At 36.2% G+C, this 144179-nt stretch overlaps 3 protein-coding genes, 2 long non-coding RNA genes and 4 pseudogenes across 7 annotated transcripts; 5 read left to right on the top strand and 4 right to left on the bottom strand.

Annotated features, from left to right (window-relative positions):
- Window positions 1-23409: 23409 nt before the first annotated feature.
- LOC146926833 (disease resistance protein RPP2A-like) lies at window positions 23410-114324 on the bottom strand (annotated as a pseudogene). The gene is made up of 8 exons (XR_015007937.1): window positions 113833-114324; window positions 29442-29482; window positions 27951-28996; window positions 27193-27683; window positions 26304-26934; window positions 25849-26118; window positions 24751-25548; window positions 23410-24448 (listed from the first exon to the last, which is right to left on the bottom strand). The product of XR_015007937.1 is annotated as a disease resistance protein RPP2A-like (transcript).
- LOC146926839 (uncharacterized) lies at window positions 45208-47485 on the bottom strand (annotated as a pseudogene).
- LOC146926838 (uncharacterized) lies at window positions 55915-56811 on the bottom strand. Its single transcript, XR_015005538.1, has 3 exons — window positions 56689-56811; window positions 56508-56597; window positions 55915-56387 (listed from the first exon to the last, which is right to left on the bottom strand). It is a non-coding gene; the product is annotated as an uncharacterized LOC146926838 (long non-coding RNA).
- On the top strand, window positions 64172-84501 carry LOC146926837 (disease resistance protein RPP2A-like). Of its 2 annotated transcripts, XM_085700290.1 has the most exons (15): window positions 64172-64742; window positions 65706-66813; window positions 67039-67308; window positions 67792-68139; window positions 68632-69086; window positions 77902-79009; window positions 79209-79478; window positions 80225-81016; window positions 81214-82102; window positions 82441-82593; window positions 82678-82899; window positions 83352-83540; window positions 83647-83816; window positions 83945-84048; window positions 84233-84501. In XM_085700290.1, exons 1-9 carry the CDS (start codon window positions 64243-64245, stop codon window positions 82099-82101), a joined length of 5739 nt encoding a protein of 1912 aa, XP_085556416.1. In that variant the 5' UTR covers window positions 64172-64242; the 3' UTR covers window position 82102; window positions 82441-82593; window positions 82678-82899; window positions 83352-83540; window positions 83647-83816; window positions 83945-84048; window positions 84233-84501. The 2 variants fall into 2 exon arrangements, with proteins under 2 accessions (XP_085556416.1, XP_085556415.1); XM_085700289.1 differs by lacking the exons at window positions 64172-64742; window positions 82441-82593 and having other exon boundaries at window positions 65469-66813; window positions 84233-84498.
- On the top strand, window positions 86897-91992 carry LOC146926836 (uncharacterized; annotated as a pseudogene).
- On the top strand, window positions 102178-104352 carry LOC146926835 (disease resistance protein Roq1-like). The gene is made up of 2 exons (XM_085700515.1): window positions 102178-102671; window positions 103884-104352. The coding sequence occupies exons 1-2, from the start codon at window positions 102178-102180 to the stop codon at window positions 104350-104352; spliced, it is 963 nt and encodes a 320-aa protein (XP_085556641.1).
- Window positions 108440-110364, bottom strand: LOC146926834 (disease resistance protein Roq1-like; annotated as a pseudogene).
- A 3391-nt stretch (window positions 114325-117715) lies between the features above and the next one.
- LOC146926832 (uncharacterized) lies at window positions 117716-119382 on the top strand. The gene is made up of 2 exons (XR_015008143.1): window positions 117716-117799; window positions 119099-119382. It is a non-coding gene; the product is annotated as an uncharacterized LOC146926832 (long non-coding RNA).
- Window positions 119383-128624: 9242 nt separating this feature from the next.
- Window positions 128625-132653, top strand: LOC146926831 (uncharacterized). Its single transcript, XM_085706980.1, has one exon. The coding sequence runs from the start codon at window positions 128625-128627 to the stop codon at window positions 132651-132653; it is 4029 nt and encodes a 1342-aa protein (XP_085563106.1).
- Window positions 132654-144179: the final 11526 nt, after the last annotated feature.

Here is a 144179-nt window from a genome sequence, read left to right as displayed (position 1 = left end):
TGGTTCCAATTTGAACAATAGCATGATGCAAGCTCTATGTGAAGAATTCAAAATTGAACATCACAACTCTTCTCCTTATAGACCTCAGATGAATGGTGCAGTTGAGGCCGCTAACAAGAACATCAAGAAGATTGTTCAGAAGATGGTCACTACTTACAAAGACTGGCATGAAATGCTACCTTTTGCCTTGCATGGTTACCGTACTACAGTGCGCAGCTCAACCGGGGCAACTCCTTTCTCTCTGGTATATGGTATGGAAGCAGTTCTCCCTCTGGAAGTGGAGATTCCATCTCTTCGAGTAATAATGGAGGCAAAGTTAACTGAGGCTGAATGGTGCCGAAGTCGGTATGATCAATTGAATCTGATTGAAGAGAAACGTATGGATGCTATGACTCATGGACAGTTGTATCAAGTGCGAATGAAGAATGCTTTCGACAAGAAAGTCCGACCTCGAGAATTCAAGGAAGGCGAACTTGTATTGAAAAGAAGGATAGGTCAGCAACCCGACCCAAGGGGCAAGTGGACACCTAACTATGAAGGTCCTTATGTTGTCAAGAAGGCTTTCTCTGGTGGTGCTTTGATTCTTACACACATGGATGGTGTTGAACTCCCAAATCCTGTTAATGCCGATATAGTCAAGAAATACTTTGTCTAGAAAGAAAAGAACAGCGTGGTAGGTCGAAAACCCGAAAGGGCGGCCTAGGCAAAAATGCGCTTCCCGGTGGATCGAAAACCCGAAAGTGCGATCCAGGCAAAAGTTAGGGACAAAAAAATGAATATGAAAGAGCTCGCTGAGATTGTACGCAACTCAGGCAAGAATGAGCGCCTCGATGAGCCGGAAACCCGAAAGGGCGGTTCATGCAAAAATGAGGTTGGCAATAAAAGACAGGTAACTATATCTGGCAAATCACCATCACCCCTTGGGGCATCTGCAACTGTCAAAGATCGTCTTCATCAGAAGCTTCTGTACTTGTGAATTCAAAATTTCTATGAAATGTAGCGGTCATCGTGTTCAATGTATCACCAACCAATAAAATTACCATTTTCCAAGCTTTGTGAATCCGTGAAGTCATGCCTTTGGCTGACTTTCACTCTTCTACATCAATTTGAGCCTTTCTACTGTTTGAAACTCTATTTTTCTTTCTACTTTCAATGCTTTATACAAAACAATTTCTTTCTATTTGGTAATGTCAATGTCTGAAACAAACATCTTTTGAAAACTAAAAAATCTTTTTCTGTCTATTCTGAAAGAAAACCTGAGCAACAGGGTACATTTCAATGAAACATGCATGAATGAATGAATGTCAATGTCTCTTTCAATACAAGTTACAAGCAGGTTACTCCCCAGGATGATCTGTGGTCAATGGCAAGAATGAAAAAACAGAATGAAAATGAAAAAATTGAAGAAAATGAAAATGAAAAGCTCGCTAAGTCGAAAACCCGAAAGGGCGGCTTAGGCAAAAATGAGCACCCCGCTGATTGACAACCTGTGAAGGCAAATCAGGCAAAAATGGGGCAATGAAAAGAATCTTATTCCCCGGTGAATCGAAAACCCGAAAGGGCGGTTCAGGCAAAAGTGGGGTTTGAAAATGAAAAATGAAAGAATGAAAAATTGAAAAGCATTGACCACAGATGCGAACATCCAATGTTTACCCAGCACTGACACGCCTAGCAACGGCGAACTGTGTCCAAGAACCTTCCAAGGGTCCTCCTTTACAAGTTTTATTGCCCTCAGCCATGGTTTCGATACGTCTCCCAACGACGGTCTCTCCAAAGAGGTTTTCCCCCGTGAATATGTTGCAGCACGAGCCACTACGTGCCCAATCTTCCAATGTCTTGTCTGCCTTTGTGAAACTCCTCTGTCAAACTGCCAACCAATCATGCATTTCAAGCATTCATACATGCATAGTCATGCATTTTACGTGCTCATACACCCAATAATCTTGCTATACCATGCATACATGTTGCACATCCAACTCTCAACTGCCAAATTCAATCAAAGTTTCAACTGTCAAACTCAATTCCAACTGTCAAATTCAATTCCAATGTCAATATCAATTCCAATTTCAATGACAACCTCCAATGTCAACATCCAATTTCAATTCCAATTTCGATGTCAATCTCCAATTTCAATTCCAATTTCAATGTCAATGTCAAATGTCAATGTCATTTTCAATTGCCAAACCAATGTCAATGACAATGTCAATGTCAATCTCCAATTCCAATGCCAATTCCAATTCCAATGTCAATTTCAATGACAAATTCCAATTTCAATTCCAATTCCAATGTCAAATTCCAATTTCAATCCAATTCCAATGTCAATCTCCAATGACAATCTCCAATATCAATTTCCAATCCAATTTCAATGTCAATATCAATATCCAATGTCAATGTCAATTTTCAATCCAATTTCAATCCAATTTCAATGTCAATTGCAATTCTCCAATCCAATGTCAATGTCTATGTCCCAATCCAGTTCCAATTTCCAATGTCTATGTCTATGTCTCTATTCAATCTCAACTTTCAATCTCCACTTTCAATGTCAATTTTCAACTCAAATCAATGTCAATTTACCCTTGGGCCAACAAAAATGGTCATGACTATTTCCAAATCAAGTCAATGACAATTTACCCTCAATTGGTATCTTGTTAAGCCAGACTTTCAATTTGTATCTTGTTACTGGTCAAGTGCCAGGTTCGATCCAAAAAAGAACCACTTGTACCTGCTTGTATACCTATGCTTCCGGACAAACGGCAAGTTCGATTTGAAGAACAGTTTGTACCCAGCTCATGCTTTGTTATCAGTCAGACGGCAAGTTCGATTTGAAGAACAGTTTGTACCCAGCTCATGCTTTGTTATCAGTCAGACGGCAAGTTCAATCTGAAGAACAGTTTGCACCCAGCTTATGCTTTGTATCGGTCAAACGACAAGTTCGATCTAAGAGAACAGTCTGCACTCTCCCACATGATGTGGTGATAATCCAACAAGCAAGTTCGATCCAAAGAAACAGCTTGTATCAACCCTCTTGTCTATGTCTCCGGCCAAACAGCCAGTTCAATCCAAAAAGAACAGTTTGTGTCTGCCTATCTGTTTGTATCTTCAACCAAGTGTCAAGTTCGATCCAAAGAACAACTTGTATCTGTCTATGTGTCTATGTTTCCGGTCAAGTGCCAAGTTCAATTCCACGAACAGCTTGCACCTATCTTTTGTTTTGTATTCCTTGGTCAAGTGACTAGTTCGACCCAAAGAACAGCTTGTACCTTACTTTCTATCCCTGGTTTGTCTACCCTGCCAATGTCTATCTGAATCCCCAGTGACAGGACAGGTGCCATAGACTCCAGTCGTTTGTCTTGCGTTCATAATCAAATATTGCATGGCATTCATATCTTTGAAAATCTGAAAACGTATTTTTATGTCCAAAAACAGTGCAAATGTTAATATTTAAGTATCTTCGTCCCGTCAACTCAAAGACTCCGTCTCTTGACTCTCCGGACAAAGAAACTTAAATAGGGGCAGCTGTTATACCCTAATTTTGGACCTAAAAATACTAATCAATCTTTTCTTTCTTGCATTTCAAGCCATTTGAATTATCTCTGATCACTTGCATCTTTCTCTGCATGTTATTTCAATGGTATTTGCAAAATTTACATGCAAGGGTATTTTAGTCATTTCCTGTGTCAAATTTCTCCCAGTCTTTCAAAATTTTGTTTGAGTCCTTTCAAATAGTGTGAATAAGTCTTCATTTCAATTCTATGTCAGAATCCATTTTTAAATTGCATTTGAAGTCATTTTGAGTCAGTTTTGCCCCTAGGGGCATTTTGGTCATTTCAAGTGTCAAGTTACTGTTTAAATCCTAAAAATTGTCTATGAGTCTGTTAATTTTGCTTGAATGAGTCTTTGCTTCAGTTCCTTGTTAAAAATCCATTTTAAAATTCGTATCTAAGTCATTTGCAGTCGTTTTAGCCCCAGGGGCATTTTGGTCATTTCACACGAAATTTCGGCAGAGAGGTACTTTAAAGTACCTCATTTAGGCCATTGGTTCGTTTTAGTCCGTTTTGTCAGTTTTAATTGTCTCACTTTACGTTTAGTCAGGTTTACCAATTTTAAATCCAATTTTATTTTATTTTTTGCACTTTAGTCCTCTAGTTCCTAAAATTGCATATTGGTCCTTCTTACCTTTATTTTTCTTAAGTCCTTTAAATTTTTAATTGCATTACAGTCCTTGAAGTCTTTTTATTAGTAATTTTGGTCTTTTCTTTTTTTGGTCCTTTTAAACATTTTCAAAATCACAATTAAGTCCTTTGTCCAATTTGCAGTCTGGTCCTTTTTCTTAAATTGCAGGGCAGTCCTCAAGAGTTTCGAAATTGCACAAAAGGTCCTCAAAGCAAAAAACCCAGAAAGGCCGAGTTATTCCAAGTCCATGTCCAGGTGTCACAGGGCTATTGGTCCAGAACATTACACTTGGCCTATAAAATGAGGCCACATCACCAATTACAGAGAATTTTCCCAATTACTCAGTGACACATCACCATCAGAAACCTCTAACAGAATTTCTCTCTCCAATCACCACCGTAACAGAATTCAATCACCACCGTAACAAACTAAAACCACCGCAATCCAAATCAATCATCGCCACAAAGTTTCTCAAATTCATCAATTCACAACCAAAAATCCACAAAATTCATCACAGAAAGCTCAAATTCAACAATTGCACAATGAAAACAGTTCAAGATTGAGTTGATTTTGTTTCGCAATTCTCAGAGATTTGAAGGAATCATCATCATCGAATTGAAGACTGCAATTCCAGCACAATTTCAAGGAAATTGTACGATCACAGTTCGAAGAAGAGAAGAAAGGGGAAATTGAAGCAAGATCACAGTTCGAAGAAGAAGAAAGCCAAAGCACCGATTTATTTTCGGTCTCGAAGTTCACCAGAAGAAGCCGAAGCTTGCTCAAGGATCTTACGTTCGAATCTCCAAACAAATCCAGGTATATTCAGGGAAAACCTTCTCGTTTTTGCTTCGAAATCATCATCGAAGGTTTGAGATCAAGAATAAACGGTGAATTGAAGAAAGATTTTGAAAAAGATCCGAAGAAGTTCGAACGAAACCCTAGAAACATGAATCGTCCAAAATTCACCGTTTATTTCATCAATTGAGTTTCAAATCCATGAATAATGAAGAAAGTAGTTCGAATTAGGGTTTTGATTCAAAAAAATTTTGAAAAGAAAGTTGAAACCCTAAAAAGCAAAAGAATCCGAAATCAAACCTGTAGAAACATGTAGATCGAAACATTTTGAACGCTCGTCTTCAAAGAACGTGTAGATCGAAACGTTTCGAACTCTTGTTCTCTAAAAAAGTCAAAATCAAATGGTTCGAACAACTTTCTTCAGAAAAATAGCAAGATCGAAGTGTTTCGCATCCATTCTATGTTTGATTTGTGTGTTGATTCATAGTTCATAATCCAAAATCATGTTTGATGTGTGAATGCCATGAACGGCGCCGCTAGGGTTAGAGTAAGAAGAAGAGAGAACGAGAGAACTCTGAGAGAAGAGAGAGAAACGAATGGGAAAATGAGGTGAACCGGTCTTCAAGACCTTTTATAAGCAGACTGAACCGGTTTGGTTCAGTCATTGGACCATTGGCTTTGTGTCCTGGCCGTTAGATCTAAGGGTTGATCCAGTTGGATCAATCCAACGGCCTTCTGTGATTCCCTGAGGATCCAGGATCCATTCATCCCTTGGGCTTGGGTTAGGGCTTAGTTTCCTGCGTGTTTCCTTGTTTTGTTGCTATTCTTACCACTGTTTCTTGCTATTTGCACACCTTTATGCTCAAAAGATTTGTTAAAAATTCCAAGTATTTTTTCATGTGTTTTTGACTAGCTTCTTGATCTTTTTGTGATGTTATTATGTGTTGAATTTGGATAAAAAAATATGTAGCATTTTGTTTATTATTATTATTAGTTTGTTGCATTTGTTAAATCTTGTGAAAATTTTTACATGTTCTTGTGATCAAAACCCTTTGAAAAAAGTTCCAAAGAAATTCATGAGTGTTTTTTGACAATTATGTGACTTTTTGGTGTTAATTGTACATAAAAAAATTGGTGAGCATGGTGCGGTTAATTTTCCTAATGTTTTGTGACATTTTGTGCTAAAAATAAATGAAAACTCATTTGATTTTAATTCCAATTGAGTGTTGGTGACCTATACCTTTTGATTCCATAGGGCTCAGCTACTGTTTGTGTTTGATATTAGTGCATGAGTATGAATCTTAGTAGGTTACTTAGCTTGCAAGTTAGTTAAATAGTTAAATAATGCAAGTATGTTCAAAATTTGTTTTAAAATGCCAAGAAAATCATGTAGTCTTAATTTCCATTCCAAGACTTTATTATGAACCTTTTTAAATGTAATTGGAATGTGGGAATTATGGGTCACTTGGTTCTTGCATTTTATGAATAAATTTTAGCTATATTTGCACTCTTTTGCCTTTATTTTCTACCCTTTATGTCCTAGTACTTCTCTTGCTTTATTTCCTTTGATATTGCTCTATGCTACTAACCTTTCCATTTCATGTTTCATATTCATCATAAGCATTCCCACTTCATCTTCTTCTTCATCTAATTTCTTGCATTTTAAGTTTAAAAATGTAAATACTTAGAGGTTTTGTAATATTTTACCTTCATGCAATTTTAATTTCTTGGCAAAGAGGCCATAGAATGTATCTAGGCCAATGATGTAATAAGGACTATGGACTCTAATAATGTAGACCGACACAAGCACCGACACATGCACACACATCACTATATAGCTAGAATATGCATGTTTAGATGAATGTTTAGGATTGTATGTTTAGATGAATGCCTAGGGCTTTAAACTTAGAAAAAACCAATTTTCCAAACAAATGTGAACAACTTCATTCAAAGCTTTTCCAAATAAACCTTGGGATCCAATATCCCATTGTATTTTCTTTTCCATTTTCTTAATCAAATCTCAATGAACTTTTAACCAAACTTTGACTTCTTTTGCAAATCACTAATCTAACCTCACTCTTTTCTAAACCTCATGCCCTTGAGGCCTCTTTCTATTCTTCAAACTCCATTTTCAAACTTAAAATCAACCAACAAAAACAAAAATATTTTTTGAGAGAGAACTACGGTGGATTTGATCCCTTAATCGGGTACGTAGGCAAGGAACAAAATTCCTTCAATTCAACTAAAATAAAAATCCAAAAACATTCTTCTCCCTCCAATTCTTCACTTAGAACATCCTTAGGTTTAATAAGCATTTCAAAATAGCATTTAAAAATAAAGCGCGCGCGTAGAAATTAAAGACGGTTCCTATAGGTTACTATAGTCGGTATGGGTGCCTAACACCTTCCCGTAGCGAAAACAACTCCCGGACCTCGATTCTCAAGGGTTTTGCTTACTTTTTCCCTTCCCAAGAAAAAATAAGATATCACCGGTTTAAAAGGTTCAAACGTAATCAATGTTTGACACCCGAAAACCAAGATAAAACAGCAGGCCTATGTTGATCATGAAGTCTCTGTGGATCAGTTTGATGGAATAGTGGGTAACATCACTGCTTGCAACAACTTGGGGTTTGGTGACGATGAACTCCCCGAAGCAGGGAAACACCACAACCTGGCCCTGCATATCTCGGTACACTGCAGGTCTGACATGATATCCAATGTGTTGGTGGACACTGGATCATCCTTGAATGTAATGCCTGAGTCTACACTAAGGCAATTAAGTCATCATGGAATCTCTCTGAGGGGTAGCAGCTACTTGGTTAAGGCTTTCGACGGATCTCGCAAAGATGTTCTCGGGGAAGTAGACTTGCCAATAACTATTGGTCCTGAGACATTTCAGATTACTTTCCAAGTCATGGACATCAACAGCTGTCTCCTCGGAAGACCGTGGATTCATGACGCTGGAGCAGTAACTTCTACTTTGCATCAGAAGCTCAAGTTCATGAGGAATGGTAAGATTGTCACTGTACACGGTGAAGAAGCATATCTGGTTAGCCAAGTGTCATCTTTCTCTTGTGTTGAAGCAGGGTCCGCTGAAGGGACGTCGTTTCAAGGCTTAACTGTTGAAGGAGCAGAGCCCCGGAGGGCTGGTACGTGCATGGCTTCATTGAAAGATGCCCAGAAGGCTGTTCAAGAAGGGCAGGCTGCTGGCTGGGGCAAAGTGATTCAGATCTTGGAAAACAAGCGTAAAGAGGGCCTTGGATTCTCCCCAACATCCGCTGTTTCAAAGGGAACCTTCTACAGTGCTGGGTTCATCAATGCTATTACTGAAGATGCTGCTGAAGGTGGTTACGTGCCTGCATTTGTTATACCAGGAGGCACTGTGAGGAATTGGGAGGCCATTGATGTTCCTTTAGTCATGCATGCTTCCATGTAATGTGTCTTGTTGCTCATGTTTTTCTTTGTTTTCAAAATAACAATCCTTTCGCTCTGCCCAAGGCGAAAGTGATATCATTGTAAGGGCGTGTTTGTTTCGGCATTGCCGTTATCAATAAAAGTTGTCGTTTTTCTCACGACTCTTTGTTTCTTTTACCTTTTAGTGCCTTTTCTTGGAAATAATGGTAATGCCAGAAAAAACCAAAACATCTGTATTTTCTTATTAATTTTAAAAATCTGCATGGAAAAAACATTTTTCTAAAAATCATCCCAATCATATTATGCAGATTGAACCACAATAAACCCGTTGAACACAGTGACCCTATGGTTCCTCCAAATTTTGAATTCCCTGTATATGAAGCTGAAGATGAGGATGATGATGAAGAGATACCGTATGAGATCACTCGACTGCTTGAGCAAGAAAGAAGAGCCATTCAGCCTCACCAGGAAGAGATTGAACTCATCAACCTGGGTACTGAAGAGAACAAGCGAGAGATCAAGATTGGTGCTGCACTTGAGCCAGAAGTGAAAAAGAAGATCACTCAGCTTCTCCATGATTATCCAGATGTCTTTGCATGGTCCTATGAAGACATGCCGGGTCTAGATCCCAAGATTGTGGAACATCGGATACCGACAAGGCCGGAATGTCCTCCTGTCAAACAGAAATTGAGAAGGTCTCGTCCAGACATGGCTCTTAAGATCAAGACTGAGGTGCAAAAGCAAATTGATGCGGGTTTCCTCACGACAGCTGAATACCCTGAGTGGATTGCCAACATTGTACCAGTACCAAAGAAAGATGGGAAAGTTCGAATGTGTGTTGATTACAGAGATCTGAATAAAGCCAGTCCAAAAGATAACTTCCCATTGCCTCATATCGATGTGCTTGTTGACAGTACTGCTCAATCCAAAGTGTTCTCCTTTATGGATGGTTTCTCTGGTTATAATCAGATACGAATGTCTCCTGAAGATAGAGAAAAGACGTCCTTCATCACTCCATGGGGAACATTCTGTTATAAAGTGATGCCGTTTGGCTTGATAAATGCTGGTGCTACCTATCAAAGGGGTATGACCACTCTGTTTCATGATATGATTCACAAATGATTGTGAAGTCAAATGATGAAGAGCAGCATGTTGTGTACTTGAAAAAGATGTTTGAAAGACTGAGAAAGTACAAGCTGCGTTTGAATCCTAACAAGTGTACATTCGGTGTAAGATCTGGAAAATTGCTTGGCTTCATTGTCAGTCAAAGAGGCATTGAAGTTGATCCTGACAAAGTCCGAGCCATCAGAGAGATGCCGGCCCCTCAAACTGAGAAGCAAGTCAGAGGTTTCCTCGGACGTCTGAATTATATTTCAAGATTCATATCTCACATGACTACTACCTGTGGACCAATTTTCAAATTACTCAGAAAGAATCAGCCTGTTGTATGGAATGATGAATGTCAGGAAGCTTTTGATAGCGTTAAAGAATACCTGTTAGAACCACCTATCCTTGTCCCACCCGTGGAAGGAAGGCCTTTGATTATGTATCTATCAGTGTTAGATGATTCAGTGGGTTGTGTTCTCGGTCAGCAAGATGAGACTGGTAAGAAAGAGCATGCTATCTACTATCTGAGCAAGAAGTTCACCGACTGTGAGACTCGGTATACGATGCTTGAAAAGACATGTTGTGCTTTAGCTTGGGCCGCCAAACGCCTGCGTCATTATATGGTGAATCATACAACTTGGTTGATATCCCGAATGGATCCAATCAAGTATATCTTTGAAAAGCCTACTGTTACTGGAAAGATTGCACGTTGGCAAATGTTGTTGTCTGAATATGATATTGTGTACAAAGCTCAGAAAGCAATCAAAGGAAGTATCCTTGCTGAGCATCTTGCTTGTCAGCCTCTTGATGATTATCAGCTGATTAAGTTTGATTTCCCTGATGAAGAGGTCATGTATCTGAAAGCAAAAGACTGTGAAGAACCACTGATCAATGAAGGGCCAGATCCCAATAGTAAATGGGGCTTAGTGTTTGATGGTGCTGTTAATGTTTATGGTAAAGGAATTGGGGCCATCATTGTAACTCCACAGGGGCACCACATTCCTTTCACCGCTCGATTAACTTTTGAATGCACAAACAACATAGCTGAATATGAAGCATGCATCTTGGGCATTGAAGAAGCCCTTGATCTGAGAATTAAGCACCTTGACATCTATGGAGATTCTGCGCTTGTTATTAATCAAATAAAGGGTGAATGGGAGACTCATCATGAGAAGCTGATCCCATACCGTGACTATGCAAGACGTCTGTTGACATACTTTACCAAGGTTGAGTTGCACCATATCCCTCGGGATGAAAATCAGATGGCTGATGCTCTTGCTACCTTATCTTCCATGATTCGTGTCAATCACTGGAATGATGTGCCTGTAATCAAAGTACAACGTCTTGATAGACTCGCTCATGTGTTTACCATTGAAAATATGCCAGATCAAGCTGATGAAGATGTGAATAATAAGAAGCCTTGGTATTACAACATCAAACAATTCTTGCAGAATCGGGAATATCCACCTGGTGCTTCTAACAGGGATAAAAAGACCTTGAGAAGATGGGCTAGCAAATTCCTTCTGGACGGAGAAATCCTATACAAGAAGAACTATGACATGGTCTTGTTGAGATGTGTTGATAGACAAGAAGCTGAGAAATTGATGCATGATGTACATGACGGTACCTTTGGGACCCACGCTTCGGGCCACACCATGTCAAGAAAGCTATTAAGAGCCGGCTATTACTGGATAACTATGGAGCGTGACTGCCACAAACATGCTAAAAGATGCCACAAATGCCAAATTTATGCTGACAAGATTCATGTGCCTCCACATACCCTCAATGTTATCTCTTCCCCATGGCCTTTCTCTATGTGGGGCATTGACATGATCGGAAGAATTGAACCAAAGGCTTCCAATGGACATCGTTTCATTCTAGTGGCAATTGACTATTTCACCAAGTGGGTTGAAGCTGCTTCCTACGCCAATGTGACCAAGCAAGTGGTTGTCAAGTTTATCAAGAATAACATCATCTGTCGATATGGTGTTCCCAACAAGATCATCACTGACAATGGTTCCAATCTGAACAATAGCATGATGCAAGCTTTATGTGAAGAATTCAAAATTGAACATCACAACTCTTCTCCTTACAGACCTCAGATGAATGGTGCAGTTGAGGCCGCTAACAAAAACATCAAGAAGATTGTTCAGAAGATGGTCACTACCTACAAAGACTGGCATGAAATGCTACCGTTTGCCTTGCATGGTTACCGTACTACAGTGCGCAGTTCGACCGGGGCAACCCCTTTCTCTCTGGTATATGGTATGGAAGCAGTTCTCCCTCTGGAAGTGGAGATTCCATCTCTTCGAGTAATCATGGAAGCAAAATTAACTGAGGCTGAATGGTGTCAAAGTCGGTATGATCAATTTAATCTGATTGAAGAGAAACGTATGAATGCTTTGGCTCATGGACAGTTGTATCAAGTGCGAATGAAGAATGCTTTTGACAAGAAAGTCCGACCTCGAGAATTCAAGGAAGGCGAACTTGTACTGAAAAGAAGGATAAGTCAGCAACCCGACCCAAGGGGCAAGTGGACACCTAACTATGAAGGTCCTTATGTTGTCAAGAAGGCTTTCTCTGGTGGTGCTTTGATTCTTACACACATGGATGGTGTTGAACTCCCAAACCCTGTTAATGCCGATATAGTCAAGAAATACTTTGTCTAAAAAGAAAAGAACAGCGTGGTAGGTCGAAAACCCGAAAGGGCGGCCTAGGCAAAAATGCGCTTCCCGGTGGATCGAAAACCCGAAAGGGCGATCCAGGCAAAAGTTAGGGACAAAAAAATGAATGTGAAAGAGCTCGCTGAGATTGTACGCAACTCAGGCAAGAATGAGCGCCTCGATGAGCCGAAAACCCGAAAGGGCGGTTCATGCAAAAATGAGGTTGACAATAAAAGACAAGTAACTATATCTGGCAAATCACCATCACCCTTGGGGCACCTGCAACTGTCAATGATCGTCTTCATCAGAGGCTTCTATACTTGTGAATTCAAAATTTCTATGAAATGTAGCGGTCATCGTGTTCAATGTATCACCAACCAATAAAATTACCATTTTCCAAGCCTTGTAAATCCGTGGAGTTATGCCTTTGGCTAATTTCCACTCTTCTACATCAATTTGAGCCTGTGCTATTGTTTGAAACTCTATTCATCTTTCTATTTTCAATGCTATATACAAAATATTTTCTTTCCATTTGATAATGTCAATATCTGAAACAAACATCTTTGAAAACTAAAAATCTTTTTCTGTCTATTCTGAAAGCAAACCTGAGCAATAGGGTACATTTCAATGAAACATGCATGAATAAATGAATGTCAATGTCTATTCCAATACATGTTACAAGCAGGTTACTCCCCAGGATGATCTGTGGTCAATGGCAAGAATGAAAAAACAGAATGGAAATGAATAATTGAAAAAATGAAAATAAGAAGCTCGCTAAGCTGAAAACCCGAAAGGGCGGCTTAGGCAAAAATGAGCACCCCGCTGATTGACAACCTATGAAGGCAATTCAGGCGAAAATGGGGCAATGAAAAGAATATTATTCCCCGGTGAATCGAAAACCCGAAAGGGCGGTTCAGGCAAAAATGGGGTTTGAAAATGAAAGAATATTGAAAAAACATTGACCACAGATGCGAACATCCAATGTTTACCCAGCACTGACACGCCTAGCAACGGCGACCTGTATCCAAGAATCTTCCAAAGGTTCCCTCCCTTTACAAGTTTTGTTGCCCTCAGCCATGGTTCCGATACGTCTCTCAACGACGGTCTCTCCAAAGAGGTTTTTCCCCTGTGAATATGTTGCAGCGCGAGCCACTACGTGCCCAATCTTCCAATGTTTCGTCTTCCTTCGTGAAATTTCTCTGTCAAACTGCCAATCAATCATGCATTTCAAGCATTCATACATGCATAATCATGCATTTTATGTGCTCATACATCCAATAATCTGGCTATACCATACATACATGCTGCATTTCCAACTTCAAATTTCAATCCAACTCGAAACCCAATTTCAATTCAATCCAAATTGCAACTGTCAAGCTCAATTTCAATCTCTATTTCAATTCCAACTGTCAAATTCAATTCAATTTCAACTGTCAAATTCGATGCAATCTCAACTTTCCAATCTCAATTCCAATCATGTCAACTGTCAAATTCGAAGCAATCTCAATTCCAATTCCAATTCAATGTCAATTCGAAGCAATTTCCAATCTCAAATTTCAATTCCAATTTCAATGACAATCTCCAATGTCAATATCAATGTCAATGTCAATATCCAATGTCAATGTCAATGTCAATGTCAATGTCAATGTCAATATCCAATGCCAATGTCAATTTTCAATCCAATTTCAATCCAATTTCAATGTCAATTGCAACTCTCCAATCCAATGTCAATGTTTATGTCTCAGTCCAATTCCAATTTCCAATGTCTTTTTCAATTTCAACTCTCAATCCAATGTCTATGTCTATGTCTCTGCTCAATCTCAATTCTCAAACCCTCTTTCAATGTCAACTTTCAAATCAATTTTCTCTCAATTTGTTTTTGGGCCAACAAAAATGGTCATGTCTGTTTTCAAAATCAAGTCAATGACAATTTACCTTCAATCGGTATTTTGTTAAACCAGACTTTCAATTTGTATCTTGTAATGGTCAAGTGCCAGGTTCGATCCAAAAAAGAACCACTTGTACCTGCTTATATGCCTATGCTTCCGGACAAACGACAAGTTCAACCCGAAGAACAGTTTGTACCCAGCTTATGCTTTGTTATCGGTCAAGCGGCAAGTTCGATCTAAAAGAACAGTTTGCACCCTCCCACATGACGTGGTGATAATCCAACAAGCAAGTTCGATCCAAAGAACAGCTTGTATCAACCCTTTTGTCTATGTCTCCTGCCAAACGGCCAGTTCGATCCAAAGAACCGTTTGTATCTACCTTTTTGTCTATATCTCCAGCCAAACGGCCAGTTCAATCCCAAGAACAGTTTGTGTCTGCCTATCTGTTTGCATCTTCAACCAAGTGTCAAGTTCGATCCGAAGAACAGCTTGTATCTGCCTATATGTCTATGTTTCCGGTCAAGTGTCGAGTTCGATCCCAAGAACAGCTTGCACCTATCTCTTGTTTTGTCTTCCTTGGTCAAGTGTCAAGTTCGACCCAAAGAACAACTTGTACCCTATTTTCTACTCCCTGGTTTGTCTACCCTGTCAATGTCCACCTGAATCCCCAGTGACATGACAGGTTCCAGAGACTCCAGTTGTTTGTCTTGCATTCATAATCAACATATTGCATGACATTCATGTTTTTCAACTCTGAAAACGTATTTTTATGTCCAAAAGCAGTGCAAATGTTAATATTTAAGTGTCTTCGTCCCGTCAACTCAAATACTCCGTCTCTTGACTCTCCGGACAAAGAAACTTAAATAGGGGCAGCTGTTATACCCTAATTTTGGACCTAAAAATACTTGTTCAATTCTTCTTTTCTTGCATTTCAAGCCATTTGATATATCTCTGATCAATTGCATCTTTCTCTACATTTTATTTCAATGTTATTTGCAAAATTCACATGGAAGGGCATTTTAGTCATTTCCTATGTCAAAATTTCTTTCAGTCTTTTAAAAATTTGTTTGAGTCTTTTCATTTGGTTAGAATAAGTCTCTGTTTCATTCTATGTCAAAATCCATTTCAAAAATTGCATTTGAAGTCATTTTAAGATTAGTTTTGCCCCCAGGGGCATTTTGGTCTTTTCACATGTTAAAACCCTGTTTAAATCTTAAAAATTGTCTCTGAGTCTGTTAACTTTGTTTGTATAAGGTCTTGCTCTAATTCCTTGTTGAAAATCCATTTAAAATTTGCATCTGAGTCATTTTTAGTCGTTTTAGCCCCAGGGGCATTTTGGTCATTTCACACGAAATTTCGGCAGAGAGAGGTTACTTTAAAGTACCTCATTTAGGCCATTGGTTCGTTTTAGTCCGTTTTGTGTTTTTTATTGGTTTCACTTTACGTTTAGTCAAGTTTACCAATTTTATTCCAATTTTATTAATTTTCCCTTTTAAGTCCTCAAACTCTTAGTAATTGCATTTTCGTCCCTCTATCTCATTTTTATTTCTTTTTTAAGTTTTTTTATTCGAATTTTAGTCCTCCAAGTCAAGTTTTTTTTAGTTTTTTAGTCAATTGCAAATTGGTCCTTTGATGTTTAGGAATTGCAGATCAGTCCCTCAAGGCCAAAAGTCCAGGTTTCAGTCCAAACAAGTCCAGAAACACGTGGCAGCTTGCCACTGGCTCACAAGTACACATGTCAGCTATAAATACAACACATCATCATCACAGAGCCACAGATTCTTTGCCAACTCACCAAAAAACACAGTCACCATTCATTTCCACGCGCCCCACGCGCCACCCTAACAGAACCCTAACAAACTTTTCAGCCATTGAAACCACCGTAACAAACACCAAATCACACCAATTCTTCACAAATTCGAACCAGAACCATCACAAATTCACCAATTCATTGCCAAATACATGAAAATCAATACAAGTTTCCAAGAATCAAGATCAAAAGCTTGCAATTCATCAAAAATGTTGTTGGATTCAACAAACTCTCAGTGATTACTTGCGTAATCTTCATCATTGAGCTTGTTTCCCCGCAATTCAAGCACGGATTCATCGCTGGAGTGACGAACCATGCGATCACAGGGATAAAGGAAGAGAGAAGAAGGGAAATCGAAGCAAAATCAGACCAGTTCGAAGAAGAAGAAGATCAAACACCGATTTATTTTCGGTTTCGAAGCTTACCAGAGGAATCAGAAGCTCGCAAGGATCCACTTGTTCAAATCTCCAAGTAATTCAGGTAAAAACACAAAGAAACCTTCTCATATTCATCATCGAAGCTTTGTATTGAAAGATGAACGGTGAATCCGATTGAAAAACTTAAAAAATTCGAACAAGTTGAAAACTGAAACCCTAAAACACAAAAATCATGAAGATTCACCGTTTACCTTTCAATTCAGAATGCAAATTCATCATTAACAAATTAGGGTTTCAGTTCCAACAAGCTTCAGAAATCCGAAACGTTTCGAATTTGTGAGAGTTTGAGATTAAATCCGTTCGAATCAAGTGCAGTTCGAATCATTTCGAACAATTTTCCATCAAGAACAACAAGTTCAAATCGTTTCGAACAATTTCCCGTCAAAAATATCAAAATCGAAGCAGTTCGAACAGTTTCTTTCAAGAAACATCAAGATCGAAGTGTTCCGAACATTTTTCTTCAAAAAAGATCAGAATCGAAACGTTTCAAGCATCTTTCTGCGAAAAATCAAAAGTTCGAAACGGTTTGAACAACATCCTTCAAAAATCACAAGTTCGAAACGGTTTGAACAACATCCTTCAAAAATCACAAGATCGAAACGTTCTGTGTCAGATCTATGCTAGTTTGTGGTTTAGTTCATAGTTTATAATTCAAAAATCATGAGGATGAATGAAAACGATGAGAGGGAACGAGAGAGTATGAGAGAGTCTGAGAAGTGAGAGAGAAAACTAGGGTTAGAATGATTCTGAACCGGTCTTCCTGTTTTTATACTGGAGTGAACCGGATTGGTTCAGTCAGACCGGTCTGGTTCACTCCTAAAACCTGAGTGTCCACCGTTTGATCTAGGATTGGGTCCCTGGGTCAATCTGACGGTCTGTGCTGCTCCCTGTGACCCAGGGTCCATCAGTGAGTGGGTTTGGGCTTTTGGTACACTGGATTTCGTTGCCTTTTTTTTTACTTGCTACCTGAACACTACTTGTTGATGTTTGCACCCCTTATCTTGCCTAAAAGTCTTTTAAAAATTCCAAATGAATTCCCATGAAGTACTTGATAATGTCCTTGTCTTTTTATGATATTTTTTGCTTAGTAAAATTTGATGAAAAACACGTGTATTAGTTCTTGTTACTTGATCACTCTTTTTGTTATTTTTTTTAAGAATTTTGTCATGATTTTGTGTATGATACATTAGTATATGATGTGGATACTTAACATGTGATTTTGTGATAGATAGGCCCCTGAATTTGTGTTTGTTCTACTGTCTTGTGAAATGGTTTATGGTTTTCTTGTGCTACAAGTTATGTGGTTACTTTAGTGCATGAATAAAGTGCCCAAATATGCCTAAGACCTATCACAATCCATGACTTGAGTGTGCACTTCTAGATCCTCATATTATGTGGTGAGAAAAACTCTTTAGGGAAATTAACATGATGTGAGGGTCATGGATCATACTTTTGTCTTACTTTATGATGAGTTCTTAGGAACATTTTGGCCATTTCTAGGCTAGGAATTTCATTACTTTAGTCTAATTTTTTATATTTTTGGTGCTTATGATTACAATCCCTATCCTTCCCTATGCTACTAACATTTTCATTTCATGTCCCATACTTTTCATAAGCATTCACACTTCATCTTCCTCTCCATCTTATTTCTTGCACCTTAAGTTTCAATTCCATACAAAAATTAGAATGTAAATACTTAGGAGTTTTTGTATTTTACTTTTATGCAATTTTAATTTCTTGGCAAAGAGGCCATAGAATGTATCTAGGCAATGATGTAATAAGGACAATGGACTCTAATGATGTACACCGACACAAGCACCGACACATACACACACCTCACATTTAGATATAGCTAGAATATGCATGTTTAGATGTATGTTTAGGATTGTATGTTTAGATGAATGTTTAGGCTTTATACTTAGAAAAATCAATTTTCCAAAAAAACTTGAACAAACTTCACTCAAACATTTTTCAAAATAAACCTTGGGATCAAAATCCCATTGTAATTTTCCTTTTCATTTTCTTAATCAAATTTCAATGAAAAATAACCATACTTAGACCACATTTTGCAAATGACTAATTCAACCTCACAATTTCATATTCTCATGCCTTTAAGGCCTCTCAATCTCCATTCTTCAAAATTTCATTTTCAAACTTAAAATCAACCAACAAAAACAAAAACATTTTTTTGAGAGAGAACTACGGTGGATTTGATCCCTTAAACGGGTACGTAGGCAAGGAACAAAATTCCTTCAATTCAACTAAAATAAAAATCCAAAAACATTCTTCTCCCTCCAATTCTTCATTTAGTAACTTTTAGGTGTAAATAACATTTTCAAATAGCATTTAAAAATAAAGCGCGCGCATAGAAATTAAAGACGGTTCCTATAGGATACTATAGTCGTTATGGGTGCCTAACACCTTCCCGTAGCGAAAACAACTCCCGGACCTCGATTCTCAAGGGTTTTGCTTACTTTTTCCCTTCCCAAGAAAAAATAAGATATCACCGGTTAAAAAGGTTCAAACGTAATCAATGTTTGACACTCGAAAACCAAGATAAAACAATCATTATTGGTTCTGAATGAGCAATTAAAGAGCAAAGGAAACAACAAAAATTTGAAGCTTGGACGCTCCTGAAGGCAACTTGTTACTGAAGAGAAAAAGCGCTCCTGAAGTTTAGTCGCTTCTGAAGTAAGAATAGTGCTCCTGAAGTTAAGACGCTTCTGAAGTTGGAATAGTGCTCCTGAAGACAAGCAGTCCAAAAGTCATATCATCAGAAGCTGCATTATCAGAAGCTGCAGAAGTCATATCATCAGAAGCTGCATCACCAGAAGTTGCCTCATCAGAAGCTATTTCACCAGAAGCTGAATCTCAACTGGATTTGCAAAGAATCAAGAATTGAAGAATTATCAATGCAAAAGCTGTCTATTGGATTCGAAAACACAAACAAAGGATTAGTGGAATTTTGCAACGGTCATTTCAGAGGTGTTTGAAGGCTTGTGCTTGCAATTTGGACGAAAGCGTTGACATTGTACTTTGTACGAATTGTACAACCACGTTCTCCACTACTCTGTTTTGTGTCCACACTACAGGACAAGAAAACAGCTCCAGAATACGGTTTCGCCTGCATAGATGTTCCTTTGGATAAGGAATGGATTTCAAATTTGTTCTTCATAGGACAACAACCAAATCAGGCAAAAGATCATTGGTGAAAGATCAAGCTTCAACAACGACTCTTTGGTGTGCTGGCAATTTCACAACGTCTTTTTCACACCTCTATATAAAGGAGTGAAGACCTAGAGAATTGGTAATGCAAGAACGCTGAACGAAAGACTCACAAGATTCTCACAAGTACCAAACCTCTGCTGAAATTGTTCTGCATTCACTTAGAATTTCTGTGTCTTATATTCATATCTTAGAAATTCTTAAGTCCATTGAGTCTGTATCTGATTTGTATTGTGAGCACCTCTGATTGTATATCAAGTGTTCAACCTTAAACAATTTTCTGTGTAATTTTGTTTAGTTAGGAAGTCTCTTGCAATTGTGCTTGAGCAGGAAGTCTCTTGATTGTGTTCTTGAGCAAAGGAAGTCTCTTGCTTGTGTGCTTGAGCAAAGGAAGCCTCTTGCTTGTGTGCTTGAGCATTTGTAATCAGATATTACTCATAGTGAAATCTCCTTGGAAGTGCAAGGGGGACTGGACTACTTCCGGATTGTGGAAGGAACCAGTATAATTGCTTTGTGTCATTCTTCTTCTCTCTCTGTTTATTCCGCTGCATTTAGATTCTGTTTATCACTTCAGAAGCTGTCTCACTTAGCTTCTGATCAGTGTATTCAGTTGTTTAGGAGAAACGAAGAATTTTTCAAAACACAATTCAACCCCCCTTCTTGTGTTTTTCTCACCTTCAAGTTGTTCCATGCCTTTCCTGATCCCCCAACCAATCAAAAACCCCTAACCTTTGCCTTGAAGAATCCCTAACCCTAGATGGATGAAATTGCCAATCCTCTGCACCTCCTTGCCTTGAAGAACCCTGTTGTCTATCCTTTCCTCGATCACCCTGTCCATGTGCTTTCCTCGTTTGCACTCTTATCACAGACCAATCGTCCCCTCCCTCCCCCCAATTTTTGGCACTCTGCTTGGACCCCTTTCCCCTAGATTTTCTCTCTCTCTCTCTCTCTCTCTCTCTCTCTCTCTCTCTCTCTCTCTCTCTCTCTCGGTGAAAAAGTATTGCCGGTGCAGTTGCCCCCATCTTCTAGGACCTCCTCTCTCTCTCTCTCTCTCGCAAATGTATGTATTACAATTAGTGATTTTTACTTTATTTAAAATAATTAAAGATAACAACTTTGTTATAAGATCAACATTTATATGAAACCCACATTAAAGTAATGAAAAAGGTAAAAAAAAAAACTAGTGGGATAATATTGATTACCACACATATAAACTTTATTACCACGAAATAGACTTTTAAAAGATTCGAAAGTAAAAAAAACATTATTAGACACAAAAGGTAATAAAATCAACAAACATAATTTCATTTATATTTAATTCTTACAAGAATCATTTTTCGAATTATTTCACTCATTATATGAAACTTCTACAAAGTTTCTACTAAAAATAAGATGGAGATGGTTCTTGAACAGGGGCAGAGGTTGGGGATGATGGGCGATGGTGATGATGTTGGCGATGATGATTGTGATGATGATCCATACGAAGAGAATGAATATGGAAAGATGGTGGTTGTACGGGGGCACGTGGTGATGGGTGAGGGAGAGGATGGTAGTGGTAATCAATGTGAGGATGATCTAGACTGAAAGATTGAAGTAGGGAAGAAGATGGTGGTTTAAAAGGAGGAAGGGGTGATGGGTGAGGAAGAGGATGGTAGTGGTAATCAATGTGAGACTGGTCTAGACTGAGAGATTGAATATGGGAAGAAGATGGTGGTTTAAAAGGAGGAAGGGGTGATGGGTGAGGAAGAGGATGGTAGTGGTAATCAATGTGAGACTGGTCTAGACTGAGAGATTGAATAGAGGAGGAATATGGTGGTTCAATAGGAACCGGGGTTGGGGTTGGTGGGTGTTGGTGAGGAAGGTAGTGATGAGTATTAAACTCCTTAGCAAACACTGCCAAAGAGCTCACTTGGAGTAAAACTAATACTAAAATTAGGACTTTGGCCATGTCTCTAGTGAGAGGGGGAAGTAACATTGATATATTGGGAGTCTTTAAATGAGCGTATTTATAGGGGATTATGCCTAAAGTAATTTCAAAGTTGTTTTTATAAATTTGGTAAAAACTTAAAGTAAAGAGACTTTGAAAGTTATAATTTTGAAATTTGTAATTATATATATATATATATATATATATATATTGATAATATTTGTAAATAGACATTAATAAACATACATAATAATGTTTTTGAAATTTAAGTAGAATATTTGAATACTTTCTTCATCTTTTTAAGGAAATTTATTTCAATAATTTGTTTTATATATTCAAAATTTTAACAAATAGATATAATATGTTACCAAAATTTAAGAAAAAGTTCAGTATTATGTTTGAATACTTTATAATAAATTATATTACTAATATATTTTATATTTATTAGTTTTCTTATTATCTAATCTAATGTAGACTTAAAAAAATAAGTTACTTTCAAAATTACAAAAATACCCTTCTACTTTAAAATGTTGACATATCCTTTTGAATGTTTTTTTTAAAACAACTTTTCTTCTCTTTTTAAAAAAAATATTTTTATTCATTCTAAAACATAATAATATTTCATTTGTGAACTTCGTTTTTTTTTTATATGTCAATTCATTGTTTTACGTTTTTTGCCTTCTAAGTGGGTCACTAAATAGTATCATTTAAAAAAATTCATTGTTTTACGTTTTTTGCCTTCTAAGTGGGTCACTTAATAGTATCATTTAAAAAAAATAATGCATACACAAGAAAATTATTTTTTTAGGGGAGACAAGATATTTGTTTGTCACTAATAAATTCATTAAGTTGAATTTTTGTTACTTTCTTCTTAACAAAAGTGATAACATATTGTAAAATATAATCTAACTATAATTATTATAAAAATTAAACACAAAGCTGATGTACATCACTAAAGAATTACTAAAAGTAAGATTTTTATAAAAAGAGAACAAATATAATACACCAATTATTATTTTTTTGCGTTTGATTGTTTTCACGTTTAATATAATACACCAATTATCATTTTTTTGCGTTTGATTGTTTTCACGTTTGTTTTGTATAAATGAGTCCTTAAAGAGTGGCATTGAAAAATACAATTCATACATGGGACAAGTGTTTGTTACAAATCATTTAGTTAAATTGTGTTTTTTAAGGGTTAAATAAGTTTTTGATCCCTATTGAGGCCTTTTAACTTTAGTCCTTAGTTAATTTTAATAGTTTTTTTAGTCCCTATATAAAGTTTTTGCAGTCAGTATTAATCCCTTATAAATCAAAATTTGTTTAATTATGCTTAAACTCTTAAATTTTTGAACAATTTTTTGTATACGTTTTAAGAACATTAATTAAAGTTCCTCCACAAAAAAATTGCTCAAAATTTGATTTCTACATCCATGAGCAGATTGTGATTGAGCGATGGAGTTCTTTTCAACCACTACTCTAGTATGGTTGTTTTGTTTTAGATATATTTTAGAGCAGTTTCTTATGGGTTATGAGATATTTTGTATTTTTTTTCCATTTGAGTCCATGTAATTATATTTTTTTTCTTCCAAAAACCGGCAATTACATAGTTTTTATTTTCTTCATAGACCAGCAATAACATAGGTGTTTTGAGTTATTTTTAGAAGATTTTCGAAGGCAATATAATGAAGAACGAAGGAGTTTAAGAAGATTTTTGAAGGCAATATATAAAGGGAATATAATTTCCCAAGTCAAAGAAGAAACAAAAATAGCATTTGAATGATCAACACATAATTTTAGACACAAAAATATCAAATAAATAATGAAATATAACAAACTAAAATACCTATAAAAAAAGGTCATTAAACTTCCAATTTGCATTGCACAATAAAAGGACCTGGAATAAAGAGAATGACCAAATGAATTCTAAATCCTATTAGAATTTGGAAACAAAATAGTAAGAATTCAAATAACGATAAAACACTGAAACTGGTATGATTAAAAAATAACTAAAAGGACTTGGAGTGTACCATATTAATATCCAAGTCATTATAGAAAAACAAACCAACAAAATAACAAAAGGAAGAGCAACATTGAAAGAAACATAAGCATAGAAGTGGAATTGAAACTCGATGCATGCGGTATCTGAGTAATTACATCCTCAAGCTCCCCTAATTTGGCCTCTACTGCATTTAACCTAGCAGTAACTGTCTGCTCTAGTTGGACGAAATCAGCCCTGAGCTCTTTGAGGGCATCCAAAATCCGAGCTCCTAGAACCAGTCCAATGGTCGTCTCAGGTGTGGCTGCAGCTTGCAGCTCAGGCTGATCCTCGGGTAAAGAAACCCGTTGCTTCTGACCATTCTCCGCTTCAGCTGCACAAATCTCGTTAGCTACTACCTCCGCGGGCTGGTCAAGGTCATGCGGTACTAGCTGTACTAGTCCCACGACATCAGCATAACGCCCATCTGTGGGCCAAGTGATCTGCAAATGGTTCACCGTTCCCTCTCTAAACTGATTGATGACTTCATTGTCACCACCAGAAACACCAACATGATTATCGTCATTGCCAGAAACAACAACATCCTCCTCGTCTACTACATGACCACATTCCATTTCTTTGTTTACTGGTTCATCATATAAGAGAGATACTGTTGTCTTCTCAACAAGGAAACTCTCCTCAAAAACAACCACAACCTCCACTTTGTTACCAGGTTCTAGATTTGATGCTATGCTTTGCCAATCCTCATCCTCAAACGAGGTTAGTGTATCTCTTTTATATGCTTGAATGGTTTTCTTTGTGTAATTTCTGATTAACACACCTTGGCAACCTTCTGATGTTATGCGTTCCGAGGAAGAGTAATAAGAAACTAACAATATCATATTCTTCAGATTTCGCCCTTTCATTGTTGGGAGATCAAATATTATGGAAGAACCTTCGCAATGGAAGGTTAGCCAATTAGAATTATTGTCACAGGGGAGCACAAGCGAATCCCAAGATGCATCTGCAGTCTATACAATGAGCAAATGTTTAAATGCCTTGAATTAAAAATTTAGAGGATCCAAGGAAAAATTCAGTATCTATATGTAATTTCTTGTAATTTAATTCTTGACTTGCAATATATGTCTGATATGTAATTTCTTGTAATTTAATTCACACCTATTTCACAAACTACTACTGTAAAATGAGTTTAAAAACTTTAGGAATAAAATTTGTGTGTAATATGTGAAAGGGATGATATGATATATTTTCAGGAAAAAACCGAATCCCAGTAACTTTAAAAAAATTAGATACGCGGGAGAGATATTCAAACCTGTAAAACACTGTCTACAGCAATATTGGAGACATGGCATTTTGTTCCCATTTTAATTAAGAGAGATTTCAAGTGATTCTTTGACCTTGAAGTGCGAACTTGACCACGGAAATCATCAATTGAGGGAGAAGCATGCAAATCAGAGGTCTCTGATCTAGTTGAACTTGCACTTGCTTCCAATTTCTGATAACTTGTGGCTTTTAATACATCCAAAAATATTGCTGTATCTTGAGTTAGTTGTAGATCTGAACCATACTCCACACAAAGAATTCGAAGTTTTTCAAGGTCCTTATAATTACCAAGTGATGACACGGACATCGATGTTTGAACAAGAGATATCACATTATTAGATGGCGACATCCAAGAGCGAATGAGAGAAGGGAATACATCACGTGTAAATCCTTCAAAGCCATTTAAAGAAATGCATCCAATGCTTTTCGATCTTACTATTGAAAATGGCACTTTTGTTATAGCAGTCTTATCTGCAATCAACGTAATCAAAGAGTCCATTTGTTCCAAGTCATCCTCCAATTTGTCAATCATGGAACATCCAGAAAGAATCAAAGTTTCTAGAGATTTTAATTTATAGATGCTTCTTGGAAGCTTCCGAAGACCTATGCAGTCTCTCAAATTTATGAGAAGAATTTTATGCAGAGATCCAATGCTATGGGAGACCGTAGACAAACTTGGACAGTCTTTGAGTACTAGCTTTTCAAGATTAGGCATGTCTGAAAAGTCTGGGGTTTCAGTCAAATTATGAGAATGACTAAGATTAAGAATTTTTAGATTCTCTAGCATCTGCAGGAAAATAAAACCACAACAGAATTATTGGAAGAAGCTTAGACAAAAAATTGATTCGAATTTGGAAGAATGGCTATTTTGCACTCAATTCAGGCGGTAATATATACCAATTACTTCCCCAATTTGCCCATTGTTAGTGATGTGTAATAGACATGAAACATTTTACACTTGTATAACAAAAGCGTTACATGTCATGCTTACTATTTATTAAACCATATGGGTGGGAAATAGTTTTAATAAATATAAAAATCACAGACACAAAGCAGTGCTTAACACCACTAAAATCACTAATTTTACCTGGCTCTTGTTCCATAATCGATTCAGCTTGCTATATTTTAATTCAACGGCCACTAGACTTTCTTGCTGAAACTCTCCCGGAGCGTAGGTTTTTGGAAATCCATGCCAATGCAGCCACCTAATATCTCTTGAAACGTATTTAAAATCTCCATTAAGCTTCACCCCAGCTAGGCGAAGCAATCTGAGTTTGTTCATCTTCTTAAATGCTCTGGTTTCCAGACAATCTTTTCCTGGAAACTCCAAAGCCAGTCCCTTGACAGCTTCTGTTCCCTGAAATTAAAAAAAATAATATCAGTGAAACAGAAAACAAATAGTTTAATTTGAAAATTTGAAACCCATATAATTAGTAAAAAATAAATATAATGAATAAAACTAACTTTCATCAATGTTTAGTTCTCTTACTTTTCCGTTGTATTTTTCAATAACATACAAGAAGTTCTCTAATTAGCAATTACCTTATGCTTTGTTAATATATCAAACACTTCCTCACGCCGCCACAATCTACTGCGCTTCTCAGGATCTGATGGTGATTCCTCATAAATTATATGTCTTCCCATGTCTCTTAACAAATCATGCATTCTAAGCTTGTTATTATTGTCAACCTACAAGGGCTCTTTCAACAAGAACTTTAATTCCAATATCAGCAAAAAATCCACACCCATTTAATATTTGAATTACATCATTTTGATCCATCCCAATAAAGAAGCAAGCTATATCAAGAAATATTTGTTTCTTAGTAAAATCTTTTAAACCATCGAAGCTTACTTTTAGTTTCTCTTGTACTTGATCATGAGGAATACATTTTAGTTTCGCCAAAACTTTATGCCACTCTGTTATTTCACAGTCAGACAAATAGGACCCAAGTACTTCAAGTGTGCTAGTGGCAGTCTCCCTGAGTAAGGAATCACATCTGTTGAATGTGTAGCAAAATCTTCTATTGGACTTGGTTGCTTGAATGCATGCCATCTGAAAAGCTCAAGAGATTCACTTTTGTTCATTTCTTCAATTGTATACACTCGATCGACTCTGCATGATGTAAGAAGATTTTGTATCAATTGTATGTATATTAAAATTTTCCAACGTATGCTTCTATTTTGTATGTGCATATTTTGTATAGTAATATATTTTCATTTAATATATGTTGAATTAATTAAGTTTAGCATGATTTAGTGAACCTTTATTTCTGGTACTCCAAAGTCGATCTGTATTAGTTTAAGAATCTTAAGTAAGATTATGACTTCACATGCATGTTTTGATATATTAGTTGTGTTATAAAAGAAGGTGAATTTTAAAATGGATACAGATATTATTATACCCCCAAGGCCTAACAATTTTTAGTATCGCTAACAATATTCTAAAAGACAAAAATAAACAAATAATTTGGAATCTATGAGAACAAACCCTGCTGTACCACCAATATCAAAGAGTTCTATTTTCCAATTACTCTTTGTGGATTCATCCACGGTAATTGTAGATATAAGATCATCAAAAGCTTTCCCAAATGGACCTTCCTGATGACGTACTTCTGAGGGAGCTACCTCGTAGAACACTGGCACAACGACCAGACCCCTGTTTCTGCCAATTTCCATGATCTTCTCCAACTCTAGCATACACCATCTTGAATTAGCGTAATTTGTAGACAACACAACCATAGAAATTCTAGACTGTCCAATTGCTCGCAACAGTGAGATTGAGATATGATCTCCTCGTTGAATCTCGTCATCGTCTCTGAAAACATATACACCTGCATTTTGAAGAGAGGAATAGAGATGTGACACAAACTTTGCCCGATTGTCTTCCCCTCTGAAACTCAAGAACACATCATACATCTTTGGCTGAGTCATCAAAGAAAAAAAAATCATAGCTTAGATATATGGTTGATGAGATTCTTGATGCTACTGATACATCATCAATTTAGAGTCATATTAATTAACTTCCGAAGTTGTTGAGATGATTATGAAACCAAATGTTAATATTCTATTTTCATTGTTGGCAAAAAAAATCATGCATTGGTGATACATCAAATAGAGCTAGCCTCAAAAACTCTCTCTTTCTCTCTCTCTCTCCCCCCCACCCACCCACACACACACAATACCACTCACCTTATCTGTCTTATTACTTGATTCCTTCTTAATGATGTCTTTTGCCATGGCTTGTAGCAGAACATGCATTCCAAGCTTGTTATTCTCATTAATGGTTAGAAAGCTCTTGTCTTCAAGGAGACTTATTTGAAGAGCTGCAGATTGTGTTGACCTATTTAATATTTGAAGTACATCATTTTGGTTCATGTTGTCAAAGAAACATGCTATATCAAGGAATATGTGTTTCTCTTTATCACTCAAATCACTAAAACTCTTTTCTAGAGCTTCTAGTAGTTGTAGATCAGGAATGGAAAATCTTTGGAGACTTTTCAACACACCCTTCCACTCACATACATTTTTTCCATGCAAAAACTTCCCAAGTTCTTTAACACCAGAATAAGCAACTACTTGTCTAGAAAGTTCACCAAAATCTTCTCGAGGAGCTGTTGCTTGGCCGAACACACCCTGATTCAAAAGCTCAAGCGATTCACTTTCGTCTAGTTCTTTCACTCTATATATATGGTCAACTCCATGCTCTTTGAGTAGATGTCTATCCGTTGTCGTGATGATTATTTTACTACCTGCTTCAAACCATTTCCGACTTCTGCATAAAGCATTCAACTGCTCCAATTTATAAACATTGTCAAGTACAAGAAGTACCCTTTTATGTTGAAGGCTTTGTTTTAACATCTCTGTTCCTGATTCAATTGTAGATAGAGCTACCTTTATTTCAGTTGGTCCATCAATATAAAAAAGAAATTTCTCTTGTAATGAAACTTTATGATCATTACTTTGTCCCCAATTCCCCCGATGTTTTTGAGGAAGCACTTGTGCTCAAAATAAAGACCAATTTGATCATAAATGGCCTTGGCGATGGTTGATTTACCAATCCCTGTCATCCCCCATATCCCTAGTAGGATAGGACTTTTTGATCAATCACATCTTGCACACCAGATTTTACACTGGGTGTACAGGAAGTCGCAGAAAAAACTCTATTCTTGTTTATAACACAAGAAATATGTTCAACTATATCCTTAATATAATCCTTAATATTTATATGTTCATACCTGTATAATATATGAACAAGAGATGATTAGCTAAGTAAAAATAACCGTCTAACATTTCCATAGGTCAAAAGAATAAAGGAATTAATAAGTTGAGAGGTGTATATTAAAATCTCAAGTCTCAACTATTTTAAAAAGAACTTAAAAATTGTTTCTGAACTATTTATCTCAAGTCTCAACATTTTCATGTTGAAACCTCTTAATGTCTTCAAAAACAACGATCCCAGCTTGTGAACTAAGGGTTGTATGGAGAAGTGAAAGAAAATCACCCATGTCTTGAGCACAGAAACTCAAGAACACATTGTACCTCATCTTTGGACCAGTAGTAGATCTGGATTCAAATTCCTGAAGGATTTTGGAGGAGGAAAAGAAGGAACACATGGATGGACTGACTGAAAATTTCTCAAAATGATTGAATTTGAAATTGCTTAACAAGAAGAAAATGAACTGAAATGATGAAGCGAAACTCTCTTTGAATAGCAAGTCATGCTTGTTTTATAAGTCAAAGTCGGCTCATGAAGTAGAGTTATTGCACATGGAGCGAAACATCACAGAAACTCTCAAGCCTCAAGTTATAAGTATTACAAGTCAAAGTCGTCTCATAATGTATTGCAGTTGCTGAGAAACTTGGCTGAAATTTTCTAGCCATAAATGTTACTTTACTACTATGAATCAGTATAAGCGGGGACGGACCCACGTTAACAAGAGTGTGGGCCTTGGCCCTCACTTTCTTCTTGAGTTTCTTGGTAATAATATTACATGATAGCTACTTATGAACATTACAACAAGAGTAATAAATATACACAGGCATTTCCCTCATGTTTTCTTGTTTTTGTTTTACTTTATTGTTAGATAAAGCACACCATATCCTATGTTTTGTTTTTCTTGTGTTTAGCTTCTTTTTTTAAACGATACTTGTATAATATTTTAAACAAAATTGAGTTTATTTACTATTTCAAATAATATAAAAAATAAATAGTCAAGTTAGTCTCTATGCTAGTACCCCCTCACCAATTTAATCCATAAATCATTTAATGTTAATGTTAAGTAGTCCTACATTGGATAAGAGATGACCAAACAATGTGTTTATAAGTGGGAACAATCCTCACCTCACAAACTGGTTTTGTGAAGATGTGTAAGACTCGACCACGATTTTTAAAATGGTATTAGACTCTCCTTTAAGATCCATTGGACCATGCACCATTTATGTATATAAAAGTTAGAAATTTATATATAGATATGGCCCTCACTATTGAGAATTTCTGGGTCCGTCACTGAGTATAAGGTTTACTTTTTGGTGTCAACACTGCATTTTTTTGAGGGAAAAGGGCTCTGATGGTGATAACCCAAAGTTGGGTTGAGAGGTAAGTAAAGTCTAGTAAAAAACTGTTCCATCCAGAAATCAAATTCAGATTTTCCTCAATAATTGATTATGAGCTCATTAACCACTTCAGATTTTCCTCAATAATTGATTATGAGCTCATTAACCACTTGAACTCAATTGCTTGGTTGAGGTTTATTTTAAAGTTAAGTAAATTATTTTGTCCTTTTAAATGTTTCAAATTTTATTTTAAATGATTTAAAACAATTTCATTAGGTGTTAGTTATCTAAAAAAAATTTATTCTCATGACTTTTATTGATTGAAAATGTTTTACTAATATATTTACATTAATATAGCACTATGCAGTACAAAGTATTTGGAATCTAAAACTAAATCTATAGCACATAAAGATGGAGGGAGAACATATGTCATCCATCTCACGCATCCTCCAAATAATGTGGGAGCACAAGATAATGGAGCCAGAGAAAGTGAAAGTTAATATAAAGTTTATATTATAAACAACCTAGTTTGATCATTTCTACTCTCCCTGGAATTACTGCTACAAATGTCTTTGTTGACCCGGTGTATAAAAGGCCAGCAGTGAAACTGTTGACATCCTAAATCCGCCCCCTGAAACAAAAGTAAGAAAGAAAAAAGAGAGTGTGAATTTGAATGAGAAAGTGTGAAGAATTAGTGAGCTTTTATAGGCAAAATTCAAACATAGACTCTAAGGACAGTGAGGTTGAAACACGTTTTCAACCATGGAAAAACGTTAAAAAACTCATGGACTAGCCAATCTTGGAATCCCAAGTCGGTGCCCACATTCTAGATTGGTTCATATTATATAATCAGAATCTTTCCCAATATTGGTTCGGATTATTTAACCTAAAATGTACTTAGACTATGTTCAAACTTGTATTTGGAGGGTTTTGCACGTTTGGAATTATATAATACGAACCAGTCAAGCACACATTTTTTTTGTGGTCTATTGTGATCCGTGATGCACATAACCATCTATAAATTGACGTGTTTGGTTTATTTGCAAACCACACCACAAAACCATGAACATTTATGCGGTCGATATGAACACTAACGTAGTTGCAGTTTACTATACAACGGAGGGAAACCTGATTTGTCTAAGGTCCATGTTGATGTTGCACTGTTTAAATTGTAGGATCAGCTAAACAAAATTAAACGTCGTCTCAACCATATAGACACAAGGATGTATAGTGTTGAGTATCCTCATCCATAGAATGACTCATATGGAAGCGTCCAGTACACTCAGATGAAGCTCTGAAACGATAACGATGGAAGAATGAAACCGGGGGCGGATTCACCACCCAGCTAGCCTGGGCACGCGCCCGGGCTCAACCCATACTCAGGGCGGATCTCTTTGGGGACCTATTGGAGCCATACCATCCCCCAAGGTTGCTATATATCTCATATTAGGCATAAATAATCAATAAGTTTCCCTTAGTTGCAATGGAATGGCGAGTATCGCCTCTGCTTTTTAGTATTTCTCCTGTATTTTTAATAGGGTTAATTAAGTTTTTAGTCCCTACAAATATTCACAGTTTTGTTTTTAGTCCCTACAAAATAAAATCATACTTTTTAGTCCCTATAAAATTTTTCATCAACATTTTTAGTCCCTATAATTTTTTCCATCAGCACTTTTAGTCCCTGTAAAAAAATTTCATCAATAGTTTTGGTCCCTAAAATACTTAAGGAAAAAAGTCACAGGGACTAAAAAGTGTGATTTTATTTTGTAGGGACTAAAAACAAAACTGTGAATATTTATAGGGACTAAAAACTTAATTAACCCTTTTTAATATTAATATTTTATTCAAAAAAGTGTCCCTGTAGGGACTTGAACCGGCTCCCCCACACTAAAATCAAAAGAAACTTACCACTTTATTTACTTACCACTTCTTGTTACATATTGAAACAGTTCTGTATATATTACATACAATTTTGGCACCCCCAACAAATTTAATCAAGATCCGCCACTGCCCGTACTTTCTTTGTATCGCTACAAGAAATTTACAACAGAGTTGAATTTTTGTGACGGTCAAAATCCGTCAATATAGGTAAAATTTATGTAGTTAGATCCGTCTATTGATGACATGCTGTCATTACGTAATTTTAGGACTTATTGTTACATTTTGATAGAGTTCTCATGCAATTTATACTGTTCTGGAGTGCAAAAAGCTGAAATATTGAAGTCTGTTTGAAGCAAATCGCGCCACGCCAATTTCAAGCCGTGCTGCGATTTTGGAAGCAAAAATTCATCTTCCCTGTTTTAATGAAATCACGGTACGCCAATATATAGGCGCGGCGCGATTTTGACAGGTCAGACCCATGACTTCTATAAATACTGCACTCAATCTGAAGAACAAGGGGTTACGATTTTGGAGAGCAAAGTGCGATTTTGAGACATCGGAGACGGCTAGAAAGGCGATTTCTTCAACCTTTTACCAATTCATGTATGTTTTAATTATTTCATTGATTATGCTATTTGTAAACTCAATTATGAGTAGCTAAATCTCTTAGAGATTAGGTCAGAGATGAATCTATGTAACCCTAATTGATCTTATGTTGCTGTGAAACTCTATTACGTATTAATGAATTTCTAGTCTTTATTCAATTAAATTGTTCTTAATGCTTTTTATATCCTGATCAAATATAAACATGATTTTGTGAGAACGAATGACTACTGACCATAGCTTTCGACTTAGACCTAATTGAATTGTTCTAATAAACATGGTTAGTCTAGGAATGGATAATCGTTTGTTAGTAATATTAGGTCAACGTTCATAAAAACCTTCAAGGATTATTAGACCACCTAAGGAATTAGGGGCTGTAGTTTAAGAAGAGGGTCCTAACTCAAGGGATTGATTAGGGCTAATTTGTTAACTATCGTGAAACTAGAAAATCATTAGTAATAATAGGTGCAGTAACCAATTAGGGGAAACATAGAGGATTCGACAGACCTGATCTCATCTCTCTCCATATTTTCTTAACAAATCTATTTCTTTATTTGATTTCATAAAATCAAGCCAAATCTACTGCCTAGTGGCAAAACAAAATAAACTTTTATACATCCTATTTTTATAACGCGATTGAATTATTGAAGTTAAAAACAGTCCTCGTGGGATCGATATTTTTACTACTTCGATAGTATTTGGTGCACTTGCCAAACGTCTATCAAGTTTTTGGCGCCGTTGCCGGGGACTGTTGATTTATTTCAACAAGGCAATTACGTTATAATCTAGGATTTCTGCAATTTAATTTTCTGTTTTTTATTTTTATTTTTCTGTTTTAGTATTCATTTGATTACTTTGCGTTGTGCAGTGCTACTAAGGTATTTTGCTGTTTATGCGAGGTAAGGTGAGCTCCGACGATCTCGAATTTGATCCAGAAATTGAAAGGACTGCTAGAGCACTCCGGAAAACTATCCGGTCGTAAAGGTTAGCTCATTCCGTTTTACCGGGTGTTCGAGAACAAATACCGGAGCCACTCTCAACTGAATCTGAAACCATGGGAGACCCTGCACCAAGACCAAAGCTAGGAGATTATGGGTTAGCAACTCATCGCGGTCAACTGACCCACACTTTTCAACCAGCTAACCCCGTTGCTTTTGACATCAAGACAACTGTCCTCAACGGTTTGAGGGACAAGCAATTCGATGGGACTGAAGCTATGAGTCCTCATGAACATTTGAGCCGTTTTGCTGAAACTTGCGAGTTTTGTGTGCAACCAGCCACCGTGACTGAAGCACAAAAGAAACTAAGGCTATTTCCTTTCACCTTGACGGGAAGAGCAAAAGATTGGTTGCTAACAATACCAAACGGGACTGTTCAAACATGGGAAGAGTTAGAGCTGAAGTTCCTTGAGAAATATTTCCCTATGTCTAAGTATTGGGAAAAGAAGATGGAGATCTCTAACTTCAAGCAAGGAGAAGGTGAGTCATTATATGATGCTTGGGAGCGATTCAACTTGCTTCTTAAGAGATGCCCTAATCATGAGTTCACCGAGAAACAATACCTCTAAATCTTCACTGAGGGGGTAACACCAAACACTAGAATGTTCTTAGATGCTTCCGCGGGAGGTAGTCTCAAGAGCAAAATTGACCATGAAGTCCAAGCTTTGATAGAAAACATGGTTGGAAATGAGTATCGTGCTGAAGCTAAGAAGAAAGAAAGAGGAGTGTTTGGGGTGAGTGAACAAACTGCTATCCTTGCTAACCAAGCAGCTATGAACAAACAAATCGAGGCTCTAACTAAGGAGTTTCAAGGCTTCACTTTGGCTCACAAGCAACAACAAGTGGCTGCAATCAAATGTGATCTATGTGGTGAAGAACATCCCAATGGTGAATGTGTGCCTGAAGGGTCTAGTGAAGAAGCTAACTACATGGGAGGATATCAAAGGCAAAATCAATACTACACTCCAGGAATCAACAAGCATCCCAATCTAAGCTATTCAAATAACAACGCTTTGAACTCTCAGATGCTTGCTCCTCCACAACAACAACAAAGAAAGCCATCAGCTCTTGAGGAAACTATGATGAACTTCATGAAGATGACTCAAGGCAACTTTGAAGAGATGAAGAAGAGTCAAGAAGCTGAAAGAAAGAACAATGAAGCTTTTAGGAAGATGCTTGAAACTCAACTGGGGCAATTAGCTAAGCAATTGGCTGAACAAAGCAAAGGCGGATTCTCAGGTAACACTAAAGACAACCCTAAGAATGAGTCTTGTAATGCTATTGAATTGAGGAGCAAAAAGGTTTTGACACCTTTAGTTCCAAAAGCTCCAAAGAAGGTTGATGATGTAGTAGTTGAGGCGGAAGATGAAGTAGTAGTTGAAAAGAATAATGAGGGTGTAGTTGAAAAAGAAAATGATCATGGAGTAGTTGAAAATGAAAGGAAGAAAAAATAGAGGGAGAAAAAAGTGAGAAGTTAATTGATGAGGATTCAATCTTGAGGAAGTCGAAGAGTCAAATCTTGAAAGATAGAGATAAACCACAAGTTATTCCATCATATGTGAAGCTTCCATACCCTCACTTAGCCAAGAAGAAAGAAAAGGATGAAGGTCAATTCAAGAAGTTCATGCAACTTTTCTCACAACTTCAGGTGAATATTCCTTTCGGTGAAGCTCTCGATCAAATGTCGTTGTATGCTAAGTTCATGAAAGACTTGTTGACCAAAAGAAGGAAGCCTAAGGATGATGAGAACATAGCACTTTCTGAGAATTGTAGTGCTATTCTTCAAAAGAAGCTGCCACCTAAGCTGAAGGATCCTGGTGCTTTTACTATCCCTTGTTCAATTGGACTAGTAGACATTGGTAGAGCTTTATGTGACTTGGGAGCAAGTATCAATTTGATGCCTCTTTCAATGATGAAGTAGCTTAAGTGTGGGGAACCAAAACCAACAAGAATGACCATTACTTTAGCTGATCGGTCAATCTCTTATCCTTTCGGTGTGCTTGAAGATGTGCTAGTCAAGGTTAATGACTTGGTGTTTCCGGCAGATTTTGTGATCTTAGACATGGCTGAAGATGAAGAAATGCCACTCATTCTAGGAAGACCTTTCCTTGCAACTGGCCGTGCTCTAATTGATATTGAGAAAGGAGAGCTAATGTTGAGATTCCATAAGGAGCAAGTCGTCTTCAATATATTTGAGGCAATGAAGCACAAAGATGAAAATCCCAAGTGTTACCGGATTGACATTGTTGAAGAAATAGTTGAAGATGACTCTTGTGAACATCAACCAACACAACCTCTTGAACGTGCAATTGTGAATTCTATAGAAAGTTGTGGTGATGAAGAAGATCTTGAAGTAAGTGATTGTGTCAAGCAACTAAAAGCAAGCAAGCAAGAGTTGGGACCGGTAAAAATAGAAGAATTAATGGGTAAGTACTCTATGGATGCTCCTATTTTGAGTGGAGAATGAGAGAAAAATCCAGAATTAAAAGAACTCCCTTCTCACTTGAAGTATGTTTTTCTCACTAAAGATGCCTCTAAACCAGTAATCATCAGCAATACCTTGACACCTTTGGAAGAAGAAAAATTAATGAGGGTGTTAAGAGACAATCAAGGAGCTTTGGGGTGGAACATTTCTGATTTGAAGGGTATTAGTCCAACTTATTGCATGCACAAAATACACATGGAGGCTGAATACAAACCGATGGTTCAACCTCAAAGGAGACTTAACCCAACAATGAAGGAAGTGGTGAAGAAAGAGGTGCTGAAGTTACTAGATGCAGGTATGATCTACCCTATCTCAGATAGCTCATGGGTAAGTCCAGTTCACGTGGTCCCCAAGAAAGGAGGAATGACGGTGGTGGCAAATGAAAAAAATGAATTGATACCCACCCGCACCGTCACTGGTTGGAGAATGTGTATAGACTACCGGAGGTTGAATACCGCAACAAGAAAGGACCACTTTCCATTACCATTCATGGATCAAATGATTGAGAGATTGGTTGGCCAAGCCTTTTATTGCTTCTTGGATGGGTATTCGGGGTATAATCAAATTGCAGTGGCTTCGGAAGATCAAGAAAAGACTGCCTTCACTTGTCCATTTGGAGTGTTTGCTTATCGAAGGATGCCCTTTGGGCTGTGTAATGCGTCGGCGACCTTTCAAAGGTGTATGCTCTCCATCTTCTCTGATATGATAGAGAAGAACATTGAGGTATTTATGGACGACTTTTCTGTTTTTGGTAAGTCTTTTGATCAATGCTTGTTCCATTTAAATGTTGTACTTAAAAGATGCACCGAAACTAACCTTGTTTTGAATTGGGAAAAATGTCATTTTATGGTAACTGAAGGTATAGTTTTGGGACATAAAATAAGTGCTAAAGGCATTGAGGTGGACCAAGCTAAGATAGAGGTTATAGAGAAACTTCCCCCACCTGTTAATGTTAAAGGAGTAAGGAGTTTCTTGGGGCATGCCGGTTTCTATCGGCGTTTCATAAAAGATTTTTCTAAAATTTGCAAACCCCTCTGTAACCTCTTAGTCAAAGAAAACGAGTTTAATTTTGATTCTGAATGTCTAAATGCTTTTTCTTTGATTAAAAACAAGTTGGTGACTGCACCAATAATCATTGCACCCGATTGGGATTTACCTTTTGAACTTATGTGTGATGCAAGTGATTATGCTGTTGGTGTAGTCCTAGGCCAACGCAAGAACAAATTTTTCCATGCAATTTACTATGCAAGCAAGGTTTTAAATGAAAATCAAGTTAACTATTCCACCACTGAAAAGGAATTTCTTGCTGTAATCTTTGCATTGGAAAAATTTCGTTCTTATCTAATAGGCTCCAAAGTCATTGTTTTTACAGATCATGCAGCTCTTAAATATCTCTTGACAAAAGGGGATTCAAAGCCTAGACTGTTGAGGTGGATCCTATTATTGCAAGAATTTGATCTTGAGATTCGTGACAAGAAGGGAGTCGAGAACGTGGTAGCTGACCACCTCTCAAGGCTGGAGAATGATGAGGTGACAAAGTAGGAGAAGGCCATCAAGGCCGAGTTCCCCGATGAACAGCTGTTTGCTATTGGAGAAAGGCCTTGGTTTGCTGACATGGCAAACTTTAAGGCCGGCAACATAGTTCCTGATGATCTGACCTACCCTCAGAGGAAAAAGTTCTTCAAAGATGCAAACCACTACTTGTGGGAGGTAGGTACTGACGGTTTGATTAGACGTTGTGTTGCAGGTGAGGAAGCACATAGTGTAGACCAAGATTTTCGGGTGTCAAGCCATTGATTGGACTTGAACCTTCAATCTACCGGACTTGCTCGATTTTATTCTTGGGAAGGGAAAAAGAGATTGAAAAACCCTTTTTGGATCCGGGGGTCGGTTACGATTCGGGAAGGTGTTAGGCACCCGCATCGTTCACGGTACTCCGTGAGAACCTCTTTCTAACTTTATTTTATTTGAAAATTTATTGATTAAAGTATGAGTGAAAGAATGGAGGGAGAAGAAGTAGGAGTTTTGGTTATTTTTATTTGATTGATTTGGAAGGAATAAACCCTTGCCTACGTACCCTTTAAAAGGGATCAAAACCACCGTAGTTCACTCTTAAAAATATATTTTTTGTGGGTTGGGTTGATTTTAATTATTTTTGAAAATGATTTTGAGAAGGGTTGCGAGACCTCAAGGTATAGAAGAATAAAATAGAAGTGAGGTTGTTTCATTTTATTTGAGAAATTTAGTCTAAGTTTAATTAAAGTTCATTAAGGAGTTTGATTAAGAAAATAAAGGAAAAATCACTTGGATTTGGATCCAAGGTTTATTAAGAAAATAATTTGACTTTTGCTTATTTGATTTTTGAGATAAAAAAAAGATTTTTCTAAACTAACGGAAAGCGAGCGTAACAACGTGAAAAAATAAAGCGAGAGTAAAGCAAAGTGATATGGTGTCGGTGCAAGTGTCGGTGCTTGTGTTACCTACCTTATTACAAAAATTCCTAGATACATTCTATGGCCTCTTTGCCAAGCTACAAACCAATGGTAAGAATATACATCCATTTACTATTTATACATACTAAAAAATCATGGAATTTAACATAAATTGCGAGAATAAAAATGCATGAGATGATACTAGAAGTAAAGCAATCATAATAAGATGATAAGGAATTTGAAAGCATTGCATGGATTATCATAAAGAAAGCGTGATGTCAAAATATTAAGGCAATGCATGAAGTAGAACTTGAAATTTTAAAGCAAAAAAATAGCAAGGGATATTATGGAATGAAAAATTTAAAATGCATGGAATTAGAGTTGAATTTTAAAGCTAAATTGTAAAAATGTTTGATGAAACCACCCAAAAGATGCATAAAATGATTGTAAAGCCAACATATAATTGACAATAATGCATGATGTTGAGATATCAAGGGAAAGCATGAAATGATTATTAAAATAATAGAGCAAAATTTATCAAAGAAAATTATGGAGTAAAAACATTTGAAAAGTCATGGAGATTCAGGTATTTAAAAAAAAGCTTGGAACCATAGTCACAAAAAAATGAGTTTAAAAATGCATGAGTGATTTTTGTTTACAAGCTTGCATAAGTTATGATATGTGAGATAGAGATCAAATTAGCTAGCTAAAACTAGATGCTAAACGACGTATGATATCAAGTTTTAAACAAGAAAATACGTGAAAATTGACTTAAAGCATCGAATACGCTAGAAATAATAATGCATGGCGGTAAATTTAAACAAGATGTTAAAAAAAATGAACATGATGAAATGATTATAAAAAATGCAAGGGTTCAAAAGATGAAACGCAGGGGAAGAAACAGACAAGTAAATGGGCCTAAGAGCAAATTTGGTTGAAGCAGATCCAAGAAACTGGACCGGTTCAGGACCTGGGTCGGTTCAACCGAACCGGTCCAGCAACTACACTAGCTGAAAACACAAATACGGTTCCAATTTTCAGTTTTGGTCAAAACTTTCACAAAATCAAAATCGATCTGTTCTCTTCTTCTTCTGCTTTCTTAATTGTCCAGATCATGAATTAAAACCACAACAAAGAAACACCAACACAAACTAGATTAATCATTACCTCTTTCTCTGTTGCTGAGGCTCGGATTCGAACCGTGCTTTGTTGCCTTCGTGTGGTTCTTTCACGATTCGGTCCTGGATTGTAGCGTTTGTTTCCTTCCGTCACCGGTTCAGACTCGATTTAGTTCAGTTCCCTTCCATCCTCAATCCGTTTGTTTCCTCCTTCACTGTTTAGACTCGATTTGTATCTTCTTGTGCAACACCGGTTCAGTTTTGTTCACTTCTACACCTACAGTTCAGAATCAGTTTTGAACAGTAATGACGTTCTTGATTTTGTGTTGAGATGGTTTGGATAATGGATCGGGAAATCATTCGATGTGAAATATGTTTGTGTCGTACATGGATTTTGGAGGTCGTATTGTGAAAGGGTTATGGGTTTGAGGATTGAAGTTGGTGTGTTGTTACATTTTGTGCGTGAACGGATTAGGTGAAGTTGAAGCTATGTGTTACGGTGGAGGATGCGTGAGTGTCGATGATGATAGGTTTGTGGTTTACGTGGTTTTGGATTTGTGAATTAATTTGTGAGTGTTGATGAACACTGTTTTGCCTATTGTTGATGAATGTGATTCAGGTTTGAGAATTGTTTTTGCTGTTGGAATGAACTGAATCGTAAAAGGTGGGTTAAGCTGCTAAAAAAATATTATGAGTGTTCTTGAGAAAAATTCAAGTAAAATGGGTTTAGATCTTCATTTGGGAGCTGCCGTTTGGAATTTGTGTTTCCTGTAGAATTCAGTGCAGTCCCCTTTTTCATCAATGATTGGATAGCTTATATAGTGACCAACTAGGTTAAGACTAGTGATTGGATAAAAGACAAGATTGCCCTTAATGAAACTTGGAGAGAAAGAAAATGCTTTGGATGCTCTTCGGACCAATAACAATGTAACAAGTAGACTTAAGACAAAACAAATTGTTGATAAAAACAAAATAAAAATGACATTAAAAGCAAAAGAATAAATGGTAAAAATGAAATAAAATAGAATTGTAAAATAAAATAAAAGTGATAAAAAAAGTAATAAAATTTAAAGCTGTCGAAATCTCGACTGAGACGACTAAAACTTGCGGTGTTTTAAAACACGAACAAAACTTTTTAAACGGTTTAATCATGCGGACAAAAAGGAAATTACCTAAAAAGGTTTATTTATAAAAAGAAATGAATAAAAGACTTTAAATATTTTAAAAGCACGCGTAAAAATTTAAAAATGCCTGAAAAGACAAATAAAGCAATTTCAACTGGACAAAATTTTACTTGCAAGATCACAGACTTTGAATGATTAAACAACAACTGAGAAAGATTTTAACTCGTTAAAGCGAAAAGAAGAGAAATTGAGCCGTTTTAAAATACGGACAAAAATAGGAAAAAACAGAGCAAAGTGGTCAAAATTTGGGGTATGACAGATGCCCCTATTTAAGTTTCTTCGTCACGAAGATTTGAAAGAAAACTTTTAAATCGATGGGTCGAAGAGACTTAAATACTAAGTACACCGAATTTTGACCAATTGAAAAGCTGAGAATACGATGAATACAATAATATGAATGCATGCGATGCGAGTATGAATGCAAAGACGACAGAAATAAACTGACTGGGGAACAAACTGATAGGTATCACTGGGGAGATAAAGCCTGTCTATTACCAACTGCCGTGATAGAGACGAACATACGGAAGATAAAGCTTGAATTTTATCAACTGCCGTGGTAAAGACGAAAATGCAGAAGATAAAGCTTGGAACGGGCAATAAAGCTTAAGACGGAAAATAAAGCTTGAGACGGGAAGTAAAGCTTGTCTATTACCAACAGCCCGTGGTAAAGACGAAAATACAGATGATAAAGCTTGTCTATTACCAACTGACGCGGTAAAGAAGAAAATACAGATGATAAAGCTTGTCGGAATATAAAGCTTGAACAGACGGTAAAGCTTGGAAAATAAAGCTCAGACAGCCAATAAAGCTTAAGACGGGAAGTAAAGCTTGAGATGGAAAGTAAAGCTTATCAATTACCAACAACCCGTGGTAAACGATGACAATGCAGAAGATAAAGCTTGGACTGAAGATAAAGCTCAGACGGGAGATAAAGCTTGAGACTGAATATAAAGCTTGAGACAAAAGTAAAGCTTGAGGTGGGAAGTAAAGCTTATCAATTACCAACAGCCCGTGGTAAATGATGAAAATGCGGGAGATAAAGCTTGTCTATTACCAACTGCCCGTGGTAACGACGAAAATACAGAAGATAAAGCTTGTCTATTACCAACTGCCCGTGGTAACGACGAAAATACAGAAGATAAAGCTTGTCTATTACCAACTGCTCGTGGTAACGACGATTAAACAGAAGATAAAGCTTGTCTATTACCAACTGCCCGTGGTAAAGACGAAAGAACGGAAGATAAAGCTTGTCTATTACCAACTGCCGTGGTAAAGACGAATATACTGATTGGTATCGGTAAAGTGATTACTTGATGGGACCTGCCACTTGAACACATACTGATTGGTGACATTTATGGATTAAACACTTTGAGATTGACATCTTGTGTATTGGAGTAAGACGCAGGAAAATAATGCAACTATGCATGAATGATATTTGTATGCGTGCTATGTATGCATGGATGAATGAATGCATATGAGACTTATTTGACAGTATAATGGTGAGACTGTTGAGACCAGATTGGGCAGGTCCGAAGAAAGTGGCCCGACATCATGTTGCAAGCATCTGACACCCTTCATTGGGGATAACATCACTCGGGATGAACCAAACACTGACGGGGTAAAGCCCTTCAAACCACTGACGGGGTAAAGCCCTTCAAACCACTGATGGGGTAAAGCCCGCATTCTTAACCATTGATGGGGTAAAGCCCTTCAAACCACTGATGGGGTAAAGCCCGCATTCTTAACCATTGATGGGGTAAAAACCCAAATTCAAACCAAGCTGATGGGGTAAAGCTCATATTCAAACCAAACTGATGGGGTAAAGCCCATATTCAAGCCAACTAATGGGGTCAAGACCCATAATCACCTACTAAAGAGGGGAAGGGTCCAATAACCAATTACTGAAAACAGAATGCCCCATAACCAAACCGCTTGAAGGGATAACAACCCATTGATCATACTGCTGAGGGGAGAATGCCCCATAATCAAACCACTTGAAGGGAGAACAACCCATTGATCATACTGCTGAGGGGAGAACAACCCATTGATCATACTGCTGAAGAGGTACCAAATACCAACCCATTAATTGAAACACTGAAGAGGTAACGAACTCTTTAATCAGGCCACTGAAGATGTAACACATCAACTCAACCACTGGAGGGGTAACAACCCAGTAATCATACCGCGAAGGGGTAACGACACATTAACTATACCGCTGATGGGATACAACCCAACAAACAAAACTGCTGATGGGGATATGACCCAATATAATGTTTCAGTTGATGATGAAGTAATCATTCCTTGGGGTAAAGCCCGCCAATCAGAAACCTGACAGAAGTCGCCATCTCTTGAGATAAAAACCCATCAATCAAACCACATGCAAAAGATGTCATTGATCGAACCACAGGCAGCAGTCACTATCAATCAAAGCACTGGAAGATGACGCCATTTCTCAATCCACAGACAGAAGTTGTCATTTCCCGGGATAAAAACTCATCAATCAAAGTCTGGCAGAAGTCGCCATTTGTAAGCTAGCACAAAGTGCATTCTTCCATTTAACCCCCTTGAAATTGTGATGCCTCTGTCTTTGCGTTTTTTTTTTGTTCATTTTTTGTATTGTTTTTTTTTGAATCCCTAATTTTTGCCTGGACCGCCCTTTCGGGTTTTCAATCCACCGGGAATATACTTCTTTTTCGTTTGCCCCTAATTTTTGCCTGGACTGCCCTTTCGGGTTTTCAATCCACCGGGACGCTCATTTTTGCCTAAGCCGCCCTTTCGGGTTTTTAACTTAGCGAGCTTTTTTTTCTGTATTCTTCTTTTTTTCTCTTTTTTTTTTTTGAGAGAGGTCATCTCACAACTTTTGGTCATGTTTACCTTGCAGAGTTTAACTGTCCTTGAGACGAATGTTGATGTATGTTCCTACTGCTCATAAGTTCAAAGAAGATGTACCTGTTGTTTATGCTTTTCAAAAGACAATTAAAAAAGTTTTAAATTTTTGCTTTAAGTATTCACATCAAAAATAGAAGAAAATTATGCAAACAGAATAAATGAGAATTTCAAATAAATGGGCACAGGTTCAAATTAGATGTAAATGGAGTGGTGGCATGCCAAAGGCGTGGCTCCACAGATTTTAAAAGTTTTGGAAAATGGTAATTATATGGAAAAGGTACATTGAACACAATAACCGTTATGCTCTCTAACAACTTTGAATTCCACTGTTCCAAGTCTTTGATTTGCAGATGCTTCATGTCGAAGGTCTTTTGACAGCTGAAAATGCCCCAGATGAATCATATCTGATTTGATGCAATTACCTTGTCATAAGTCGGAAATCTTTTGTTGGCTGAAGTGCCCCAAGTGAGTCATGTCCGACCAGATGCAGTTACTTTGTCATAATCCTTGACTTTTGCATAGGTCGCCCTTGCGGGTTTCAACCTATCAGGATAAGCACATTTTTTTTCATTTTTTTTTGTATGTCTCTAACTTTTGCATGGACCGCCCTTTCGGGTTTTCAATCCATCGAGACGCTCTTTTTTGCCTAAGCCGCTTTTTCAAGTTTGCGACTTATCGAGCTTTTCATTTTAACAAAGTATTTCTTGACTGCATTGGCATTCACAGGACATACAAGTTTGTCACCTTTCTTTGTAATTAAGCATTCTTTTGCCCCTGGAATCCGGTGACGTATTTTTGAGCACAAAGCCATTTTCTTGACATTCACGGGGACGAGCCTTCTTTGTTGAATACTTGATATAACTGTCTGTGGCGCACGACAATAACATTTTTGAATTCAACCCAGCTTTAGCTTTCATTGGAAACTCTGTTGACAGGACTTTGACCTCCATGTGGGACACTGCCTTTAAATTGTATACTGAGGGATGGTGGGGGGGTTGCCCCTGCTAAAGTGTGCACTTGAAGTACAATATCCTTGCAAGGCAGATGGTAGCATCTTGTGCCAGTCTTTGTGTATGAAAGTCCTCTTCAGGACGATCTTTCTTGATATTTGCAGCTTCGATGGCCAAGATTCCCCAGTTGGCGAGAAATTTCATTGGAAACTTCTTCATCATCCCTTGTCAGCCTCGGATACAAGGAACTCAAAGTTGAGAGAGAGTACATGGTTTAAGTGTTCAACGGGTTTATTAATGCATGATTTGATTATTGATATAAACATTATGATTATGCAAATATGTGGAAATGATTTAAAGAAAAGAATTTTTGGTTTTTTGTATTACCATCTTTCCAGAAAAAGCACAAAATAAAAACAAAGTCGGGATCAAAGCGACCTTATAATTAATGATGAAAATACATAAAGCAAAAAGCCCTAAATAAGTTCACTTCCGTCTCGGGTGGGACGAAAGGTTTTCTTTGAAAAACATAAAGCAACAAACAAGCATATTAATTGAACCAATGAGTAGTAAAAAGAAACATCATCAAAGACCCAATTGCAGCTAAACATCAAATTCCAAGATCCGATAGCGGATTAACTTGCAGATTCCAAATCAAATTCTTCAAAAGGTATGAGGTCTTTTCGGATCAATTTCTGAACTATCTTCTGCAATGCAAAACAGTGCTCAATATCATGACCTGGTGCCCCTTGATGGAAAGCACAAAAGTGGTCAGGCCTGTACCGGGATGTCAATTTTGCTGGCACTGGAAGAGGTGCCTTGGTATAGACCAAATTCCTTTCAAGCAACTTTGGAAGCAACTCTGCATACTTCATGGGAGTGGGATCGATCTGTTTCTTTGAAGTCTGTTGTTGATATTGCTGAAACTGAGGATGATAAACCGGATTTTGAACAGTATTGGTGATGGGCTTAATAGCAGCAACAGAGTGAGAAATCAAATACTGTTGTTGACTTTGTTGAAATTGGGGTTGAGAACCCGGATTTTGAACAGCATTGATGGGCCTAGCAGCAGCAACAGAGTGAGAAGCCAATTGTTGTTGTTGAAGTAGCACTTTTATATCTGGGTCTTCGAAAAAATCGGTATTATTTTCAATCAACTTCTGAACTTCTTCCTTCAAAGAGTAACACTGCTCAGTGTCATGACCTGGTGCCCCTTGATGAAAATCACATTTGAGGTCAGGGCGATACCAAGATGGCAGCGGATTCGGCACCCGAGGAGGTGGTCTGGTTTGAACAAGTCTCTTCTTAAGCAAGATAGGAAGCAGAGTTGCGTATTTGATAGGAATTGGGTCAAACTGCGATGCTTTCCGAGCCTGATTTTGAAGAATAAGCTGCTGAGGAGCCTGACTTTGAGGGATAAGCTGCTGAGGAGCCTGATTCTGGGAAGTAAATGGCTGAGGCTGTTGAGGAACCTATTGTCGAGGTCGTTTCATGCACATTGGCTGACATAATGGCTGAGACTTTTGCCGAACAAGCGGTGAATCCTTTGCAGCCATCAATGAAGATACTAGGCTAGTTAACCTCTCTACCTCAGCCCGAAGTGTTGTTACCTCTCCTCGAAGCTTGTGAACCTCTTGCTTAAGTTGATCCACCTTTTGCGTTTGTACGAGTGTCTGCATATGCGAGCCGAACTTGGATGAAGACATCGGACCACTTTACCGATGGATTGAGCTCTTTAGACAGAAACAAGGTATGAGACACAGACTAGAAACTATGAATGCAACATGATGCATGATCTGTTTATGCAAAAAATGTACAAATTTTTTTGTTATCGAAGGATTTATCAAGGTAAATTGTAAACATTGCAGGTGAACATGGTTTCATTTTGAAGATTTGTAAAGATATTGCAATAGGTTTCCTTTTCAAAAGGTAAGAACGAACCCAAGGAAGAAGTTCTTAACAAAAGCAAAAGCTTCGGTAAGATTTTTGAAGTTGTACTGCTTGGTATTCATTCTTACAAAGGTCCATTCCTTCGATGTTTACAAAAAACTTTGCTAAATCCTTTGATAGTTTTATGAATGGGAAAAAATGTCTATGGATGAATGCATGAATGCGTGATGATGCTGAGAAAACATGATGAGATTCAAGGTATACAATGTTGGAGTTTAGGGATAACAACGCCATTTGGTAAGGACTATGGTTTCAACTGCACAAGTAACAAGGGTTCTACCAAGGTTCCCGAATTACAACCGCCACAGAACTTTATCGGATACCGAGACAACACCCGGTCCAACAACGTTCGTAGGAAAGTCTAGTTCGAGTGTAGCATTGCAAGTAGACTAATACCGAGACATCACCCGGCTTAGCCACCGCACTACATCCTAAAAAAGGCCAAGATGGGTTAAGGGTTACTAAAGGTCCTTAGCGTACAAACGGAAACTTAAAAGCAATAGAGTCTAAGCGTGACAACACCCGCCGACATATATCACTTTTAAGCTCCTCCGCTAAGTGTGGTTATCTCACATGTAACAAGACACGAGAATACTCTCGGTATGCCACTATGAGTTTACCACTCCTATCTTATGTTTCGCTCAAGCCCGGGTATAGAGCTTATTTTCTCACCCCTCACGTAACAAAAAATATATACAAAATAATAAAGCATAAAAGATAAAGGAAGAAAGGTGGGTTTGACCCGCATAGGATCCCCAGCGGAGTCGCCATTTTTGTAGACCAAGATTTTCGGGTGTCAAGCCATTGATTGGACTTGAACCTTCAATCTACCGGACTTGCTCGATTTTATTCTTGGGAAGGGAAAAAGAGATTGAAAAACCCTTTTTGGATCCGGGGGTCGGTTACGATTCGGGAAGGTGTTAGGCACCCGCATCGTTCACGGTACTCCGTGAGAACCTCTTTCTAACTTTATTTTATTTGAAAATTTATTGATTAAAGTATGAGTGAAAGAATGGAGGGAGAAGAAGTAGGAGTTTTGGTTATTTTTATTTGATTGATTTGGAAGGAATAAACCCTTGCCTACGTACCCTTTAAAAGGGATCAAAACCACCGTAGTTCACTCTTAAAAATATATTTTTTGTGGGTTGGGTTGATTTTAATTATTTTTGAAAATGATTTTGAGAAGGGTTGCGAGACCTCAAGGTATAGAAGAATAAAATAGAAGTGAGGTTGTTTCATTTTATTTGAGAAATTTAGTCTAAGTTTAATTAAAGTTCATTAAGGAGTTTGATTAAGAAAATAAAGGAAAAATCACTTGGATTTGGATCCAAGGTTTATTAAGAAAATAATTTGACTTTTGCTTATTTGATTTTTGAGATAAAAAAAAGATTTTTCTAAACTAACGGAAAGCGAGCGTAACAACGTGAAAAAATAAAGCGAGAGTAAAGCAAAGTGATATGGTGTCGGTGCAAGTGTCGGTGCTTGTGTTACCTACCTTATTACAAAAATTCCTAGATACATTCTATGGCCTCTTTGCCAAGCTACAAACCAATGGTAAGAATATACATCCATTTACTATTTATACATACTAAAATATCATGGAATTTAACATAAATTGCGAGAATAAAAATGCATGAGATGATACTAGAAGTAAAGCAATCATAATAAGATGATAAGGAATTTGAAAGCATTGCATGGATTATCATAAAGAAAGCGTGATGTCAAAATATTAAGGCAATGCATGAAGTAGAACTTGAAATTTTAAAGCAAAAAAATAGCAAGGGATATTATGGAATGAAAAATTTAAAATGCATGGAATTAGAGTTGAATTTTAAAGCTAAATTGTAAAAATGTTTGATGAAACCACCCAAAAGATGCATAAAATGATTGTAAAGCCAACATATAATTGACAATAATGCATGATGTTGAGATATCAAGGGAAAGCATGAAATGATTATTAAAATAATAGAGCAAAATTTATCAAAGAAAATTATGGAGTAAAAACATTTGAAAAGTCATGGAGATTCAGGTATTTAAAAAAAAGCTTGGAACCATAGTCACAAAAAAAATGAGTTTAAAAATGCATGAGTGATTTTTGTTTACAAGCTTGCATAAGTTATGATATGTGAGATAGAGATCAAATTAGCTAGCTAAAACTAGATGCTAAACGACGTATGATATCAAGTTTTAAACAAGAAAATACGTGAAAATTGACTTAAAGCATCGAATACGCTAGAAATAATAATGCATGGCGGTAAATTTAAACAAGATGTTAAAAAAAATGAACATGATGAAATGATTATAAAAAATGCAAGGGTTCAAAAGATGAAACGCAGGGGAAGAAACAGACAAGTAAATGGGCCTAAGAGCAAATTTGGTTGAAGCAGATCCAAGAAACTGGACCGGTTCAGGACCTGGGTCGGTTCAACCGAACCGGTCCAGCAACTACACTAGCTGAAAACACAAATACGGTTCCAATTTTCAGTTTTGGTCAAAACTTTCACAAAATCAAAATCGATCTGTTCTCTTCTTCTTCTGCTTTCTTAATTGTCCAGATCATGAATTAAAACCACAACAAAGAAACACCAACACAAACTAGATTAATCATTACCTCTTTCTCTGTTGCTGAGGCTCGGATTCGAACCGTGCTTTGTTGCCTTCGTGTGGTTCTTTCACGATTCGGTCCTGGATTGTAGCGTTTGTTTCCTTCCGTCACCGGTTCAGACTCGATTTAGTTCAGTTCCCTTCCATCCTCAATCCGTTTGTTTCCTCCTTCACTGTTTAGACTCGATTTGTATCTTCTTGTGCAACACCGGTTCAGTTTTGTTCACTTCTACACCTACAGTTCAGAATCAGTTTTGAACAGTAATGACGTTCTTGATTTTGTGTTGAGATGGTTTGGATAATGGATCGGGAAATCATTCGATGTGAAATATGTTTGTGTCGTACATGGATTTTGGAGGTCGTATTGTGAAAGGGTTATGGGTTTGAGGATTGAAGTTGGTGTGTTGTTACATTTTGTGCGTGAACGGATTAGGTGAAGTTGAAGCTATGTGTTACGGTGGAGGATGCGTGAGTGTCGATGATGATAGGTTTGTGGTTTACGTGGTTTTGGATTTGTGAATTAATTTGTGAGTGTTGATGAACACTGTTTTGCCTATTGTTGATGAATGTGATTCAGGTTTGAGAATTGTTTTTGCTGTTGGAATGAACTGAATCGTAAAAGGTGGGTTAAGCTGCTAAAAAAATATTATGAGTGTTCTTGAGAAAAATTCAAGTAAAATGGGTTTAGATCTTCATTTGGGAGCTGCCGTTTGGAATTTGTGTTTCCTGTAGAATTCAGTGCAGTCCCCTTTTTCATCAATGATTGGATAGCTTATATAGTGACCAACTAGGTTAAGACTAGTGATTGGATAAAAGACAAGATTGCCCTTAATGAAACTTGGAGAGAAAGAAAATGCTTTGGATGCTCTTCGGACCAATAACAATGTAACAAGTAGACTTAAGACAAAACAAATTGTTGATAAAAACAAAATAAAAATGACATTAAAAGCAAAAGAATAAATGGTAAAAATGAAATAAAATAGAATTGTAAAATAAAATAAAAGTGATAAAAAAAGTAATAAAATTTAAAGCTGTCGAAATCTCGACTGAGACGACTAAAACTTGCGGTGTTTTAAAACACGAACAAAACTTTTTAAACGGTTTAATCATGCGGACAAAAAGGAAATTACCTAAAAAGGTTTATTTATAAAAAGAAATGAATAAAAGACTTTAAATATTTTAAAAGCACGCGTAAAAATTTAAAAATGCCTGAAAAGACAAATAAAGCAATTTCAACTGGACAAAATTTTACTTGCAAGATCACAGACTTTGAATGATTAAACAACAACTGAGAAAGATTTTAACTCGTTAAAGCGAAAAGAAGAGAAATTGAGCCGTTTTAAAATACGGACAAAAATAGGAAAAAACAGAGCAAAGTGGTCAAAATTTGGGGTATGACACATAATATCATGTGGAACTGCCATAGCTCAACTTATGGAGGCCACCACAGTGGAGAAAGAACAGCTGCAAAAGTTTTGCAAAGTGGATTCTAGTGGCCCACCCTTTTCAAAGATTGCCACGACTTTGTCACAAGATGTGACAGATGCCAAAGGACATGTAACATATCAAATAGGAATGAAATGCCCCTAAAAGGAATCATTGAAGTTGAACCATTTGACTGTTGGGGTATTGATTTTATGGGACCATTCCCTTCATGTTACTCTTATCTCCATATTCTAGTCTGTGTTGATTATGTCACAAAGTAGGTTGAAGCGATACCATGTGTTGCTAATGATGCCAAAATTGTTGTCAACTTCCTTCAAAAGAATATTTTCACTAGGTTTGGAACCCCTAGAGTATTGATCAGTGATGGGGGGAAGCATTTTTGCAATAATTTTCTTGAAAATGTGCTCAAAAAGTATAACATTAAGCACAAAGTTGCAACTCCCTATCACCCACAAACTAATGGTCAAGTAGAGGTTTCAAACCGACAGCTGAAACAAATCCTAGAGAAAACAGTTGCGTCAAATAGAAAAGATTGGTCTAGGAAATTAGATGACACACTATGGATAAGTGGTCTAGAAAAGATTGGTCTAGTACCTTTGCAAGAATTGTTGTTCCATAAGGTGAATGAATGATGGATTGAATGTTGTGCTTTAACTTCCGTAGGAATGCCTAACTCAAATTTTGTGTAGCCTACTTATCCAAATATATCCCACCTTTCACCTAAGCCCTGTTATAACCCTAAAGACCTCAAAAGTGTGTAATGATATTGACTTTGATTGATGTTTAGAAACTTTTCAAGCGTATGGTAATATGTAGACCTGCATGTCGACTGGTAGAACCCGATTTCAATTTGATGCGAGGAGTTGTGAATTGGTGGATGCGAACAAGTCAAACTAGCTCATCTTTAGCTAGAAGGAGAATGAACTTTTGGGTACTATCGTTTTGTCAGGTAACTGTTATTTTACTGTCGTTTGTCACTGTTGCAAGCAAATTCCTTGAGGACAATGAATGGTTTAAGTTTGGGGTTGTAGGGTACTAGAGAATAATAGAACAAAAAAATTCGATATGAACACTAACGTAGTTGCAGTTTACTATACAACGGAGGGAAACCTGATTTGTCTAAGGTCCATGTTGATGTTGCACTGTTTAAATTGTAGGATCAGCTAAACAAAATTAAACGTCGTCTCAACCATATAGACACAAGGATGTATAGTGTTGAGTATCCTCATCCATACAATGACTCGTATGGAAGCGTCCAGTACACTCAGATGAAGCTCTGAAACGATAACGATGCAAGAATGAAACCGGGGGCGGATTCACCACTCAGCTAGCCTGGGCACGCGCCCGGGCTCAACCCATACTCAGGGCGGATCTCTTTGGGGACCTATTGGAGCCATACCATCCCCCAAGGTTGCTATATATCTCATATTAGGCACAAATAATCAATAAGTTTCCCTTAGTTGCAATGGAATGGCGAGTATCGCCTCTGCTTTTTAGTATTTCTCCTGTATTTTTAATATTAATATTTTATTCAAAAAAGTGTCCCTGTAGGGACTTGAACCGGCTCCCCCACACTAAAATCAAAAGAAACTTACCACTTTATTTACTTACCACTTCTTGTTACATATTGAAACGGTTCTGTATATATTACATACAATTTTGGCACCCCCAACAAATTTAATCAAGATCCGCCACTGCCCGTACTTTCTTTGTATCGCTACAAGAAATTTACAATAGAGTTGAATTTTTGTGACGGTCAAAATCCGTCAATATAGGAAAAATTTATGTAGTTAGATCCGTCTATTGATGACATGCTGTCATTACGTAATTTTTAGGACTTATTGTGACATTTTGATAGAGTTCTCATGCAATTTATACTGTTCTAGAGTGCAAAAAGCTGAAATATTGAAGTCTATTTGAAGCAAATCGCGCCACGCCAATTTCAAGCCGTGCTGCGATTTTGGAAGCAAAAATTCATCTTCCCTGTTTTAATGAAATCGCGGCACGCCAATATATAGGCGCGGCGCGATTTTGACGGGTCATTGATTATGCTATTTGTAAACTCAATTATGAGTAGCTAAATCTCGTAGAGATTAGGTCAGAGATGAATCTATGTAACCCTAATTGATCTTATGTTGCTGTGAAACTCTATTACGTATTAATGAATTTCTAGTCTTTATTAAATTCAATTGTTCTTAATGCTTTTTATATCCTGATCAAATATAAACATGATTTTGTGAGAACGAATGACTACTGACCATAGCTTTCGACTTAGACCTAATTGAATTGTTCTAATAAACATGGTTAGTCTAGGAATGGATAATCGTTTGTTAGTGATATTAGGTTAACGTTCATAAAAACCTTCAAGGATTATTAGACCACCTAAGGAATTAGGGGCTGTAGTTTAAGAAGAGGGTCCTAACTCAAAGGATTGATTAGGGCTAATTTGTTAACTATCGTGAAACTATAAAATCATTAGTAATAATAGGTGCAGTAACCAATTAGGGGAAACATAGAGGATTCGACAGACCTGATCTCATCTCTCTCCATATTTTCTTAACAAATCTATTTCTTTATTTGATTTCATAAAATCAAGCCAAATCTACTGCCTAGTGGCAAAACAAAATAAACTTTTATACATCCTATTTTTATAACGCGATTGAATTATTGAAGTTAAAAACAGTCCTCGTGGGATCGATATTTTTACTACTTCGATAGTATTTGGTGCACTTGCCAAACGTCTATCAAGTTTTTGGCGCCGTTGCCGGGGACTGTTGATTTATTTCAACAAGGCAATTACGTTATAATCTAGGATTTCTGCAATTTAATTTTCTGTTTTTTATTTTTATTTTTCTATTTTAGTATTCATTTGATTACTTTGCGTTGTGCAGTGCTACTAAGGTATTTTGCTGTTTATGCGAGGTAAGGTGAGCTCCGACGATCTCGAATTCGATCCAGAAATTGAAAGGACTGCTAGAGCACTCCGGAAAACTATCCGGTCGCAAAGGTTAGCTCATTCCGTTCCACCAGGTGTTCGAGAACAAATACCGGAGCCACTCTCAACTGAATCTGAAACCATGGGAGACCCTGCACCAAGACCAAAGCTAGGAGATTATGGGTTAGCAACTCATCGCGGTCAACTGACCCACACTTTTCAACCAGCTAACCCCGTTGCTTTTGACATCAAGACAACTGTCCTCTACGGTTTGAGGGACAAGCAATTCGATGGGACTGAAGCTATGAGTCCTCATGAACATTTGAGCCGCTTTGCTGAAACTTGCGAGTTTTGTGTGCAACCAGCCACCGTGACTGAAGCACAAAAGAAACTAAGGCTATTTCCTTTCACCTTGACGGGAAGAGCAAAAGATTGGTTGCTAACAATACCAAACGGGACTGTTCAAACATGGGAAGAGTTAGAGCTGAAGTTCCTTGAGAAATATTTCCATATGTCTAAGTATTGGGAAAAGAAGATGGAGATCTCTAACTTCAAGCATCTATCATTGCCAAATGGCTGTCACGACATGTTTTCCACCTTTACCTACTGTTTTTTCCGTAGGTAAAACTTATCATTGTTTTATTTTGCCCAGGCTCTATAAATTTTCTGGCTCCGCCACTGAATGAAACGATAACGATGAAAGAACCATGTTCTCTATATTTGGTCAGTATAGTTCGAAGGGACTGATTGAGTTAGAAACTTCTTTGCAAAGAACTTTTTATGATATTGTAAAAAGTTTGATTCAGCTGACGATCTACGAAGAAATCAAGACTTGCATAAATAGTCCCGAAGAAGGATTTAGTTTGGCTGATTCCATTCTTGATTGTGTTTAATTATGTTGTTTTATATTAAATTATGTTGTTGAAATTGAGTTGTTGTTGATGATTTTGATTTAGCGGCATTTTTGTCAATTTTTTGTGTTCTAAACACAATTTGAATATAATCCAATACGTGTCGAACCTTCTAAAGTTCGTGTTTGAACATAATCTTGAAAGGTTTCAAATTATATAATTTGGAACAACGTGGTCAGGTGTTTGGATTATATGATCTGAACTAGTTCAAAATTTAGATTATGGTGTCACAAGCATTATTTGAACAATATATCGTGTGTTTAATGCATATTTAGTCATTAGGGTCATTTTCAATGTTTCATTTGAATGTAGTTACATACTAAGATGGTTTTAGCTTGTGTTTATTGAGGGGAAGATTTTTCGGGGTTTATTTTTCATCATAATACAAAATCCTTTTCATTTGAGAAAACTCAAAAATTGTATTGGAGGAGTGTTTTGGAGGGTTTACATGAATTCTTCAAATTTAATACATGTAGTTATAATATTCTTAAAATTAATAATATACTAGTCCCCCTACCCGTGCTATCGCACGGGCAGTTATAGTCTTGATTATAAAAAGTATAGCACCAAGCCAAGTATCATATAGTAAGAAATCAAAATACAGTATATTATGACAAATACAAAAAATTTGGAATTTATGAATTGGTTCCTTGAATGCATAAGGCTATACATTATGAAACACCTCCTTGTATACGACATTGGTTGTGTTATCAATGCAATCTCCATTTTCGTCAGTTATGAGTATTTTCAAACCTTTCCTTGATGTCACCCTGGAGACTGCTACATATAATTGGCCGTGAGAGAACACAGATTGTGGTAGGTATACGCCAACTTGTTTTAATGATTGACCTTGATTTTTGTTAATGGTCATTGCGAAACAAACAGTAATGGGAAATTGCCTACGTTGGAACTTGAACGGAATTCTAGTGTTTGAAGGTTGCAATGATAGTCTAGGCACAAACACCTTGTCCCCAATGTTGCTTCCTGAAATCACCCTTCCTTCCAATACATATCTTCCCATTCTTGTAATTATTAATCGTGTTCCATTGCATAAGCCAGCATTTATGTCTAAATTCCTCAGTGATATATTTTTCTTATAGTGAAAGGAAACAAATAATGTATATTATACTGCTATCATGACGTGTATTGCAAAACATATCATGATATTAAATTGTAACAAACAACCAATGATTTAGAAACTAAATTAAGCAAGACATGCACTCATATTTGGTGAAATAAGAAAATTACCTCACGGATGCCATCCGATTGTGAGTTTCGTTATCAGTATCATATATATACAATTGTGCAAACTTAGGTTGATCCCCTGGTTTAGGCAGCAAACTACCGATTTGGTGGTAATTTTCTCCATTCATTGTAAAAACTGGAGGTGCTCTGCCATTGTTTTTGGTCTTATCGATCTTTGCACCAATTGAAGTGAAGGCGAACATGCTGTTAAATGATCTAATGTTATCCAAAAAATATTTGCTCTTTCTATCATCTTTAAAGTACAACTCATGAAGGGATTGAGGTAGGCGAGCGAATGGTGCAATCTCTATCCTTCCTTGCATGCAGCACATAGAAAATTCTGGTGTTGACGTGCGCCTGTTTTTATTTGCCCTTTCTTCATACCACATTAATGCGTTGCAATCCTTACAAACATACCGCGGTTCCCCAACATCGAAATATTCTGAATAATCAAGGGAGACATGCGCAGCATTAATAGTTTGAGAGTGTGTCATCCAATCAATTTAAAAAAAACTAACAATAATAAATTTGAGAGAATCGGCAAGTATTTTTGGAAATTTACCAACTATATCGGATTCAACCAATAATTTTGTTCTCTTGCGTCTTGTCCTTTTTTTAGATGGCATGATGTTTTCCATCACCTCCACGCCTTCTGTGGCACGCAAATGATCATATTAACATAAAAAAGAGAAAACTATTCGCTCAAGAGAAATGCACGAACAACATATATTATTTTAACCTACCATAATCATTGTCAGGAACATCATACTGCTCGCTATTTTGTGCACAATTAAACCAATCATGCGGGGGTTCAATCTCATCCACATCCGATTCATCCGATAGTGTTTCACTATCGCTTATATCAACGTTATCCCCTAAAGGAAAAAAAATGAGAAATTCACAAAATTTAACAAAACAGGGAGACAATATCTTTTAAAAACAGGACATTAAAGGTTTTGTAAATTTTTTCATTATAGGTCTATACTTGACTACAATAATTCAGTACATGTGAGCACCTTCATTATCGTAAGTGTATTGATTGGAAACTGTCGGCGGAACGTCTTCTGGGCATATGTTTTGAATTCTGAGACCACTACCTTGATTTCCCACATGCGTTAGACTATATTTTCCAGGACCAATTGGTTTGAGGCCTACTTTATCTAACGGTAAAGTTCCATTTTCTTTATGCGTTGATGGAGTGTCAGCTACATTGAACAACATTGATCAAGGACTGCGACACAACTTGCCACTTTTATAGTAATAAAAACTACTGTGCTACCTTCGTGTCATTTAAAACTACGAATCAAAATTACATACCGTTGGTTTTGCGCCTTTTAGCAGATTCCATTTCCGATCAACAATGATAAAAAAACACAGCATGAGCCTATTATGACATGAGGAACCGTGTTTCATCCCCTATAAGTCACCTTTCTTGTTTCCTGAATATCTGAAAGGATAATGCGATTCACATACACATCAAGGAATAAAACAAAATATGAAAGAAAGTTGAGAAAATAGACTAACAAACATCATATAAATAAATATAAAGTAGAGTTTAAAAGTTTTTGTAACTTAAGCGAAAGATTAATTTTGAATGAACAATGATGTGATAAGAGGAATTAGGAACAGCTTTTTATATTTTTTTTTTTGAGTAAAAGAACATCTTTTTATATATTAGCATCATCTATGAAGTGCAAAATAATTTTTGAAAAAAGAAAAAGAAATATACAATAGCTTTAGTACTAATGAACTTCACTTAGAAAACCAGAAGTAATCTATATTTTGGAGGGCCAAAAATTTAAAAGAACAACATGATATTATATTCTCATGTATTATGTCGTTCTTTCAATTCTTTTGAAATATCAACTATATATTTAAATATAAACTTAACCATCTAAATTGTTCCCCTCTAAACAATTTACATAAAATATGTAGAGTTAAATTATAAAACAAATAAACAAATTGTCTCATAAACAATTGACTTTTTTTTTTAATAGCTCATAAACAATTGACTGAACAGAATTAACATGAAAAGTCAAATATTTAGTGTTAAATTAGACATCACAGAAAGCTCAAAAGCAATATTTGGATCTGTCAACAATTCTAAACTTTACCTTTTCCAAAAAAAAAAATTATCAAGGACTAAACAAAGTACAAAACTTTAGTTTTTCAAACCCACCGCCATCACAAAAATTACAGAAATCAAAATATCAACGAATTGCAAAAATACAAACGGAAGAACAAATTAGTAAACCTAAATTCAGAAAAATATCAATATCTAAAATTAAAAAACACTGCAACCAATCAAAATTGAGCAAAAAAATGCGTAATTAAAAAAAAAGAGCACCTTATGAAAATTGAGGTTATTTCCAAATTCAGCAGCGAGTTCCTTAACTCTATGAACATCAACTTCAGAAGAATTATCAAGATTATCAACGATAACCGTTTTGAAACCGCCGAGTAAAAGCTGAAGAATTTTGGAGTTACATTTTTTTTTAATGAGCACGTTCAATGAGAGGCATTTTGGCATATATAGAGTTTGATTAATGTATAGAATCAAACAAAAAGGATTTCGATTAATTAGTCTATAAGATTTTTAGTCTATAAGATTTTTATGTGGACATATATAATTACTATAGCATCTCAAAAACATCTTTAAATTTCAGCATATACAGAGTCAATGGTTAAAACAACTCTTGGGTATACATATTTATCATGCAATGAGAAGTTACATTTTTTCTATATGTAATGTGAGAAATATGAATTAGTGCAATTTTTAATGCTCCAACTCAAGAGGTTCATTTTATGACAGTTGAAAGGTGAATAGCCCCATCAGTTGAAAGGCAACAAACATGAAGTTGAAAGGTTCTTGAATTGTGCTTGCAATGCATTAAATATGGGAACACCGAAGAGTTGGCGCCAATAGGTCAAGAATTAGGGTTGGCAACATTTCTTAACATTGTTATTAGTATTAGAAATAAGTTTGATTAATTATAAGCATTTATTGATAATTCTTTGAAAAATCACTCTTTCAGAAAATGTGAAAGATTTTACCATTTGTCCCTATATTTTCAACGCTTCAAACTCCTTAATAAAACTTTATTGTACAAAATGTTAAAACATTAAATTAATTAAAATTGATGAAACAAATAATTGTCAGAAAAAAACAATACCAATTTTGAGATAAGCACCTCCCAATGTGATTGACAAAGGGACCAGGAGCTGCCATCAACATTAATATTGATGGTGTTATTCAAAGGGGAAGCTTCACAGTGATATCATATTCCTCTATCTATTAAAATAAACTTCGTAATTCCTTTTATTATTTTCTTTTTGGTATTTAGCTAGTTTTCTCTAGCTAGAATCCTTATAGCCTCTCTAATGATGAACTTTACTAATGGTTATTTTATGGGTCTTGCTAACAAGTGCCCTAAGGGCATTGTTTAAGGAACCCACAAAAAGAAACTATGTCTTGAAAATACAAGTCCAACACATGTTAAAGTCATAACCGTACAATTTTCAATGCAAAAGTTGCTACTTTTAGATGCTTAAACAATGCCCTTAGGGCACTTGTTAGCATTTTCCTTATTTTATAGGTCTTATAATGCCACATTAATTTAAAGCAGTTCACACATGTTTTATTTCAATGATGAATTTCAGAAAACTTATATCGTGTTCCACAACTTTAAATCACCTTAATATTTTATTCAAAATTATAAAATGTAAGTAGGAAAATAGGATGTGGCATGCATACTTGTAAACAAAGTAAATTACTTTCTGAAATTAGGGCTATGCCATGTTGTGTACTCAATGACAAAACTTGTTAAAAAGAAATGTTATTTGAACAACTATGTGACAACTTGGGGAGCCCCTAATATGCACCTTTAAAAGAGGGTCCAACCATGGACCTTTTAGTTCAACCTGCTACAATAGGTTATGTAATTAAAAAAAAAATTGTGGCTCCTTTATGAGCAGGATAACACACCCATTTCCCTCATGCCTTTATCTCCTCAATTTTCCCGTCGTCATTCTCTGACGCTCAAACAGCTTTTATTAAAAACAAATCTGGGTAAGAGAATTTCAAGCTGCAGTCTTCACATGAATGCTTGATGTCTTCTTTTATAAATACATATAGATTACTTTGATTTATTACTTACTCCATTGAATTCATTTACTTTGCTTTTCCGAGTTTAAAAGCTTGATGGGCATTTTGTTGGAACAAAATGTGTTTAACAATGAACCTTAAAGAGTTTTGATGATAACAAGGTATTAAAAATTGTAAATTGGACTAGCTAATATTTGTTCAAGTGTACAGGACCATAATTAAAAAGTTACATCATTTATTGGTTCTAAATGAGCAAATAAATAGCAATAGGAATCAACAAAATTGAAGCTTAGACGCTCCTGAAGGCAACTTGCTCCTGAAGAGAAAAAACGCTCCTGAAGTAAAGCCGCTCCTGAAGAGAGTAAAGTGCTCCTGAAGAATAGTGCTCCTGAAGACAAGAGGTCCAGAAGCGCCACATCATCAGAAGCTGCGTTATCAGAAGCTGCATCATCAGAAGCTGTGTTATCAGAAGCTGCCTCATCAGAAGCCATTTCACCAGAAGCTGAAGATCAACTGAATTTGAGAAATTCAAGGATTCAAGAGTTGTGTCATGTATCGAAATTCATCAAAGGACATCAAAAGATTAGTGGAACTTTGCAACGGTCATTTCAAAGGTGTTTGAAGGCATGTGCTTGCAATTTTGGACGAAAGCGTTGACATTGTACTTTGTACGAACTGTACAACCACCTTCTCCACTATTCTGTTTTGTGTCTACGCTAATGGACAAGAAAACAGCTCCAGAATAACAGCTATGCCTGTAAAGATGTTCCTTCACAATGTGATTGGATTTCAAATTGATTCTTCATAGGACAACAACCAAATCAGGCAAAAGATCATTGGTGAAAGATCAAGCTTCAACAACGACTCTTTGATATGCTGGCAATTTCACAACGTCTCTATCACACCTTTATATAAAGGAGTGAAGACTTAGAGTTTTGGTAATGCAAGAACGCTGAACGAAAGACTCACAACATTTTTACAAGTGCCAAACCTCTGCTGAAATTGTTATGCATTCACTTAGAATTTCTGTGTCTCAAAGTTTCATCTTAGAAATTCTTAAGTTATTGAGTCTGTATCTGATTTGTATTGTCAGCACCTCTGATTGTATATCAAGTGTTCAACCTTAAACAATTTTCTGTGTAATTTTGTTTAGTTAGAAGTCTCTTGTAGTTGTGCTTGAGCAAGGAAGTCTCTTGATTGTGTTCTTGAGCATAGGAAGACTCTTGCAAAGTGTGCTTGAGCAAAGGAAGTCTCTTGCAGGTGTGCTTGAACAATTGTAATCATATATTACTCTTAGTGAAATCTCCTTGGAAGTGCAAGGGGACTGGACTACTTCCGGATTGTGGAAGGAACCAGTATAATTGCTTTGTGTCGTTCTTCTTCTCTATCTCTCTCTGTTTTATTCCGCTGCATTTAGATTCTGATTACCACTTCATAAGCTGTCTCACTTAGCTTCTGATCAGTGTGTTCAGTTTTTAGGAGAAATTGAAGAATTTTCCAAAACACAATTCAACCCCCTTCTTGTGTTTTTTCTCACCTTCACATTTAATTGAGTTTGTACATTCTTTGCACATGGTTGATAGCACGTTGATTTTAGAATCAAAGGTCCTAAATCTCTTTTATGAGTTTTTTTTTAACAACTTTTGTGTATTTCTACCAAATCTAATTTGCAAAGTTTCTATCCGAAATCAACGAACCAGTATTAGTAGTTAAAAGACAACATAATACGTAGATATTGTATATTAATTAATTGTAAATGGTAAAGCTAACTAAGGTCAAAGGACATTGACGAGAACATCTACGCCTGGAGAAGAAGACTGAGGAAAGAGAGCACAGTAAAAAAAAATTAAAAAGAACAATAGACACCGGCTATAGCCTGTTACATTTGGGAGGTGTATGTTTGGACCTTTTTATATGAGGTCCATATTAGGGGGACCCGACAACTTGTGGGACAATCAAAATATATAAATAAATGTAAGTGTCGTGACACAAAAACCAAAACAATAAAGAGAGAAGATAAAAAACATGATATAAGTATGAAAGAAAAAGTTATCACAAAATAGTTGTTCAAATGGAGAGGATCTTGACCCTTCAAATATCATATCTCCTTGTTAAAATACTCCCTCCGTTTCTAAATATAAGCAAAATTTACTTTTCAGGTTCATTCAATTAATGATGTATGTGGTTCATATTATGAACCACATACATCATAGACCACATACATCATTAATTAAATGAATCTAAAAAGTCATTTTTACTTATATTTAAAAACGGAGGAAGTACTCCCTAAAAAAACGGAGGGAGTACATCACTTTCTTAGCTCCAAGAAGGCGGACCATGTAAAATAAGAGGCTGGAATGGATGCACGTTGGCACTTGTGCAGGCTCGTGCCCCCATATATATATATATATATATATATATATATATATATATATATATATATATATATATATATATAGCTTGTCGGGCAATATAATTACTACCGAGTATTATTCATAAAAATTACTCGTTTGGTTGGGGATCTTAAAACGTGAGTTTAGAGGTGATAAAAGTGAGTCTAGTGAAAAACAAGTGTTTGGGTCATTATTTTTAAAATTGATTTTGGCATTCAAAAGCAATTCCAGTCGAAGCTGGTATTTCAAGCTTCTGGCGTTCGCGGTGAGAATCACTGCAATTGTTTTCTTATTTTATACCAGTGAATTCCCTCTATTTTACATATTTATCCCTTGCTTCTAATGTATACATAAATTGCACTGAAAGGATAAATTTCCAATTTATATATTTTTTGGTAGAAAAAATTGTTAATTTATTTTGTACTATTAAACCGTAGTCCTATTTATTTTGACGGTGTAAATAGTAAAAGTCTCTTTTATTATTTTTTTATCGGTTATTAATATATATGTAAATAAATAGGATTTGATAATCTATAAATAATTTTGTCAAAACAATTCTATAAATAACTAATTTATTTTGACAATTATAAATATCTAAATTTAATAATACTAATTATATTTAATTTTTTAGGGGATAAATTAGATTTAAATATTTATATAAAGTAGAAATGAAATATAATTGTAAATACATATATTCAAACCCTTTTTGGTAATTATACATTTAAAATCAATTTTGATTCAAGTTATCCAAACAACATAAAAAGATGAGAATCACTTTCATATTAATGTATCCAAAGATAAAACAATTCTATTAAAATCAATTCAATCAAAATCAATTCCATGAAAATCAATTATTACCACCGCGGAACCAAACACACACTTGCACTGTGTTTGGTAGAGGAGAATTAGGGGAGAGAGAAGTTGAGGGGAGAGAGATAGAAGAGAAGTTGGTCATTTCTCTTGTTTGAAAACCAAAGAAATAGGGGGGAGAGAGTTAAAATGCATGGGACCCACATGTTTTTTATGTTTCTTCTCATGAGCGAAGAAAGTCCTGAGAAAGGGGTATTTTTTCCAGATTTCCATATTTACCCTTGCCTTATTCATTGTTTCATACTCCTCTTTTCTACGTGAGTTCATTTTTTTTAATAAAACATTAAATTCATCAAATTAATTAATAACTAAACTATTTAAACTTATAATTATTAATAAGTAATATAATAAGTAGTAAAATTAATCTAGTTATTTAAACTACTCAAAATTATATCAAGTGATTGAATTAATTAAATTATTTTTGAGATTTTTTTATCACAAGGATATTCTTGTACTTTTTGATACAATCAAAACTTCTCTCTTCTCTATTTCTTTTATCTTTCTCTTATACCAAACAATCCTTCAAATCTACTCTATTTCTCACCTCTTTCTCTCTTCTCATACTCTCTCTTACCAATTTCTCTCTTCACAACTTCTCTTCTATACCAAACATAGTGTTAGTGCACAACCCACGATACCCACGCCTGTCAATTAAAAAATTAACCAATTCAAAATAATCATGACCTTCCTTTTATTTTTTATTTTTTTATCATTTATAGTATCAATGGTTTTTTCTGCAGGGGACCCATTTGCAAGTTGTCGTTCATCGTAGATTATATTATATTTTATTTTATGAGACGACATTTGACTTGATGAGAATTTAGATCATATAAAGCAAGCATAGACTTTTGCATCACCATTTCATTTCACTTGACTTTAGCTAAGCTGTGATTTTCATTTCACTTGCCTTAACATACATCACTGAAGCGATGATGTTTCAGCCAAATACGTACGGTGAAGCCATGATGCTTCAGCCAGATATGTACGGTGTGTTCTTAAGTTTCAGAGGGGAGGGCAATCAGGCGAATTTCATTTCACATCTCTATTCCTCTCTTCTATATGCTGGGATGTGTGTTTTCAGAGACGATGATAAGATTCAACAAGGAGATGAGATCTCAATCTCACTGTTGAGCGGAATTCGACAGTCAAGAATTTGTATAGTTGTTTTGTCTACAAACTATGCTAATTCAAGATCCTGTATGTTAGAGTTGGAGAAGATCATGGAAATTTGCAGATTCAGCGGTCTGGTGGTTGTGCCAGTGTTCTATGAGGTAGATCCCTCGGAAGTTCGTCATCAAAAAGGTTGGTTTGGAATAGCTTTTGAAAATCTTATCTTAGAAGTCTCAGTGAGTGAAACCACAAAGAGTAATTGGAGAAGAGACCTCATTGAAATTGCTGGCAAAGATGGGTTTGTAGTCACAGATTCCAGGTTATTTGCTTTTTTTTTTTTTTTTGGAATATTGTGTGTGATGCTTTCATATTCTTAGCTTCGGCTGGTAGTGCAATAATATCTCTATGTCCATTTTAACTGAATATCTCACGAAACTAATAAAGGGTATGACAGGTTTATGCTACAGAAATATTATGCAGGAGAAGTGTGTTACTTACTGGCTTAGTATTATTACTCTATTATTTCACTAGATGGTCTACCCGTGTATACATTGAAAATGTAGTAGTTAAAGCAAAATTATCTATTGTATATCCAACTTATAATCTTTATATTATAATAACAAATACATTTATATTCGAAGTTTCTCATGTCTACAAATTTTGGAAAATTTCTTTAAACACTACGGTGTTAACACTTCTACAATAAGAAAAATTGGATGATGATAATATTTCTACAATAAGAAAAAGAGTATTGCTAGCAACATTCTCTGCAAACACAACTGCAGCCGCACAAACAGCCGGAAAACAAACTCAAGCAGAAAAAATTTCAACAGACCTGCAGTGCACAACACAAAGCTGCAGGAAACAACATGAAAGGTATAAAAAAAACACAATACAGTAGCTGCTAAAACAGAAAAGTGCTAAATGCATCGGCAGTCAAAAACAAAAACAAAAACACAGTCGCCGCTCCAAACCCCTCAAAACTAAACTCATTTCCTTCCCATATAGTCAAACTGGTCCGACGACCACCCATAAAATAATCAACTAACTGTTTTCATAGGCCTTACCACACTAGATTAAAATTCTTGTAGCTCTTTTTATATTATCATCATCATCATCATCATCATCATCATCATCATCATCATAACTAAACTGTATTATCCAACTGACAGCAGTTACTGGGTAGATCCTTCTAGAGATTCTTTTGATGAAAACATATGTTTGAGGATGCTTATATACATACAATTGACTGTACACCTTATCATTGGTTCATATTTTATAGGAATGGAAGTGTTAATATCAAGAATATTGTTGAACATGTTAGCCGTTTGCTAGATAAGACAGACTTATTTGTTGTTGAATATCCAGTGGGTGTTGGATCTCGAGTGGAAGCTGCGACTCGGTTTATAGATTTCAAAAATTCAAAAGATGTTTTACTTTTAGGGATATGGGGAATGGGGGGCATAGGCAAAACAACCATTGCCAAAGCTATTTATAATAAAATTGGTATCAGATTTGAGGGAAGGAGCTTTCTTCTAAACATTAGGGAATTTTGGGAGACAGATACTAATCAAGTTTCTCTACAGCAACAAGTACTTTCTGATGTTTACAAAACAACAGAACTCAAGATACATGACATCGAATCAGGGAAAAATATATTGAAGGAAAGACTTGCCCAGAAAAGGGTACTTCTTGTGCTTGATGATGTGAATGAATTGGACCAACTAAATTCTTTGTGTGGAAGCCGCAAATGGTTTGGTCCTGGGAGTAGAATAATAATCACAACAAGAGATATGCATATTCTTAGAGGCAGTAGAGTTGACCGAGTGTATGCAATGCAAGAAATGAACAAAAGTGAATCTCTTGAGCTTTTCAGTTGGCATGCATTCAAGCAACCAAGTCCGGCAGAAGGTTTTGCTACACATTCAACAGATGTGATTGCTTATTCCGGGGGATTGCCACTAGCACTTCAAATTCTGGGGTCCTATTTGTCTGATCGTGAAGCAACAAAGTGGCAGATAGTTTTGGAGAAGCGTAAAAATTTTTCTCCCCATGATCAAGTACAGAAGATGTTAAAAGTAAGCTTTGATGGTTTAAAAGAGGTTGCAGAGAAAGAAATATTCCTTGATATTGCTTGTTTTTTGATTGGGATGGACAAAAAAGATGTAATACAAATATTAAATGGGTGTGGATATTTTGCTGAACTTGGAATTGAAGTCCTTGTACAGCAGTCCCTTGTAACTATTGACACTGGGAATAAGCTTAGAATGCATGATTTGTTGAGAGACATGGGAAGACATATAATTTATGAGGAATCACCATTTGATTCTGAGAAACGCAGTAGGTTGTGGTTCCATGAGGATGTGTTTGACATATTATCAATGTACAAGGTACGAACATATTAGAGAACTTCTTGTACGGTTATGTTACTGAAAAATACATCAATAAAGGAAGAGAACTAAGCATTGCTGAATCAGTTATTAACATACATCTTGATTGTTAATAATCATATAAAATATGAAAATTAATTTCATTCATGGTAGTTTTTTTCGTTTTTGCTACTTTCAAACTTCGAACTTAAGTTATTTGTTTTTTTTTTATTTTTTTACTTACAGGGAACAGAAGCTGTTAAGGGACTGGTTTTGGAGTTTCCAAGAGAACATTGTCTGGAAACCAAAGCATTTAAGAAGATGAATAAACTCAGATTGCTTCGCCTTGCTGGAGTGAAGCTTAAGGGAGATTTTAAATATCTTTCAGGAGATCTTAGGTGGCTATACTGGCATGGATTTCCAGAAACCTACGTTCCTGCAGAATTTCAGCTAGGAAGTCTAGTTGTTTTGGAATTAAAATATAGTAAGCTTAAACAAATATGGAATAAGAGCCAGGTAAAAATTCTGTTTAATATTTGCTCATGAAAGAATTACGTTCAATAAAATTTATATTTATCGTCTCTTCTTGGTCTTTAATTTTTGTATAGTGCACTCTTAGGAAGAAATTAGGCAAAGATTTTAGAATGACAATTTGGTGAATTAGGATATCCAAAGGTTGTACTATGTTTATCACTTATTGTCACTTTTAGAATGACAATTTGTGGGAAGTATTTTGTATATACCAACACTTTGATAAACAAAACAATTCAAAATATCACATTCACAAGTTGTATATTAGCTCCTAAACTTAATATTCGAAGCAGAATCCATACTGATATAACCATTAACCAGCCTTTTGGGATCAACAAAATTAACACTAAGCAACTAAGTGTCTCAGTGTTAAGGTTTAATGGAAAATAGCCATTCTTACAAATTCCAATCTTTTTTATTTCTAAGCTTATCTTACTTTTATTCTCTTGTGGTTTTATTTTCTTACAGATGCTAGAGAACCTAAAAGTTCTTAATCTCAGCCATTCTCTGGATTTGACTGAAACCCCAGACTTTTCATACGTGCCAAATCTTGAAAAGCTTATACTTGAAGACTGTCCAAGTTTGTCTACGGTCTCCCATAGCATTGGATCTCTGCATGAAATTCTTCTGATAAATTTGACAGACTGCACAGGTCTTCGGACACTTCCGAAAAGCATCTATAAATTAAAATCTCTTGCAACTTTGATTCTTTCTGGATGTTCTATGCTTGACAAATTGGAGGACTTGGAACAAATGGAATCATTGACAACCTTGATTGCAGATAAGACTGCTACACCAGAAGTGCCCTCTTCACTGGTAAGATCAGACATCCATTGATGATGTGTATTCTTTTCATTCAGTCTTGGATGTCACCTTCAAATAATTCAATATCCCCAGTTCAAACATCTGTGTCCATGTCATCGCTTTGAGTTTTCAAAGTATATGATTACCAATGTATAGTTTTTAATTTCCATCCGAAATCCTTTTCCAATACATTTTGTGAGCCGATATTATGGTGATTTTGTATATTGAAGAAAAGTGAACTCCCTCATTCAAGTTGGGGTACTCTCCTTTCTTCCATTTCCCTCTCATCCTTCCTAAAGCCTTTCTCTCCTAAACTCTTAACAAAGACTAAGTACGGTTGTCAATTGAAAACTAATAACAAAGAAACTGTTTCTTCAAAAAAAAAAAAAAAATAACAGAAATTGTGGGTGACTTCATACTTTGATGATTTATCAATGGCATCAAGAATCTGAACAACCATATATCTAAGTCGTGATTTGTTTTTTCTTCTTCTTTATGTTTCAGCCAAAGATGTACGATGTGTTCTTGAGTTTCAGAGGGGAAGACAATCGTCCAAGGTTCATATCACATCTCCATTCCTCTCTTCACAGTGCAGGGATTTATGCTTTCAAAGACGACGACGGGATTCAACGAGGAGATCAAATCTCGGTCTCACTGGGGAAAGCAATTGAACAGTCTAGAATTTCTATCGTTGTTTTGTCTACAAATTATGCCAATTCAAGATGGTGTATGTTAGAGTTGGAGAAGATCATGGAAGTTGGCAGAATGAACGGTCGGGTGGTTGTGCCAGTCTTCTATGATGTAGATCCCTCAGAAGTACGACATCAGAAAGGTCGGTTTGGAAAAGCTTTTGAAGAACTTTTATCAACTATCTCAGTGGATGAATCCACATATAGTAATTGGAGAAGACAACTCTTTGATATTGGTGGCATAGCTGGGTTTGTACTAGTAGGTTCCAGGTAATTTTTTTTTCTCTCTTCTAATCACTTTCTTTTAAACATTATAATTTAAAAAAATGTTCAATATGCGTATTAAAAAAAAATTATGAATAGTTTTTAAATCGAAATAAACATTGAAAATATTTTCTTTATGATTGTGAAGATACACTTGTTAACTTTTGCTTATCATAGACATCTCTAAAATAGTATCAATTGTTATATAATATCTTAATATAAAAGTATTTTTTTTAATCTAATATAGGTAGGTGTGTTCTTTAATCCTCCATTCAACTTTTATAAAATTGTTGATGTGTCCAGTTATTTGTGGAAGCAATGACTTGTGGCCTTCCAACTTCTACTTTTTTATTTTTTGCTTTTCCTTAGTTTAAGGTTTACAGACTAAATGCCATAATGTTGGTAGTATTCTAGAGGTGGAATTTTAATTGAATCACTCATTAAACTAAAGGATATGGTGGGTTAACACAACAACAAAATTGTGCAGAACAAGATGAGACCATAATGTGTATTGTATCTCCTTTTCCTATTTAAACTGTGTAGAAAAATAATATGAAAGTATTATTTCTTTGCTTTCTCATAGTATGAGAAGCACAAGCTTTAGTGAACTCGTAATTTGTTGTCATTTATTAGCAGCCAACACTTGAAATCTAAGAATAACTTTTGATTAATTTAAGAGTCACTAGTAAGTTTGCAAGTTTACGTGTATGTTCTGATATAATTAGTTGTGAAGTAAAAGATGAATACTATTAAGCCTCGAATACTATAAACCAACGTCAACCTACTAACGACTTCTCAGGAGGTAAAGGAACCAATTCCCAAGTATCACTGCTTTGGAGAGCACAAATCTCGTTAATTATTGCTTGCCTTCACTCAGTGTGGGATAATGCTTCGCCTGGAGATTTAGGAAAAGTAAACATAAGACAAGCAAATAAAATACAAAGGGGAAAAGCGATGATAGCACAAGTTAATGTAACAAAGAGATTGATTTCGAGCAGGACTTATACCTTTATGAATAGCAACAAAAACTTCTATGGTCGAATTCTATTTCAAGAGGACGCATACCATTACAAATAGAATTGCGAACATTTATGGTGGAATCCAGTAAAGGTGGTGGCGACAGAGGTGGGTCTGGAATAACATGTATCCTAACATGAACAATAAATGGTGTTTAACAACTGTGGTAAGTTTTGATGAGGTCATGGAGTGGGAGGCATTGCAGCCTACAAGAGGGTGTGTAGGAGGGGCCACGGGAGAAACAAAATTAGTGGGCTCAGGTGAGACAAACACGATAGGTTGAAGATGGGAGGTAGGCACATCGGCATGAAGAGGTCACGATAAACGTGAGTCAACCCAAAGTAAAGAACAAATTTTAAAAATGTAACATCGGCTGAAATGAGGTACCCGTCGAAGAGTAGAAAAGTAACAACGATAATCTTTTTGGGACCGATTATAACCAAAACACAATTTAATGACCGGGATGAGAGTTTGTCAAGACTAAGAGTAAGACTGTGAACAAAACATGTGGACCTAAAGACACATGGCAGAAGCAAGTGTAAAAAGTATTAGGAAAAATAACCAAGTGTGGGAGTTTATTTCCTAAGACCAATAAAGACATACAATTTATAAGATAACATGATGTTAGAACATCATCCCCCTAAAAGCGAGACGAAATTTCTTATGAAGTTGAAGAGTTCTAGTGGTTTCAATTAGAGATGTCGATTTTTGCATTTGGCTATCCCATTTTGTTGAGGTGAATGGGCTTAAGAAGAATGGCGAAGAATACCATTAGAGGCCATAAAATTTTGAAATTGTTGAGACAAATATTCTTTGGCATTATCACTACGCAAAAACCGAATAAACACTCCAAATTGAGTTTTAACTTCTTAATAAAGTTGTTCAAAAATATAGAATAGTTCAGATCTATTTTTCATTAAAATTGACCATGTGTGACGAGAAAAGTCATCAATAACAATGAAAATATTTGGACTCGTGTGGAAATATGATGCGAAGGTCCCTAAACATCAGAGTGAACTAAAACAAAAGATGACGATGCTCATTTATTGACTCGGTCGGAAAAAATGACTACGAGTGTGTTTCCCTAACTAGCACGATTTGCAATGCAAACTAGATAGTTTGGAAAGACTAGGGACCAACCTTTGAAGTTTGGAGAGACTTGGATGACCCAACTGAGCTTGAATAGTAAGATGGGAATGTTGAATTTTGACACAAGTAATGTTTTGATGAAATTCTGAATTTTTGGCTTTGGGTAAATAGTGAGTTGATTTGCTGAAATCGTTAGGAAATTTGCAGTATTGTTTCTATGTCCCAGTTCTGCCTAGATTTGGAGTCGATCTGTGCAAATCGTGAGGCAATCTGCTGACAGCTGGAAACAACTATTGTACTACACCAACAGATCGTGAGGCGATTTGGCCTGTTTCTGCACACTTCCTTAGCAATATTTTGTCACTCCTAGAAAATGAAAGGAGAGAACTTTTAGGCAACTTAGAGGCTAAAGGTTGAAGGTTTTAGGGTGAGATTCAAAGGTTCAAGATGTGAATCTTGGAAAACTAGAAGAGTGGATTCTTGGGAAAGGGTTTATGCCTTTCAGGGAGAAATTTAAGGGATGGGAAACACATGATATGAGAGTTTTTAGAGCAAGTTGAGTGAATCTTAGGAGAACAAAAGAGAATATTCAGGGAAAATCAAAGCTTAAAAGTTGATTCCTTTTGGGGGTTAGAATATAGAGTTGGGGAAACACCATGAGTAGTGAAATTATTGAGTCTCTTGTTCACAGGAAGAGATTCAAAAAAAGGCTAGAAATTAGGATTGCTCTTGGAGAGCGTGTTGAAACTCTTGTATCTCTTTATAAAGAACTTATTAATAGTGAAGTTGAGAGATCTCTCTCTCCTCCAAATGCAAGTCATTGTTGAGCCGAAATAGGTGAACAAATCCTTGGCGTGTTGTTATCTATTCTCTAGTCTCTTGTTGTTCTTTGGTTTTTATTGTGGTTTTGCTTTGCACTTGGTTTCTAGATTAGATCTAGATCTGTTGTTTTTGCCTGTGACTGTTTTGGTTATTGGTTGTCATGCCATTGATACTTTGCCCGACACATCTTTCTCAAGTGAGCATCATGGTAACCAAATTTGGTATCTTAGAGATGGAAGAAAGCTTGGTTCAATTTTATGGAAGCATTCAAGGGTGATGTAGTCTGGAAAGGCGGAGGTAAGAATACTCATGTTCAACCTTAAAATAATCAAGGCAAGTCTGGTCCACATATTCAAGGGTGAGGCAGTGCTGATATAATTGGTACTAGCTTGGAGAGCACGACCTTGTTTTCCTCCCATTTTCTTCCACTTTGGAAGTTTTCCATGGAGCTTCCAGCGTATCATCAGTGTGTTGTGGATGGATGCAACGGTTGCACCATGATTTCTTTCCATATGTCTTTCCTTCATTACTTAGTAACCAGTGCATGGATTTCAATAACAAAAGCAAATTTATCGAGCCACTTTTCTTCTGACTTCTAAAAAGGTTTCCCGAAGTGTTGGCAATGGAATTTTCTCAAGTATTCTGCCTTGGACTTCATCAACACAATTATTAAGACCAACCAAAAACACAAATACTCTATCATTCTCTCGTCTCTTAAGAAACAAAACATTGTCTTCAGTGGACCACCAATTATATCATCATAGCATAGATCCAATTCCTGTCATAAAGTCATCAACTATTTATAAGAAGTGGTCAGCTCTCTGTAACTTTGTTTGGCAAGCCACAATCATAATTTGAGATTAAAAAAATTTGAGAAGTGTTCTGAATATTAGAATATGCGGCTTTGACATCATCCCAGACATCTTTTGTAGTTGGCAAGAACATCTAAGCTTTCCAATTGCTTTGTCCATAATGCTAAGCAGCCAACTTATAATTGTAGAAATATTAGACTTCCAGAACCAGTAATTTGGATCTGTTGCTGTATTCATCCGTATTACCTCCATGATGAAACCAAATATTCCCTAACCGTCTATAATTAGTCTTACGGTTTTGGACCACTACATGTAATTTTTTCCATTGAGGCGCTGAACTTCAAACTTGAGGGGAATAGGATAACCCTCTTGGCCGAAGAAATTAGAGTCATCATTACCATTTGGACCATTCCAGCCACTTCTGCCAAGGCCGTCGTGCTAGGGCCACCTCCTCCAGGACCGCCACCATCGGGACAGCCATTAATGATGATGGTCTAAGACCGGGCCAGTGTTATCGCTGGCATTGTTGTTGGTGATAACTGGTACGCCGCCATTAGCGTTTGTTGTGAATAATTTATTTTAATTATTATCAGTAGTGGTTATGTGTCTTGGGCCATTAGTTTATTAGTCTTCATTAAGTTACATCAGCCTATATAAACTCATTACTGGTTGTAAATTACTCAGAACTTTGAAATATATTTAGTTTTCACATGGTATCACAAGCTCTCGTTCTTAATTGTGATCTAAAACCCTAGCCACCTTAATTGTGGTCTTTTTCTTGCCTTAATTGCAGAATTTTTCCCTGTTCACTGTGTCTCAATTCACAACCAGCCGTAAACACCCAACCTGTCACTATTCACTCAGCCACATAGCAACGTGTTTCCCCGATTTCCTTCGCGTTTTAAACAACACTGCCACCACCATCATTATCGCCGGGCCAAAACCGGTAAAACCCTAAAACTTCGCCGTCATCCGTGGTCTCACACTCCGATCAAGCACCACAACGCTCTGGTGACCCTTACTGCGCGTGAACCCACGCGCCATCCTAGGAGCCGCCATTATCTGTCATTTTCCGCCAGGTTGCAAATCGAAACATCCTTTATCCGTTTTGGGTACTCAATCTCAGATCCAGGCACTTTTATCCGTGGGTCATTTGATTCTCGCTCTGTTTGAATTTTTTTACTCATCAATGGCAGGCTCTAATGAAGTAGTGATCAATGACAAAACTGAAACAGGTGATTACAAATCTCAAGAATTACCAACCATACCTTCATCTTACAAATTACATGAGAAAAATTATTTGAATTGGTCTCACTCCTAGAATAGTTGGGTGTACGTCGTTTGTCCATATCTATAGTGATTGTAGAGGGAAACTTGATCCTAGAGCCGTAAAATGTGTCTTTATAGGGTATTCTTCTACCCAAAAGGGTTACAAATGTTATCACCCACCATCTCACAAATTCTTTCTCAATGTCACCTTCCATGAACAAGAAAGTTACTTTGTTCATACTTATCTTCAGTGGGAGAATTCATGCAAGGAAGACTCTTCTACTTCCTGACCTTAATCTAGGACTAGAAGTTGAGGTTGAAACTGGAGGTGACAATGTTGAGACCTAAGTTGATTCTGAAAATCATGTAAATGTTGAAGCCAATGAAAATACACGAAGAAAGACCATTCCTGAATCTACCCATGTCCAAGAGTCTGATCCGACATTACATGAGGTAACTTTGCTTGACCCCTCAAATTCTTGTGATTCAAATTCTGAATTTTCTAACGCAAATGAACCAGAATCCAGCCCAAAAGAGCATAAGAAACGAAAATCTAGAGAAGTACCACCAATAGATTTTGAAAACTTACTTCTTCCAGTTGCCCTTATAAAATATCCTAGAACTTGTACCAATAAGCCACTCTACCCTCTATCCAACTACCTGTGCTTTAAACAATAATCACCTACCTATAAGCCTTCCTCACCAACCTAAACACTACCATTATACCTACCTCTTTATCTGAGGCATTGTTTGATAGGAAATGCAAACAAGCCATGGACATGGAAATGGAGGCACTTGATAAGAAGAATACTTGGGAATTGGTTACTTTACCAAATGGAAAGAAACATGTAGGGTGCAAATGGGTATACACTATAAAATACAAGGCTGATGGTTCTATTGAGAGATACACTCAGACTAATGGAGTAGATTACTCAGAGTCATTTGCTCCAGTTGCAAAAATGAATATTGTCAGGGAGGTATTATCTTTATCAGCTATCTACAATTGAAACTTGCACGAATTTGATGTGAAAAATGCCTCGTTCATGGAGAACTTGAAGAAGAGATCTACATGAATGTGCCCTCTAGATCGTGTGAACATACTGATGTCAACACCATGTGCATGTTAAAAAATGCTTTATATGGGCTAAAGCAATCACCACATGCATGGTTTGGGAGATTCACTAAAGTTATTGTAGGTTTGAGCTTCAAACAAAGCCAAGGAGACCATGCTTTATTTTACAAACACTCCAAGACAGGGAGAGTAACCGTGTTGTTGGTATATGTGGACGACATTATAGTGACATGCGATGATGAAGAGGAGGAATGATTGTTAGGCCAACACTTAACCAAAGAGTTTGAGATCAAGACCTTGGGAAAATTAAAGTAGTTTTTGGGAATTGAAGTGACTCATTATAAAAAAAGAATTTTCATATCTCAACAGAAATACATTACTGGTCTTCTGCATGAGACTGGCAAGACAACATGCAAGCCTGCAAGTATACCAATTGATCCAAATGTGAAGTTGGGGAATGCAAAAGTTGTTGCAGTTGATAAAGAAATGTATCAAAGGTTAGTCAGCAAGCTTATATGCCTATCACTTATTAGACTTGATTTTGCTTTTGATGTAAGCTTAGTCAGCCAATTCATGCACCACCCAAAGGAGATTCACTTACAAGCCGCGCTTTGAATTGTGCAATTAATATTTGAAAGGAACTCCAAGTAGAGGAATTTTGTTCAAACGGAATGGAAGTGTTGGACTTGAAGCATACACTGATGCTGACTATGCAGGGTCAATTCTGGATAGGAGATTGACTACAGGATATCACACTGTTGTGTATCACTTGTGGTTATTCACCAGCCACACCACGACATGTGGTGGTCATAAAGGCTATTTTTAGAATCATATATGGAACAACTGTTGTTGTCTTCCATGGATTGTATTGTGCCATTATAGAGACAAGAAAAAAGAGGTCGCGATATGAGATGAATCATGAAAGGGTGAGTCTTGCGGTTAACTAGTTGGAGACTTTTAAGTTGTATTGAATTGTATTGTGTCATTAGAGAGACAAAAAAGAGGTCACGATATGGGATGAATCGTGAAAGGATGAGTCTTGCAGTTAACTAGTTGGAGACTGTTAAGTTGTATCGAACCATATGGATCATGATACCAAATGAGGAAGTATGAGAACACAGAGAAATAATACCTTCATATTTTATTTCTAGACTCTGAGACTCTTTATAGAGGAAAAGAGGATACAACGCGTTTATTTGACAAGACCAATAAGCTAGTGTATAGCTTATAGCGTATATCTTATAAGCTCACATGATTAAAAATATTATGTTTGGTAACTGACATTTCATCGCAAAATTATAGTTTATTTTCCTAGGTTATAGTTTTTTTTTTTTCTTTCCAGACACTACATCAAGTTACGTTGAGTTTATAGCTTACCATAATTATTGAATATCTTAAACAATTCATAAATGATTCGTCCCTAGTTTTAAAACTCCAAAGTTTCGTGGTGGAAGTTCTTTTGATGTTCTAATCATTTCCTACAAAATTATGGAACACAAGTTGACCTATGAGTATACGTTCACTCGAAACAAAATTGCAATTTTGCATGTTTTGGTTGAAAAATCAAAATAAACTGAGGCGTGGTTGGAATTCTATCAAACTTTGCAGATGCTCTCTAAGTATGTTCATAGAGGTTTCTACCAATAACCGACTCAAAATTTTATTTCTAGGTCGAGATCCGTCGCTTGTACTGAGATTCTTACTTTACGTAAAAAGTCATATTTTATTGTCTTAAAGATTCCTGCAAAAAGTCATGAAAATTCATCGTCTAGGCCACTTATCTGGACCTTATACCTACAGGAAAAAATAAGAGGTTAAAAATAGGAATAATCTCAAATTATAAGGGTAGAATCTGTTTTTTTGTACTACAGGGTCATTTTCAGACTTCACGTATAAGACATGGTCAATTTGAACAATTAACACTAAATTTGATTGTGAATTAAGAATATTCTTTTATATCTTTTAATAGTGGATAACTATTTAATTTTTATTAAATACTTTTTTTTGACAAATTTTATGAAATACTCCCTCTAGTCTTTTTTTTATATGTTCGTTGAATAATTAATGTATCTGGTCTACATTGAAAAACAGATACATTAATTATTCAATGAACCTAAAAAAGAATCTTTTTTATATATGAGATCGGAGGGAGTACTTTAATTAGCTTTACATGTATTAGTCATCACTCATCATCCATCAACTATGAGCTATAAGTTATCACTAATCAGTTATAAACTATAATCCATCAACTATCAGTTATAAGTTATCAGTAATCAGGTATAAACTATAAACTAGCTTGTAAGTTATTCACTATTTTTGCCAAACACAGCCTAATGTCTCATAATGGCTAATAAAGACAGAATCAATGAGAAAAAAGACAATAAACTATAATAAAATCTTCAAATTTTCTACACATACATTCCCATAATCCTATTTGTAGAAATTACTCTATAAATTGGGAGTTGTTTATTTCAATGAGAATGGTGCTCCTTTTATAGGAGAGAATACAACTAATCAACTCCTTAATTTAAGGAGTGACATAATGAAAAATAAACAACCATTAGAATAGTATAATAATAAATGGGAATAATATATATTTCAACACTATTGCTACGCATTTTTTCCTCTTTAAGATATGCATTAATGACATATACATTGGGGAATGCTTATACATACAACTAACTGTGCACCTTCCTTAAAAAAAAAACTGTGCAGCTTATCATTGGTTAATATTTTATAGGAATGAAAGTGCAGCTGTAAAGAATATTGTTGAATATGTCACCCGTTTGCTGGATAGGACAGAGTTATTCGTTGCTGAACATCCAGTAGGAGTAGAACATCGTGTGCAAGCTGCAACTAAGCTATTGAACATCCAAAAATCAGAAGATGTTTTACTTCTAGGGATTTGGGGTATGGGGGGTATGGGTAAAACAACCCTTGCCAAAGCCATTTATAATCAAATTGGTAGCAAATTTGAGGGAAGGAGCTTTGTTCTAAATATCAGGGAATTTTGGGAGACAAATACCAATCTAGTTTCTCTACAGCAAAAGGTACTTTGTGATGTTTACAAAACATTAACATTCATGATACGTGACATAGAATCAGGGAAAAATATATTGAAGGAAAGACTTTCCCAGACTAGTGTACTTCTTGTGCTAGATGATGTGAATAAATTGGACCAGCTAAAGGCATTGTATGGAAGCCGTGAATGGTTTGGTCCGGGGAGTAGAATTATCATCACAACAAGAGATAAGCATCTTCTTAGTTCGTGTCCAGTTGATGAAGTGTATACAATAGAAGAAATGGATGAAAGTGAATCTCTCAAGCTTTTCAGTTGGCATGCATTCAAGCAATCAAGTCCAAAAGAAGATTTTGCTAAACATTCAACAGATGTGATTGCATATTCTGGGGGATTGCCACTAGCACTTGAAGTCATTGGGTCATATTTGTCTGATTGTAAAATAACAACAGAGTGGGATAGTGTTTTGGAGAAACTCAAATGTATTCCTCATGATGAAGTACAGGAGAAACTAAAAGTAAGCTTTCATGGTTTAAAACATTTTACAGAGAAACAAATATTTCTTGATATAGCTTGTTTCTTTATTGGGATGGACAAAGAGGATGCGATCCAAATATTGAATGGGTGTGGGTTTTTTGCTGATGATGGAATTAAAGTCCTTGTTGAGAGAGCCCTTGTAACTGTTGACAATGAGAACAAACTTAGAATGCATGATTTGTTGAGAGACATGGGAAGGCAAATCATTTTTGAGGAATCACCAGAAGATCCTGAGAAGCGCAGTAGGTTGTGGCGGCATGAGGAAGTGTTTGATATATTAGAAAAGCGTAAGGTAATTACTAATTAGAGAACTTCTTGTATAGTTTATGTATATTATAATAAAATAAAACAACAATGTAAACAAATTATAAATTTATGAAAATTAGTTTCGTTCATTATATTTTGTTTTTGGTTAATTATATGGGTTTCAAATTTCAAAATTAATCTATTTGTTATTTGTTTCTATGATATATATTTTTTTTTAATTTCAGGGAACAGAAGGTGTCAAGGGACTGGCTTTGGAGTTGCCGACAAGAGATTGTTTGGAAACAAAAGCATTTAAGAAAATGAATAAACTCAGATTACTTCGCCTTGCTGGGGTGAAGCTTAAAGGAGATTTTAAATATCTTTCAGGAGATCTGAAGTGGCTGTACTGGCATGGATTTCCAGAAACCTACATTCCTGCAGAATTTCAGCTAGGAAGTCTAGTTGTTATGGAATTAAAATATAGCAAGCTTATACAAATATGGAATAAGAGCCAGGTAAACATTATGTTTAATATTTGCTCACGAAAGAATTACATTCAATAAAATTTATATTTATTGTCTCTTCTTGGTCTTTAATTATTGTATGGTGAACTTTTAGGAAGAAGTTATGCGATGCTTTTAGATTGGTGGATTAGGATATGCCTCAAAGTTGTTATATGTTCATCATTTATTTATAAGTATCATTTGCCAATTTCACACATACTAAGAAAATTAAGCAGAGTATTAAATTTGTCCATTTTGTGTAGAGGAGCAATAGAGTAAACACAAGAAAGAAGGTAACTGTATATAACACAAATCAATCAAATGACACAATTGTCATATTGATTTCTTTCTGTCTTTATAACATTGCGCGTGATTCATGGTTTAATAAATAGTAAGCATGCCATGTTAAGTGCAGCATCTTGCAACATTTCTGTTACATACATGTAAAATGTCTCATGTCTATTACACCTCACTAACAACGGACAAGTTGGGGAAGTAACTTGTATATATAAACACTTTCATAAACAAAACAACTCAAATCATCACTTTCACAAATTATATATTATCTGGTAAATTTAATATTCAAAGCAGAATCAATACTTATATGCTCATTAACACAATCAACACCAATAAGAAAGTGCTTGATATATCCAAGTGTCAAGGTTTAGTGGAAAATAACCATTCTTCCAAATTCCAATTGATTTTTTTTCTTTCCAAGCTTCTCTTACTATTATTCTCGTGCTTTTATTTTCTTGCAGATGCTAGCAAATCTAAAAATTCTTAATCTTAGTCATTCTCTGGATTTGACCGAAACACCAGACTTTACCTACATACCTAATATTGAAAAGCTGGTGCTCAAAAACTGTCCAAGTTTGTCTACGGTCTCCCATAGCATTGGATCTCTACATAAAATTCTTGTGATAAATTTGAGAGACTGCACAGGTCTTCGGAAACTTCCAAGAAATATCTATAAATTAAAATCCCTAGAGACTTTGATTCTTTCTGGGTGTTCAATGATTGAGAAATTGGAGGAGGACATAGAACAGATGGAATCGTTGACAACCTTGATTGCGGATAAGACTGCTATAACAAAAGTGCCTTTTTCAATTGTAAGATTGAAAAGCATTGGATATATTTCTTTAAGTGGCTTTAAAGGATTTTCTCATGATGTATTCCCTTCTCTCATTCGGTCTTGGATGTTGCCATCAAATAATGTGATATCTCAAACATCTGTGTCTGTGTCATCACTTGGCACTTCCGAGGACCTTCAAAAACTTCGAATTCTTTGTGTGGAGTGTCGTACAGATCTACAACTAACTGAAGATATAGCAAGATTTTTGGATGTATTAAAAGCCACAAATTGTGAGAACTTGGAAGCAAGTGCAAGTTCAACTACATCAGAGATCTCTGATATGTATGCTTCTCCCTTTATTGATGATTGCCTTGGTCAAGTTTGCATTTCAGGGTCAAAGAATCACTTGAAATCTCTCTTAATTCGAATGGGAACAAAATACCACGTCTCTAATATTGCTGAAGACAGTTTTCTACAGGTTTGAATATTTTTTCCGTTTATCTTACATAAGGATGATAAAATAAATTACTTATTAAATGATTATATATAGGATATGTCATTTTATATATCTTACGTAGGGGTGATAAAATAAATTTCTTATTGATAATGATTTTTTTTTCCTTTGATCCTCTTAATTTTTAATTTGAGGCATTTAAACATTTGTTCATTGTATAGACTACAGATGGGACTTCAGATTCATTTTTGCTCCCCTGTGACGATAAATTTAATCGGTTAATCTTCAGTTGCAATGGTTGTTCTATAATATTTGATGTCCCAACAATGAACGGGAGTAACCTGAAGAGTATGATGTTGTTCGTTGTCTATTACTCTTCCCCAGAAAACATAACATCAGAAGGTTGCCAAGGTATGTTAATCATAAATTACACAAAGACAACAATTCAAGCATATAAAAGAGATACACTAACCTCCTTTGAGGATGAGGATTGGCAGAGCATAATATCAAATCTAGAACCTGGTAACAAAGTGAAGGTTATGGTTGTTTTTGGGGAGGGTTTCATTGTTAAGAAGACTATATTATCTCTCTTATATGATGAACCAGTCGACAAAGAAATGCAACGTTGTTTTGTAGTAGACGAGGAGGATGTTATTGTTTCTGGAAATGACGATAATAATGTTAGTGTTTCTGGAGGTGATAATGAATCCGTGAACCGCTTTGGTGAAGGGTTCACTGTGAACCACATGTTGATCACCAAGCGCACTGATGGGTTGTATGCTGATGTCGTGGGACTGGTACAACTAATACATGACCCTGACCAGCCTGCAGAGGCAGTAGCCGAGGAGATTCCTGCAGCTGAAGCAGAGTGTGATAAGGAGCAGCAGGCTCCTCCAACTGATGATCAGCTTGAGCATCAGGCAGAAGTAGTAGCACCTGTGGGCATTGGACCGGCCTTAACTCCGATTTTGGATGCTCTCAGAGAGCTCAAGGTTGATTTTGTGGGACTAGAGCAGACTGTTACTGCTAGGTTGAATGCAGTAGAGGTCAGATTAGAGGTACTTGAGGATGTCATTACCAAAATACCGCGTGGGTCGAGTTCTGACTAAGGTATCAGTATTGTACACCCAATGTCCTGTTAGTTGTAATTGAACCTAAGATACCAGTTTCAGTTTTATATAGTTATCTGAATTCTTAATATATTATGTTTCCAAATTTGAATAGAATTTAGAATTCATTTCGTCGTTCTATTATGTTTCCTAGCTACTTGTAGTTGTAGTAGGTATGCATTTGGGGGCTGCCTTGCATACTTATTCAAATATCTTGGTGATGTTAGTGCGCATTACACATGAACATTATATGACCCTCTTACATATACTTTTACTTTATGTTTTATTGTTTATAATTGTTGACTCATGAAGTCATTTGAACCTATTAAAGTGGTGTAGTCGATAGAGAATCTTATGTGACATAATCAAGAAAGTGTCTTGATGGATACCCTTTCCTCATACCACCTGGTGAGGGAGACCTTCTTACGATGTTAGTGAGGGAGCCTGTTAGGACATTAGAGTCTAGTTCTAATTGTACTTATTCCTCCTATGGTTAGTTTAAATACATTCATGAGATTTTGTATTACTTATTTGACATTGTATTGGGTACTAGGTATGTTATATTGTTATTTGCAGGCGAACTTTGTGAGGATTACTTGGATACATTGATGCTTCATACATGGATGGTAACAAAAGGCACCGAGGTTTGGGAAATCCATTTGAAGCATTAAAAGCTTCATGTAGTGGAAATGAGTTTGGACTATTGTTTTTATGAACATCCTCATACAAAGGCCTCCATTGCAGGTTCTTCACCCTCAGGCGCATGATTACTCGGATTAGCTGTTGCACATTGTCTAGGTAATTATATTGTTATTCATTGACATCCAATAAAACTATTTGTAGCTACTGTCAATATAGTGTTTACTCGAAATTTTCAATATAAAATACTAGAAGACCTTATCTTTAAGAGTAGATACTCGTTTTAGTCTCATGTATGAAAATTGCAAATACATCCCAATTGTCTATTTTATGTGTAATTTTATGGACTAAATTGACTAATGAAAGATGAATTGGAGGACTAAATTGACTAACAAAAGACACATTTGATGATCAAAATGGTTAAACTAAAGAGCCACCGAATACTGCAACACTTACGGAACACAAATTTGATAATATAATTCCAAATTACTGTTAAAAGATACTTCAGTGATCAGATTTTAAAAGATTTTAAAAATTCAAAAAAATTGTTTTTTTCATACATTTTTAATTTTGTATACTTCGAAAAAATTGTGATTTTACCAGTTATGCAGATATGACATAAAACTGCCAAGGTGTTTTTAAAGGATCGGAAACTTCACAGACAATGTGCGAGTGCGACAGCTGAACCAAGTACTCATGCCTGAAGTTTAAAATATCACGAGGAGGTCCCTGTACTGCCAAATATGTTGAACATCGTGCTGAGTCTTTTTCGATGGTCCTAAGGATATGTCTGTCCTAAGGTCGTTTCATCAGGACCATGTCGTGATGCAGTTCAGTTATGCTAAATTTTGGTTTTATGTTATATCAAATTTTATAATTAAAGTGACAAAGATTCAATGATTGCAGGACCTTGGTTCTCTGAAGGCGGTGATCTGTAGACAGAAAATGAGAGATGGTTAGATCATGATTACATACAGAGCATGGTAGTCTCTTTTGCTGAGAGGTGGCTATAGTTTCCACCACTGTGCGGGGAGATGTCGATCAAGTTTTATTTTTTTTGCATAATGTCTGGAGAGGTAGACATTTAACATAAAATAATTCTTGATCTTACAATTTATGATTTTTCAAACAAATTGAAATGAAATGACATCATTTTTTTCTTGTATATTCTGTCATTTAATTTGATGTAATCGGTGGATGTTAGTTCAACTGGAAGGTTCTCAGCGCTCACTCTTAAACACTCTCAAACTTCAATGTCTAGCTAGCTTACTTGAAAGGCGATATACGGGGGATCAACAATCCTATCCTGTAAGTCTCAAAGGGACCGGACAACATTAAAATCTACATGTAATAAGCCTTATGATGCTATTGTAACATACTAACATTATTAATCAACATATATAAGGCTTATTTTCTGACTTTGGTCATCTATAACTAGCTCCATCTCGTCCATCAAGTCATGAAGTTTTATAATCCTTTTACTTTTCTCAAGGTACTTGGCTAAGCACTTCTTCACATTGTACCTGCTCTGCTTTAATGCATCTGATGACATGTTATCCGCCGTTGATTCTGTGAGCTTCAAGCCTGATTTAGAAGCCATTGAATTGAAGATATGATATATATGTGAAAGGAGATGTGTCTCAATTTATATCCATAGCTATTTGTACGTACATTATGAATTTATTTTCATGAGATAACTTTTTTTTTTTTGGTGAAATTGGGGGCTATGCATAGGCCAATGAGCCTTTCCAGGTCGGAATTATTGGTGTCATTATTTTCTTCTGTCTGTCTAGTTGTGGTGTTATGCTATGTTAATATTCACGTGTGATTCTATCACGGTGAGAATATGTGAATGTAACGTTACTTTCTTAATCAAGGAATCTCTAAATTAAAAAGGGATTCGATGAATTTAAAATAAAACTAGAGTTGAAAGAGTTGAAGTTGGAAGGAAAGCACGGCGAATTTTTTTTGTCTTCCATTTTTGTTGGTACTGTGCTATCATCATCATCATCATCATCGTCGTCGTCGTCCTCGTCGTCGTCGTCGTCGTCATGATTATTATTATTATTATTATTAATGTCAGAAAATATAAATAAGTTATGGTTAGTTAAACACCATGAGTTTAGTTCTATCTAATCTGCAACTCTCTACACGAATGGTATCAGAGCCTTTACTCATTTTTAGATCCAAAGAACAGTATTAATGATTCTCGCAAAAAATTCATCAAATTTTTTCCAGAGGAGGGAGTGTTTATGATGAAAATAAGCTTGAGAATTTTTTGTTAAAACTGTTCTTACTTCTTTGGTTTAGGAGCAATCCTTACTATCCCAGCGGATTGAGTTTGTCTCTGCAGGTTGATAGTTTAAACACTTTGTGTTTACAAAGAAGAAACTTAAACTTTCAAAAACAAGGCTTTATGATGTTGTTTCTGGAAATTTGTAGATTCCTTGGAACTATAATCATGGTATTTAACAAACTATAACTTATCTTAATCATTTTGATGTCTGAAGATCATAATTATGATCAAGATAATTTAATTAAAAATAAAGATTTGGTTGAATATCCAACCAATTTAGATCAATTAAATAAATGGACTATTCCTCCTGTTTCACCTAAGCAAATATATAGCTTTGGAAGGTTTGATATTTTATCACGTATGACTGTGAAAACTATTGAACAAAATATTCAAGTTTCTGATGAAAGTCAGGTAATTAATTTAATTAGAGAAAAAGATTTAAAATCTTACAAGAATTATAATTACATCCATATTGGACTAATTCAAGTAGCTTTTAAACCTTTAACTTTGTTAGGTTTAAACGCTAGTTTAATGGCCTATGTTAGAGATGGAAGAAGTAAAGATTTTAAATCCTCTCTAGCAGCTTTAATTGAAACTAGTCTTTGTCATGGACCAGTTTATTTTGATATTTTTCCTAATATAACTTTGTCTATGACTGACAAAAATCTTTATGATGCTATGCAATTAAAAATTCACACTAGTGGATATAATTTCAAGTCAGGCAGTGAAATTATGGCTATCTGTTATAGAGTTTATTATAAAGTTCTTAATACTTTGAATCCTAAAGTTAAAACTGATAATATTAGTTTTCCTGGGAAAACAACTTTAGTTCAGACTAATCTTCTAACTTCAAATATTGCTACTAATAGAATGATTAGATGGGATGAAATAACTTTCCCTGAGACTTGGGATCTTCAACAAGAAGTTGAACCTGAACCTATCCTTAATAAGGATATAGATCAAATAATTCAGACCACTGAAGGGGATATAGAAGTAAAATTAATCCTCGTCGTAGTTTAACAATTCCTAGAAGCCTATCTTCTATTCCTAGAAGTTTATCTTCTAGATATGATAATAATGATTTTCATACTGCATCTAGTAATATGACTAGGGCATCTTCTTCTCGAATAAGAGAAGAGTTAGAATCTGTTGAGAATATAATTATTAGTGAAAATAAAATTCCTCAAGGTATTTATAGTCAACATACCACAAGTAGGACATCACCTACTGAATCTGAGATAAGTTATCATCTCCCACAACAATAATGTTTTTATGGATTGTACACCAGGAAGTGATTTTAGAAAACTTATCAATGATGAGTTTGAAATGCCTAGATATAATGAATTTAGAAAATGGTTTTTCAAAACCTTTCAACCCTGGGAATTAGCCCAGATAAAACAAGATTTTTATAATGATCTTAGTATGAAAAGGGACTATATTCCTTTTGTTAAATGGTTTCTAAATTATTTTTTAGAAAAAATGAATAATGAGATTTTAGTCTTAAAATCAAGATCTTGGAATTTATCTAATGGAGAAATTGTTGAATCTATTTTTCCTCCTGAGCAATGTACAAATTTAGGACAAAACGTCAAGTCCACTGCCTATATTTGTAAAAAAATTGGTGATAATCAAATTACTCTTCAAGATTTGAATCCTATAATTAGATCTCAAAACTATGCGAATGCTTTTCTTACTCGCTTAGGAGATCAACTTATTTCTATGGAAAAAGAATTAATTAATTTAAAAAATCTTTTTGAAAAACACATAACAGATAATAAATCTGTTGATGTTTCTAGTTCTTCGACATCTTTGATTGAAACTCCTATGGTTCAACCACCTATTAATATAGAAGGTTTTAAAATGGAAAATGAAACTGACGAATTTGTCAAAGTTCTTGAACAAAAACTTAGCCAACTTAAACTAAATATGTTGTCTGAAAAGGAAATTTCCGAGACTTCCAGTAATACTGAAAGTAATGATAATGAAAGTGAAATTGGAAATATTGACCAATTAACTGCTATGTTTAAAGAACAAGACATAGATGATGCTGAAATAAATCCTATTTATAACTCTAGATCGGTAGAGCAATATTATTATAAGAGGCCTACACCTCAAGATGTTCTTTTTGAAGAAAAAGACTTTTATCAAACTTCTTATTCTGGAAAATCCATTTATGAATGGAATATAGATGGTTTAAATGAGAAACAAATTATTGATGTTATACATCGTATGATTATGTATTCCACTGTTTGTAAACAACAGGGAAACCGTGATAGGTCTATAGCTCAATTTATTATAACTGGGTTTGTTGGACAACTTAGAGGTTGGTGGGACCATTATCTTAATGAAGATCAAAGACTAGAGGTTATAAACCATAAGAAAACAATTGTTAAAGTAGAGGGTCCTAGTAATACTACTGTTAAAACTGAAGAAGAAGACGCAGTCTATACTCTGAGTCTTGCTATTCTTCATCACTTTGTAGGAGCTAATGTTCCTATAGCTGAAAAATTAAACACTCTTCTTCAAAATTTGAGATGTCCATCTTTAACTCATTTTAGGTTTTCAAATAAAAAACCCCAATGCCGATCATTGGAAATCAAAATTTATTGATGGTCTTCCTTATTTATTTGCTGAAAGGATTAGACAATCCTTAAGAAATAAAAATGACGGGGTAAATATTAACTACCCAAACTTAACTTATGGCCAAATTATTGGGACATGTATCAATGAAGGATTAACTTTATGTAACGACTTAAAGTTGAAAAATCAATTGAAAAAACAAAGATTAACAGAGAAACACCAATTAGGTGAATTCTGTGAACAATTTGCTTTTGATCTAGGAAACCCTCCTAATAAAGGTAAGGAAAAAGATAAGATTTCTAGTAAAAAATCTCATAGAAATAATAAAGAAATTTATAAATCCTCTCATAAAAAGAGACATAAAAATAGAAAATTTTCTTCTAGAAATAAAGACAAGAATCCTAATAAGGATACTAGAAAGAGAAAAGCAAAAAATTTGGGTGTAACTTGCCATAAATGTGGTAAAATAGGCCATTATGCCAACCAATGTTGGACCAAAAAGGCCCTCAATGAAATTGAAGATGATAATCTTCGTCTCCAATTAGAGAAAGTTCTTCTTATCAATTCTGATAGTGAACCTGATAATGACCCCTCAGACAATGACATTGAAGTTATTAATGAATCATCTTCAGATTATGATAATTCCAATAGTAATGATGATTGCCAATGTGATTATTGGAAAGCTATTGTTGAAATGAATGGATTAAATGTTCTCACTAAAGAACAAGATGAGACTTTAAAGGTTCTAGAATCAATTCCAGATGATAATCTGAGAAGAAAAATGATGGAATTCCTTATAAAGGAAAACTCCAAAAAAGAGACGCCTCTAATTATAGAAGCGCCTTATCAATTAAGTGAAGTCTTATCAAGATTTCATCAATCCAATATTAAAGAAAGCCCTGTTTCTACTAATGATTTAAAGAGAGAAATAAATCTCTTAAAAACTGAAATTGTTCAGATCAAAAGAGATAATAATATATTATCTCAAAGAATTAGTGTTTTAGAGAAGGGGAAAAACACTAATATTTCTATAGAAGAAATTGCTTCTACTTCTGATGAGAAACTAGAAAAGGGTTATTTAAACCTTTTAGAAAGAGTAACTTCTCAAAAATGGTTTGTTAAAATTACTCTGGTTATTAATAAAGAATTTATTCTTGAAGATGAAATTGCTTTAATTGATAGTGGTGCAGATCTTAATTGCATCCAAGAGGGAATTATCCCAACCAAATATTTTGAAAAAACTACACAGTCTATTTCTCATGCTGGAGGTAATAAACTCCAGGTTAAGTATAAATTATCTAACACTTATGTTTGTAATAAAAATGTGTGTCTTCCAACTCATTTTATTTTAATAAAAAATTTAACACATAGAATAATATTAGACACTCCTTTTTTAAATGCTATTATGCCTATCAATAATATTGATCAAAAAGGAATTACTACTTTTTTAAAGGATAAGAAGGTAGTTTTTGAATTCATCACCGACCCTCAAACCAAAATGTTAAATGAAGTAAAAGATATTTTACTTAAAAAAGAAAAACAATTATGTTTTCTTAAAGAAGAAATTAATTTTCGAAACCTTGAAGATCAACTTAATAAAGATGACCTTAAAAGACAAATTAAGTCTATTGAAAAACAATTTCAAAATAAAGTATGTAGCGATCTTCCCAATGCTTTTTGGGAAAGAAAAAAGCATGTTGTTACTTTACCCTATGTTGATGATTTTAATGAAAATCAAATTCCTACTAAGGCTAGACCTGCTCAAATGAATCAAAATTATCTTGATCTTTGTGAAAAGGAAATTCAAACCCTTTTAGAAAAAGGATTAATTAGAAAATCCAAATCCCCTTGGAGTTGTACCGCTTTTTATGTTAATAACGCAGCAGAAAAGGAACGTGGAGTTCCTAGATTAGTTATAAATTATAAACCTTTAAATAAAGCTTTAAAATGGATTAGGTATCCTATACCTAATAAAAAAGACTTATTAGATAGATTAAGCAATGCTTCAATCTTTTCAAAATTTGATATGAAATCTGGATATTGGCAAATTCAAATTGCCGAAGAAGACATATATAAAACTGCCTTTACCACTCCTTTTGGACAATATGAGTGGATTGTCCTTCCTTTCGGGCTTAAAAACGCCCCTTCTGAATTTCAAAAGATTATGAATGACATATTCAATGCCTATTCTGAATTTATAATTGTTTATATTGATGATGTTTTGATATTTTCTAAAAGCATTGATCAACATATGAAGCATTTGAAAATATTCAAAGACATCATAAAAAGAAATGGGTTAGTTATATCTGCCCCTAAGATGAAACTTTTTCAAACCAAAGTAAGATTTTTAGGTCATGAAATTTACAATGGAACAATAATTCCAATTCAAAGAAGTATTGAATTTGCTTCTAAATTTCCTGATATTATTGATGAAAAGAAACAATTACAAAGATTTCTTGGAAGTCTGAATTATATTTCAGACTATTATAAAGATTTTGCTAAAGACACATCTATTTTATACAATAGATTGCGTAAAAATCCTGGACCTTGGACAGATAAGCATACTGAGGCTGTCCAAAGAATTAAATCTAAGGTTAAATGTCTTCCTTGTCTTTCTTTGGCCAATCCAAATTATTTCAAAATAATTGAAACTGATGCATCCAATATTGGATATGGTGGCATACTTAAACAGGTTATACCTGAAAATAATAAAGAAGTATTAATAAGATTTAATTCAGGTAAATGGAATCCGACCCAAGCAAAATATTCAACAATTAAAAAAGAAATGCTTGCTATTATTAAATGTATTTCAAAATTTCAAAGTGATTTATTAAATCAAAAATTCTTATTAAGAATTGATTGCAGTTCTGCTAAACAAATAATAGAAAAAGATGTTAAGAATCTTGTTTCTAAGCAAATATTTGCAGGATGGCAAGCCCAATTAGCTGTCTTTGATTTTGATATTCAATTTATAAAAGGAGAAAATAATTCTCTTGCTGATTATTTGACCCGTGAATTTTTACAGGGAAATGACAACCCCTAATAGGGGAAGAGGAAGAGGTCGTGGCCCAGGAGGCTATGGTAGAGGTCGAGGTAATAATATATTACCTTACCATGAGCTAAACACTCCCCTAATAGGGGATTGGACTACAATTTCTTACAATAAAGGTAAAGCATCATTTACCTCTCAGAAAAAGGAAGAAGCATCTTCTTCAAAACCTTCAAATAAGATAATATCTTATAAAGAAGCAGCTAATGCTGAAGAACAGATTTCGGAATATTTCGAAAATCCTGTCACTGAAAATATTTTTCATATTGAAGAAGACGATGTTGAAATGGCCAATAATGATGGTTGGTTTATAAAAACCAGATACCTTGAAAAGCGAAGTTATCCTGGTTTGTCTGGAAAATCTAGACCTTATCTAGAAGTTCTTCTAACATTCACAGAATCTGTGACAATAACTCATTATTATCATAATAATGATCCTAAAGACTTTATAAATTTTAGTAAATGTCATATTATTAAAATTTTGTCTCCAAAAGAATGGGCATTAGACCCTAATGGAGAAAAATCCATCAGAATATCTGAGGATAAAATTATCTCTTTTAATTACTGGGATTACATCCAAGCTTTTACCCAAGCTTTTTATTACCAAAACCCAAAGAATAAGCATTCTTGGTTTTTCTCAATAAACCCTCAAATTATTACAAAATCTATACCAAATTGGTTTTGTGATTGGTGGGCAAAATTTGGTCCCGTAACCAATGAAATATTACCAGCAAATTTGCAGGAATTATACAAAAACTGGTGTGGTAATAGTCCTCTAGTTTCAAAAATAAGACCGGATAAATTAATCACAGGGCAAAGTCCTATGTTATTCTTTATCAAATTCCAAATTCCATGGATATGGAGGTGGTCACTAATAGTGGCTAGAGACAGGCTTAATATTCCAGTCCTTCAGAGAGTATTCTTCTTCAAATGGTGGTCTAAAATGAACACTGAAGATGTTCAAACTTTAATAAAAAATGTTGAAAACACTATTAAAGAAGACCAAATAAATAAGGATAAAGAACAAGGTTCTCAACCAAATCCTCTAGCTCAAATGAAGAGTTACTTTCAAAGAAAATATCCCAATGAAACTGAGAATCAAATAATGCTCAGAACAATGGAGTACATGAAACAGCAATTCTGTTCCACCTTCTCAACAACTCAAATTCCAAAGGATGATACAATGTCAACATCATCACAAGGATCATTTAATTCAAATTTAGCTGGAGAATCTCAGCCAGACTATGAACTTAATCCAGAAGATATAGAAGATATCTTCGAAACCATGATCCAAACCGTTGATTCCAAAGGTCAAAAGGACAAATGACATATTAAATAATTGCCTTTGAAAAGAATTGAAGAAATAATTGCAAAGATTCCATCACATGGGATAGCAATGTAGTGGCCGACAATTTAATGGCCAACAACAATTATTTTCCTTTTGTTTTTTGTTTCTTGTGTTTTAGTCTTTGTTGATGTGTCCGATGGGGCCCACATAGCGTACCCGGCATCAATAATTGACTCCTTTATTATTTTATTTTGTCGTTTGTAATTATTGTTGCTTACCGAATACCGGTTGTAACAGTCTAGTTTTACTGATTCAAATAGTGAATCATTTCCCTCTATATATAGAGGTTTTTTGTGCTTCATCAAGCACGCTTCTCTTCTGCACTCTTGTAAGTTTACGCTCGTTGTAAAAACCACCATTATAAATAATATCTTTGTGTTTTATAATTCTGCTCTTGCATTCTCCTACTTCCGTCATATACTTCCTATTATTATTATTATTATTATTATTATTATTATTATTATTATTATTATTATTATTATTATTATTATTATTATTATTATTATTATTATTATTATTATTATTATTATTATTATTATTATTGGTACAGTGTGATCATTATTTTTAAATTAAATTAAAAACAAAAATTTAGTTCAATTTAAAATTGTTCTAGATTTGACGTGCTCCCTTTGTTTAAAGTACTTTTTTACATAAATTAACTCAATTCATTCATAATATGATACTCAATTCAAGATAGCATATGATCATGGCAATGGAAACTAAAATAAGACAATGACGTCTTTGCTAACAAGTGGGTCATATTGTTTGTTTGTAGTCTAACAAAACTTATTTTAAAGTTTAGTAAAAGGGAAAGTGAAGCTTTACAATAATTTTTAATTGTTCTAGTAATTTGAAAAAAAAGATCAACAAAACCATCTGCAGTTTCGAATTTATCATTTATAAAATACCAGAACCTTGTTTTAGCCCATACTGTAACGCCCTATTATTTATTATTTTATAGAGATTAAATGTCTTTTTATAATTTAGTCGACTTATTTTGATGAGTGATATTTTGTTATGTTATACGCTGGTATTTACTAGTATAATATATATGTTATTTGGTGTAGAAATATATTTGTTATTTTGTGTGGAAATATATATGTTATCTGGTGTAGAAATATATTTATTAGTAGCCCCTCTTGTATATATTTAGTGGGAGAATATATTTAGTGGAGAAATATAATTATTAGAATAAGTAGATTTGGGGGCTGAAATAGAAAGAAGAGAGTTATTGGGCCTAATTAGATTTAAGAAGAGAAGTTAGTATTATAAATAGAGGAGATATTAGGTTGAAAGACTAACATATGCAAAAAAAACAAGGATTTGGAGAAAACAAGGTTTAGAGAGAAGAGAACAAGAGGAGAGAAGATCCAAGAGAAGGGCTGCCAATCGATAATTCTAAGGTAAAGGGTGAGACTATCATTCGGTAATATTAAGTCTGTAATTCTGAATTTGCAATTAACATGTTCTAGGATTAGTTTGTGAGAATTTGCGAATTAGGGTTCTGAGAGAGAATTGATGATTAGATGATGAGTTGTTATATTGATGTAGAAATTGTGCACAGACCTTAGATAATCCATGGGTAATCATAATCATAGAGCTTGAAGTGAATTTATGTTGTTCTTGAAGGTTTTCATGAAAAATGGGTCAAATGGTGATTTTTGTTGAAAGGGTGTTTTAGTTCAAGTTTTATATGGATTTGGGTGTCTTTTCATGTTTAGAAACGTTTAAACAAACTTTGGGACCAAATTTGGGCTTAGGGGATTCAAAATTGGGATTTTGGGATGAAAAATGGAGTTTTCCCGAGAGCTATCTCTGACAGCATTCTCTGTTTCATGTTTTTGCATCTTTTTCACACATTTCAGTTTTGAATTGGCTAACACGAAAGTTGTAGGTATGGATGTTAGCTTTCTAATTCCGTTAGTTTGACTTCAAAAGGATTTATAGAACTTGAGTTATGGTCAAATTACTGCACGTAGGTCACAATGAATTTTTATGGACTTTCAACACAACTTTTCCGAATTTAAAATGAAAACTGGTATTGATCGGTACAGAATTGGTCTTAGGCATAAACATGAAAGTTTTAGATAATTTTGTTAGCTTTTCAGTGGCTTTGGTTTGACGTGAAAATGATGTTTTTTCTTTGAGTTATGATGAAACTACTACAGGGAGGTCTTAGCGAAATTGCACAGTGACAACATTCTCTGTTTCATGTTTATGCGTTTTGTTCATATGATTCTGTTTTGAATTGATCTTTGTTGTAAACATGAAAGTTGTTGATAATTGTGATATCTTTCTAGTAGCTTTGTTTTGACATGAAAATATGTTGTGTGTAACACCCCGTTTTTCCAACGTAAAAATTTCTTAAATAAAATCAGAGTTTTTCATCATAAAACGGAATGTCACATTTCTTAAAAAACGTAAATGGAATAATAATTTATCCTTCAAAAATATAACAACATAATCTTTAAAACTTCGCAGCGGAATAGCTTGACAGCTTAAATAATCTTTGGCACAAGGGCCTCAATATAAAATTTCATAAAACTTAGTTCAACATCAATTCTTGAAAGATTCATAAAGTAATACGTAAGGAACAGAAAGTAAAGACATAATCTCATCCCGTTACGTATCAGAGCACCTAAGACACACTTGTGAGGAGTCCACTCACGACCGCAATTAATCCTGGTTACCTGCAAGTTACTCATACGAAGAGCAACATTTCCAAGCAGAGGGGTGAGATTTCTCAAACAATACTATTAAGCATATAAATCATATAAAGTACATTCAACAACTTAAACATATTATAATTCATTAATCATATCTAATAACTTAAACTTCCTTAACTAGTGTCATTATCCTTCCTACATTAGTCATATACTTCATCAAGTAATCTCAATTATTATTCATAAAATATCTTATCTTAAATCATGATCATAAGCATCAATATCTAACACCAAATATAATCGTAAGCATCATCATATAATTCACATAAGTATCATCATCAAAACATAGCATTTATCGAAAGCAACTTCATAATCAAGTTCATAATCAACTTCATAAACAAACATCATCATTAAATCATAATCATCAAATCACAATCAAACCTCACTTAACTCGACAATGCGACTCAACTCGACTATGTAACTCTTAACATCTCAAATCATCTTAGCATCTTGACAACTTAACAACTTGACAACTCGACAACTTCACATCTTAAATCATCTTAAAACTTCTTGATATGCAAATGCATGTGGTACCATTCAACAACATAAATGAGCGTAATTAGACTCTTCAACATGTGAGCATAAAGCTGCCGGGCTTAAAGCCCCCAACGTAGTTTGAGCACAAAGGCTGCCGGGCCTAAAGCCCCCAACTTTAATGAGCACAAGGCTGCCGGGCCTAAAGCCCCCAACTTTAATGAGCACAAGGCTGTCGGGCCTAAAGCCCCCAACTTTAATGAGTATGCAATGGACTCAACTTCCTACAACTTAGACAACTTCATGAACATCTATGACATCTTAACATCTTGATATCTTGACAACATAACATCTTAATAACTTGATGACTTCATAACGACTTGACGACTTAACAACTCTTATCATCTTAACGTCTTAACATCTTAACATCTTGACAACATATGGATCACATAAATAATTCATGTCATATCATAATATAACAATATCAAATGATAATAAACAACATCTTAAAACATCATATTCATCTATCATAAACAACTTCATATAACATCGTATTTAAACATCAACAATAATTCACTATGTATCTTTGTAAAAACATAATAAATTATCCACAACATATTTTCATGTCAAACCAAAGCTATTGGAAATATATCACAAATATCAACAACTTTCATGTTTACAACAAAGATCAATTCAAAACAGAAACATATGAACAAAACGCAAAAACATGAAACAGAGAATGCTGTCACCGTACAATTTTGCTAAGACCTCCCTGTAGTATTTTCATCATAACTCACAGACCAAACATCATTTTCACGTCAAACCAAAGCCACTAGAAAGCTAACAAAATTATCTAAAACTTTCATGTTTACTCCTAAGACCAATTCTGTATCGATCAATACCAGTTTTCATTTTAAATTCGGAAAAGTTGTGCTGAAAGTCCATAAAAATTCACTGTGACCTACGTGCAGTAATTTGACCATAACTCAAGTTCTATATATTGTTTTGACGTGAGACCAACGACATTAGAAAGCTAACATCCATATCTACAACTTTCGTGTTTACACCTAAGACCAATTCGGCACGGATCAATTCCAGTTTTAATATCAAAATTCGGGCTGAATGCAGATTTTCTCCAAGTTTCACCTAATCTCATGGTTCTAACCTCAAAACTACTTCCAATAATCATCCTATGGATTATCTAAGGTCTATACATAATTTCTACATCAATTCAATAAGTTTTCATCTTCTAATCATCAAATCTCTCTCAAAAACCCTAATTCTCAAATTCTCACAAACTCTCCCCAACTTATTAGATGTAATCTAATGATTTAACAACTTAATATTAATGTAAGATAGTCTCACCCTCACCTTAAATTAATTCCTGAATCAGCGGCAGCGTTCTTCTTTCCTAAGGTATTCTCCTCTTCTCTTGACTTTTCTCTCCTCTCCTCTTCTTTCTTGTTCTCCTCTTTTCCAAAAAGCGGTTTCCGGTAAACTCTTTCTAACTTAAGCTTCTCTATTTATAATACTAAACGCTCTTCCTAAATCTATTTTGGCCCAACAACTTATTCTTCTTTCTATTCTAACCCCCTTCTTATTTCTCTTACACCTCAAAACTACTCTATTCCTCATAATCTTATTTATTTCTAAATTAAATATATCTCTCCCCCACTTAATAATAATAATACACCAATAACAAATATATCTCTAACAAATAACAAATATATTTCTACACCAAATAACAAATATATCTATAACAAATAACAAATATATTTCTACACCAAATAACAAATATATCTATAACAAATAACAAATATATTTCTACACCAAATAACAATTATATTATGCTAGTAAATACCAACATATAACATAACAAAATATCACATAAATCATGTAAATCATACCAATCATATAAATATATTCTAAAACAAATTAAAATAATTAAATAAAAAGGAGGGTGTTACATTGTGCATGATTATTTATGTTCTTACAAAGATGCATGATGAATTGTCGATACTTGAATACGATGATATATGATGAATTGTTGATGTTTGAATACGATGTTATATGATGAATTGTTGATGTTTGAATATAATATTAATGATGATCTGTGAAGTTGTTATAAGATGATTTAATGTTGCTACTGATGATATATATAATCGTATATTCATTATGTGTTATTATGATGCTTATGTTGATCTGATGCTTAAGATGCTATTATTATCATTTGATACTGTTATGTTGTGATGCTGATATGAAATGAATTTATAAGTGCTGCATATGTTGTTGTTGATCTTTATTATGATGAAAATGTCGGTAAAAGTTAAGAAGTTATAAGATGTTCATGAAGTTTCTAAGACGTAAGATGTTGAGTCCATGCATACTCATTTAAAGATGAGGGCTCATGCCCTGGAGCTTTTGCTCAACGACGACGAGGGATCATGCCCTAGGAGCTTTTGTTCAACGACGATGAGGGCTTATGCCCTAGGAGTATATTTATGCTCAACGACGATGAGGGCATTATGCCCTAGGAGTATATTTATGGTCAACGACGATGAGGGCTTGTGCCCTAGATTGGTACCACATGCATTTGCATTTCATGATGATTCGAGATGGTTTACGACGTTAAGAGTTGCATAGTCAAGTTTAGATGCATTGTCAAGTCAAGTTGTTGAGTTGTTAAGATGTTAAGATGTCAAGTTGTCGAGTTGTTAAGATGTCAAGTTGATGAGCTATTAATGAAGTGCTTTATGAATGATTATGATGCTTAAGATGATGAATGATTATGATGTTTATGATGAAAGATTATGAAGTTATTTATGATGAATGATATGTCGATGATGTTTATGATAAAATGCTATGTGATTTATAATAAGATGCTATGTGATTTATGATATGATGCTATGTGATTTATGATAAGATGCTACATGTTTACTAATGATGATATGTGATGATGTTATGATTATTAATTGATGATATGTGAAGATTATTATGGTTATTATTAAGTTGATACATGACGATGTTTATGATTATATTTATATTTATGATGATATATATGATGTTATGATTAAGGTGATATATGATGTTATGATTAAAATGATATATGATGTTTATGATTAAATTTATGATAATATATATATGACGTTATGATTAAGACGATACATGATGTTTATGATTATTTATTATGATAATATAAGATGAAGTTTATGACTAATGTAGGAAGATTAATGATACTAGTTAATGAAGTTTAAGTTGTTAAATGTGATTGATGAATTATATGCTTAATATTGTTGTTTGTGAAATCTCACCCCTTCTGCTTGAAAATGTTGCTCTTCGTATGAGTAACTTGCAGGTAATCAAGATTAGGCGTGGTCGTGAGTGGACTCCTCACAGTGTGTCTTTAGGTGCTCTGATACGTAACAGGATGAGAGTTTTGACATTGTTTCTATTCCTTACGTATTGTTTTAAGAGATTTATAATGAAGTTGTTGGATTTGAACTAATTATTATGTTTTAGACTATTTATGAGACTTTCATGATGAGGCCTTCGTGCCAAAGAGTATTTATGATGTTGAAATATTTCCGCTTCGAGATTTTAAAGATTATGTTGTTATATTTTGAAGGATAAATATTTATTTAACCCGTTTGAGATTTTTATGAAATGTGACATTCCGTTAAAGATGTTAAACTCTGATTTTATTTAAGAAATTTTTATGTTGGGAAAACGGGGTGTTACACATACCTCTTCCACCTTATGACATCCGAAGAAAATGTATCAATCATTCTCAAAGGATTCCTCACAGTGAACACGATGATCTGTGCATTGCACTCCCCTGGATCAAAGTCATTCCGTTGTAGGAAGACATCCCCTCGCCGCGCACCTCAAGAAAACCTTTACTTTTTGATTTCTTGTTCCATATTTTCATCCAATTACCAAAAACTCTTATGTCACTATTGTCCAATAACCTCTCCAAAATATACTGATAATCTGTCCTTACACTATACTTCCTATGTGATGTGAATCTCCAAGCACACTTGTCTTCGCCTATATCCTTAAAAATATGCATAGACAAAATTAGATTTACCACATGTTGATTGAAATAAAGGTTTAACATGTCTATCTTCCACTTTCCAGTGTTATTATCAATTAGTTCAACCACCTTCATATTCTCTACATCTTGTTGCATATGGTCGATATCATAATCACCCACTTGGTCTCTAATCCAAGGATTCTTCCACACTCTAATTTTTTGACCATCACATAATCTCCATCTTAGGCCTCCCTTAACCACCATATATGTAACATGAATACTACATCAAATAAAACTTGGGTTATTGGTAACTTGAGAGTTGTTTATTCCAAATTCCAATGAGAATGATGCTCCTTTTATAGGTGAGAATACAACTAATCAACTCCTTAATTTAAGGAGTGACATAATAAAAAATAAAAAACCATAAAAATATAATAATAATAATAATAATAATAATAATAATAATAATAATAATAATAATAATAATAATAATAATAAAAGGAAATAATGCGTATTTCAACACCCTCTTTGGTCTCTAATCCAAGGATCCTTTCACACTCTAATTTTTTTTACCATCACATATTCTACATCTTAGGCCTTCCTTAACCACCATGTGTAAAACATGGATATTACGCCAAATAAAATTTAGGTTATTGTAGAAATTACTTTATAACTTAAGAATTGTTTATTCCAATGAGAATAATGCTCCTTTTATAGGAGAGAATACAACTATAATCAATGGTGGATTCTGTAACACCCCGTTTTCCCAACATAAAAATTTCATAATAAAAATCAGAGTATTTAAATCATAAACGGAATGTCACACTTCCTAAAAGTCATAAAATGGATAAATAAACAATTATCCTTCAAAAATTAACATCATAATATCTAAAACCTCGCAGCGGAAATTAGTTCAACATCATAAAAGTCTTTGGCACGCAGGCCTCATCATAAAAATCTCATAAAGTCTTTGTTCATCATTTATTTCATGAAAATTCAAAAGCAATACGTAAGGAACAAAAACAGTAGCATAATCCCCATCTCATTACGTATCAGAGCACCTAAAGACACATAGTGAGGAGTGCACTCACGACCACGCCTATTCTGGATTACCTGCAAGTTACCCATACGAAGGGCAACATTTTCAAGCAGAAGGGGTGAGATTTCACATACAATAATATTAAACATATAATTCATCAATTGTTAATTGTTTTCCACTGTATAATCATGATTAAAGAGGTGCTTTAATATGATTTTGATTTGAGAATGCATTTTAATTATGTTATAATTGTGAGCATGAAGTTGATGATGCACCTTATTGGTTCATTATTGCTCTGTTACTGATTTTGTGCCATGACTATGCTTATTGAACATCTTTTGTAAGTACTTATTAATAGACCCAACGCTTCTATGAGCTAGAAATATTACTTCTGGTCTGTCTTTATAAGTATATGATCTTCAATGGCTTATTATAGGCAATAAGTAGGCTATATCACAATAGCTGTCAATGATTGTTTAAAGTTAATTGATGAGAAGTTGTTGAGTTTATAGTACTAGGAAAATGTTAAAGTATGTTGATGTCACATTGTTATGCTGATATGAATAATTAAAAAGCTAAAAGACTTTTGTTTAGTATGAGATTAAGAATTTAAGCCTAAATGATGTGACGATATGATATATGGTATACATTTACTTTGAGGTTTAAAGGCATACTTTGAGTATTAACATTATTATGCATATTGTATGCTATTTATCTAATGTATCTGAGGTATCTAAGTTGGAATAATAGGATTCACCCTAGCTAGGTGAATTCTCCGTTTACGACGGGACGTGTAAGAAGGGGTAAACGGGGCACCGTTTACCGGAGACAACATATCTCCGTCTTACCAATTAATGTTGAGGTAATTGACTTGTTAGTGGTTGTTTCTTTTGTTACAACCCCTAGAGGTTCACAAGTCAGGTAAGTTAGGATTTCGGATTAATTCCCACGTTCGGAATTTTAAACATTTAGACTTATATGTATGAAAATGGTTAAGAATAGATATGACGTACACAAGTAGTCTTTAGGCAGACTTGTGAATTTATCCTTTTTCCTTGTATAGGAAACTAGATTGATGGAAGTTAGTTCTCATCCCACTTTTAATTTACTTTTAGCTTGAGGTTAATTAATTGTTGCAATGAAGATCCTATTTATGTGTATGTTCTTAACTAAAAATCTTGTTCAATGACAAGATTGTGTTTTATCCCATTTTGGAGGCTCACTGAGATAATTAATATCTCACCCCATGTTTTATTTTATTTTTCAGGTATAAGTAATTTTCAAAGTATCATCAGAGGCAGGATCACAGTCAAAGTCTAGTTTAGGGTTTAATTATCCGTTGTATTTTTAGAGGTGTCAATTATGTAAATGTAAATGTTTTATACATTTTTCTTCTAAAGAAAGTTATTCGAAGTCATTGGATTTGAAGTTTTAAGTCAAAATCTTAGAGTATAATTCTATTTGAGATGAAAAAGTTTTAAAATTCTTAATTCCCATATTGGGACGTTACAACCTATATCAGAGTATGCATGTGAATTTGTAGACTTACTGGTGACTCATATTTCTCTAAATTGATTCTTGTGCTTCTCTTATAATCTCATTGCAATGCAGTTTTTCTTTAAAATTATGCACTTACACTGTTATATAATTCTCCAACTTTGTTGGAGAATGCTTATATTCATACAATTGATTGTGCACCTTACTATTGCTTCATATTTTATAGGAATGAAAGTGCTGATATCAAGAGTATTGTTAAACAAGTCACCCGTTTGCTAGATAGGACAGAGTTATTTGTTACCGAACATCCAGTGGGTGTTGAACCTCGTGTGGAAGCAGTGACTAAGTTACTAAATATCCAAAATTCAGAAAATGTTTTAATTCTAGGGATATGGGGAATGGAGGGCACGGGTAAAACAACCATTACCAAAGCCATTTATAATGAAATTGGAAGCAAATTTGACGGAAGGAGCTTCCTTCTAATTATAAGGGAATCTCGGGAAACAAATTTTAACCTAGTTTATCTAGAGCAGCAGGTACTTTGTGATGTTTACAAAACTACGACATTCAAGATACGTGACATAGAATCAGGGAAAAATAAAGAAAGACTTTCCCAGAATAAGGTGCGTTTAGTTCTTGATGATGTAAATGAATTGGACCAATTAAAGGCTTTGTGTGGAAGCCGTGAATGGTTTGGTCAGGGGAGTAGAATTATCATCACAACAAGAAATATGGATCTTCTTACATCTTGTGGAGTTGATCAAGTGTATACAATTGAAGAAATGGACGAAAGTGAATCTCTTGATCTTTTCAGTTGGCATGCATTCAAGCAACCAAGTCCTACAAAAGATTTAGCTACACATTCAACAGATGTGATTGCTTATTCTGGGAGATTGCTGATGGCGATTTTCGCAAGTGTACGAAATCGTGCCAGTAGTAAAATAAAACGGTAAGACCGAGTGTCGAACTCGAGGATCGCGTTGCACTATTGAATTATATTTAGAACTTAATTGAACAAAAAAGTATGAGGTTTGGTTTATCGCAATAATGAAAATTCAAACAAAGTAAATATGGTTCAAACTTATAAAGAGAAAAGTGTTGGGGATGAGTTTTACTGGATGACTATTTTATGTTAGTGACCTAATTATCGCTATTGAATCGACTCATTTAGTTGCTACCGAATCCTCTATAAAATTCGTGCCCTAATTCCTTAGTGACAAAAACGTTAATTCTAAAATAAACACCTAATTCCTTAGTGAGTTTTAAGATTAAAATTAAGCATAAACGAGCAAGGATTCTCAAATGGTTCCAAGAGTTTGCATCTATTCCTAGACTACAAAGGCAAGGATTTCTTATCTCAAGCGTTTATAAATTCCACTTCCGTATCACAATATAAATCGTAAATCAATTTAAAGGCTAGGTCAATTAACAATCATGTTCATCTAGGGTTACTCATCCCCAACAATGGAGGGTTTAGTTACACATAGTAAATAAACAAGAAAAAGGGATAAAAGAAGTATTACAAGAACTATTCATCAATGATTCTTGCTCTAACTCCTTCAATGGTGCTCCGGATCGCTTCCGATATGTTTCTGTGCCTTTTTATCTCCAAAATTCGTGAACCCTTAATCAGAAAACGCAGCTTGGTTAAATAGACAGGCTAAAAATCGGGCCCCGAAGTGTAAAATTCGGTGCCCGAACTGCAGAATATCAGATCCATAAGCCCATGACTGCGCGAAATCGGGGCCCGAACTCTCCTGTTCGGCGCCCGATTAATGCCGAGGCTGAGGGTTGCTTTTGGACTTTCAAAATCGGCGCCCGAATAAGCTGATTCGGGGCCCGATTATTTACGTGAGTAGCATCCTCCTGAGCCTGAGAAAATCGGTGCCCGAATCCCTGAAATCGGCGCCCAAATTGCCACTTTGCTGGAATTCCAAAATCTTGGTTTCTGTGTTTTCAACTCCTGTTTCTTGATGAATTACTCTAGAAATGACATAAAAAGTATCTACAAAACTAGTAATGACAGAGTGCCATCATCTTGATGAATTACTCTAGAAATCACATAAAAAGTATCTACAAAACTAGTAATGACAAAGTGTCATCAATTGCCACTAGCACTTGAAGTACTTGGATCCTATTTGTCTAAATGTGAAATAATAGAGTGGCAGAAAGTTTTGGATAAACTCAAATGTATTCCCCATGATCAAGTACATATGAAACTAAAAGTAAGCTTTGATGGTTTAAAAGAGTTTACAGAGAAACAAATATTCCTTGATATAGTTTGTTTCTTTATTGGGATGGACCGAAATGATGCAATACAAATATTAAATGGGTGTCAATTTTTTGCTGATATTGGAATTAAAGTCCTTTTAGAGCGAAGCCTTGTAACTGTTGACAATAGGAACAAGCTTAGAATGCATGATTTGTTGAGAGACATGGGAAGACAAATAATTTATGAGGAATCACCATTTGATCCTGAGAACCGCAGTAGATTGTGGCGCCGTGAAGAAGTATTTGATATATTATCAAAGCAGAAGGTAATTACTAACTTCAGATATATTGATATTGTTTAAGTTGGAAGGGAATTAGTTATAGTTTCCACAAATAACTCATCACATCAACAATTGTAGAAATTCTTAATGGAGGATCAAGGAACACCTACCTATCTGGGAAGTTTCTAGAGAAGATCATAGGGAAAAGACTTGATTAAAAAAGTTTATATTATATTAAACTTGATACATTTTTAGAGATGTAAGTAAAGAAAAAGTTAACAAGTACATGTTCACAATCCCACCAGATGTGTGACATAATTTGTGTACCATTCACAATCCCACCAGATTTGATGTTACACCAACCACCGTGGTGCAAATGTCGGTAGCACACAATGTGCAGCGTCTGTTTTGCTGCCAACAAGCCACAGGTAGTGCCGGAGGAATCGGCGATGGTGATGCCCGACCCGAGAGCATTGAAAATGGGTGAAGAAAGGACAAAGAAGATGGCAAAAGTGAGAGTGAAAGTGAAAAAGACGATGGAAGAGAGTGAATTGATCTTCACCTATATAAAAGGGTTGATGACTAAAACCAAACAGAAATTTTGCATCGCAGCTCTATTTTCTATGTCCCCATGGCCGTCCCAGTGTAGGAGAACAAGTACTGAGGGAGGGTGGAAGAAGGGGAAAATCTCATATGGAGGGTCTACCAGCAGATCCTACAGCTATTAATAACTTGTGCACCATGCATCACTAGACCTCTGGTTACTTTTGCACGTTAGAAGTAGCCCATTTTACCATACTTATTAGAATCATATTATTTCAATTCACATATTTTTCAAAATAGATTTTCATTGCTATCAAATTTTTGATTTTGTAATAATTTTCCAAAACATAAATACGTATCTTGAAAAAAATTGAAATGATAATTTTTAAAAGAAAGTTTTTTTTTTTTTTTTTTTTTATAAAATGGAGACAGATACTATTACAAACAATATTCTAAGGAAATATAAAAAATAAATAAAATAACCTGGAATCTATGAGAACAAACCCAGATATGCTACCAATATCAAAGGATCTAAGAGGTTAAGAATGGAATTGGTGATATTGTAAAGAGAATTGAAGTTTGGAGCTATAATTTGAACATAAGGGGAAAGTTTGAGCATGTTGGAGCAAGACACAAGATCTAGGGTTTGGGCTTTTGATCTGAAGCTTGGGAAACGAAGCATGAGCTGCCAAGAAGTGGAAGCTATGAGCTGAAGCATAAAAAGGGATTAAAGTTCCAAAAGATATTATTTATGGTAAGTTTCTCATAAGAAAAATCACTTTGGGATATTATGATCATTTATGTGTGTAAAATGAATCATGAGCATGTTTGGGATACTGATATAGAAATTGGATTGAAACTGAAATGTAAGTATAAGTGGTTAATAGCTTAAGTTGTGGTTAAGTTGCCAGAAGTTGTTCCAAAAGCCTCCATAATTTATTATGGAATTAATATGTTATAATTGCTGTAGGAATGGTTTAGGAGCTGAGTATGCATGTTTGGTTTGCTTCTGGAAATTTTGAATTGAAATTGAATTCTTTAGAGGGCATAAGCTGTCAGTTAAGATGTTTTGGGCAAAATGCCTTAAATGACTAAGTTGTGAGTTCAAACTGTTGTATAATTGATTCATAGGTTTGATCATTCATGTTGGTATATGGTGTGAAAGTTTGAATTGAAGTTGATATGATAAAAATCATAAGTTGCTAGTTAAGCCGTTGAAGAATAGCTTAAGTTGGAATTTAAGTTGTTTCAAGTATTATTTTGTGAAAACCGGATTAGGAGAAATAATTATAATTGCTGTAGGAATGGTTTAGGAGCTGAGTATACATGTTTGGTTTGCTTCTGGAAATTTTGAATTGAAATTGAATTCTTAAGAGGGCATAAGCTGTCAGTTAAGATGTTTTGGGCAAAATGCCTTAAATGACTAAGTTGTGAGTTCAAACTGTTGTATAATTGATTCATAGGTTTGATCATTCATGTTGGTATATGGTGTGAAAGTTTGAATTGAAGTTGATATGATAAAAATCATAAGTTGCTAGTTAAGCCGTTGAAGAATAGCTTAAGTTGGAATTTAAGTTGTTTCAAGTATTATTTTGTGAAAACCAGATTAGGAGAAATAATTATAATTGCTGTAGGAATGGTTTAGGAGCTGAGTATACATGTTTGGTTTGCTTCTGGAAATTTTGAATTGAAATTGAATTCTTTAGAGGGCATAAGCTGTCAGTTAAGATGTTTTGGGCAAAATGCCTTAAATGACTAAGTTGTGAGTTCAAACTGTTGTATAATTGATTCATAGGTTTGATCATTCATGTTGGTATATGGTGTGAAAGTTTGAATTGAAGTTGATATGATAAAAATCATAAGTTGCTAGTTAAGCCGTTGAAGAATAGCTTAAGTTGGAATTTAAGTTGTTTCAAGTATTATTTTGTGAAAACCAGATTAGGAGAAATAATTATAATTGCTGTAGGAATGGTTTAGGAGCTGAGTATACATGTTTGGTTTGCTTCTGGAAATTTTGAATTGAAATTGAATTCTTTAGAGGGCATAAGCTGTCAGTTAAGATGTTTTGGGCAAAATGCCTTAAATGACTAAGTTGTGAGTTCAAACTGTTGTATAATTGATTCATAGGTTTGATCATTCATGTTGGTATATGGTGTGAAAGTTTGAATTGAAGTTGATATGATAAAAATCATAAATTGCTAGTTAAGCCGTTGAAGAATAGCTTAAGTTGGAATTTAAGTTGTTTCAAGTATTATTTTGTGAAAACCAGATTAGGTGAAATATGTTGAATTGGCATATGAGTAATGGAAAAATGATAAGTTGTTTTAGTAATGTTAAAAGTGCTTAAATGGTAATTAAGCTATTTTGGAAGTGCTTAAATAGCCAAACGGTAAACTTCTGGTGCATAGACTAAAATGGGAATTTTTGTATATGCTGGTTGTTGAAGTAGGAGTATGTCGCAAGTTGCTTGGACTGTTTCAGAAAAGGAAAGACCTATAAGTCAAGGCATAAACTATTTTGGAAAAGTGATTACGGAGTTTTGTAGAAAGCAGAAGCTGCAAATTGTGGATAAGCTGCTTGCAAATTCCAGGAATGATTCACGGTGAATTCCTTTAGCTTAGAACCCACCTTTGGGGATCAATGATGATTATGTTAGATTATATAACATGAATAATTAGACCATTTTTTTTTTATGGTTACTTGTCGATTGTGCAAGCATGACTATCAGGCCATATGAATGGTACATTTGAAACAGAATAAATATGAGATAGTAGAATGATTATTTCTGAATTAGGTATCCTTATTTGTTTATTCTAAAATCTCATTTATGTTAATAAGTATGTTTATGCTAGTATAAATGTTGGAGGGAAATTCTATCAACGCAATTGATGTATATAATTATAGTAATGATTTGAAAGAAAATTGAAATGAGTAGAAAAATTGAAATGTGTAACATGCTCATAGAAAGAAAAAGAAAAAGAAAATAAAATTGAGAAAATTCTGTTTGCTACAACGAAGAGATAATGTAGCCTATGAGGTACGGCTCATAGTAACAAATGCGAAACTCTGTTTGCTACAACGAAGAGATAATGTAGCCTATGAGGTACGGCTCATAGTAACAAATGCGAAACTTCGTTTGCTACAACGAAGAGATAATGTAGCCTATGAGGTACGGCTCATAGTAACAAATGCGAAACTTCGTTTGCTACAACGAAGAGATAATGTAGCCTATGAGTTACGGCTCATAGGAACAAATGTGAAAACTCCGTTTGCTACAACGAAGAGATAATGTAGCCTATGAGGTACGGCTCATAGTAACAAAATGAAATAGTTATTGTTCTCCACAACGAAGAGATAATATGATATATACTCACATAATGAAATGTATAACTAATGATATGAAATTTTAAGTCAAGAATTATTCGGTTAGTATTTGAAAAACTTATATTTTTCAATTATGGAATCAAGGAAAACATCTAAGGACCCTCCAACATGAATACTAACATAGCATACACATATTAACATGAAAATTATGTTTAGAATGAATTAGCTGCGAAGCAATATTTTATGGGCATTTTGCCAATCGTTGAAAATGAGGAATTTTAGTTATGGAACTCCGGCTTAGTTAGCCGAAATTAGCTGTTATCAGAAAAGAATTAGAGACATACTCAAATAAGTATGTCAAAGTATATGCTATACCAGAATACGATATATTGGATATATGTTTATGATTATTATTATGATTATGGTGATTATGTTTATGATTAAAGTTATGAGTATGACTATATTTATTATATAATCAAGGTAGTATTTCAGCCAGCGATTCTAGTTATCCCCTGATCGCTCAGTTATGCATAATGAAATCGTATAAACCCAAAATAGGTTGAGTTAGAAACAGATGCCGATCCTAGGTTCCCTGAGATTGCCTACAACCTAGGATAGGTGGAACTCATGAGACATCTTGTCTCACCAAAATCCTTTTTATTTATTTCAGATATTCAGGTTACTAGACGACAAAATGGTTCGTGATGAAGAAGCAGAAGTCGCTGGACCATACAAAGTTCACGTCAGTGGTGTTATTGCAGAGGTATATGAGGAGAATTTTCTATATCTTATTCAGAGGAAATTTTTATTATTGTAATTTTAATGTATCCAATGCCAAGTATAACACACATGCTAGATATCCTAGGAAATTTCTAGTAGGGGTGTTACAACCTCGTTGAATCTCTTCATCATCTTTGAACGCATAAATACCCGCATTTTGAAGAGAGGAATAGAGATGTGCCATGAACTTTGCACTACTGTCTTCCCCTCTAAAACTTAAGAACACATCGAACATCTTCGGCTGAAACATCAAAGAAAAAAATTGCTTAGATATAATGTTTCTGAAATTCTTGATGCCACATATGCATCATCAACTATGAGATTACCCACGATTTATTTTGTTACTAATTTCCAATTCACAGCCATACCAATCAACTTTAGAGGGTTCTTGTGATGGTTATGAAACTAAATGTTAACAATTGATTCATTAATGTTCTGTTTTCTTCATTTGCAGTCATCAATTTTGGAACCAAAAAACCATACATTGATGATACATCAAGCTGAAATAGTGTCAGAATCATATATATACTACCGCTCACCTGATCAGTCTTATTACTTGTTTCCCTCGTAATGATATCTCTTGCCATGGCTTGTTGCAGAACATGCATTTGAAGCTTGCTATTTTCATCAATGGTTACAAGGCACTTGTCTTCAAGGAGATTTATTTGAAGAGTTGTGCATTGTATTGACCTATTTAATATATGGAGTACATCATTTTGGTTCATCCCAATCAAGAAACATGCTATATCAAGGAATATTTTTTTTTTCTCTTCGTTGCTCAAATGGCGAAAACTCTTTTCTAGAGCTTCTAGTAGTTGTGGAACTGGAATGGAAAATCTTTGAAGACTCCTTAACACACCCTTCCATTCAAGTCCTTTCTTTCGATACAAAAACTCCCCAATGACTTTAAGAGCAAGAGGCAACCCCCCACAATGGGCAACTAGTTTTCTTGGAAGTTCACCAAAATCTTCTCTAAAAAGTTCACCAAAATCTTCTGGAGGATTTGGAGGGCTGAATGCACTAAAAAGCTCAAGCGATTCACTTTCGTCCAGTTCTTTCACTACTCTATATATATGGTCAACTCCATGCTCCATGAGCAAATGTCTATCTCTTGTTGTGATGATTATTTTGCTGCCTGGACCAAACCAATCCCGATTTCCGCACAAAGTCTGTAGCTGCTTCAATTTATTAATATCATCAAGTATAAGAAGTACCCTTTTATATGTTGAAGTCTTTCTTTTAAAATAACGCTTCCTGATTCAACTGTAGGTATTGTTATTTCAGTTGTTCCGTCAATAATAAAAAGAAGTTGCTCTTGTAAAGGAGTCTGATTATTATTTGAATTCCAAAATCCCCAATGTCTCCAAAGAAGCACGCCTGCTCAAAATAGGGACCAATCTGTTTGTAAATGGCTTCGGCAATGGATGTATTACCAATTCCTTCCATCCCCCATATCCCTAGCAGGAGGAGATTTTAATTGCTTCAATAGTTGAATCACATCTTGCACACGAGAATATATATATGCTCCCTGTACTGTAATATGCTCCCTGTACTGTAATTACATAAGGAGATTCTTCTACTAATGTTTAGCACAAGAGTAGCACATTTAACTACCATCTCAATATAATCATTCTCGTCCCTACATAATGGTTGAAGGAGGAGAGATTGATGATTAATGTATAACAATTCTCCAACATATGCATATGCGAAAATAATTTAAATTGAAAATTGCTTTTTACACATTTGAACTTTCTTAAAGACACATGGAAAATAAGTTTTTGCTCTTAACGGTAGTTAAATACAGTTTGATCTTTTCGGCGGTAGTTAACTAACGTTGCTATCTGGACATATTCTAGAAAGCAACAACAGTTAACCATTTGTACATAATCTCTCAAACTCTACCAAATTCACCCAATATCATTTTCACGAAATCACAAGTCATCCTAATGCTATTAACATACAATGTAGTTGTGTAGGGTGTTTTTTTTTATTTTATAGCTTTAGTAAAATGTTAGTGTTTAGGGTTAGTTTAAAAATCTATTTTTTTTTGTTAGATTAGGATGTTATAATGTCTAAATGAATAATTCAATGTTTTTTCCTATTGTTTTTGCGTAGATATGTCTGGGAACCCACGTAGAAGCCAACTCGGCAAGGAGACCATGAAGAATAGTGCTAGGTAAGAGAGGATGGCGGCAAACCCTCATATGCCTAAAAGGAGAAGAGGGCGTAGGAACCCGGAAGGAGTAAAGAGCTCACAGGCAGCCCAGTTGCATGTGTATGAGACTCGGGACGAGGGAGACGATCCGACTGAGAAACACTATGTTGATGGGCCAGATGATCCATACTTTCAGCCGCCAGAGGTAGAGGAGGATCAGGCTGATGGTGAGGATCAGGCAGCCACACATGCCTTCCTTGTAGGGTTTCCCTTTCCTGGAGGTCCTGAGGATCTATCAGTCTTGTCCGGATACGCGCGTCATGTTGCGATGATCCATTGGACAAACACTGATAATGTAAGTGCTTTTATTCTTTACACTTTTTATTTTTCAAGTGCTGGAAAGGTTTTTTTTACGTCATTGTTGAATTTTTTAATATCATTTTAATATTATTGATTTATAAGGCTAAGTACTTAATTGATTAAATGTTAAGTAATTAATTGTATAAGTGTTTCAAGTAATTAATTTTAAAGTGTTAACTTATTAAGTGATTAACTGATTAAATGTTAAGTGTTTATCTGTTTAAGAGATATTTAAGTGATTAAATGTTTATAACGTTTAGTGTTAAGTGATTAAATGTTTAAGTGATTGTTAGAGGACTGAATAGTTATGGAATGCTTGAGTGAAATTCCACTCAGGTGATCTGTTTATATACACTCTAATATGGGAGTTACAAGGATATTAATCAACTTTCTAGTTCCTAATTACATAAATGTGATTTACTAGAAAATAATTAACTATTGATCTTCTAGCTGCATGAATAATTGTACATATTACTAAGGTATTTATTTTATAATTCCAACACTCCCCTCAAGATGGAGCATATAGATCAAATGCTCCAAGGTTGGAACACATACTTTGAATTCGCGGTCCCCTTAAGGATTTTGTGAAGATGTCTGCCAATTCTTAAATTATAATTGTGTTTGTCCATCTATTAAATTTATGATTTTATTAAATTATAATTGTGTTTGTTTTTCGCAGGGATCAATTTTGGAGCATTTACCGGGTCCTTACGCAAGGAAGTCTAATTCACAGTGGGTCCCACATATGCCATGTGTCGGCGGATGGCTTCCTACGAGGGGGCATTATGATGTTCACATATACTGTCTAGGGCTTGATAGTCTGGAGGTTTATGATGTCGTCTTAAGGACGTACAAAGACCGAAGGGAGGTCCATCCATTTGAGGACATCTATTGTTATTCTGGATGGGTTGTACCGCACTTGCTTGAGTGGGTTTAAAGGCAGTACAGGTTTATGCAGGACATCCCTAGAGATCCAGCATCTATACATGCTATTCCTCTAGACCAGGTTGTGCATGCTTTCCTAGACTTCCGTCTGCATATCATTCCTCTGGATCAGTGGGTCATGTGGCACATGATGTGTGGTAGTAAACACCTGTATATGTGGTATGGTATGGTTGAGTGTCTCAGCCGAAGATTCTGCCACCAAGTGCTGGATCTCCTCCTAGGCCAGTGAATTAGGAGCATATTATTGTGTAGGAGCATGACAGAGATATGTCAGACTCATTGGAGATTATTAACTCCTACGTTCAGATTGCAGATTATGCGTTTACTCATGCCCTGGATTTTAGCAGGGAGGATCTACTGTAGAGGCCTTGAAGCAGATTTGTCGTACGGGTCAACCAGTCTTGACATATTCAATCATCAGGACACATAGGCAGATGTCGAATGGTGCACGTTGATTAGTTTGATTTCAATTTAGGACTTTTATTTTGATTTATGTACATTTTAACTTAGATGTAACATTATGACATTTTCGTACTTATTTAATGACATTTGATATTTATCTGATTTATTGTGTTAACTTTAATGTTTTGGTTTTTTAATTTAATTGAATCAATGTATGTTTGAATGAGAAAATGATTGAAAGAATGTACGTTTGAATGTATACATGAAAAAGTATGCATGTGAAATTTCTGCAGCCACTGTAGTTAACTATAGTTGTGGACTAATTTTTGTGGATTTTGATCCAGCGACAGTTTTTGTGGTCCACAGTCTACACAAAATTCTATAAATAGGTGGTGGTCATTGCTTCTCATTTCATTTTCTAAACTCAACATACAACTACACAAATTTCTCAGGCGGATCTAAACACGATGTTGGTTATAAGATGCGTGGTGGTGGAGAAAAGGTGTCTTAACATCGTTGTTATGAACTGTGGAAAATTTATGCGTAAAATATGGACAAACAAAGAGGTTGTTATGAGCTAGATTTTGCAGATCTGCCATTACTATTGTAGAAATTTTTCAGTTGGCAGGCCAGCAGGATCTAACTCAAAAACATCATCTTCGAAAATCTTTATCATGTGTGGTTAGATTGTTTGATTATTTGATGGTTTGATTTGTATATATGTTTGAGATTTAAAGTATTATGGAGAAAGCAAAGGTGCAACGATAGTTAGCTGCAGTTAGGGGCAAAAGAGCTAACTACTGTTGATATGCAGTAGTTAACTACCACGGTAAAGGTCATACGGTAGATAACTACCATTAAGGGCAATCGAGCCATGTGTTTTTAGGAAAAAACACATAGTGAGAAAAGCAATTTTCCTTTAAATTTAGCTAAAGTCATAATAATCAGATGAATCAAAACATTTAGTATTAAAAAGGCCGTAAAGATGGAGTATTCTAATTTCAAATCAAGCAATTTTCATACCTATGCAAGTCTCGTAAATAGTCTAATACATCATATTTGAAAGCTTGATTTGTGATTGCTGCTACCCAACTGATGAACTTGTCTTCATCTTCAGAAGAGGTTTCTTCCTGAATCGAGATTCTGTCCACAAGATCATGAAAACTCGCTCCATACATATCTCTATGCAAACTTTCATAGGAGGGACAGACACCATCATAAAAGAAAGGCAAAACAATGAGAGAATATTTGGTTCTTTGACAACACTCAATTATTTTCTCCAACTCTTTAAGACACCATATTGAATTAGTATAATTCTTTGAAAATACAATTATAGCAATTTTGCTATCTTCTATTGCATTCAACGTTGAGGATGCTATTACATGATCATCACTTCCAAGCCTCTCGTCATCCCAGAAAACAACCGTTTCAGCATCTGAAGCAAGAGCCTTATAAATACCGGAAACAAAAGAAGTCGTATCTTTAGTGCAGAAACTCAAGTACACATCGTAGCTCTTCGTTGGATTAGAAGTGAGGGAAGACATGATAGAACTTGATTAAAATTGATGAAAGTGATCAATGAATCTGAAGTAACTGAACTTGATCAAAAGTCCTTCTAGCTTTACATTCACATCTCAATTCAAAAGTCGTCTCATAAACTATATTTTATTATTGCCACCGAAGAATAAACCATTGATTTATACGTATATTAATGAATAAAGAAATGAAGCCGTTTGGTTGCTCGTGAGTGAGGTTGAGGGAGTGTATACTGACCTTGTTGTCAAAATTCCGACTTAAATCCTAAAATCCAGGATTTTGCGACTTTCTTCACCTTCAACGACTTAAATCCATAGTAGAATCCTAAAGTAGACAAAATCCATTGATTTTGATTGCAATTTTACGATTTCTTATAAACTAAGTCATTTATGACTATGTACCATTTATAACATATTTAGAATTAATTTTTTTGGGTAAAATCCATTGATTTTGATTGCGATCTTACAATTTCGTATATCGATTCTACAAAAGTCGTTGAGTAAAATCCTTCGATTTTGATTGCGATTTTACGAGTCCCAATTTTGCTATTCCCTTTCGACCTGAACTAAAGTCCCGATTTTGACAACCTTTACTGACTGACCCACAAACATGGAATTTGATCCTCGTCCTCGCTAATTTTTATTCTCGTGTTATCTAAATTTTTCAGTCATGGTTGGTGGCACACACCCTTCACCTGTTTTCCTTATTATATTATATAAGTAATAATGGGAATAGAATACCCAATTCAAATGTAAATTCACAACTACTGTCAAATATGGTGACACCCTTATATTAAATCGTTACCCATATGCCTATAAAACTCAGTTTTTAGCAGGGCAAATTATTGTTTTCTGTCAAATTGTTTTAAAATGTCATATGTTGGACTTGTTGTGGTTAAGCTCAAAATGTTTGGTAATGACGCAGTTAAATTAACATAAACAACTAATTAGCATCATATTCATAGCTAAATATTATTTCTTGATCAAAATGAACATTATCTTTATCCGAAATTTACACATTGTATGGTGGGTAGGTTGTTTTTGTGCTTTTGTTTACACCAGATGCTCTCTGTATAATGTACTGGTCTGGTGTAGAAAAATCCACCCATGGTGTAAAAAGCATGGCGCGTGGATGCTGATCATCTCGATATCCACTCCACGCATCCTTGTTGCCTATACCTCTGAAATGTTGATACATCTGCCTGCAACAAAGACAACCACATATAAATATACAAACCATCAAAACTTACAAATGAAAAAATAAACATAATTATTTATTTATACCTGCAACAAAGTCAAGTATCCTGATAGATGCTTGGTGTTCCAATGGGCAGCATGGTTAAGCTCCCTATACAAGTGTGATAATGCAACAACTCCCCATGAAAAACCAGCAACAATCTCCAGGCCTCTGAAGTACCCCAGATAGGCAACATCCACATAGGTGGCGCTCTTGTCAGTGAAGAGCGTGATCCCCACCAAGTACAACAAATATATGCGGAGATCCTGGTACTACAACTTCTATATGTAACACCCCGTTTTCCCAACATAAAAATTTCATATAAATCAGAGTATTTAGTTCATAAACGGAATGTCACATATTTCTTGAAAATCATAAAATAGATAATAATAATAATAATTATCCTTCAAAATTCAACATCATAAAATCTGAAACCTTGCAGCGGAAAATAGTTCAACATAATAAAAGTCTTGGCACGCAGGCCTCATCAGAATCTCATAAGTCTTAGTTCAATAATTATTCATAAAAGTTCATAAAAGAAACGTAAGGAATAGAAGTAAAAGCAAGCCCCATCCCGTTACGTATCAGAGCACCTAGACACAATGTGAGGAGTCCACTCACGAATGCCTCTAATCTTTATTACCTGCAAGTTACCCATACGAAGGGCAACATTTTCAAGCAGAAGGGGTGAGATTTCACAGTCAATAAATTAAATATATAATTCATAAAAATGCATTTAACAACATAAAACATTATCAACATTTATCACTTAGCATAATATCAATTCATAATCAAATATCATCAGTAAATCATAATCAACATCATCTTTTAAAATCATCATCAAACATCATATTCAACTTGACACTTAACTCGACAATGCGACACAACTTGACAAATGCAACTCTTAACAACTGATATCATCGTAAACTTCTTGATATGCAAATGCATGTGGTACCATTCGGGGCATCAAGCCCCCAACATAATATGAGCGTAAATAGGCTCTTAAACAGGTGAGCATAAAGCTGCCGGGCCTCAAGCCCCCAACGTAGTTTGAGCATTAAGCTGCCGAACCTCAAGCCCCCATCTTTAATGAGTATGCAATGGACTCAATCTTCCTACAACTTAGACAACATCATAACATCTCTTACAATTCCATAAACATGGACAACTTCTTAAACCTTTACAACTTAGACCGACTCATGCAACTTCAAGACATTAAATGGTCAACAGCATTGAACAACAACAAAATACAACATATAATAGTGCTTGAATGTCCTAACATCATTTGAGGAATGCATTACATCTACATAAATATCATAAAACGTCTTAATAGCACTCATACATCATTATTAATAATCTCAGTCATCTAACAGACTTCTGGAACATCTGGAAGTATCCCTAACAACCCCCATTCTTACTTCTAAGATCAACTCATGACTACACGTGTGAAAGGATCGCATGGAAAACAATTCGGGCAACTAACAGCTTAACTCGTAATGGCGAGTGCAATTGCTCGCAATGGCGAGTGTCTGGACTAGCTCGCAATGGCGAGTGATTTCGCTCGCAATGGCGAGCGATGAGCTTCATAGCTCGCAATGGCGAGTGGTACTGCTCGCAGTTGCGAGCGATAAATGTCAGTACGGCCAGAAACATGTTTTTCTCAAAATTTCACCTAATCTCTTTGTTCTATCATCCAATTAACATCTAATTATCACCCTATGGAATATCTAAGGTCTGTATACAAGTTTTGCATCAATCTAACATCTTTTCATGGTTCAACCATCAAATCGGTCTTTAACCCTAATTCTCAATTCTCACAAAAACTCAACCTAATCATGCTAAATCCATTTTTCAGTGTAACGCCTCATTTTTATTTAAGTATTTTTTGACGATGTTTGAATATTTTATATGATTTTTATGTGATATATGGTGTGATGCTATTTTATTATATGATTTATGGAGTTGTGTATTATTTAAATGAATATTGTTTTATTATTTGTGGAAATAATAGGAGAAATAAAAATAGGTAGAATTATTATTTATTTTAGTTAATGGGAATTAAGTAGTAATTAAGTGAGAAAAGAAGGGAGTTATGTTTTTGGGAGTAAAAGAAAGAAAGTCAGACAAAAACTGTTTTCACGTACAATTGAGAAAAAGGTGAGTTTTTGGAGAGAAAGAGGAGAAGAACCAAGAGAGCTAGGAAGGAATCAATTGCTGTAGCTTTTCGTTTCGTTTTGCTGAATTAAGGTAAGGGTGGGATTTCCTTTCAATAATATGTATATATAATTGTGATTTTGATGAATTGTTGTTCTTGGTTTTAGGGTTAGAAGTTTTATGTTAATTGAGGAAAATATGATGAATTGTGTTGTTGATGCATGTTTCTATGTTGTTTTGGTTGATATGTTGTATATAAAACTTGTAAACATTGTTCTAATTCATTTTGGGTGATTAGGGGATCAGAAATTGGGTTTTTGGGGTGAAAATGGTGTTAAAATCGTAACAGTAGATGAAAAACTCGCCAGAAATTCGCTATCAGCGAAACTCTCTGGAACATTTTCGCTATTAGCGAAATTGTCCAGTGACAGCATTTTCTGTTTCGCGTTCTTACGTCTTTTTCACCCGTTTCTGTTTTGAATTAGCTTTAGGTGTAAACATAAAAGTTGTAGATAATTGAGTGAGCTTTCTAATGGCTTTGGAGTGACTAGAAAATTATTTGTAGATTTTGAGTTATGGTGAAAATAGTCCAAGTGGGTCTTCAGAAAACTTTAAGAAAATTTAGCATAACTAATCCCAAGTTAGTCCAAAAACTTATGGTTGGTTTCCCAACTTCAAACTTAAGTGTTAGGGATTTAGTTGAGGTGTTTTATGGGTATTTGGCTTATGTCCTATTGATCAAAACTTAATTGCTTTTGGAGGATGTTTTGGACTTTGAGATGAATGTAATTGATATATATATATGTTATGTTGTTGATTTCCGTTGTTGACGTTGTTGTATCGTCTAATGTCGAAGTTGGGGAGTGTTTCATAATTGTTGTAGGCACATATGTTGTTGTTGTAGTCGTTGTTGAAGTTGTATGTTGATATACACAAGTCGAGTCCATATGCATACTCATGTTCTGTTGGGGGCTTATGCCCTGGAATGTTTATCATTCACCTGTTAGGGGCTTAGGCCCTGGGATGCTTTAACCATCCAAACTGTTGGGGGCTTATGCCATGGAATGCTTAGCATTCAACGCGCGTAGATTGGTACCACATGCATGATGCATTAGTTGTTGTCGTTGTTGCATTGTCGAGTTGTTGTTGCCGTTGTCGCATTGTCGAGTTGTCGGTGTCGTTATTGATAACAAATTTGTTGTTGTTGTTGTTGTTCAGCGTTGTTGAAGATGATTATGTTGTTGCTATATGTATACGTTTATATACATTATTAATGATGCCTGCTGTGATATGTTGTTGTTTCATTAATTTGATGAATTATATATTATTATTGGATGTGTTTCTCACCCCTTCTTCTTGAAAACTGTTGCCCTTCGTATGGGTAACTTGTAGGTAATGATGGCTTGTAGGTTGGTTGGCTCAAGTGTCTAGGGCTCTGATACATATTAGGATGGGGATCGTCGCGAATGTTTTCTTCATTTCTTTTATGTATCATGTTTTGAAAAGACTTGGTTGTTGGAGTTTATCCTTGTTGAAAATAATGTTTATTATCTTGAGGCCTTTGTGCCAAGAATTACATTGATGTTGAATTATATTTTCTAAAAGAATTATTCCGCTGCAGTTTTAAGATATTTTAAATGTTGGTTAAAATAAATAGTTATTTTCTATTTATGGAATTTTGAAAAGCAGTGTGACACTCCGTTGTATGATTTACTCTGATTATTATAATTAATATTACGTTGTTGGGAGAACGGGGTGTTACATTCAGAATCATACCCTTAATAATATTGAAAGTTAGTCTCACCCTTACCTGGTTATGATGAAATCGCAGCTCTCCCTCTAGTTCTCCTCTTTTCTGACTTTTCTCCCTTTTTCTCCAAAAGCGTTTCACGTAAAAACGTTTCTAACTTACGTTGTTATATTTATTTCCCTTTATTACTCTACTCACCTCTAAACTTACTCTTTTCACATCACAGCCCAACTTCTAATATTTTTTTTTTTCATATCTTATTTTATTTAATAATAAAATAAGTCACACCAACATTATAACTTCACAAAATCATATACTTCACATCAATCTTGAAAATCACATAATTTATCTATAAATCATGTAAACTACTTAAATTCTTAAATCATATAAATCACACATATATAAATCATATAAATATATGTTAAAACTCATCAAATAATTAAATAATTACGACGGGCGTTACACTACACCTCCTCCTCCATATCACCGTCATTATCAACCTCCAACTGCTGCAAAAGACGCTCCTTGAAAATCCTCCTCAAGTAGCTAAACCGTGCATGTACACCTCTGGTCTCATTCACCTCATCAAGAGCATCTCTCGGAGGAGAGCCCAAATACCGCATAATCATCTCCACTGGATCGTCCCTTCTCATATTTTCGTGGGACAAAAGCATGCCATCAAACAAAACACATCATCAAGTGTCACTGTCATCTCCCCAAATGGGAGATGGAAGCTCGAAGTCTCCTCGTGCCACCTCTCTGCAAATGGATAAATCAGGTCGTGGTCAATCTGGCTGTAGCTGGTATCCTGAAGCTAGGAAAGGTCGGTGGCACTCAGTTCATCACGCCACCACCGTGCGTTCATGATAAGTCTGGTATCGTCATCATGCATCGTATCAATCTTTCTTCTCGTTGTTGATGAATTTAAACTTTTCTCGCCACTGCAAATAATTTAAAACAAAACTTTAACATCAGTTTCACAAAGACTAACAACCGTTTATGATCATTATCACATTAATAGGTACCACGCGCCTAAGATGCCTTCCAGGCCACATGCACATGGTACCTCGTCAGCAGGGTAGTATCGTGTGGGCCGCTGGATAGTCGTCAATAGGCTCAAGGTCTGGCTCCGGCACACGATTCGCCTCCGCCGCCACTGCTGGCCATCATCCACATCCTCCTCAGCATCACCCACACCCTCTATTGTAGGTTTCTTTCAGATTTTGATTTGAGTCTCTCTGTTTTGCTTGTAATTCTGTTTGTTAGGATCTATGTAGCACAAATGCATCATACACCAGATTCCTACTACATTTTGTTTCAGACTCTAATATATATTTAGAATCTGTTCTGTGCGTGAACATTTTGTCTAATATATCTTCATATTAGTCTGTTATTCGTTTAAGCTATGTGCCCACAACTTCATGTACCATTTTCTGGTTTTCCTGTTGTGTTGTTGATCCCTGGAATGGTCCTTATAAAATAAAAGTGTGTGTTCTTGTTTTGTTCTATTTTATTTTCCTGGACTAGCTAATGACTTTAATATTGTTCCCATTTGAGGTTATACATGTTATCCATTTGAATCCAATACCTATTAAAATGGAGGCTAGATAATGACTTTAATACCTTTTAAAATGGAGACTACCTGATTTTAATATCTTTTTTTTTTCTATATAATTTTGCTTCCATTTAAGCTTATACGGTGATGGCTATCTAGCTTGTGAAGTTTGTGTTTCGGCCTGCATATGGTTTTTGTTTTCTTACTGTAGTATTATTTGGTATAAAGTTTTATGTTGTGTTGTTTTCCGATTTGATATAGTTTCGAAAGTTGGAGAGGTTCTGTTTTGATTAACTCACATAAGAGCTGCTGCTTTAAGGGAAACTGGATAGTTTCCACCAAAACTATTGAAGGAGGTAGAATGAGAAGAAATTAGATGCTCTGTTAATTTGGAAGACAATGCACCTTCAAGTTTTTTTGGTTGGCAGACATCTGAAACATCTTTTCAACCTTTGATTTCTCAAGATTAAGGGTTTTCCTCTATATAAGTTTCCTTCATAATATGATATTAAACACTTTTGTTTTATTTAGCTTATGTAATTTTTGTGTTGCTATTTTTGGGTTCAGCAACTTCATAAATGATGCAACCAAAGAAAGGTAGTGATTCCGAACTTCTGAATGCGCCAAAGGATCCGAATATTCCTAATATAGATGCGGATATTGAAGATCCTAAACTATACAGCTTCTATGGCGTTTAGAGGTCTATGATTCCCCTCTTACATGGATGTTTAGATGTATGTTTAGTTTGATAAAATATGAATATGACAATTTACATTGAATTAACTTGTGTTGAACTTTGTTTTCAGGTTTCTGAGGAATACAAAATGCAAGCAAACACTTTTTATCTCACTGTATATCTCATAGATTGGTTTCTCTCCAAAAATTACATCAAAAGACAGAAACTTAAACTGCTAGGCATCATTGCAAGTTGCTTGCTAATTGCCTCGTAAGTTCTCAACTTAAGACTGATGAACTATGGTTTCTTAAAAAAAAATTCCGTCTATGATAGCTGCATCTGTTGTGTTTTTCGCAAGATGGACATTGGATCTGTCAAGCCACCTATGTGTTAGTGTTTATCTTCCAAATTTTCCTTCCATATTAGACGGGATCTTGTGCAAAGTGGTCATGCCTTGTTGAATTATGCCTACTTTGTTCAACCGGACTACAAAAGGTAGATATGAATTCAAGCCGTGAATCCATCCTGCATTCATGGTTAATAATTTAGTAAATTCATGTATGCGTGTCCAAGAGAAAAAGATGCAGTTAATATATATTTTTCATCTCTTTCAGATTCACACCTTAATAATTTGTTGGAAGCTTTCTCTTCGTTTCTGACATTTGATTTAATGATGCAGGATGACCAATTTTTCTTTAAATTTAGCAGCTGAACAAGAAAGAGCTGTCACAGAAAAATGGTTGCCTGAACCCAAGATTGGTGTTTTGAATGCTCAACAGAGCTTGGAAGCCTGCAAATATTTATGGAGATTGGTGAGTTACTACCGTTATTGTTATAAGATTGATATCCCTTAAAATAATGCTGAAAATTTTAGGAACGAGTTGATGCAACTTCTGCTAAGCATGTTTTATTTACATATATTGCTATATAAAAAACTTCATCACATTGTTCAATTTTAAAAGCAATCTCTTGGTGCATTCTTATGTGTTCGTTGATAACTATTAAAATTTCCATTTCTATTGTTACATTGCAACTTCTTCTGCAGATTGATGAGTGGTGGGAGCAACCGGCATCAACGGTTGTCGACTGGGTGACAGTGGATGGGCAAAATGTAGCTGTCTGGTATAAATATAATCACGTTAAAAAGCTTCTCACACGTTATGATCAGGAGCTATTGTGAATAGAATTGTAATGCACCTTCAGTGACTTAAATTACACTAGTGTTTTGGTTTTTGAATGTTTAAACCATGTACTTTATCTATTGTTTTGATTGTTACTATTGAAAGAATTATATCTATGGGATTTAGAAATTTTTAGTTATATATTTACGTATTTTAAGTACTTATTAATATATTTATTGAAATTGTCAACAAAAATTGCCCCATTCAAATTTATTTTTTTTGAAAAAAACTCAACATGTGCGACTGTTGTGAGCGGTCGCAAACCCATTTAATTTAAACTAAACCACCTACTTTGCTACAGTTCTGAAGGGTCGCAAATATAGTATTACGACTGTTGGGAACTGTCGTAGTACCTTTTGCTGCAGTTGGGGCGACTGTTTTATGAAGGGTCGCAAAAGACAGTTGCAACCCCAACATCCGCACCTGTTGGGGAACAGTCGCAAATGTACATTTGCGACCCTTCTAACAGTCGCAATCACCCGTTTTAAAAGTCGCAAAATGCAGTTTTTCTTGTAGTGCATGTTTATTTTGGTTTTTACTTGGGATTTATAAAGTAGAGAATTTGATTGTATGTATTTTCGTAGTTGTTTTGATATGTTGTGAAATGTGGTTTTGAAATATGCGTTTTTGAAAGGTTTGAAATTAATTTGTGTTGGAACAAAATGTCTTTAACAATGAACCTTAAAGAGTTTTGATGATAACAAGGTATTAAAAATTGTAAATTGGACTAGCTAATATTTGTTCAAGTGTACAGGACCATAGTTAAAAATTTACATCATATAAAGGTTCTGAAGAACGAAAAGAGAGCTAAGGAATCAAGAAAAGGAAGCTTGAAAGCATCTGAAAAGAAGTGCATCTGAAAATAAAAGTGCATCTGAAGACAAAGCGCACCTGAAGAATGATGACGTCATCAGAAGCTGAAAGTCATCAGAAGCTGAAAATCATCTGAAGCGGATAGTCATCAGAAGCGGATAGTTCAGAAGCGACTTCATCAGAAGCGGAAGCTCATCAGAAGCTGATCATCACCACAAGCTGAAGATTCAAGGATCAACACTTCAAAAGATGTCTATTGGATTCGAAAACACTGCAGAAGACTAGTGGATGGTTGCAACGGTCATTTTGGTGAAGATTTGAAAGCTTATCTTCAAAAAGTGTTGACATTGTACTTTGTACGAACTGTACAACCACCTTCTCCACTACTCTGTTTTGTGTCCACGCTACAAGACAAGAAAACAGCTCCAGAATAACAGCTATGCCTGCAAAGATGTTCCTTCACAATGGGAATGGATTTCAAATTAGTTCTTCATAGGGCAACAACCAAATCAGGCAAAAGATCATTGGTGAAAGATCAAGCTTCAACAACGACTCTTTTGATGTGCTGGCAATTTCACAACGTCTCTTTCACACCTCTATATAAAGGAGTGAAGAATTAGAGATTTGGTAATGATGAACGGAAGACTCTCAACATTTTTACAAATGTCAAACCTCTGCTGAAATTGTTCTGCATTCACTTAGAATTTCTGTTTCTCAAAGTTCTTATCTTAGAAATTCTTAAGTCTTAGAGTCTGTATCAGATTGTATTGTGAGCACCTCTGATTGTATATCAAGTGTTCAACCTCAAACATTATTCTTTGTAATCTTGTTTGTTTAGAAGTCTCTTGCAGTTGTTGTTGTAACGCCCGTCTTAATTATTTACTTAATTCAATGAAGTTTAGAAATATATTTATATGATTTATGATTTAAGTGATTTACATGATTGATATGTGTGAATTTTTATGATTCATGAAGTTGAGTGGTTTATATGATTTATCTGAAAATTATGTGATATATGCGTTGTTATGATTTTTAGAGATGTTATGAGGTGTTGAGACTTATTTTATTATTTAATAAAATAAGATATGAGAAATAAAATAAAAATATTAGAATTTGGGTTGTGATGTGAAAAGAGTATTTTTAGAGGTGTAAAGAGAAATTAGAAGTGAGGTTATAAATAGAAGGAGTTAGGTTGAGAAAAGTTTTTAGGCAGAACGTACGTTTTGGAGAAAAGGGAGAAAAAGTCAGAAAGAGAGAAGAACAAGAGGAGGCTGTCAATTTTCATCTATAACCAGGTAAGGGTGGGACTAACTTTCAATATTATTAAGGGTATGATTCTGAGAATTGAATTTAACATGATTAGGTTGAGTTTTAATGAGAATTGGGATTAGGGTTAAATGACCGATTTGATGATTAAACCATGAAAAGATGTTAGATTGATGCAAAATTTGTGTACAGACCTTAGATATTGCTTAGGGTGATAATTAGATGCTATTTGGATGAAAGAATCATGAAGATAGGTGAAAAGTTGTAATTTTTAGGTTTCTGGCCGTACTGACATTCATCGCCGGCAAGTGTGAGCAAGAACACTCGCAACTGCGAGCTAGGAACCAGAGCTCGCCACTGTGAGCAATACAACTCGCAACTGCGAGTGACCTGTAAGCTCGCCATTGCGAGCAGGATAGCTCGCCATTGCGAGCAGGATAGCTCGCCATTGCGAGCAAGGACTTTAGGAATCCCAGAGTGCACGCTTTGGTCGCCATTGCGAGCAAAGTTACTCGCCACTGCGAGTTAGGCTGTTAGTTGCCCAAAATTGTCCCGATGCGATCCTTTCGCACGTGTAGTCATGCGTTGACCTTAGAAGTAAGAAAGAGGGTTGTTTAGGATACTTTCAGAAGTTCCAGAAGTCTGTTCAGGTGACTGAGATTAGTAGTGATGATGCGTGAGTGATATTATGATGTTTTATGATAATTATGTTGATGTAATTCATTCCTTAGATGATGTTAATGCATTCAAGTGTTATTATATGCTATATCTTGCTGCTGTTTTCTGCTGTTGACTGTTAATGTCTTGAAGTTGCATGAGTCGGTCTAAGTTGTCAGAATTTAAGAAGTTTTCCATGATTATGAGTTGTATAAGATGTTCACGTTGTTGTCTAAGTTGTTGGAAGATTGAGTCCATTGCATACTCATTAAAGTTGGGGGCTTTAGGCCCGGCAGCCCTTGTGCTCATTAAAGTTGGGGGCTTTAGGCCCGACAGCCTTTGTGCTCATTAAAGTTGGGGGCTTTAGGCCCGACAGCCTTTGTGCTCACATGTCGAGAGCCTAATTACGCTCATTTACGTTGTTGAATGGTACCACATGCATATGTACGATGTTAAGTTGAAGTTGTTGTCGTTGCATTTGTCGTTGATGTTGAAGTTGTTGTCGCTGCATTTGTCGTTGATGTTAAGTTGATAAGAGTTGTATTGTCAAGTTGAGTCGTGTTGTCGGGTCAAGGGTTAAGTTGATTATGATTAATGACGATGTCTAGATGATGATGTTTTGATGATGATGTTTGCTTATGATTGATGATGATAACAAAATGATGATAAATGATTATTAATGCTGATGTTATGATGTCTTAAGTTGTTAAATATATGATGATACTTAATGATGATTTAAAGGTGATTTTTGCTTATGAATTAAAGATGATATCTGTTTACGAACTAATGATGATATTTGATGATGATAATTGATTATGATTTTGATATAATGCCAAATGATAAATGTTTGATATGTTAATAATGTTTTATGTTGTTAAATGCATTTTGAAGAATTATATGCTTAATTTATTGACTGTGAAATCTCACCCCTTCTGTTGTAATGTTGCCCTTACGTTGGTAACGCGCAGGTAACCAAGACTAGTTGTGGTTCATGAGTAGACTCCTCACATTGTGTCTAGGTGCTCTGATACGTAACGGGATGGGGCTTGCTTTTACTTCTATTCCTTACGTGTCTTTTATGAACATTTTTGTGAACAAAAAAATTGACTAAGACTTATGAGATTTCTGATGAGGCCTGTGTGCCAAGACTTTATAATGTTGAATTATTTTCCGCTGCGAAGTTTCAGATTTTATGATGTTGAATTTTGAAGGATAATTATTATTATCTATTTTAAGATTTTCAAGAAGCATGTGACATTCAGTTTGTGATTTAAATACTCTGATTTTATGTGAAATATTTATGTTGGGAAAACGGGGTGTTACAGTTGTAACGCCCTCCTTTTATTTAATTATTTTTATTAAGTTAGAATTTATTTATGTGATTTAATTATTTATATGAGGTGTTAGTATTTTATTATGTGGCATTATTCTATTATTTAGAATATGAGAATTATTAGTGTAAGTAGAATTGGGGGTTAGAATAGAAAGAAGAATAAGTTGTTGGGCCCAAATAGATTTAGAAAGAATAGAAAGGATATAAATAGAGGAAGCTAGGTTGAGAGAATAGTTTACAACATACGTTCAGTTTTGGAGAAAAAGAGGAGAAAAGAGAAGAGAATGACCTTGGAGAGAAGAAGCTGCGATTTCTGCATATTAAGGTGATGGTGAGACTATCTTGCATTAATATTAAGTTGGTAAATCATTAGATTACATCTAACAAGTTGAGGAGAGTTTGTGAGATTAAGAGGATTAGGGTTTATGAGCGATTTTGATGATTAGATGATGAAGAACCGTAGAATTGATGAGAGAATCATGAACAGACCTTAGATATCCCATAGGAATGTTATTAGAAGTAGTTTGATGGTTAGAAACATGAGAGTAGATGAAAAATTGAGATTTTTAGGATTCTGGCCGTATTGACATTCATCGCTCGCAACTGCGAGCAGCAACACTCGCCATTGCGAGCAACACCCAGCCACTCGCCATTGCGAGCAATGCCACTCGCAATTGCGAGCAAACCAGCCACTCGCCATTGCGAGCAAAGTCACTCGACATTGCGAGTTAAGCTGTAGCTGCCCAAATTAGTTTTATTTGCGATCTTTTCGCACGAGTAGTTATGAGATGATCCTAGAGTTAAGAATGAGAGTTGTTTAGAATGATTTAAGCTGCACAGAAGCCTGAGTTAGAGGATTGTGATTGTTCTGGACCGGCCAAAGAGATTCTTGGCCCATTTACTTAGGCCCAATATCATTCAAAGCCCAAACTCCACGTTTGACATTATTGCTCACAACATACCCCCTCGCCTGAAGGGGGGTGCACGAAGCAAAGAGACCGGTTCAAACGAACCCCAACGTCTCTCTTGCACGTTGTGCACGTTCCCGCAATAAACTCTCTGGCGGTTACACTTCCCACGATTTCGTAACCGCTAGAGCCAGGTGTGCCTCCTCAACGGCTCTGCAGCACTGTTCTGGACCGGCCAAAGAGATTCTTGGCCCATTTACTTAGGCCCAATATCATTCAAAGCCCAAACTCTACGTTTGGCATTATTGCTCACAACATACCCCCCCGCCTGAAGGGGGGTGCACGAAGCAAAGAGACCGGTTCAAACGAACCCCAACGTCACTCTTGCACGTTGTGCACGTTCCCGCAATAAACTCTCTGGCGGTGACACTTCCCACGATTTCGTAACCGCCAAAGCCAGGTGTGCCTCCTCAACGGCTCTGCAGCCCTCCACCTCTATAAATAGGGGACTCACCGCAGTCCCCGAGGTAGATTTTCTTTCTTCCTAAAAACCCTCACTCTCTGATCTCTACTGACTTGAACGTCGGAGTTCCTGCAGGTACACACCCCCCATCCGCTCCAAGAAGCATTCTGACGTATTCCACCACCGTCACAACCACCGCATTCAAAGCACCGGCAGTCTCCTTCTGATCAGGTACGATCAGTGGCGCCGTCTGTGGGAAATCACAAGCTTCCCCGTTTTTATCCCTAAAAACCAAAGCTTTTCACAAAAAACTACCATGGCTGCCAACGGTGCCAAATCCCAGCTACGAAGTGAGGTGCGTATTCCTCAACAGGGCGGCGTAACATCCTCACCTTCACCTATGGATACACCCAGGGAGGACCCAACCCAGGTACTTCCTATCCAACAAAGGCCTCTGTTAGGTCCCCTACGCCCTACAGAGACGCCAGAAGACACAGCATCAACCGGCATACTCATCAGCAACCTGATCCGCACGGTTCAACGACAAACATCGTTAATCGAGGAACAGAACCGCCGGCTGATGGATCTGGAGCAAGCACGTCCGACAGTCCAAACCCGGCGATCTCTCTCCCCAATGCGTAACAGGAGAGGAGGGAGCCCCAGCCGGTCACGTTCCAGATCTCCTCGACATTCGGCGAGCATCGGATCTCCATCCTACTCCCGGAGGTCAACAAGAAGGTCCCCCCGACGGTCTCCACCAAGGAGATCCCCTCCCAGAAGAGCCCCGTCGCGAAGATCCCCCCTGCGCCGCACTCCACCCAGGAGGTCTCCGCCCAGGCGCAACAGATTCTCACGATCACCTTCCAGTTCACTGGACACCCTAGACACCCGAACCGATCGTAATGCTTACGGTCCATTCACACGGCGTATCCGGGAAGCTCCTATCCCTCGCGGACTGGAAAAGCCGCCGCAAATGGACTCACACGACGGGACTACCGATTCGGATGAGCACATTGAGAACATTGAAGCAGTTCTCACTTACCGATCAGTGCGGGGCGCCGTTAAATGCAAGCTCTTCGTCACTACCCTGAGGCGAGGAGCCGTTACGTGGTTCAAGAACTTGAGGAGAAACTCCATCGACACTTGGAGCGACCTCTGCAACGAGTTCACCACCCATTTCACTGCGTCAAAGACGCAACCAAAAACGGTGGCTTCCCTCGAAGCCATCATCCAAGGAAGAAGCGAACCTCTCCGAGATCACATTGAGAGGTTCAACAAAGAAGCCGTCCAGGTCCGGGGTGCAAATGAGACGATGAAGCTGTACCTCATTGCCAAAGGCCTACGCGACGAGACGGACGTCAAGAAAGCTGTCCTCCTGGATCGCCCAAGGACTCTCAACGAGTTCCTAGCGATCGCCAAGATCTACATCGCCAGGAAGGAGGAACCTGCTACTGAATCCTCCAAAAAGCCCTTCCACGAGAAAAAGAGGGAAGGCGAAGCTGCTCGCGAAAGCAAGAGACCGAATGGTCACTTCACCGAGTACACTCCACTGGCTATGTCAAGGGAGAAAATTCTCGCTGAGATCGCTGTAGCCGATCTGGCGGAAGTCGGCATCAAGCCGCCAAAGGCTCCAACTCAGGAGAGGAAAGGAGTCGACAAAACAAAATACTGCCGATTCCACAAGTGCCATGGACACACAACCGATGACTGCATCCATCTGAAGGACGCCATCGAACTCCTCATCCAAAGGGGTCGACTAAAACAATACGTGAAAAATCCAGAATCAGAAAGGAAAGCGGTCGATCGCGTCGGTGACAATTCTGAACCTGGTCGAACCATCGCCTTGTCCGTGGAACATCTAGGTGATTTCACAGACAACGTGGAAATCACCCCATATTCATGCACCTGGGAACAATTTCCTACGGCCAACGTCATCACCGTATGGACGCTGAACATTTCCATGGGCAGCATGAAGGGGAAATTCCAGGAGCTCATGGACGTCAATACCATGGCCCCGTCCATCCGAGGGGGAAGACCGCCATTGGCTTTCTATTACTCCGAACTACCTGGTGGAGCTTCAAATTCTGCCATTCCGTTGCTCGTGCGAGCATCGATGGCCAATGCAGATGTCCGACGAGTCCTGATAGACACAGGGGCCTCATGCGACATCATGTACACCAACCTGTTCAGAACTTTCCAACTGACGGAGAAAAACCTTTCTCCCTACGTTGGGGATGAACTCTATGGCTTCAACGGCTCATCCACTCAACCATGGGGATACGTGGAGCTACTGGTCACCTTCGGCGAAGAGGAGGCCAAAAAGACAATAAAGATCCCATTCCTGGTGATCGACTTCCAGTCTCTCTACAATTGCATTATAGGGAAAACCGGGCTCGCCCAGCTAGGGGACGCATGTTCAACCGCTCATCTGAAGTTGAAATACCATGCGAAGGACGGCATCATCGCCTCACTCAGCGGAGACATCGAAGCTGCAAGAAGATGTTTCCTCCAAGCCAACAAAACCCAGAACTCGGTTTCCCAACCCAACAAACCTGCTGAGGACAAAGGGAAAGCTGCTGCGAGTATCCTGGACGCCAACTTGGTCGAACTTGACCCCAGGTTCACCAAGGAAGACCTGAAAGAACAAAAGCAGGAGAAGAAGGATCCGCTCAACGCGAAACTTCTTCGACCTGTTCTTGATGGTGAATTCGAGCTGGTCCCATTCTGCAACGACCCCTCAAAGAACTTCAAGATTGGCAAGGACCTCCCCGAGCTTGTCAAGAGCCAGCTGGTCGTCTGCCTCATGGAAAACGCTAACCTGTTCGCCTGGAGCACAGCTGACATGCCCGGAATGGACCCTAGCGTCGCCTGCCACCAGCTTACGGTGGATCCCGGAGTTAGCGCTGTAGCCCAGCGTCGTAGGAAGCAGTCTCCTGAAAAGTCAGAGGCTGCAGAAAATGCTGTAAAAGGCCTCCTAGAGGCAAAGTTTATTTCTAAGGCCAAATACACTACATGGCTCTCCAATGTTGTAATTGTCAAAAAATCTAATGGAAAATGGCGTATGTGTGTTGACTATACCGATCTTAATAGGGCCTGCCCTAAAGACGCATATCCTCTTCCTAACATCGACAAACTTGTTGATAATTCCTCTGGCTATAAACTTTTATCCTTCATGGACGCCTATTCTGGGTACAATCAGATACCCATGGCCGAAGAAGATAAAATTAAAACAGCCTTCATGACCAAATCTGGGAACTATTACTACAACGTAATGCCCTTCGTTCTACGAAACGCGGGGGCTACTTATCAACGGATGATGAACAGAGTTTACGACAAGGCACTTCTGGGCTACATTCTAGAGGTTTACATGGACGACATGATCGTAAAATCCCAACAAGAGGTGGATCATGCCGCTCATCTCAAAAGAGTGTTCGAGCAAACTCGGAAATACAACATGAGACTCAATCCAGAAAAATGCACCTTTGGAGTCCAAGCGGGTAAGTTCCTTGGTTTCTATCTAACAGAAAGAGGAATTGAAGCGAATCCAGACAAATGCCGCGCATTTACTGAGCTTCCAACACCCCACTCCAAGAAATGCATCCAAACGTTAAACGGAATGCTGACCGCTCTCTCTAGGTTCGTGGCCAAGTCCGCTCAACACACACTTCCTTTCTTCAAACTCTTGAGGAAAGAAACGAAGTTCGAATGGACAGATGAGTGCGAGATTGCCTTGCATCATCTCAAAGAAACGCTCTCGGCGCCACCAGTGCTATCACGACCAGATGAAGGTGAAGTACTGTACCTATATCTCTCCGTCTCCTCCGACGCGGTAAGCGCGGTCCTCATCAGAGAAACAACGGAGGGGCAGAAACCAGTATACTTCACCAGCAAAGCATTGTTGGGACCTAAAACAAGGTACCAAAGGATCGAAAAGGTGGCCCTCGCACTCCTCGCCGCAGCCAGAAGACTAAGGCAGTACTTCCTAGCGCACACGGTAGTAGTCCGGACGGACCAACCCATCAGGCAGATCCTGGGTCGTCCAGACGTGGCTCGTCGGATGATGAAATGGTCACTAGAGCTATCCGAGTTCGACATTCATTACGAATCCAGAAAGGCACTAAAGGCTCAGGTGTTCGCCGACTTTCTCGCCGAAATGGCTTTCCCAGCTGAGGAAAGCCCTAAAGAATGGACCGTCTTCGTAGACGGGTCATCTAACGCCAAGGGAAGCGGAGCCGGAATAATTATCGAAGACAACAAAGGTATCGTTGTCGAAATTTCCCTCGCTTTGTCTTTTCCAGTTACCAATAACACTGCAGAGTACGAAGCCTTCCTAGCTGGCTTTTGAACTGCAAAAGACATGGGGGCCACAAGGGTGAAAATCTTTACCGACTCGCAACTAGTGGCTTCCTAAGTCACGGGAGAGTTCCAGGTAAAAGAAGACCACCTCCAAAAGTACGTCCAGTTAGTACTAGAGAAAATGAAAGAATTCGACGCCGTAGAAGTAATTCACGTTCCCCGCGAACAGAATACTCGGGAAGACATTCTTTCGAAACTTGCAAGTACACGAACTGCGAACGGAAACAAAACAGTAATACAAGAGGTCCTCGGCGAGCCAAGCATCCAGAACATAGGAACTCTGCACCAAGAGGTCAACTCAATCATCGGAATGGAAGATTGGAGGGGACCCATTTCTCGATACATAGAGAATGGCGAGCTTTCGACCGATCCACAAGAACAGACAAGGTTGAAACGGAGGGCCTGCTTATTCACTTTGGTGGAAGGAACCTTTTACAAAAGAGGTTTCAACATTCCACTAATCAAGTGCCTAGGACCCAATGAGACCCAAGTAGTCCTCGCCGACATCCACGACGGCATCTGCGGACAACACCTTGGTGCAAAAGCTCTCGCAAAAAAGGCCCTACGAGCAGGATACTACTGGCCTACCATGCTAAAAGACGCCCAAGACTACGTGAACCTCTGCGATAAATGTCAGCGACACAGAGACATGCACCTAGCACCCCCTGCTGAGCTAACGTCCTTGGTCTCACCTTGGCCTTTCGCATGGTGGGGCATCGACCTTCTGGGACCATTCCCCAAAGCCGCTGGGCAACTAAAATATTTGGTCGTCGCAATCGACTACTCAACCAAATGGATCGAAGCAGAACCATTGGCTAAAATCACAGCGAAAAACGTACTCCGCTTCTTCAAGAGAAACATCCTAGCAAGATTCGGAGTACCAGCATTAGTGATATCCGACAATGGTACACAGTTCACGGACCAACGGTTCCAGGACTACCTAAGGAATATCGGCATCAAGCAAAGCTTCACCTCCGTCGAACAACCTCAAGCCAACGGCCTCGCCGAGGCTGCAAACAGGGTAGTTCTGTGAGGAATACGAAGGAGGCTAGATGCGGCCAAAACATAATGGGCGGAGGAATTACACGTAGTCCTCTGGGCCTACAGAACTACTCCCCACTCCACAACTGGCGAGTCACCCTTTCGACTCACGTACGGGACAGAAGCGGTCTTACCCATTGAGTTAACCGAACTCACATGGTGTACGGACGCCAACTCCAACTTCCCGGCCAACACGGTAAATCTACGTGAAGAGCTCGAATTCATCGACGAAGTCAGGATAGGGGCAACCTTGCGAGAGGCAGCACTAAAACAGAAAATAGCTGCTCGCCACAGCAAGAAAGTCATCAAAAGAGAATTCGAAGTAGGCGACCTCGTCCTCCGGCAAAACCAGAAGGATTCCGAAGAAGGGAAGCTCGCCGCCAACTGGGACGGCCCCTTCAGGATCCGGATGAAGACCGGGACTGGAGCCTACGGACTCGAAGACCTCCATCAAAATGCAATTCCAAGGACTTGGAATGCAGAAAAACTCAAAAAGTACTACACTTAGATGGCAAACGACGTCAACTCATTCTAATGTACGTACTTAGTTTGATACAACGAACTCACCGCTCCCCGTCGAGCAAATAAACGGAAGAGGAAGGTCGTGCCACTCCGAATCCAAAAAGAAAAAGGATGAGAGGATTTCACATAGCAAATTCTCCTACTCCTCAGTATGTTCGCTTACCGCTGCGACATCACTGCTCGGTATGTTAGGTAGAACCCCAGCTCGCGATGGGTGTTTCAAGCCTCAGTGGAGGGAACTTAAAAAATTTTCTCTCGTTCATCCGCTGTTACACGTCCATAACTTTGGACACACATTCAGATAAACGATCTCTTGGATGTGCAAACACTTCTAACTAATACTCCGCGTAAACAGTTAGAAAACTTCTTGCCTGAGCTCTTCCTTGCAAACCCACGCAAAGGTAAAAACTTTCCAAGCAAAGTCACTATTACCTGGAAAGCAAAAGGCACAACTTTGATTTCATCAAGTCAAAGCTACAAAACGCCCGGCGGGCACGCAAATACTCCAGTCATTAAGTCACTTCGTCGAAATAATGACTGTGGGGGATAGCCCACCCCGCTACACTCAACTTAAAGAGCTTTGCAATCCAAAAGCAGACAAGTTCGCAAGTTGAACAACTAAGAGCACACAAATTATTGCAATCTGTCAAATACAAACATAAGGCAGATAGATAATTCGCTCTCAACAAAGAGCACACAAATTGTCGCAGTTTATCAAAACATACAAGGTAGACAGACAATTCGCTCTCAAATAAATACTTCAGAGTTATCACAATCCGTCAAAATCATAAGACAGATAGATAAATCGCTCTTAATAGCGGGCATACGGAGTATCGCAATTTATCAAACATACAAGATAGATAGATAATTTGCTCTCAAGCAAATACTTCAAACAACATTAAAAAGCCTCACACAACGAGCACGCAAAATTCAAAGAAAGTATAATTGAATAAAGCAATCATATTATAAAGGTGGTGAAACCACTAAGGGCGCACAATGTCATTACAAGATTTTGAAGAAGATATTAATTACAAAGCCTCATCAGGCCTGGGCTTCATGAACATGCCCGTCATCCTCAGGATCAGGAGGAGGAACGATTACCCCGTCTTTCACTTCGCTGAGAGGGTGAATTCCTTCGACATTTAGCTCAAAGCCAGGGTTCATCACCTTCAACTGGGCCACCGCCCGATCAAAACCAAGCTGGAGGGCCTCCACCAAGCTTCCTTCCAGCACACCAATCCTGTCCACAAGGCCGGCACGCCGCAGGACAGCAAGGTCTTCCGCCTCATCCTCTCCAGGGAGGTCCGCCTTCTTCAGAGCCTCCTCCAAAGACGCCTTCTCCTCCGCCAGCTTACGAGAGGAATCGGTTGCCTGCTCGAGAGCAATCTGGACCTCAGAAAACTGCTCCTTCAAGGAAGTAAGTTGACGGTCACGCTCCTCTGCAACAGACCTCTTGCTCCTTTGATCCTCCTCAAGAGCAGCCACCTTGGCGGTCAGAGCATCCCTCTCCCGCACCAGAGCATCGACCCGAACCTCACTGTCCAGAGAAGCGTTGTTCAGAGCAGCGGCGACCTCCAAAGCCTTCATAGTGGCAATAACCCCATCAGTTATTGCCTTACTCCGGCCAGCTGGACCCAGATCCTGGATAATCCTCAGCTCAGGATCATCCAAGAAAAGGGTCGTCTGGGGACCACACAGCTCCGGCTCGGACCACACCCTCAGTAACTGGAGGAAGTCTCCCTTCTCAGAGCAGACAGGAACGGCCTTGATCGGCGTGATTGGATCCTCAGAAGACACTCTCACCCTCTGCCTTTTGGCAGGGTCCTACACCAGCTCCTCAGATGGTTCCTCCCTGTCCAAATCAACCACAGGGCCAGGGGACGAGCTAGGACCGGATCCAGAAATCAGATGCTCCAAGGACTGGACGTTTTTACGCTTTTTCTTGGCCGAGATCTTCTTGCTGGCCGCATTCATGAGGGCTCCCAAGTCCTTCTTCATTTTCTCTGCAAACACAAGGCAAAAGAAACTTGTCAATTAGGAGAAACAAAACATAAAGACAGCAAGAAGACAAAAACAAGAAAATAAGCTACCGAGGCAAGCATCAGGATTATCAGAGGTCAACAACTCGTAGGTATTGATGAAGCGGGGTTCTGTTACTGGGGTCCCGTCCGCATTCATCAACGGGTCCCCCCGTCGGTCAGTCTTGACCCTTTGGGGAAGGGACTCAATGAAAGCCCAGAGTTGTTGACGAAGACCTCTCTCCTCGTCAGTCAAAGTGGCGACAGTTCGACCAAAGTCTTTCGATTCATAGGCAAAATGGTCCTGAGACCAGCATAGATAGAAGTAAGGACGACGCTCCTGCCCGCCCTCCTTAGCAGCTTCCAAGAGATTTTCCAGGGCGGCCACACTCTTAGGCCGAACAAGAAAGAAGCGCTCTTTGAAACTCCGAATCTTCCCGGCAAAGGCCTCAAACATCTTCTGGGTCTGGCGAAAAGAAACCCAATCCGTACCCCGTTGTTCGGTGAAGAAGGAGAAAAAGACATTCTTGGAGGCAGGGATGCGAAGATAATCGAAGGGATCTAGAAACTCAACTCACGCATCGAAGGGATCTACCCCCAGCGAACAGACCTAAAGCTTATGAGAGAAACCCAAGCCTGTCGCCGACGTTTTTCTAAACTCTAAACAGAAAACAGACAGCATACCTACAAAACTCTTTGATGCACGGTGGAAAACGCCTAAACCAACGGCGGAAACCACAGAGTCAAACTACTTTTGCCCTAAGAAGCATGCATTCCTACGGTTTCTAAAAGAAAAACAGAAACTAAAATGCGGAAGTAAAAGAAAACGAGTCGCAGAACTCTACCTGTAAAGAAGAGGAGATTGAAGTTACGGTTGGGATGCGAAAACTCGGAAGAACTTTGCCTGTGGAAACTGTGAGAAATCTCTAAGTCTCTGAGAAATTTGAAAATGCAATGACTCTCCAAAACAACAGTGGAACTATTTATAATCATTGCACAACCCAGCCAAAAGTCACAGAGTCTATCCGGTGCATCCCTTCACTCGCTCCTCCTCCTCTAAAGCGCTGCTTCAGCGGTCCAGATTCAATCATATCCCTTCATCCAAGGGCTATGATCCTTCACTACGTTTCTCCAAACGTCAGGATCCAATCAACGGTGATGATGACACCTCGGAAATACAACCCGAGAACACGCTGGAATTTATAGGCACTCAAGTGCTACTAACAGCTTGCACACGTGTCACTCAGAAACCAAAGGTCATGTCCCCTCAACTTCTTCCTCGAGACGTTGGCATTAATTACGGAGTGACATCCGACCAGACTTCCTGACGAGGGAATCTTTCCATCCGATCTCACCGCCGGACATACATATGCCGAACTCCGCCACATTGACAGGCGAACTTCATCATTAGAGGGAGAACAAGCGCTTCGAGACAGGCGAGCCTATATGGCCCAAAGTCTCAGCATTCTCAGTTCGCCTCGCAAACGATCCTCCAAGTCGAGGCATGCATAAGTCCGCTGACGAGATCCATTTCTTCCTCTAGCACGGGGATACCTACCAACTGAATTTCCTTTAAGGTCGGCTCCTGCCGAACAAAACGCCCGCACTTAAGTCATCACTCTTTACCAAGAGCAACGACTTGGGGGGCTACTGTTCTGTGTAACGCCCTCCTTTTTATTTAAATTATTTTTATTAAGTTAGAGTCTATTTATGTGATTTATTTATTTATATGAGGTGTTAGTATTTTATTATGTGGCACTATTCTATTATTTATTAGAATATGAGAATTATTAGAGTAAGTAGATTTGGAGGTAGTTTTGAGATTAGATGTCTTTTTATGATTTAGTCGATTTATTTTGATGAGTGATATTTTGTTATGCTATATGTTGGTATTTAATAGAATAATATATTTGTTATTTGTTAGAAATATATTTGTTATTTGGTGTAGAAATATATTTGTTATTTGTGAGAGATATAATTAATTTAGAATTAAATAAGATTATGAGGAATGGAGTAGTTTTGAGGTGTAAGAGAAATAAGAAGGGGGTTAGAATAGAAAGAAGAATAAGTTATTGGGCCTAAATAGGTTTAGGAAGAGTATTTGGGATTATAAATAAGGAAGCTTAGGTTAGAAAGAGTTTTACGTTAAACCGCTTTTTGGAAAAGAGGAGAACAAGAGAGAAGAGAAGAAAGAGGAGAACTCAGAGAGAGAGAGAACCCTAGGAACGAAGAACGCTGTTTTGATTTCAGAAAAACAATCTAAGGTAAGGGTGAGACTATTTTTCACTAATATTAAGTATGTAGATCATTAGATTGCATCTAACATGTTTTAGGATGAGTTTTGTAAGATTATGAGAATTAGAGTTTGAGTGAGAATTGATGATTAGGTGAATTCAATTAGTGAGGGAAATTGTCAAGTGTATTTGCATCATATAATTTGCGCTATTAAAGTTTATCGTTGTATGTGTGTGCTTCTGCGATCTACTACTAGTATATTTGCATGACTTGCTAAAATTTCTATTGATTATTAGTTTCCTTATAATTATGATTAGTTACTTGTTGTTGTTGTGTGCTATCGTGATACTGGACACAAAATATGTGATTAAGAAGGTTATTTATTTGATCCTAAAATATTGTTATCTATTTATACCTACTAGTAACCAAAAACCATGTATCAAGAAAATTAGTTACATGTTTCTATTAAAACTAAGTCTGCTTGTTGATTTGCAATTAAGAGCATATATATTAGAACCGGTTATGGCATCTCAGAAACTTTGTTCATGTACTGTGTATAATAGTGACCAAGAACGAAAGAATATAGGTACAATAGGTAAATGAAACTTTAGTGAGAATTAGAATATAGTTATTAGTTCCCTAAAAAATAAAAGACTATAGTTATTAGTTGTATTATTTGATGCATAATCCCTTCTCGCACCACGTCATTATTTTTAAGCTAAAGTAATAGTAATTTCCTTGATCTTAGTCTTTATTATATATAATTATGATGAATTATTTTTAGATGTGCATTGACGTGTTAGTTATCGATATATAATTGATGCGTTTATTTATGAAAGTGTAATTGATGAATTATTTGTCTAAGTATAATCTGTGAATTATTTGATGATGTAAAATTAATTTGTTAATTATCGATGTGTAGTTGAAGTTCTATTTAATGATATCGTATTTGATAATGATGCTATTTAAAGATGTGTTATATAATGAAGTGATATTTGGAAGATGTGTGATTTAAACATGTGTTATTTATGATGTTATGTTGATGCGATGTTTAAGATGTTGAGACGTTAAGATGATATGAAGTTGTTAAGTCGTCGAGTCGTTATGAAGTCGTCAAGTTGTTAAGATGTCATAGATGTTCATGAAGTTTCTAAGACGTAAGATGTTGAGTCCATTTGCATACTCATTAAAGATGGGGGCTTGATGCCCTGGAGCTTTTGCTCAACCACGACGATGGAGTTTTTGCTCAACCACGACGATGGAACTTTTGTTCAACCACGACGATGAGGGCTTATACCCTAAGAGTATATTTATGCTCAACCACGACGATGAGGGTTTATACCCTAAAATGGTACCACATGCATTTGCATTTCATGATGATTCGAGATGGTTTAAGATGTTAAGAGTTGCATAGTCGAGTTTAGATGCATTGTCAAGTCAAGTTGTAGAGTTGTTAAGATGTTAAGATGTCAAGTTATCGAGTTGTTAAGATGTCAAGTTGATGAGCTATTAATGGATTGCTTTATGAATGATTATGATGCTTAAGATGATGAATGATTATGATGTTTATGATGATTGATTATGAAGATGTTTATGATAATTGATTATGAAGTTGGTTGTGAAGTTGTTTATGATAAGATGTTTATGTATTAAATTATAGTTGTTAAATTATAAGATGTTTATTGTAATATCCCGCTCGTCAGCTAATGGAAATTTTATCTGTTAATTGTAACAGAGGACTAAGACTTATGGAAAATGCTTATGGTGAAGAATGTTAAGTACGACAGACGATATTATTATTAAATATCAGTCGAGTATGAACTTATGTATCAGTATCAGGTAAACACGACTAAGACGAAGGGCATTTAAGTATTTACGCACAAGGGAGTATATAAGCATTTTTGGGGTGGAAATCTTCATAATTTCCTTCACTTTCTCTCTCTAGGTTTTGGGAAGAAAGTTCTCTCCTCCTTCTCTCTAGGAACCGCCCTCCCTCTCCTCTCTAAGTCATCCAAACTTCTTCAATACATGATCAAGCATGGCTTAGCAAGCAAGAAACAAGTGAAAGAAAGGATTTAAGCATGGTTTGGGTTGAAAGTCAAGAATCAAGAATGAAGGGGAATCTAGGGTTTGAGCTTGGAACTTGAAGGAAAGCAAGCAAACATGATTAGGTGAGTTCCTAGATAGCTTATCCCTCCCTTGGGTTATGCAATTTCTTGTGAGAAAATCATGAATTTATTAGTATGTAATTTAGGGTTCTAGTTGCCCCTTTGTATCATTTATGATCAAAACATGTTAATGATGCCATGTATTCCATTTCTAACTGTTTTTATGTGTCCTAGAGGTTCCAGGTACCTTATGATGCTTGAAATTGAGGTTTTTATGCAAAATCACGTTTTCTGCAGAATTCTGGACTGCTACAGTTCGCCTGGCGGAATTGAGCTCGCCATGGCGAGCTGGGGATCAGTGCTCTCTGGAATAGCTCGCCTTTTAGCTAGCCATGGTGAAAAATTTCGCCTGGCGGAATATTTGGCCTGGCGGAATATTTGGCCTGGCAGAATATTTGGCCATGGCGAAATTGACTGCACAGCATGTGTTGTCAATTCGTTTTGTGGCCAGCATGGGCTATCCGAGGCTCGATCTTGCAGTACCTTATTAAAATATGAAACCCCTCAATTCCAAGTGCCTAAAGTACAATTTCAAACAAGATTTTAAATAAGGGAAAGGCATGGCAAATTGTTAACAATGCTTGTGAATAAATGATACGCAAGAGTGTTATGTTATGCAATATGAAATGGGGTAGCAAGATATTCTTTAAGCAAGGGAAATAACTAGAGCCTCGACATAGTTAGTCGAGAACTAGCATGTTAGCAAGAATGTAAGATGTGGATTGATAGGTTAATTCTCTCCACCATGATTAGGTATGTATATGAACAAGTAAGAGTTTACCACTAATCGGTTCGATTAAGGTTCTGAGGTAAACAATCAAGTATGTACATGTTTAACTTTTATGCACGACAAGACCATGACTAATAAGTGTAGGTGACATGTCTCTTGCTATCCACATCAGGGGGATACAAGGGGTTCTCATTATGAGAACGATTCAAGCCGTAAGGGACCCGCATATCACTGAGTAAGCAAGACGTAGGTGCTCGTGTCTCTTGTTATCCACGCCAGGGGGATACAGGAGGTTCTCGACCTAAGGGGGACGGTTCAAGCCGCAAGGGACCCGCACGACACCGAGGGAGTCCGATGTACGTACATCGGTCATGTATGGGATCGATCTCGGGGTTACTCCACCTGGGACTATCCGTAAAAATGAATCAAGATAATAATTGTTTGTTACACGCTAACCTATGAATGAACTTAGACACGTTTATGTATGTTATGATTATGTTATGAAATGCAAGAATTATTTCCATGCATGAATAAGTTCAAGAACATGAGCATTAGATGCAATAGGACAAGTATAAGGCATGGAGTAGAGCAAGTAAAGAATATGATACCGGTGACGATCTTAGGTTTCCCTTTATCGTCCGGTTTAGAATCATGTCATGAATATGCTATGTTATTTTATGTTTAGGCCTCGATACATAGAGTGTATTCTTGGCAATGCGGTTTTAGGTTTCCCTCAACCGCCATGACATGTATAGATGAGAAGCCTATAACAAGTAAGATAAGACTATGACGGCCCTAGTATGCACGACCGTCTAAGTATGCAAGTCCCCACACACGTATAATCAACCATCAGGTTGTAATGTAGACACGTGGTGACCGTAGGTTTCCCCTTGAGGTTGCCTATAGCCTAGGATTTAGGGGAACTCACTGAGACATTATGTCTCATCCCAATCCTTATTTGTTTCAGATAAACAGGTTGGATTAGCAAGCTAGTAGCCGAATGGATGATGCGACAAGTGTTCGTTTGTACCGCTGCAGGATGTATGGACAATCAAGGTTGCATATAGTACAATTATGAAAAGCTGAGTTGTATTTATGTTGTACAAACGCATTTGTTCTATAAGATTATTCATTTGAAGTTTTAATGTTGTAAATTTTAATGTATCCAGTACTAATATTAACGCACGTGCTAGACTTTCTAGATACGTCTGGTATGGGTGTTACAATTGGTATCAGAGCAGGTCGATTCAGACCGTGCCTTGGGTCATTAAGTTACAACTAAGGTAGTGGGACCATTGGGTTCCGGGTAAATGTTCTAGTTGTTGATGTTAGTTGAGCCTGATCAACTCAATTTAGCATTCGACGATTAGAATGGATGCCTGAGAGCTGGATAGGACCCAGGAGGAACGAAGTTTGTGATGAAGAGGAACTCAAGAGTAAGAACTCGGAATGAGTATTAGTAAGAGGTTGATCATGCCAATAGGAGGCCGGTGAACTAAGTAAGTATAAGTGTGAATCCTCCGGGAATTTAAGGCAATGTTAAGACAAGATGTTCCGACAATGTCAGGTAAGATGTTAGCGATACTTGGTGTATCCGTAAGTGAATAAATTGGATATATGTATAAGAAAGACCGAAAGTTCGGTAAGAGTTGTTGTTGGAACAGGTTTATGATATTCTGGATTGTCAGTACAAGATTACAAGATAAGGATTTAAGAGAAAGATTTATGTTATCAGGATTAAGGCATTGATTTCCGATTTGCCAAGAATTGTGTCGAAAAAGGTTGATGTTGCCATGCATATGTTATAGAATATTCCACGATGATAGGAGATAATGATGTGCATTTTATATTTGAGAATATAAATTTCATGCGAAGAATGTTTTCTGAAGATAGAGTTGGAGAAGCTCACCAATAGCAAACCTGGAACGAAACTTTTATGAAACCTACCAGTTTGTTCCTATGGTTTGCAATGACTATTGGGGAGATGTCTTCACAATAATATTTTATGTGACGAAAACCTTTTATAACATCAAGTATCGAATGCACATCACCCCCTATGATTTATAAGGAAGGGAATGCATGGACAAGTATTAACGGAAACAATCCGATTTGAGGTAACATTGGGAGTTAATGACATGTGGCAAGAGCTGACGAAGAGCTTGGATCAAGAGTTTTAAGGTTTCGGCTTATGGAACGGATAAAGTGGATGCAAAGTCATGAGATGGAAAGTAAATTGATAAAGAGTTAAGTGAAGTCACAAGATTTTCAGGTTTAATAAAGTTATGAATATTTCCCCGGATCTATGTTTTGCTTAATTGAATTGCTAAAGCCCGTTAAGATGTTGAATTGAAAAGTTTACAAGATTTTAGAAAGATACATGCATATGGGTGATTGGAAATGGAGTTCTTAAATTTAAAAGAAATTTTGCAGGTACCGGTTGTTACGACTCACGTAGAGTGGGCTAAACTCACCGGAAGTAAGGTTGGATGACACAGTTGTGTTGTCAACTTATTCCGTGATTTTAGAGCAACGACTGGGGCCAAACTTATTACATTTTATATAAAGAGAAATCGTCAATGCCAATGACCCATGTGTTAAATTATGATGTTTTCTTAACGAAAGAAATTAACGAGCAAGCATTGGTTGATTACGCAAAACATAGTACGCGAGAATACGAGAATACAATGAAGTATGATCAAGAAAAGTATGTATGAATTTATGGTGAATCTACTATGAGGTGAACTCAGCTAGTGAGAAAGTAGGGTCGATTCCCAAGTAAAATAATATAGTAATTCGATAAG

This window comes from Medicago sativa, chromosome 4 (assembly GCF_051527215.1).
Source record: "Medicago sativa cultivar Bolivia chromosome 4, Bolivia_mono, whole genome shotgun sequence".
NCBI classification, from domain to species: domain Eukaryota; kingdom Viridiplantae; phylum Streptophyta; class Magnoliopsida; order Fabales; family Fabaceae; genus Medicago; species Medicago sativa.
This window is presented reverse-complemented; position numbering and strand designations above follow the sequence as displayed.

Coding starts and splice junctions, on each gene's coding strand:
- LOC146926835 (XM_085700515.1), top strand. CDS start 102,178: ATGGAGGGCACGGGTAAAACAACCATTACCAAAGCCATTTATAATGAA. Junction 102,672..103,883: donor GTGATTGCTTATTCTGGGAG/ATTGCTGATGGC, acceptor AAAGTGTCATCA/ATTGCCACTAGCACTTGAAG.
- LOC146926837 (XM_085700290.1), top strand. CDS start 64,243: ATGATGTTTCAGCCAAATACGTACGGTGAAGCCATGATGCTTCAGCCA. Junction 64,743..65,705: donor TTTGTAGTCACAGATTCCAG/GTTATTTGCTTT, acceptor CATATTTTATAG/GAATGGAAGTGTTAATATCA. Junction 79,479..80,224: donor AAATATGGAATAAGAGCCAG/GTAAACATTATG, acceptor ATTTTCTTGCAG/ATGCTAGCAAATCTAAAAAT.
- LOC146926831 (XM_085706980.1), top strand. CDS start 128,625: ATGGCTGCCAACGGTGCCAAATCCCAGCTACGAAGTGAGGTGCGTATT.